The sequence below is a fragment of the Cervus elaphus genome, chromosome X (assembly GCF_910594005.1).
Source record: "Cervus elaphus chromosome X, mCerEla1.1, whole genome shotgun sequence".
NCBI lineage: Eukaryota > Metazoa > Chordata > Mammalia > Artiodactyla > Cervidae > Cervus > Cervus elaphus.
This window is the reverse complement of record NC_057848.1, coordinates 33,443,076-33,587,254: the sequence shown is the minus strand read 5'-3', so window position 1 is coordinate 33,587,254 and position 144,179 is coordinate 33,443,076. Positions and strand designations below refer to the sequence as shown.

The following is a 144,179-nucleotide window of genomic DNA, read 5'->3' as shown; positions in this document are numbered from 1 at the left end:
GCAATGTGGGAGACCTGGGTTTGATCCCTGGGTTGAGAAGAGCCCCTGGAGAAGGCAAAGGCTACCCACTCCAGTATTCTGGCCTGGAGAATTACATGGACTGTATAGTCCATAGGTTTGCAAAGAGTCAGACACGACTGAGTGACTTTCTCTTTATCCCTCCCAGAGATGCTTTCTATTCCATTTATACTAATTATCTCATTGTCATCCTAACTTCTATGTTTCTTGCTCCTATATTTCCTATGCTGTTTCTCTACCTGGAAATACTTCTCTCTGGTTCCTTTGCCTATTAAAATCTTAGTAGGTTTTTGAAGCCTAGATCAAATCCCATATCTTCTGGAACGTCTTCCTTGAATGTTCTCAGACTAAGGACCTCTCTCCCTTTTCATAATCAGTAACACCTACACTAGCACTTGACTGTGTACCTCTTGTATTTTATTATGTACCTATTTCATAAGTATTAGCCCTTTCTCCCTAAATGGAGTCTAAGATCCTAAAAGCAGGAACTATATATGCTATGTCACTCACTAAATGCTATCTTTCTACATATGCACAGTGTCTATAAGTGCATCTTGGATTAAACAAACAATAAATATTTGTTAATTATCTGTGTGGCAGTGGGAGGTCAATAAAGAGTCTTGAGTAAGTCTTTTAGTGAAAACAAAGTCCCCAGAATTGTTCTGAAGCAAACTTTAAGAAGCAAAACATATCAGATTGTTTCCCTGGCTTATATATCATATTCCAACACAAGTGGCTAAGTTGATTTGCCCTACACGGAGAATTTATGGAGCAGTGGCTACTTGGAGGAAGAGTGACAACTTCTGTTTTTCTACATGTACATGTAGTCATTTTGGTTGAATAATGAGTTAAGTGACTGGGGTTCATGAACTATTATTTTCTACTTTTCAGTGAATGGCTAAAATGTCAGATAGATATAACCTCAATGGTGAGACAGTCATAGAGCCCATCCAGCACAGTGAGAATGAGCAATGTCACCACCACCAGGATGGCAGCATTGAGACATCAAAAGAAACCTGAACCAGGGAATCAGAAAAGCCAAGTTATAGTTTAATTCCACATTTAGCTGGGCGCTTTATGGATTGGTCTTTTACCTCTTCGAGTTTCCTCATCTATAAAAAAAAATGACAGCTCCAAAGGACAGTTAGAAGATAAAAGAGTTACTGCATCTTAAAACTGGCTGAAACAAGATCTGGACAGACAATTGGACACTTTCTTTACCATTTCTGGGCTGCACCACAGCTACAGCCCACTAGGTGTAGCTGATAGGCGTGAGGAACTGTCTGCTGCTGTGTAGTTCATCCATCAGACAAGGCCAGGCCTACTCTGCCTTATGAACTCGGGCTGTGTTGAAACCCAAGACAGTGCTGAGCTTATCACAATCTCAGTTCACCCGCCTGTCATCCAAGTATCTCATGGAAGGGGATGTTCTTTTCAAGCAAGAAAATTTACTGAATGCCATAAATAAAAGCTGCCACCCCGCCTCAAAGTTTTCAGGTTTGGTGTTGCTTAAAACACTTCTCTTTTAGGGAGAAGTCCAACTGCTCTTCAATTATGCAGGCTGTGCTTTATCATTGTTTATTGGGGAACAGAGGGATAAAGATCAATTACTTGGTTGGACAAGAGTATTGAGGCAAAAAAAAGACACTACTAACAACTTACAGATAATGTTAACAGAATGAGTGGGTTAAGCCAGCATTTAAAAAAATTCACACAGCTATTCATTTAACAAACATTTTCATGAGTAGATATTCTTAAGGAATTGTGCTACGTGCTGCCTCAAGAAAAGACAAAGTAGGGTTCTCTTCCTCCATCCAGAATTCTCCCTTTCTGACTGCCTCTCCTTGATGTCATGGTTAAGATGCTGGGGAGATTAAGGCTGTAGTTTGACTTCCTTGGACCACTAAGTCAAAACCCCACATTTTACACTAGGGTAAGTCATCCTAGAGGGTAAGCCATTCTAGAGGGTAAATCTTCACACTGCAGTCTTCCTCAGCTTTCCCAGCCATCAGAAGCAAGGTGCAGAAATATTAAAATGAGACATATTAAAAAAGAAAGTAAGAAAAGCAAGCAAAAATGATACTGAGAATGTAAATAGGAAACAAAAAGTAGCATGAAAATCAGATTAGTCAGCTTCAAAAAGGTCAGATGAGTGAAATTTTCCATGAACTTTCATAGACTATATGATACGTCTTTCCTCAACCAAGGTTGGTGTTCTTGGACCACAAGGCTCTAATATATTTTGGGAAGGCCCAGGAGTAACCATTAGGGATCTGGAAACCCCTAAATTGAATCAATGTTAGTCTCTAAAAACAGGAGAAAGAATCTTCTGCAGGGACTAAGTAATCACTTGTATAAGGGCCCAGTCACAGGCACTTGGGGATCTAAAATGAGATCATGGGTGCCCCACAGCTGGAAAGAATATTAAAAACTGGTTATACAGAGGTGGGGCTTCCAAGGTGGTGCTAGTGGTAAAGAACCTGCCCGCCAATGCAGGAGACATAAGAGACATGGCTTCAATCCCTGGATGGGGAAGATCCCCTGGAGGAGGGCATGGCAACCCACTCCAGTATGCCTAGAGAATCCCCTGGATGGAGGAGCCTTGTGGGCTACGGTCCATGGGGTTGCTAAGAGTTGAACACAACCGAAGTGACTCAGCATGCATGCACATACAAGAGGTGAGAGGCACTTGGAAATCCAGGTTGAAAATCAATATCCAGGAAATATGTTGGGCTCCAACCACTGGGTTAGGGGTTTATGACAGGATTTTTGTTCCAAGAGCACATAGACAGAGTAGAACTGGAAGTACTAGATAGTTAAACAAGACAAAATGAGCAATCAGTAAATAAGGCTACAGGGCAGTTAGAGCTGGGACACAGAGTCAGGTCTCACCTAAAACAAGGTTAATCTAATGCCCTTTCCCAGAGTACCAGAGCAGGAGGCTGTTAATATTTCCTGACCAAGGCTGAGCTTGATCCTTGAGCATAGATGGAGCCAAAGTCTACAAGAGGAAATCAAGTAGCCCCAGCTCTGGGAAAAGGAGACTACAGTGTCTCCAAAGCAGGGAACTTTTGATACTCAGAGTCCTGCCATCTGATAGGAAGCTAATAAAAAGAATCCAACCAAGGTTTATTGGCTAACTGTGTCATCCTTTTCCAGAGCACATTTATATTTTAATCCAAGATAAAAAGTAACTTAGAGTGCCCTTGTAAATATAGTTCTGGATGGAGTTAGTGGTAGAGTGTAGTGTGCAGGAAGAAACCTACTGTACCTAAATGTCACATGGTCTAGGTGTCTCAGAGATACAAATTGCCTATTTTCTATAAGGAACCATCTGAATTTTTTGCCTTGAGACTGTATGCCAGGAAGATGGACCTTTATAGAGTTGAGTCCACTTGCCCATTCCTACATTCAAGAGAAAAAGAAGGCATGGAGCCAAGGGTAAGGTCCACCCACAGAATTGAAAGCAACCACCTGACATCCATCTGGACTTGGGTTTTCCATTTTAGGAGTCAGAAACAGTTGACCAGGAACTATTACATAAGAACTTGCAGATTTTACAACTTGGCTCCATGTTTGCTATTTGTACTTGTTCTCCTGTAGTGATTAGCCTTCAAACCTGTCAAGCAGCAAATTTTTCTGTAAATTATCAGATAGTAAATAGCTCAGGCCTTGTAGGCTACATGTAGTCTCTTGTTACTCTCTTCTCACAACTTTTCACAGAGGTCATTGTAGTGTAAAAGCAGTCATAGCCAATACAGAAACCAATGGGTGGTGTGGTTGTGTTCCAATAAAACTTTATCTACAGAATGCTCAGATTTGGACAGAGGACTATACTTGCCAACCACAGCTCTTGACCCTCAAATGGCCTGTGGGCTTATCATTAGAAGCATCAGCAGAGGTGAGAGGTCAGGGTGATTGACATCAACTCTGCAACAAGGTTTATGGGCAAACAAGTTGGGCAGCTATGGAAGAAAAGGAAATAAACAGAGACTTCAGGTCCTGCTGCTACAAGGAAAGAAAGGATTTCAGGTCTGACTCTTAAAAGAGACACTGAGTTTAAGCATTGGAAATTCTCGTGTGGTGCTCTCTGGTGATGTCTCTGAAGTAACAGTACACAACTGCCTCCTCTGTTTGTCCACGTGGCCAATTCTGGAATGGACAAAATATAGGTGAAAGAAAAGTGAAGGAGGAAAATAAACTCAAGGGAGCTTGAGAAAAAAGAAGCCTGACTTTTTCTTATTGAAACAACTTGGGCAAGAAAAAGTCTGAGAGTGTCTAGGACCCTGGCATAGGGCCGTGAGATCTGTGTGGAGATTTGAAAATTCAGGTCACAGCTATAGTAGGTAAAGGAGGAACTAGCAGTCAATCTACTTGAGGTCTGAATTGGACTGTTGGATTTTTCTTGCACACTCATTGCCTTGAGTGTACAAATGTTACACTTTGTCCTCCAGGGCTCTCCAGAACTAATAAGTGTGCAAACCAACTCCAAACTACACTTAAAATGCAAAATAGATTTACTCGGGTGAAGCAACATGTACATATGCTTCAAGATAGTCCATTGGGACATTTTTCTCAACCATGCCCTGCAAATAACAACTGGATCCTAGACACATAGCCAAATTTTGTAGAATCCAACAATAGCCCCCATGGGAACAAAAACTTCTGTTTCACACTATGTCTTCTGACATCTCAACAGACACTCAAAGGTGAGGACACTTAAGAGACAAAAGATTTGTTATCCCAAGGACAAAGGGTTACAATGGAATAACAACCCCAACTTTAGTCTGCTCCAGGTCAAAACGATCTGATCCTGCTTCTTCTGAACTCTCTCCAGAATGAGAAAGGCACACCCAGGAGGACTGTTCCAACTTAGTCACAACCATGGGGTAAGCCAACTAAGTAACTTAGGAGGATGGGGAAGGAAGGTTTACAAAAACACACCCTCAAGCATGTGCGTTCACTCTGGAGCCAAAATGAATCTGAAGAAGAAACAACGCTTCATTTTCCACTTAGTTCTCATTAGGTTTTCTCTCTTTTGTTGTGTGAGCAGAAGACAGTCTCCCTGGTGAATAAGAAAGGCTTTAAACAGAATCTAGACAGAGCTCATGAATCAGACATGATGGAAAATCAGTGACTCCAATTCATTAACCCAGGACCGTGACCTCTCAATGGCAGAGAAATAGAAATTCTACTCTCTTGGTTTATAGGCCATCAGAATAAGCTAGGACAACTTAGAAACACTGAGCCTCTTTCAAATACACTCAGCTCAATCATATGTCTGTAGATATGGCCTGAGTCAAAAGAGACTCCATCTATTGCAAACTTGTTTGCACAGTTAGAGTCATGCTTGTATATGTTACGAACCAGGTTTCATTCAAATATGGCTCTCCTTATACCAAGACCATGTCCACAGAAATAGTCAACTATTTTGATTGAATTAACCAGAAACAATTTCAATCTGTTCTACCTGTTAGGTGAGATTGAACTAGTAGTACTGTTTCCACATTTAACTGACCTAAATGAAAATGTATTCAATGATAATAGCAACAATTTACTATAGGGTCTGTATCTTAAACCAAAACACACATCCTTTCCTTCTTCTTCTTCATCTTCTCCCTACTAAAAAAAACTAACAAACTTGAATGGCTAAGCAGTTTTTAAACATTAATGCTGATAAGTTAATAATTTTGATATAAATTACCAAACTGTGTTTCTATAAAGAGTGGTCTAGTTTATTAGTGGAAATTATGTTAAGAGTTGTGATTTCACTTTGTCAGATTAGCTTAGGGTCAGAATTGGGTGTGACCTGTAACATGTAGGTAGAAAAAGCAGGCAGATGTCGATCCCTTGGTTGATATGTCTCTATATACTCCTATGTGTATCATATGTCTTGATATACTCCTCAAATCACAGCTGGTGTCCTGGTTTCCCCAAGGAGATTCAACCCTTTACTGACCCACGTCTACCTTTTAGATTGACTGGTCAGAAACAATTTTCTCATCATCATCTGTTCAATAACCATCCATAGGGCTGTTCTGGTGGCAGATTCTATGGCAGTCTCCACTTGGCTTTGTCCTTTTACTCACTTTGGATTCTCAGCCTAAATTTTAGATCATGGCTTAATAACTCTGACTCCTGACTGGGCGGGGCCCTGGACTGGTTTCTCCTGGAACTTCATTGGGTGTCCTAATTTCTAACCTTAAACTATAGTTCTGAAATTGACTCACACATGTCTGTCTTGTTCCTGATACCTTCATTTGGGGAAAAGATTGATCTTCTGATGTTTAGCATGAGAAAAGTGTTTGATTCTACCTAGAAATGTGATCAATATGTTAATTTCATGTTTTCTTGAGCACAAAAGAAAGAATGCTTTCAATTGCTATAAAAAGTATAAAATGTTATTCTAGAAGAGGAAGCAAGCATAATTTGTGGCAAGAGCAAGTTGATTTTGACAACAAAAAATCTTTCTGCTATAGTCTGGAGTTCTCAGCTATAAAGTGGGGATAGTAATGTCTATCTTGCTTGGTTGTGATGAGGATTAACAAGGTCATTGCATAGATTGACATGTATTTTGCTGAATACATGTTTCAGTTGAAGCAATGTTTACTGAAAGCCTACCATGTGCCAGCCACTGAGAGTTACAAAGATGTCGAGAAGAACTCTTGGGTTAACGGGTGAAGTATCTACACATACAATGTGATTAACAGAGTGCTGTAAGAGCCCAGAGGAGAAAGAATGACTTACTGCCTGGGAAAGTTTGAGGTGGGCTACAATGAACATGGGCTTCCCAGGTGGTTCAGTGGTAAAAAAAAAAAAAAAAAAAAACCCACCTGTCAATGCAGGAGACATAAGAGATGCAGGTTCAATCCCTGGGTCAGAAAGATCCCCTGGAGGAGGGCATGGCAACCCACTCCAGTATTCTTGCCTGGAGAATCCCCATGGACAGAGGAGCCTGGTGGGCTACCCCATGGGATCGCGAAGAGTCAGACACGACTGAAGTGACTTAGCATGCACTCATGCATGATGAATATAATTTTGCCAGGTAGAGAAGAAGGAAGTGGAGTGCAGTTACCTAGGGAGTATATTGCAAACAAAAGAAACAATTCAAAGCAAAACAAGGCTGGATTAAAATCTTTAATGACACTAAGCACTTGAAAGGTATTAGTGCCTCCTTCCATATGTCATTCAAAAGCCAGATTATATATAAGGAAATATAACTAAGTTCTGAATTTTCCTAAGAAATAATACATAATAAACACTTCAATAGTTCTTAGTGTGTCCCAGGGACTCTTGTAAACATTTTACATTTGTTAATGCATTTAATCATTATAACAATCCTATGAGACAGATATCATTTTTTTTCCATTTTACGAATGCAAAAACTGGGACTCACAGAGGTTAAGTAACTTGCCCAAGGTCATACTGCTGATAAGTAACAGAGTCAGGATTTTTACCTCAATTTATGTTTTTAATTACTATGCTATAAAGCCTCTTCAAGATGATGCTTCTCTCTCTGTCTCTTACTTCCTTTCTTCTTTTTTCTGAGAAGTCAAATATCAGGAAATCAGCCCTTTGCTTTTTCTAAACATATCTTTAGACTTTATGTAATTGTATGAATGCTTCTCATGTTGAAATATGTGTCATTATATACACAGGGTATATGAAGTTAGAGGATAAGCAAGGTCCATCTTTTTGGAGAATCAATTTTATTCAAGCATATCTGGTTATAGGGGGCTAAAATTTACTGAACACTTAATATGAGTCAGGGATTTAGTCCTCAAAATAACCACATGAAGTGGATGGATATTATTATTCTCACTTTAGTTTTGAGGAAACAGACTTATAGAGACTGAGTAACTTGTCCAAGGTAATAGCTAATCATATAGCTAATAATCAGTGGACACAACTTGAAGGCTAACTTGAAGCCTAGCCTCACCGATGCCAAGTACTCATAACTACTACGCTCCTTTTCTTTAAAAACACAGGGATTTAGTGGAAAGCAAAATTCACAGGCATAACACTTTGAAGAAACATCAAACTTGTAGCCAGCTACTTTAGGCTATGAGCTCAGATCCCTCTGATAGGGTAAAAATTCACCATCTATAGCCACTATGGCTACATTTGTAGGGGAAAATGAGAAGCCCTTCTAAAAGTGTACATACCCAGAATTGGAAAAGACTGGTGGATTCAATGGGCCCCCATTCATATTGACTAACGAAGATTGTCTTGTGAGCATCTGATTCTGCTTCCCTGTACCACTGGCCGGGGCGGGGGGGGGGGGGGGGGGGCGGGGTCTCAACAAGAAACAGATGACACATTCAAAATAGGAGAACTCAAGAAATGCTGAAAGGGGGCCGATTTTTACCTCCAGCTTCATTGAGACCTAACTGACACATAAAAGCGGCTATTTATATAAAAGTGGAGGGGATATACAGGACACATCATGGGTAGTACAGTCACTCAGAGCTAGTAGCAGCAAAGCTACTACCAGCCCTAGACCCAAAGATTCAAGGTGAAGGATGGTTGCTGGAAGGCAGAGGAGAGAGTGGTGTAGAGAAGGCTGCCTTGAGAGGAGCAGTGGCCTATGGTTGAGAGACACAGCCACCCCAACCTTACAGTGAGAGAGCTAAGGGAATCAGTACTCTGACCTCCCTCTCCTTCTTCCCTCTGACCTCCTGTGGGAGCTTCCTATTAGCCAAACTCAGCCAGATGCCAGAGGGCAAGAGAGCTGGCTGATGTAATCCCACACAGTTCAGATTACAGAGGGCAGAGATCAGGGAAGAAAGGGGCGGAGAGGGGATTTGGAAAGAGCAAATAGAAGACATCCCACACAGCTCCCTCGTGACAGCGCTGTGGCAATGGCAACCTACAAGAATGTCCTGTTACCCTTTTCTGCTGATACCAGGCAGTATCAATAGTAGTGACCTCCAAGAGCTCATTCTAGTACTTAGATACTAAAGTTCACAGTGTATGAATTAAGATATTGCTAGCTGCTTTAATACATAAACTCTAAATTCTCAGTGACACAACACAGTAAAAGCAGTTCCCAGTCTGATGTGAGTGTTCCTAGTTGTGGAGGGTGCACATGGACAACAAAGATCCAGATCCTTCCAACTCATCCTTCTGTTCTTCCCTGGGCCCTTGGAGCTCTCGCCATTCAGCAAGTAGATAGGGAGATGAACTAAAGCCACTGCTCCTTAACTACTTTGGCTTAAAAACTGACACAAAGCAATTCCTCTAAAAATTCAATTAAACATGAGATGTCCTCATCTAGCTGTGAGATGGGGCTGGAAAATGCAGTTCCCAGTCACGTGGTCCATCTAGATATGACAGAGGCTGGAAATGCAGTCCCTGGCTGGATAGCCCACTACCCAATAGCACCCCCTACAGCATGGAATGGAAGCAGGAAGCTTTGGGAATCATTTAGACATCTTTGCCACAGACAGCTCTGCAGAATGATATAAACTTAAGTTCTTCATACAAACTGACAGATACCCTATCAATTATTTAATCAAGCAGTTATTTTTGGCTGTTCTATGGTAGGCACTATGTGGGAGAAAAAGGAAGTATCAGGAATGGTAACTACGCTTAAACAACTTATAGATTTTGCAGAAGCATCTAACTAGAAAAGCTACAATTCAATAATTATTCAACTATTCTCCCATTTCTTGTGCTTGGTACAGTGGAAGCCTAAATATGAATGATAGATTGAAGTTATTCCTGTTTTTCATCTAGATATTTGCAGTCTCTCCACACAGACTCAAATAATTTTATCACTTCGATTAAAACTGGCTCATCAGTTTTGTTAAACTACCAGTTAGTAAACTATTTGGTTATTCAGAAAATACAGTCACACTTTTTGTCTGGAACTGGAGCAAGAGCCTTGGGTCCCCTAATCACTACAGACTAGCCCCCTTCATCCCCCCTCAGTATCCTCAGGCCATTCATTTAATCACAAGGAATAGTTATTAAGGTGCCTAATTTTATTATCTCATGAAAAGAAAAGAATTCCAATTAGTTACATGTAATTTTACCCCAAGGTTCCAACCTCTTATTCAATTTGTATTGATTTAGGCTTTTCCTTTTTTCCTTCCATACATACTTTCAGAGTACCTTCTTCACTTTATTCTTTGAGATTGAATTTTGTCAAGAAGGGCAGTGACACATAGGTCAGGTTTGTTTTGTAGAAGTCAAAAACCGCCTGGCAGAACAATTAGCAAGGGGACTGTGAGAAAGGCTGGAATCCACAGATACAGACAAACAGCTGCATTCCTGACATGCCAATCTCATGTTTTGCTGGGGGAAAAAAGTTACACTTCTAATGATGTGAATATGTGAAATTTTTCTTTCTCCTTTAAATCAAGAAAAAGCTGAAATAGAATTTAAAATAAATAAAACACCAGCTACTGCAAGGCCTGCCAATGAAGACATGGAGAAATCTACATAAAGAGCCTGGATAATTGAAATTCACAGTTATTTTAAAACCTTAAAAAATTACCCTGCCAATTTTTCAACCTCCTCTTCCAGCCAAGAGCTGCGCACCGGAAGCAAGACCAAATCCTTAAATTGCACCTCCTTTTCCTGGCCTTTCAGGTTATGGATTTATGACAGAAAGGAGAGCTTGGAGCTGACTAGAAGCCCTAGATTATGAAGACACTACCATTGTTACAGCTGCATAGTGCTGATCAGATAGAATCAAAATAAACTTCTTACAGAATTCACTGGACATGGTTCCATGACATGGCTCTTCCTCTAGTTCAACCTTAAACTACAACGTGATAGGGAAGAAGGGATTCACACCAGTCCAGCAGCCAATCTTGTGCTAATGTAGAACAGGTGGCCATTTATAGAATATTAGAATATTCTTTCAGCGTTCCAGCAAGGTCCTTTTGTTCGAACTAACTAATCTTCCCTATTTCTGTGCCTAAATTTCTCTTAACAAAGCCAAGATCTTCCTTTCACAAATAGAAGTAAAATGAAAATACTAACCCCATGAGAGAGCAGGAACACAAGATATGTGAATGACAAGATTAAGAGAAAAAGAAAACCTAGAAGCTTAGAGACCATACTCTTCAGATTTCCCGTGCAAGCTCATCAATTTGTCTGAGGAGGGAAGTGAAAAAGAAGATTCAGGTAGTCAGAAAGCAACCAAGACAAGAACCAGCAAGAACTTAAGATCCTAAAGGGTTGCTCGAGCCAACTCTGATGTTTTCAAGTTCCCTATATGGCTGAGAATGGATTCATTTATATTTTTCCTGCTTGAGTTTCAGTGGGCATTTTCATTTGTGTCTCTGTTCAATTCTGGAAAATTCTCAACCATTAAAACCAGGCCTCTTTGTATAGGATTAACAGATACACATTACTGTATAGTATATAAAATAGACAACAGGGACCTACTGTACAGCCCAGGGAACTATTTTCAACATCTTCTTTTTTTTTTTTTTTTTTTAGGTTTTGGTACATGAATTATGTATCCATTTTAAAAATGATACACAACACATATAATATATAAATATAAATATTTAATTATTACTTTCATCAATTAGGAGTCTGTTTCCATTAGAGGTTCCTTCTCTGAGAATATGCTATGGCTCCTTTTGTCCTCCCTCAAAATCTGACTCTAAAGTACTTAGAGCTGAATTCTCAGCTCCTGGACAGTAACAGAGAAAGTAATTGGTATTTCAAAGAAAGCAGGAGTTGGGAAAAGGAATTGAAGTTCACAAGCATTACCTTATACAAGAAGGGCTTTCAGGGGCTAGATATACTGTGACAAGACTTTTCACTCAAAGTTGCACTTAGTGCTTATTTTGAGCCAGTAATTTCACCAGGGTAAAAACTTGTATATCTGTGTGTGTAAAGTAAAAATATGAGGATACAACACAATCTGACCAGGGCTATTCTCTTCCTGCCATTAAAGTTCACCAAGTTCTTACAATTTACTGTATTTTTGAAGAACTTTTTCTTAATTTCTAGAAATTTTGAATAACCATTTTTTTTAAATGTCAGTAAAAGACATATGGTCAAAAATATAATATTAAATTATATAATATCATTACCCAAATGTGGCATAATATTTATTTTCTACCCATAAACTATTTTCAAACCAAAGGGACTATAACTTTATTTAATTTGGTCATTTTTCTTACAAACAACTAGGGAATCTGTATCACACCCCCAAAAAATGTATTCAGTAAAATCACAACATGAATTTCATACAGAATTAATTGTTGTTATACCAATCTCTTTTTACCACCCATTCCTCCAGCTAGCATGGAGGAATGAAAGCAAGAAGAATCTTTAAAAATAGCTTCTTTGAGAATATAAATAGGGATACAAAAGTAAAAATAAGTTTAAGAGCGACTCACATAAGATGCTCTCGTTTTCATATTGTTTTTAGTTCATGAACATGAAAAGAAGAGGAAGTAAAGCACTGTAATAGTAGCTGTCTCTGGGTAGGTGGATGGTGGGTGGTCTTAACCTTTTCCTACACATCTGACTGTAATAACGACGTCAGGAAAGAGAATGTGGCCAAAATGGCGGAGTAGGAAGACTGAACTCATCTCTGTTAGAAAAACGCCGCGGGAGGAAAAAAGCCGCCTCTAAGGACCGGTGGTAAAGGCCTTTATTGAGCGGTCGCTCTCGGGCAGAACTCCCTGGGGCTGGTCAGTGAGGAGACAAAGGGAGTCTGCCTCAACATCTTATAATATAACCTATAATGGAAAAAAATCTGAAAAATAACATATGTGGATCACTTTGCTGTACACCTGAAATTAACACGTTATAAAGCAACTATATTTCAATTAAAAAATAAAATAAAATCAGCCCTCCTCATTACCCCTATTTTTTTCTTCCTGGAACTCCTATTAAATAAATATTGTAACTTCTCTTTCTATCCTTCATATTTTCTCTCTCTTTATCTCTCTGTAGTGCATTCTCAGTTATCTACTCATTGAGAGATCTCATTGAATGTATCCCTCATTCAATTCTCCCTTCAGAGATGTCTAGTCTTTTACTACATGTATCTACTAAATTCTTATGTTCAGTAACATATTTTATAAGTTGACTTTATTGAGGTATAAAGTACATGTGATAAAATATACCCATTTAAATGTGTGGTTTGATGACAAATGTATATATTCATGTAACAGTCACTCCAATCAAGATATAGAACATTTCCATCACACTAGAAAATTCCCTCATTCTCCTTTGCAGTTCACCTCTCTCAAGTCTAAAGCAACCACTAACATTAATCATATATCATAGATTACTTTTGGCTGATCTAGAATATGATGAGTATGCATGCTCAGTCATGTCCGACTCTTTTGCAACCCATGGACTGTAGCTCACCAGGCTCCTCTGTCCATGGGATTTCCCACAAAGAATACTGGAGTGGATTGCCATTTCGTTTTCCAGGGGATCTTCCTGACACAGGGATATGGAAGCATACAATATGTAATCTTTTGTGTCTGATTTCTTTTGTTCAGCTTACTGTTTTTTGAAATTCACACGTTATTGACAGTATCAAAAGTTTATTCCTTTTATTGCCAAGTAGTATTCCATATATGGCTATGCCACAGTTTATCTGTTCACTAGTTTATGAACATTTAGATTGCTTCACACTTTTAGCTCTTACAAATAAAGCTACTATGAATATTTGTATGCAAGTCTTTGTGTGGACGTATGTTTTCATTTCTATTGTGTGAATACCTCCAAATGGAATTGCTGAATCTTGACTAAGTATATGTGTAACATCAAAGGAAACTGCCAAACTATTTTATTTTTTTTCCAAACTATTTTAAAAAGTGAAAAGAAGAGAAGCAAAAAGCAACGGAGAGAAGGAAAGATATACCCATTTGAATGCAGAGTTCCAAAGAATAGCAAGGAGAGATAAGAAAGCCTTCCTCAGTGATCAATGCAAAGAAATAGAGGAAAATAATAGAATGGGAAAGACTAGAGATCTCTTCAAGAAAATTAGAGATAACAAGGGAACATTTCATGCAAAGATGGGCTCAATAAAGTACAGAAATAGTATGGACCTAACAGAAGCAGAAGATATTCAGAAGAGGTGGCCAAAATACACAGAAGAATCATGCAATAAAGATCTTCATGACCCAGATAATCACGATGGTATGATCACCAACCTAGAGCCAGACATCCTGGAATGCGAAGTCAAGTGGGCCTTAGGAAGCATCACTACAAACAAAGCTAGTGGAGGTGATGGAATTCCAGTTGAACTATTTCAAATCCTAAAAGATAATGCTGTGAAAGTGTTGCACTCAATATGCCAGCAAATTTGGAAAACTCAGCAGTGGCCACAGGACTGGAAAAGGTCAGTTTTCATTCCAATCCCAAAGAAAGGCAATGCCAAAGAATGCTCAAACTACCGCAAATTGCACTCATCTCACAGGCTAGCAAAGTAATGCTCAAAATTCTCCAAGCCAGCCTTCAGCAATACGTGAACCCTGAACTTCCAGATGTTCAAGCTGGTTTTAGAAAAGGCAAAGGAACCAGAGATCAAATTGCCAGCATCCGCTGGATCATCAAAAAAGCAAGAGAGTTTCAGAAAAAAAATCTATTTCTACTTATTTATTTATTATTTATTTATTTATAATTAGAAAAACATCTATTTATGCCAAAGCCTTTGACTGTGTGGATCACAATAAACTGGAAAATTCTGAAAGAGATGGGAATACCAGACCACCTGACCTGCCTCTTGAGAAATCTGTATGCAGGTCAGGAAGCAACAGTGAGAACTGGACATGGAACAACAGACTGGTTCCAAATAGGAAAGGAGTACGTCAAGGCTGTATATTGTCACCCTGCTTATTTAACCTCTATGCAGAGTACATCATTAGAAATGCCGGACTGGATGAAGCCCAAGCTGGAATCAAGATTGCCGGGAGAAATATCAATAACCTCAGATACACAGATTACACCACCCTTATGGCAGAACGTGAAGAGGAAATAAAGAGTCTCTTGATGAAAGTGAAAGGGGAGAGTGAAAAAGTTGGCTTAAAGCTCAACATTCAGAAAACTAAGATCATGGCATCGGGTCCCATCACTTCATGGCAAATAGATGGGGAAACAGTGGAAACAGTGGCTGACTTTATTTTTGGGGGCTCCAAAAATCACTGCAGATGGTGACTGCAGCCATGAAATTAAAAGAGGCTTACTCCATAGGCAAAACACTCTCTGACATAAATCACAGCAGGATCCTCTATGACCCACCTCCCAGAATATTGGAAATAAAAGCAAAAATAAACAAATGGGACCTAATTAAACTTAAAAGCTTTTGCACAACAAAGGAAACTATAAGCAAGGTGAAAAGACAGCCTTCGGAACGGGAGAAAATAACAGCAAATGAAGCAACGGACAAAGAATTAATCTCAAAAATATACAAGCAACTCCTGCAGCTCAATTCCAGAAAAATAAGCGACCCAATTAAAAAATGAGCCAAAGAACTAAACAGACATTTCTCCAAAGAAGACATACAGATGGCTAACAAATACATGAGAAGATGCTCAACAACTCATTATCAGAGAAATGCAAATCAAAACCACAATGAGGTACCATCTCATGCCAGTCAGAATGACTGCTATCCAAAAGTCTACAAACAATAAATGCTGGAGAGGGTATGGAGAAAAGGGAACCCTCTTACACTGTTGGTGGGAACTCAAACTAGTACAGCCACTATGGAAAACAGTGTGGAGATTCCTTAAAAAACTGGAAATAGAACTGCTATATGACCCAGCAATCCCACTGCTGGGCATATACACTGAGGAAACCAGAATTGAAAGAGACACGTGTACCCCTGTGTTCATCGCAGCACTGTTTATAATAGCCAGGACGTGGAAGCAACCTGGATGTCCATTAGCAGACAAATGGATAAGAAAGCTGTGGTACATATACACAATGGAATATTACTCAGCCATTAAAAAGCATATATTTGAATCAGTTCTAATGAGGTGGATGAAACTGGAACCTATTATACAGAGTGAAGTAAGCCAGAAAGAAAAACACCAATACAGTATACTAACGTATATATATGGAATCTAAAAAGATGGTAATGATAACCCTATATGCGAGACAGCAAAAGAGACACAGATATATAGAACAGTCTTTTGGACTCTGTGGGAGAGGGCAAGGGTGGGATGATTTGGAAGAATGGCATTGAAACATGTATATTATCATATGTGAAACGGATCACCAGTCCAGGTTCATTGCATGAGACAGGGTGCTCAGGGCTGGTGCACTGGGATGACCCAGAGGGATGGGATGGGGAGGGAGGTGGGAGGGGGGTTCAAGGAGGGGAACACATGTACACCCATGGCGGATCCATGTCAATGTATGGCAAAACCACTACAATATCGTAAAGTAATTAGCCTCCAATTAAACAAATAAATTTATAATAAAAAAATAAAACAAAGTAGGAGAAAGAAAAAAATATGGTATATACATATACAATGGAGTATTACTCAGCCATAAAAAGGAATGAAATAATCCCATTTGCAGCAACATAGATGGACCCAGAGATTGTCATACTGAGTAAAGTCAGACAGAGGACAAATATTATATGATACTGCCTATATATAGAATCTAAAAAAATGGTGGAAAAAAAAAAAAGAAAGATCCTTACTCCTTGGAAGAAAAGTTATGAGCAACCTAGACAGCATATTAAAAAGCAGAGACACATGATCCTCTACATAGAAAACCCTAAAGACTCTACCAGAAAATTACTAGAACTAATCAATGAATATAGTAAAGTTGCAGGATATAAAATTAACACACAGAAATCCCTTGCATTCCTATATACTAACAATGAAAAAACAGAAAGAGAAATTAAGGAAACAATACCATTCACCATTGCAACAAAAAGAATAAAATACTTAGGAGTATATCTACCTAAAGAAACAAAAGACCTATACATAGAAAACTATAAAACACTGATGAAAGAAATCAAAGAGGACACAAACAGATGGAGAAACATACCGTGTTCATGGATTGGAAGAATCAATATTGTCAAAATGGCTATTCTACCCAAAGCAATCTATAGATTCAATGCAATCCCTATCAAGCTACCAACGGTATTTTTCGCAGAACTAGACCAAAGAATTTCACAATTTGTATGGAAATACAAAAAACCTCGAATAGCCAAAGTAATCTTGAGAAAGAAGAATGGAACTGGAGGAATCAACCTGCCTGACTTCAGACTCTACTACAAAGCCACAGTCATCAGGACAGTATGGTACTGGCACAAAGACAGAAATATAGATCAATGGAACAGAATAGAAAGCCCAGAGATAAATCCACGAACCTATGGACACCTTATCTTTGACAAAGGAGGCAAGGATATACAATGGAAAAAAGACAACCTCTTTAACAAGTGGTGCTGGGAAAACTGGTCAACCACTTGTAAAAGAATGAAACTAGAACACTTTCTAACACCATACACAAAAATAAACTCAAAGTGGATTAAAGATCTAAATGTAAGACCAGAAACTATAAAACTCCTAGAGGAGAACATAGGCAAAACACTCTCTGACATAAATCACAGCAAGATCCTCTATGACCCACCTCCCAGAATATTGGAAATAAAAGCAAAACTAAACAAATGGGACCTAATGAAACTTAAAAGCTTTTGCACTACAAAGGAAACTATAAGTAAGGTGAAAAGACAGCCGTCAGATTGGGAGAAAATAATAGCAAATGAAGAAACAGACAAAGGATTAATCTCAAAAATATACAAGCAACTCCTGCAGCTCAATTCCAGAAAAATAAATGACCCAATCAAAAAATGGGCCAAAGAACTAAACAGACATTTCTCCAAAGAAGACATACAGATGGCTAACAAACACATGAAAAGGTGCTCAACATCACTCATTATTAGAGAAATGCAAATCAAAACCACAATGAGGTACCATTACACGCCAGTCAGGATGGCTGCTATCCAAAAGACTACAAGCAATAAATGCTGGAGAGGGTGTGGAGAAAAGGGAACCCTCTTACACTGTTGGTGGGAATGCAAACTAGTACAGCCACTATGGAAAACAGTGTGGAGATTCCTTAAAAAACTGGAAATAGAACTGCCATATGACCCAGCAATCCCACTTTTGGGCATACACACTGAGGAAACCAGATCTGAAAGAGACACGTGCACCCCAATGTTCATTGCAGCACTGTTTATAATAGCCAGGACATGGAAGCAACCTAGATGCCCATCAGCAGATGAATGGATAAGGAAGCTGTGGTACATATACACCATGGAATATTACTCAGCTGTCAAAAAGAATTCATTTGAATCAGTCCTAATGAGATGGATGAAACTGGAGCCCATTATACAGAGTGAAGTAAGCCAGAAAGATAAAGAACATTACAGCATACTAACACATATATATGGAATTTAGAAAGATGGTAATGATAACCCTATATGCAAAACAGAAAAAGAGACACAGAAATACAGAACAGACTTTTGAACTCTGTGGGAGAATGTGAGGGTGGGATGTTTCAAAAGAACAGCATGTATACTATCTATGGTGAAACAGATCACCAGCCCAGGTGGGATGCATGAGACAAGTGCTCGGGCCTGGTGCACTGGGAAGACCCAGAGGAGTCGGGTGAAGAGGGAGGTGGGAGGGGGGATCGGGATGGGGAATAAGTGTAAATCTATGGCTGATTCATATCAATGTATGACAAAACCCACTGAAATGTTGTGAAGTAATTAGCCTCCAACTAATAAAAAAATTAAAAAAAATTAAAAATAAAAAATAAAAAAAATAAAAAATAAATAAAAAAATAAAAAGCAGAGACATTACTTTGCCAACAAAGGTCCGTCTAGTCAAAGCTATGATTTTTCCAGTAGTCATGTATGGATGTGGGATTTGGACTATAAAGAAAGCTGAGCACCAAATAATTGATGCTTTTGAACTGTGGTGTTGGAAAAGACTCTTGAGAGTCCCTTGGACTGCAAGGAGGTCCAACCAGTCCATCCTAAAGGAGATCAGTCCTAGGTGTTCATTGGACTGATGCTGAAGCTGAAACTCCAATACTTTGGCCACCTGTTGGGAAGAGCTGACTCATTTGAAAAGACCCTGATGCTAGGAAAGATTGAGGGCAGGAGGAGACGGGGACGACAGAGGATGAGATGGTTGGATGGCATCACCGACTCAATGGACCCGAGTTTGTGTAAACTCTGGGAGTTGGTAATGGACTGGGAGGCCTGGTATGCTGTGGTCCATGGGATCACAAAGAGTCAGACACGACTGAGCAGCTAAACTGAACTGAACTGTACCATTTTAATACACACCTGTAATATAAGAGAGTTCCAGTTGCTCTACACCTGGAACCTCACCTACACTTATTTTATCAATCTCTTTAATTTTATCCATTCTTAGTGGCTGAGATATGGCATCTCATTGTTATTTTAGTTAGCACTTCCCCAGTAACTAATTGTTTTATGTACCTTTTCATGCACTTATTGGCCAATTAGTCCATTCATATATATTCTTTGATGAAATATCTGTTCAAGTCATTTGCCCATTTTTTAAAAATTGAGCTGTTTGTGGCTCTTTAGTATTTAATTGTAAGAGTTCTTTATAATATCAAAAAAAGATCTTTAAGAATGCTTTCTCCCAAAGTGTTTTATGCTTTTTTCTTAACTGTGTCATTTGAAAACCAAATTTTAAAAATTTTTTTATTTAAAAGTGCTGTATGCTTAATTTTGTGTGCAAACTTGACTGGGCTATAGGTGCCCAGACATTTGGTCAAACATTATTCTAGGCGTATCTCTGACGGTATTTCTGAAAGAGATTAATATGTGAGTCAGGAGACTGAATAAAGCATATTGCTAACCCTAATGTGGGTAAGCCTAATGCAATCAGTTCGAGGCCTGAATAGAGCAAAAATATTACCCTCCTTTGAGTAAGAGGGAACTCTCTGCTTGACTGCCTTGAGCTAGGACATAGGATTGAGTTTAGGGTTACAAACCGAGAATCCCTTGAGAAAGAACCACAAAGCACTACTGAAAATATATACTGTTAGTCTTTCTCTCAGCCTTCCCAAAAGATACTTATGGCCTTTTATCAGGGTAACTATACATTGAGGAAAGGAAATAATCAGACTTTTAGGGTGTTACTGTATACTGGTTCTGAACTGACATAATTCCAGGAGACCCAAAATATCACTGTGGTCTTCCAATAAGAAGTAGAAGCTTATGGAAGTCAGGTGGTCCATGGAATTTTAGCTCCTGTCCCTCTCACAGTGAGTCCAAGGGGTTCCTGAGCCCATGTTGTGGTTAGTTCCCTTGTTCCAGAATGCATAATTGGAATAGACATTCTAAGCAGCTGGCTGAATCTCTCCCATTGGTTTCCTGAGGGCTATTACAGTGGGAAAGGCCAAGCAGAAGCCACTAGAACTACCTATAGACAGTTTTAGAAAAACGGTCAATCCACATCCCTGGAGGAATTGCAGAGATTTGTGCCACCATCAAGGACTTGAAAGACACAAGAGTGGTAATTCCCACCACATTCCCATTCAAGTCTCCTATTTGGCTTATGCAGATGATGGATCTTTGAGAGTAACAGTGGATTATTATAGGCCTAACCAGGTGGTGACTCCAATTGCACGTGCTGTTTCAGATATGGTTTCATTACTTGAGTAAATCAACACATCTCCTGATGCCTGGTATGCAGCTATTGACTGACAAGTGCCTTTTTCTCCACCCCTATCAATAAGGCCCACCAGATGCTCTCATTTGGCCAGGCCAGCAATACCCCATTCACCGTCCTACCTCAGGAGTGTATCAACTCTCCAGCCCCATTCCATAATTTAGTGCATAGGCACCTTGGTCAATTTTCACAAAATATCAGATTGGTTGGTTACATTGATTGCCTTGATGCTGATTGTACCTTGTAAGCAAAAGGTAACAACTAGCATTATTGGTAATACATGTGTATGAGAGGGTAGGAAATTTACCTGACAAAGATTCATGACCTTCTACTTCAGTGGAATTTCTTGGGGTCCAGTGGTAGGAGGTATATCAACTATCTCTTCTAAGGTGAAGGATAAGCGGATCTGGACCCTGGACCCTTCTACAACCAAAGAAAGAGTGACCGTTCATTGTGGGACTTTTGGGATTTGGGAGGCACCATATTCCCCATTTGAATATGTTGTATCAGTCCATTACTTCAGTTCAGTTCAGTCGCTCAGTTGTGTCCGACTCCTTGTGACCTCACGGACTGCAGCACACCAGGCTTCCCTGTCCATCACAAACTCCCAGAGCTTGCTCAAACTCATGTCTATTGAGTCAGTGATGTCATTCAACCCTCTCCTGTCATCCCCTGCTCCTCCTGTCTTCAAACTTTCCCAGCATCAGGGTCTTTTCAAGTGAGTCAGTTCTTCACATCAGGTGGCCAAAGTACTGGAGATTCAGCTTCAGCATCAATCCTTCCAATGAATATTCAGGACTGATTTCCTTTAGGGTGGACTGGTTGGACCTCCTTGCAGTCCAAGGAACTTTCAAGAGTCTTCTCCAACACTACAGTTCAAAAGCATCAATTCTTCAGTGCTCAGCTTTCTTTATAGTCCAACTCTCACATCCATACATGACTACTGGAAAAATCATAGCTTTGACTAGACGGACCTTTGTTGGCAAAGTAATGTCTCTGCTTTTTAATATGCTGTCTAGGTTGGTCATAACTTTTCTTCCAAAGAGCAAGCGTCTTTCAATTTCATGGCTGCAGTCACCATCTACAATGATTTTGGAGCCCAAGAAAATAAAGTCTGTCACTGTTTCCATTGTTTCTCCATCTATTTGCCATGGAGTGATAGAACGGGATGCCATGCTCTTAGTTTTTTGAATGTTGAGTTTTAAGCCAGCTTTTTCATTTGTTCAGTTTTTGGTAACCCAAAAAGCTGGGTGGTTTTGAGTGGGGCCCAGGATGACAGAAAATTCTTAACCAGTCTAGCGTGTTGCACACACTGCTCTGCCACTTGGACCATATGATCCAGCAGATCCAGGAGTGCTTGCAGTGGCAGTGGTCGGTAGGGATGCTGTTTGGAGACTGACAGATCCCTACACACCGTGACCTTGTCTGGATCCTACCTCAGCCCTCCGTAACTGCAACATCCCTCTTCCATGCCTAATCATAGCACATTTAAGTAATCTCTAATAAATACTTGTCACTTACTATGTACCAACCATTGACATTGACATGATATTTTTAGTTCATTTAATTGTCACAACAACACTTTGGGGTAAGTTCTAATAAAATATATTTTTTATACACATGAGGAATTTAAATATGAGATTAATTGACTGTAAGTCACATAGGTAATGAGTGGTAGAGCCAGATTTGAACTCAGGCATGTCTCATGCATAGTGTGTGCTTGTAACTACTATGTTATATATTGCCTCATTTAATGAATGCTCCAGATTAAACTTTAATTCATTTAGTGAATGCTCAAGATTAGAGTGACCAGTTTTAGAGTGCCCCAGTTTGCCCAGGACTTTGGTTTTAGCACTGAAAGTCCCATATCTTCAATCCCAAGCAAATCCAGATAATGGTCACCTGTTCACATGGCAATAATTTTCTGGTCCAACCTTTATGTTTATTGCTTTCTAAGAAATAAGTGATGGCAATAAATGAGTGTTCACATGATCCATGATATTACCAGAGATCATCCCCACTGCCTTTCAGTAAAACTATCTACTGTGGCTCATCTAAAAAGTGGCATAATCACCTTTGGTTTTTGCGCTTCACTAATATGCTTGAGAAAAACTTTCTGCCACTGTGAGTGAACACATAGGCCTAAGCTTCCCCATCACTCTGTTATTCCTGAAGATCACAATAAAATAGGCTGCTGCTATGTTCCCTTGAGGCCCTATTAATTGGAACCCACTAACTAGATTTCACTTTGTGAAAGGGCTCCTCCAACTGAAAGATCATAAAAAAAGGAACTGGCAGTCCTCTAGCCTATTTGATCAGTGTAGGCAATCAACCCAGATAGATTGATGCATCCAAATAGATTTTAAGAGGCCAGTTATTGGCTTTGCTTGTCTTCACATTAGACGCTCACAAACTCAGCAGGTTAATTGCAAATCATCCCTTAGTGTTAAGTAGGCCCAAGTCTAATGACCTTTCTCATAACTCTGTCAGACCCCCAGCTTCTAAAACCTCAAAAAGAGTATTTGAGTTTGGGGAATAGGACAAAAGTGGCACATGAACAGTTCAAAAACTACTCAACTGAATTGGCTAGACATATACTTGAAAGGGGTCTTGTGCGAATTAGATGAGCTGCATTACTCTCAAAATTTGCAATAAATTGTCCCCAGTAGCCAGATTGTATGTTTTTATTTTCTGGTATATCAAACTTTCTATGAAACAAGCACTCAAGAAAATCAAAGCCCAGCATTTCCTGAGCCTTCTCAAGCTAAGAAGTCTTACATAAGGATGCTGTATGAGTATGATCTTAAACACTAGCTGCTTCTGAAAAGTCCCAAAGATACTTGCAATTTTGCTTGTTATTCCTCCTGACTAAAAGCTTGAATTAGAAGCATGATCATAAAATTGTCTTGATACCCAACTACTAAGTATTTTATTTGACTCTCTGGGTTTCTGGAATTCACTTTCGTTGCTCTGAGTTTCAGTGGCCTCAAAATTACAGCATAATTGAGCTCACTCTGGTCTCTCTCCTTGGTTGCATTTGGTTGCCTGGAAAACCAGGTCTTTTTCAAAACTAAGGTCTAAAATTGTTTTTCTATTCTACTATCATAAAACCAGAACATGGTGGTATTTTTGAAAAGTCATGCAAATAATTGAACTTATTTTAAATCATATCCAAAGAAGAAAAGTAGGCTTCTCTTTTAATTTCCATTTTCAAATTGATTCCACCTATTCAAATTTTTACTAAATTAATGTTTAATATTAAATTGAAACTGTTGCCCAAGTTACAACATAAGGACAATCTTGCCCATTTCCTTCCCACTGTATAGATCCTTCAAATCTGCTCCTGTCCTCTCCCCAACTTGATCAAGGTGACAACGATAACTATCTTTCTTTGGTGGTCTTGTCTCAGTGTCTTTTCTGGGTCCTAAATAGACATTCTTGTTATCTAGACTATATAACCAAAACATTTGAAAGAGAAGAGTGGAGAAAAACTAAACACAAGTTGTTATCAATGTTAAGATTATATATAATGGTGGGTCGTGGGTATGATTGGAGGAGCAGGAACTGGGAACACTGAGGTGTGAAGCAGGGCTGAGAACTAGTGTGAAAGATGAGCTGGTGTCAGGAGGCGGGTGTGCAAATACATATCACACAGGTCAGTGTATAGAATCTGTCTTAGTCTTTTTGAGTGTCTATAACAAAGTGTCAGAGACTGAGTAGCTTATAAAAAACGTAAATTTGTCTCTCATAATTCTAGTGTCCAAGACCAGGGTGCCAGCATCACTGAGTGAGGACCTTCTTCCAGGTAACAGACTTCTCGGTGTACCTTCACATGATGAAGAGGGATATGGAGCTTTTGTGGGGTATTTTTATAAGGGTTCTAATCTCATTCATAAGGGCTCCACTCTCATGACCTAAGAACTTCCCAAAGATCCAACTTCCTAAAAATATCACCTTGGGCCTTAGGATTTCAACACATGAATTTTGAGGACACACATGCATTCAGACATACACAGTTCAGACATCATTCACAAACTGCTTATTGAGGACTTACTATGTGCCAATGACTATTCTAAGTACCTGGGATATAGCAATAAGCAAGACAGACAAAAAGCTCCTGCTGGTTTGGAGTTTGTATTCTAGTGCCAATCAGATACCATTTTATCATTTAACGGTTTTTGCTTTGTCCTTTCATGTCTGCTTCCACTGTCCTAGTTTAGTCCCAAACACCCACCTGTCAAGGTAGTAGCAACTATCTTTTAGCTAGTTTCCCTGCCTCCAGGTTAATGTCCTTGAAACCTACCCTCCTTATTATAAACAAATTGATCTTTCTAAGGCATGTCTTTAAGCATGTTCTTCTCTGCTGTAAAACTTTCAGTAGTGTCTCACTGTTTTGAATTAATTCTGCAACTCTTTAGCTTAGTGTTTAAGACCATTCACAACATATCCCCAATTTGCCTTTCTAGCCTTGTCCCATACCACTCACCTCTGCTACCTTAGCATCTCAGCCCCTCTTTGCTTTCTTAACTCTGTTTCTTTGCCTACCTTAGTCCCTTTGACTTGAATGCCTTTCTTCCCACAAACAATCCCACATGTCCAAATCATACCTTCAAGGTCTAACTGGCACTAAATTGGATACTCACAGATAACCTGTATACTCTTCTCCTCCAGCCACTCTTGTTTTTGTTCAGCTTTCTCTCAAGAATCAGATCTCAGACCAGGGGCTGGGGCCTCCACTCCTAGTGCAAGTGCACTGTACTCCATGATGACCTAGTTGACTTTCAAGTACCACTTTCCCTGGGTACCTGCACTGTCCTAGTGAAAGACTTTGTCCTGGGTTCCTACTCCCTCTCCTTTTCTACCAACAAACTTCATATCTTGTATCTGAGACTCAAAATGACAATGATAGCCTTGGCTTCATGTACCAACTCCACCATTTTCCTCGCTTCTGTCTTGTTTGATTGGTCAATTGCTAAAAGTTAGGTATGGGGAATTATACTCAGGCATTTGGCATTTGTCTATATAAAAAGGTAGAAGCAGTGTATGTGTAGAACTGATCTTCAGTGCCAAAACTTTAAAACATCAGATAGCCCACCTTCCTCTACCCAAATCTGGCCATTGTCCCAGGCTATCCAGAATCCAGGAAGCTCTCCAGAATCCACCACATCCTGTAGTTACTGGTGTCAGCATTTAGATGGTGATTCATGCTTGCTGCCCTGTGGATAGATATTTTCAATCATAGCTCTTGGTTTGGTGGATTCCTAAAAGCCACAACAGTTTTGACTTGTAAAATACTCATAATAAAAAACCATGTGAAAAGACTCTTAAAATGATGACGATGATGATAGCTAACATTCATTGAATGTTTATTATATGCCAGGCATTGTGCCAAGCACTTTCTCTGTGTTATCTCAATTCTTACAACAACACTGCCAGGCAGGAACTGCACTATTTTTGTCCTCATTTTACAGATGAGAAAACTGAAGCACATAGAAATATAGTATTGGGTTGGCCAATAAGTTCATTCGGGTTTTTCCATTTAACGTAATGGAAAAATCCAAACAAACATTTTGGCCAATCCAATAATTTGGGGGGAAAAAATCACATAGCCAATAAACAGCAGAAAACCTGACATCTGTGGATTGTGTTCCTACAGTTATCACCCCCTAAGGTATTAACTCCAAATGCCTTTATCTAGCTAGATTTCAGGGCTCTTGGCTAACTATATATTTCCTCTCACTCTAATTTCTGATTACTATTGAACAAGAACTTTTCCCTTTAACCGATCTAATCATTCCCATCTGGAGAATAGTATGTCTTCAATTTGGGAGGTCCTTCTTTCATTCTCCACTATTCTTTGTTCTTCACTCTTTTAAAAGCACACTTCAAATTCACCTTTCTGGGAAGCCTTACCTGAACTACTCCAGCTCCATTATTTAGCCCAGAAAATCTATAAAGAAACTCAGAAGTATCAAAATATCAGTAACCAGTATACAATATTGTTCAAAGAGCTGTCCTTCTAGAAGCCAAGGAGCATTTAAAAAATTTTTTTTCACCCAACAAATATTTATTAGGAGCCTACTATGTATGAGACACAATTTTAGACTTTAAGAATACCAGAGTGAGCAATTCTTGCCTCTGGCAAGCTAACATTATGGGTGAGGAGACAATGAACAAAATAAACAGGTGGATGTTATAGTATGCTAGATGGCAGTGTGTATTAAGGAGAAGAATAAAGCAAGGAAAAGGAATAGGGAGTATTCAAGGTTAGGGAACATCACAGTTATTAATAGAGTGGGCAAGGGAGATTTCACTGAGAAATCTGATAAATTCTGATAAATTCTGAATAAAGACCTGAATTGACTCACCTGACATTCACCTCTAGATACTTGTTAGTTGAGTAGCAAAGGGGATCAAATAAAAGCTTTCAAACCAGTTTGACTCTTTTAATGTCAATCATAAATGGAGAAAATATGTAATATGTCTTCATCACAGCCTCCACCATATTTTCTCCTTTTCAAAACCATTTGGACTGTCTACAGCACAGCCTCACTTGAAGAAGCAATACAGCAGGATGGACCTTCTGGTTAGACCAACCTGTGTTCCTGTCTCTTACTTGCTGTGTGACTTTGAGACAAATCATTTAGATCAGCATATCCTGCAAAATAGGGATATAATAGTCATCTCAGAGGATTGTTGGCGTGATTCAAGAGGATGAGACAAGGCATGTGACACATTTAACATGGTCTTCACAGAAGTTGGGTGGCTGGGAAAGCTGTCGGGCTTTGTCAGCAATATATAAATGTACTGATGGCCACAAAACCCTAAAACAGACATTAGATCCTGGTTTCTCAGCCTCCACCAGGAAAATTAACTCAGTCATGGTTCCATGTTGAAAGCAGATTTTATAATGGTTGTTAGGTTCAACTGTTTATACGAAAGTGAAAAGTGAAAGTCACTCAGTAGTGTCTGACTCCTTGTGACTCTATGGACTATATAGTCTGTGGAATTCTCCAGGCCAGAATACTAGGGTGGGTAGCCTTTTCCATTCTCCAGGGGATCTTTCCAATCCAGGGATAAAATCCAGGTCTCCCACATTGCAGGCAGATTTGTTACCAGCTGAGCCACCAGGGAAGCCCAAGAATACTGGAGTGGGTAGCCTATCTCCTCTCCAGTGGATCTTCCCGACCCAGGAATTGAACTGGAGTCTCCTGCATTGCAGGCAGATTCTTTACCAACTGAGCTGAGGGGAAAGCAATTGTAGAGCAACAAATCAACAAAAGAGCTGAGGGGAAAACAATAACACTAGTGAAAAATGGTTACTTCAATGGTTATCTGGAGATGTGGACAGAAATTCTCTTTAGAAGGAAAGCCTTCAATAAAGCTGGAAAGTGAGTTATTTTGGTACATGACTCAATGCCAGAAATATTTAAATTAATAAGGGTGCATTTCTTGCTTAATTTGAGTGGGTATTTTTCTGTTTTAATGACAATTATTTGTGGGTGGAAAATACATCAAAAATATGTGTTTGATCTAGGGAAAATGAAACTTACTTTTGAACATCTAAACAAACTTGTTTTGAATCTCAGTGAAAACAAATTTGTTCCGGAGTTGATACCTAATATGCTATATTACAGCCTCAACTCTAGTTTTTTAGCCAAATAGTAAGCCCATTAAACAGAAGTACAGAAGAGAAACATTGACATACTCTTCACTTCACATTAAGTACATGATCCAAAGTTAGTGCTATTTGAGTCCTGAGTTTCCATAAATCTTTTACATGTTTTCAGCTGCTGAAAAGTTTTTCAAGAGGATTTAAAAAATAAAGTGACTCAGAGAGAAAAAGAAAGAGATCTAGGAATTAGATCTCTGTTCCAGCCAACTTGGCTGCTCTTCACCAAAGACCTGCATATATAAATACACCAGATTACATCCTAATTGCTGCATTCTACTAACAAACAAGTAGAAAAAAAAGCCAGTAAAATGACTTGTCCTTTAGAATTTCCTTCATGGGACATAATCATTTCATTTTTTCTCCCTCATACCATTTGGATCTTCTCTTCTTCTGAGATACTTGTGGTAATGTATCTTCCAGCAGAATCTCAATTTCTCTTGCCATGCTTCAGACCCAGGTGCCCACAAAAGAATAGTTGGAGGGCACTGATACTTTGAAGGAAAAGAATATACTCTTTGTGGTTTTGTGGCTTTCTTTCTTTGATAGGCTCTTGTCTACACTATCACTATAGGTGTTTCTCTACCCATATTCTTTTCCCCAATCTGCCTACTCTTAAACTCTACATACTCTTCTCTGCCTACTCTTAGAATCTACATACTCTTCTCTTCTTCTCCCAACTTTTTATCACCCTATCATGGTCCTCCTCAGCCCTAGGCTTTTCTTCTCTCCATAATCACCCATGCACATGACTCTCAACTCTGCCTTTGGCAAGAATCTCAACAACAGTCTTCTGAGTGAAAAGTCTTTCTCCAACCACCAACTCTACATCACCCATGTCAGCGGTCCTCAGTCATCTCAAAATCAAGCTTTTTCTAATTTTTATCTATTATCATTTCCTCTAATCTATGTCCTTTTTCTACTGCCTCCCCAGTGGTCCAAGCTTGATTTTGGAATAAGTATTTTTTACTCTTACCTTCAGCTTCTTGTGCCATAATCAATCAGTTTTCAAGTCCTGTAATCTTAATGCCTATGTTTGATCATTTAGCTTAAAAGAACTGCCTTCTCCCCTTCCCTATGTCTCATATTAAGAAATCTATCCCTATGATCTCATTTAGCTTCACCTACTCGATGGGCATGAGTTTGAGTAAACTCCGGGAGTTGGTGATGGACAGGGAGGCCTGGTGTGCTGCGATTCATGGGGTCGCAAAGAGTTGGACATGACTGAGCGACTGAACTGAACTGAACTGAACTGATTGATGTTGTTGATACTTCTAATAAGCACTCCTTGTATTCACTTTCTATTCCTTATGTGAACACTGTAGTCTAGGCTTGTATAACCTTAAGGCAATGTGGTCATTTTGAGGACACAGTTGTGTTCTAAGTTAGAGACATTACCTGTTCACTCTCTGTGAGACTGAGTTGGAATGACTGTCCAGTTAACACAGTCCAGTTAACATAAGTGTGGTTTAGTTTTAATTCTTATAACCAAATACTAAAGAACTACAGGAAAATGCTACATCAACAGTTTTATTTATGTAAGAGAATGATGGATATGATTTAACAATGATAAAACCTAAAATAGTTAACAGACTTTTAAACCATAATGAAATACATCAGAGACTATCAAAACAAAGAGGAAAACAAAAAGAAATGTCATCAGTTTTATAACTGAACTTGAAATAATGATTCTGGTCTCATTCTCACCTGTCATTCACAGCTTTTTTTTTAAAAAAAGGCTAAATTTTATTTATAATTCCTGGTTGAATTGGACATTCTACCTCATTCTTATTTTGCTGTGACCTGTAGATACTGATTTCAAAACAGCAATCACCACTTAATGAAATGAGTTAAAAGTAGGCTCAATTCAGTCACTCTCTTATGTGGCTCTTCCAGCTAAAATAGGTCTTCTTTTGAATTACCCTCTAGAAGAGGCCTATACAGTGAGTTTTAGGCTGGAACAAGAAAGCCCTCTTTGTCTCAGAAGTAAACCTCTTTGAACTGTCTCTTTCTTCATATCTGTAAATAAGACTTGAGAGTAGGGAGGGAGTGGCATAACCCTTTGTTTCAACATAGTTGCCCCAAACTCCTCAAAATGAAATTAAAGAATAATTCTACATCAAGTTGGTTTTCTAAAAGACCAAATCAGAGCTGAATTAACCAATAAGTAGTCAAAACATATGCACCAATACAGAAATTCTCCCCAAATTAGAATTAGAATAAAAAGCTTTTGGAAAAAAAATTGAATTTTTTTAAGTGATCAAATTAGTTATCATGGAGGGAAAACAAAACTTTGCTGAATTTTGTTCCACTTATAATTTAAGGATTCTTTATTAGTTTAGATTATGTATGGGAGGGTGAGTACTATCTTTTGGGCATTCTACTTAAAGCTTTATAAGGTCTTCATCTGGCCTTAGGACAGATTTATTTTATTTTTAATATAAAACCGATTCATATTGATGTATGGCAAAAAATCACAATATTGTAAAGTAATTATCCTCTAATTAAAATGAATAAATTTTTTAAAAATTAGTGTGATACAAAATTTAATTTAAAAAATGAGGGGCTTCCCTGGTAGCTCAGCTGGTAAAGAATCTGCCTGCAATGCAGGTGACTCCAGTTCATTCCTGGGTTGGAAAAATCCCCTGGAGAATGGATAGGTTACCCACTCCAGTATTCTTGGGCTTCTCTGGTGGCTCAGCTGGTAACAAATCTGCCTGCAATATGGGAGACCCATATGGGACACCTGGGTTTGATCCCTGGATTGGGAAGATCCCCTGGAGAAGGGAATAGCTGCCCACTCCAGTATTCTAACCTGGAGAATTCCATGGACTATGCAGTCCATGGGGTCACAAAAGAGTCAGACACGACTGAGTGACTTTCACTTTTACTTTCACAATGGCCAAGAGCTTCCAAAATTTAAGCAAAGACATGGATATCCAAATACAAGAAGATCAGTGAACTTCAAGAAGACTAAACTCAAAGAGACCCAAAATGTATTACAATCAATTGCAAAAGACAGAGAAAATCTTGAAAGCAGCAAAAGAAAAACTGATTTATTATGTACAAGAGATCCTCAATAAGAGTATAGGTAGATTTTCCAGCAGAAACCATGGAGGCAGAAGGTAGCAACATGACATATTTAAAGTATTGAAAGGAAAAAAATTGTCAGCTGAGCATTCTATTGGGTGCTTCACAGGTGGCACCATTGGTAAAGAACCTGCCTGCCAATGCAGGAGACGTAAGAGATGCAGGTTCAATCTATGGGCCGGGAAGATCCCCTGGAGGAGGGCCTTGCTACCCACTCCAGTATTCTTGCCTGGAGAACCCCATGAACAGAAGAGTCTGGCGGGCTACAGTCCATAGGATTGCAAAAGAGTCAGACACAACTGAAGAGACTTAGCATGCAGGCAGAGCATTCATACCCAACAAAACTCTTCTTATAAAAAGAAAGCATGGGATTTCCCTGGCAGTCCAGTGGTTAAGACTCCAAGTTTCCACTGCAGGGGGCATGGGTTTGATCCCTGGTTGGGGAACTAAGATACTGCATGCCATGCAGATGACAAAAAAAAAAAAAGAAGGCAGAGAAGTTAAGACACTCCCAGATTTAAAACAAAAAAACTGAGGGAGTTTATTACCACAAGATTTGTCCTGCAAGAAATGTTAAAGGGCATTGAAATGAAAGAACACTTAAGAATAATTTGAAATCATATGAAAATATAAAGATCTTTGGTAAAGGCAAACATGTGGACAAATATAAAAACCGGTATTTTTGTAATCTTAGTTTGTAAATCCACTCTTCTTATTTCCTGTAAGATTTAAAGATTTAAATGCATTAAAAATGATAAATCTATGTTAATTGGCATATATAAAATGTAATTTTGACACCAATAATATAAAGTGGAGAAGGGCAGAGCTGTAATGGAGTAGTTTTTGTATGTGATTAAAGTTAAGTTGGTAACAATTTAAAATAGATATCTGTAACTTTAAGTTATTATATGTAATCCCGACGGTAACCACAAAAAGTATATCTATTGAATATAAACAAAAGAAAATGAAAAGAAATCAAAATGTGCCATTACAAAGAAATAACAAACCACAAAAGAAGGCAGTAAGGAAAGAGATGAGGACCAAAAAGAGGCATAAGTAAGTTCTTACTATCAGTAACTACTTTAAATGGTTAGAATGGTTTATATATATATATATATATATATATATATATATATATGCTATGTATATTTTATCACAATTTTTCAAAATTGGGGGATAAAAATTCACATCCGAGAGAGAGAGTGATAAACCGAACTGAAATCAATCAATACAGCAGTGACAGGAATGAAAGTTTATGAAATAGCACAAGAGATGAATATAACACAAAATCAGATTGGTGGAGGTAGTTGAACACTGTGGGGGGATTTGGATTTTTACTGCAGGTAAATAGGAATCCAATAGAAGTTTTTATGCAAAGGAATAACCTGATGGAATCAGTGTTCTAGGAACATGGAGATACCGTACTATAGCAGGGGCCTGGTAAGGGGTGCGGTAGTGATGGCAGTTGAAGTCATGAAAGTAAGTGAAAGTGAAAGTGTTAGACACTCAGTCGTGGCTGACTCTTTGCAACCCCATCGATTCTGTTCATGGAATTCTCCAGGCAAGAATACTGGAGTGGGTTGCCATTTCCTTCTCCAGGGGTTCTTCCCAACTCAGGGATCAAACCCAGGTCTCCCACAATGCAGGCAGATTCTTTACCATTTGAGCCCCCAGTGCTGTGCTGTGCGGTGCTCTGCTTAATCAGTTGTGTCCGCCTCTTTGTGACCCCATGGACTGTAGCCCGCCAAGTTTCTTTGTCCATGGAGATTCTCCGGGCAAGAATACTGGAGTGGGTTGCCATGCCACCAGGGAAGCCCCAATAAGTAAAGACAGAGGGGAGAAACATTGTAATCAAGATATCGTCTACTCCTGAAAGAAACCCAGCATGCTCCTACTTCAGGGTCTTTGTACTTGCTATTACCCCAGCATAGACTTGGGTTCAATCCCTGGGTTGGGAAGATCCCCTGGAGAAGAAAACGGCAACTCATTCCAATATTCTTGCTGGAAAATCCTATGGACAGAGGAGCCTGGTGGGCTACAGTCCATGGGGTCTCAAGAGTCGGACACAACATAGCGCCTAAACCACCACCGCCCCCATTATTTCACTTGGGTGGCTGTACAAATATCACCTAATAAATGAAGACATCCACAAACACCCCACCAGATATATCATTTGTCCCGCCTCCAGAACTCTCTTTCACCAATGATTCTTTTTTTAATGCCTGAGGGAAAAGACTATTCACATTGAGTGAGCCCTGAGTCAGGTCAAATGAAGTCAAGCTCTGCATGTGGGGACTTCCAGAAAGCTGCCGGGCAGCTCAAATAATAATTACAATTCTCTAAAAATAGAGCTTTACGGGGAACTTTTAAGTCTATTTTGCCTCCTCCAGTGGCTGCCAGATTGCCAGTTTTTACAACTACCATAATTGTGAAGCTATTAGTTTTTAAAGCTACCACTGAGCTGGGAAGAGAGCAAGTTAAAATACCATAAAGCTCATGGTTCTTACTGAGATTCAGCCATTTTTCTTGAATAAATAGTTCTTGGATTCTTGAAAGACTTTGGTTAATTTCCAGAGTTCTTAAAAAGTTGATTTTGAATATTTTTCTTGTGTTCTTGTCACATTAAGAACTAGGGATTAGATTTGCAGACATTCTTACTTTACCAATCCAAAAGTGCTTTCTTACAGCTGCTTTAATCCTAAACTATTTGTCATTCCAAACAAGGACCATGTATCACCAAACCCATTACACTTGTATACCACTCACAGCCATGTATATCACATTATTAGCTACACACGCACATAGAGTTTTCATTTCATTCTATCAACAGTCAAGTGGATTGGGGTAAAAAAGAGAGGGACTTGAAAATTTAGCTGAATTCCTACCTGGGAATATCTTGAACATCCCATGCAGGTTGATAACTATCCAAACCATGAAAACCAGTACTGGTGCATGTGCCTCAGGGCTTAAAGATCATGATTGGCTTAATGAAAATAGACTACAGGCTAAAGAAAGTTGTGAGGAGCTGCTTTAAAAAAAATGACATTCTATATACTAAAATTCCTATTTTTTTCATGTTTATTTTTTCATAACTTGATTCAACATGATTTTATAGAATATAGTTTCAAACAATGTAAACATGTAACTACTCTTCTCACTGTAGTAGGGTTGTTTTCCAATGCCTGCTTGATTTAATGTGGAGATGAAAAAAAAAAAAGATACAATTAGACAACTGATCAGAGGAATGACTCTGATGTAGTATCTGAGTAGAGATGTCCATCTGTAGTAGAGAAAAGGGGTCTTGAAGACCCTCATGCTCTGTTCCCATAAGCTACTGCCTTGAGGAAGAATAAATTCAGTCAATTAGGAGGAAAATAGTATGAGCAGAATGAAAAGTGTTCTTTAAGCTCTTACAAATGATTTGCCTTCATACTGGTTTTGAACTCCTAGCAATGCAAGACCTCTTTAAGTTCTTCAAAATTTATCAATTACTTTTCCAAAAAATCAAAAATATCTGAAGTTGGAAGAAACATTAGTGATCATATAGTCTTATCCAGTCTACTGTCCAATACTTGAAATTCCTCTATGTCTGCCTACTGATTTTTAAATCTCTATTTGCTCATTTCTAGTGATGGGGAAGCTCATATCTCCTGAGACAAATTTTTCTCACTTTGAATCGTACTGAACATTGATAAATTGTCTTTTTTATATTGAGTTGAATCCAGTTTCCATGGAACCTACACACATACACATACAGATGAACACAGTGATTCTGGTTTACTCTTTAGAGAAATAAAAAAGGTATCTGAGCTCTCTTCCCATAGCTATAATTCACCAAGGTCTTATCTTCTGTAAACAAAACATTACTCATTCTTTTAAAAAAATAATTAATTTTAACTGGAGGATAATTACTTTACAACATTGTGGTTGTTTTTGCCATATGTGGACATGAATCAGCAATGGGTGTACATGTGTCTACTCATCCTCAATCCCCCTCCCACCTCCCCCCAACTCCATCCCTCTGGGTTGTCCTAGAGCACCAGCTTTGAATGCCCTGCTTCATGCATCAAACTTTCACTGGTCATCTATTTTACATATGGTAATATACACAAAACATTCTTTAACCACATCTCTCAGGCCCAGCCTGTTTCACTGTACTGTAAGTCCAAGTGTGTTGGTAGATGTTTAACCAGCTCTCTAAGGGAGGGAGTTTGGCATGGGAGACAGATTTGTACATTTACCAATTTCTGTGGTAAAAAATACTCCCATCATGACCTACCATCATGATGATACTGGATGGCAGAGATACACATAACCACTGCAAGTCACCTCCAGCACACCACTGGTCTTGGTCCCCTTCCTCCCTGCTCAGGCCCTTGGAGGTAGCTCTGGATCAGGGAATATGGTATCATGGCAGTCATATATACATATCCCACCTTCTTGTACAAAATTAGGCTTTCTGCATTCTCCATCTTTCCCTCTCTGTAAATGTGTATAAATCCTTCAGTCCCTTGCTAGATCAGAAAACAGTTGGAAAGTTACAATGTCTTCATCAGAAGATTGGCAATGATGTAGTGTGTTCTCTAGTAATCAGAAAGATCTAATGTGGCTCTCTGGACTCACATTATCTATATGTCATGGACAATTTGCCACAAGAAATTCTGCCTGAGTCTATAGGAGGAAGTAGGTTTGGGGTATATATAATTCATTTTTGCTAAAGACATAGTTTATTTCATATGCATCCTGTTCTTTAGTCCTCATTCTTCAGAAAGCAACTCTCAGCTTTTCATCATCCAGGCTCAGAACTCCAAACTCCAGCTTGCTGGTGCCAGTAACACAGATCTGGCTCACATTACTGTCTGGGAAGTAACAATTCTATTTGGTCAGGTATGCAACTGACTACTCTCTTACATGAAAGTCTTGATAGATCACCTTTTAAGACTCTCTTGATAACATGTTTCTGTCTTCCAAAGACTGGAGGTGCCTTACTAAAGGTGGCTCAGTCAGTAAAGAATTCGCCTGCAATGCAGGAGACTGCCTGCAGTGCAGGAGACCAGGGTTTGATCCCTGTGGGGAAGATCCCCTGGAGAACGAAATGGTAATCCACTGCAGTAGTCTCACCTGGGAAATCCCGTAGACAGAGAAGCCTGGTGGCCTACAGTTCATAGGGTCACAAGAGTTGGACACGACTTAGTGACTAAGCCACCACCACCACTGAAAATACAAACAAATGGGATTTTATAAATAAATACACATCCAGGTGTTCAGAGGAGAATTGCTGCTGTTGTTGTTCAGTCGTTAAGTCGCGTCCGACTCTTTGTGACCCCATGCACTGCAGCATGCCAGGCTTCCCTGTCATGCACTATCTCCCAGACTTTGCCCAAACTCTCATGTCCATTGAGTCAGTGATGCCATCCAACCATCTCATCCTCTGTCGCCCCCGCTTCTCCTCCTGCCCTAAGTCTTTCCCAGCACCAGGGTCTTTTCCAATAAGTTAGCTCTTCGCATCAAGTAGCAAAAGTATTGGAGCTTCAGCTTCAGCATCAGTCCTTCCAAATCAGGGTTGATTTCCTTCAGGGTTGACTGGTTTGATCCATCCGTTCAGAGGACAGTGGATCTGCCAAAACAGAGCCTAGAGGCAAGGTGCTGCCCATGGTTTAACCTTTTATTCCAGCTGCTTGGGAAATTGTGTTAAGCTCTTCTCATGGCCCAGGGATCCTTGAGATTCATTTCTTTTTACTTTTCTTGTCCTGCTGAGAAACAAACTGGTAGAATTAGTTAAAAAGAGATTGTTCTCAGTCAAGTAAGATTTTCAGAGTTAAAATAGTGATACACAAATTTATTTACATCAGTGGTTCTCAGTCTTGCTCTACATTGAAAACAGCTAGTAGACAGGCAGGGGTTAGGAAGATTTGACTGTGAAAGAAGTGGGAAGACCTGCTTAGGGAAAAGACTAAAAAGTAAGCAGACTGAAATAGTGGTTCAAAGTGAAAGTCTCTCAGTTGTGTCCAACAGTTTGCAACCCCATGGACTGTAGCAAGCCAGTCTCCTCTCTCCATGGGAATTCTCCAGGTAAGAAGACTGGAGTGGGTTGCCATTCCCTTCTCCATGGGATCTTCCCAATCCAGGGATCAAACCTGGGTCTCCTGCATTGCAGGCACATTCCTTACCATCTGAGTCACCAGGGAATTTACTGCATCCAAATCTAAGCTTTAACACTACCACTTGTGACTTTGGACAAATCACTTCACTTCTGTATGCCTCAATTTTATCATTATAATTATTACCATTATCACAATGTACACGTACAGAAATGGAGATGGCAAGAAGACAGAAAAGAAGATGAGGATAAGAGCCAAATGGTCTAATCACAGCCAAACTCTGCCCCTGGTCAGTTTTGTCATCAAAACTAGGTCGTTTGGCATCTCTGGGTCTCAGTTTCCACACCTCTAAGTTGGGAATAAAACCTACCCCATCTATAAGGTTTTTAGCTACATTCAAGAGAAGCAACTTTTATAAGAAAAGGTTTTTTAAAATATAAAGTGTTATTTTAGAGTTTGGACCACCCAGTAGTCAGACTGTTTTTAATGTACATCCCAAAGCAACAATTGAACGCCTCCACATGCCAATGAACATGGTACATGGGATCAGTCAGTGCTGGAGACTACCCACTTAGCCTAACGATGGATGCTATTGCAATAAACACTGCTGGATCCTCACTTGGGGATATAATAAAACTACTATCATTGCTTTACATACATGCATCTTTTTTAAACAGACTTAGTATTACCCAGCTTAAACATACATCTTACTAGACTTGACCTTCAGTGATTTCTGGCCATTTCCAAAATCAAATCTACCTTCAAAGAAAGAAGAGTTCTTGTTGGATGTGTCTCTGCAACAAAGGCAGTTCTAAAGGAGGTCCTGCCCCACTGTTTTTGCAGTTTAGTCCAATCCCTAAAATCATACTTTGCATATTAAAGGAGTCTCTCAATGTTGTTGTTTTTTCCTGAGTATCACCAAAGTGTATCACTACTTCTGAGGAGAGAAGAAATTGGTGACAGATCAAATAATTGGTTTTAGAGTTTAAAATCGTCAGTTAATTATATTGCAATTAGCCAGTTAGCATTGAATTGCTTGTTTTTAAAATATCTATCTGATTGAATAAACTAAACTGTCATTCGTGCCTCCCCCCACAAATGTTGGAGTACATGTGAAAACAAAGAATAAATCATTTTCTTAAAAAGTAAGAAAAAAGAGTAGATTCAGAGTGGTTGATTATAATATGGAAATATTGGGAAAGGATCATTCAGAAGGAGAGGATGGTTCAAAAGCCATCATTTTAGAATTTCTGAATACGAACCACATATATAAAAGTATATCACATATCATGGAAAATAGGGTTCATACCAGTCCACATTCCCTTGGACAGCAAGGAGATCAAACCTGTTAATCCTAAAGGAAATCAACCCTGAATATTCATTGGAAGGACTGATGCTGAAGCTGAAACTCCAATACTTTGGCCACCTGATGTGAAGAGCCAACTCATTAGAAAAGACCCTGATGCTGGGAAAGGTTCAGGGCAGGAGGAGAAGAGGATGACAGAGGATGGGATGGTTGGATGGCATCACTGACTCAATGGACATGAGTCTGAGCAAGCTCCAGGAGATGGTGAAGGACAGGCAAGCCTGGCATGCTGCAGTCCATGGGGTCGCAAAGAGTTGGACACAACGGAGTGACAGAACAACATTCAGTGATGTGCACACTGAGTCCCAGAGAAGCCCAGTGACTTGGGCCTGGTCACATGTATGATGAGCAGAAGCTGGATGTAATTGAAACTTTTTTGCTTGGAAATAAGTATGTATCTTCCCAAATGCTTAACTTGAGGGAGGAAACATGCTTTTGGTTGTATATGATGCTTATTTAAAGGTCATTTGCCAGCGACAGCTTCACCCCAGCTGAAATGACAGTGACTGAACTAAGAGAAGGATACCTTAAGGAGGGAGAAAAGTGGATGGAGGTAGAAGCAATATAATTTGCTACACAATTGACTGTGAGAACTAGACGGTTTTTATTAAAAAGGCATTTAAGATGATCCCAGATTGGAAGATACCTACTCCTTCCTTAATCCAGTAGCCCCCTCTGTGCTTCTGAGAATTGTATCTCAGGATACCCCAAATTTGTGTCCCATCTGGAGCTGCTGTGTTCTCACGTGACTCCCCCTCAGTCCACGTAGGAATGCTCTAGGGGTGGACCTCTGGTCCACACCAGTAAATACCCTTTATCTCATTTTCTGTGCTTTGTTCAAAGAATTCAATCACTCCCCGAGTAGCTATATAAGTTGTAATGCTGTAAAGCAGAGCTGTCCAATAAAAATATGGTGTGAGCCAAGTACATAATTTTCAATGTTCTAATTGCCACATTAAGAGAGGAAACAGGTGGAATTAATTTTAATAACATATTTTATTGAACACAATAAATTCAGTATGTTATCATTTAAACAAGAAATCTATGTTTTTTAAATTAATAGGATATTTTACATTCTTTTTTCCCCTAGTACTCTGTGTTCAAAATCCAGTGTGTGTTTTACACTTATAAACCAGCACATCTCAATTTAGACTAAGCACACTATAAAGAAAGCTGAGTGCTGAAGAATTGATGCTTTTGAACTGTGGTGTTGGAGAAGACTCTTGAGAGTCCCTTGGACTGCAAGGAGATCCAACCAGTTCATCCTAGAGGAGATCAGTCCTGGGTGTTCATTGGAAGAACTGATGTTGAAGCTGAAACTCCAATACTTTGGCCACCTAATGCGAAGAGCTGACTCATTTGAAAGGACCCTGATGCTGGGAAAGATTGAGGGCAGGAGGAGAAGGGGATGACAGAGGATGGGATGGTTGGATGGCATCACCGACTCAACAGACATGGGCTTGGGTAGATTCCAGCAGTTGGTGATGGACAGGGAGTCCTGGCGTGCTGCGGTTCATGGAGTCGCAAGGAGCCAGACATGACTGAGTGACTGAACCAAGCTGAACTGAACACTTTGAGTTCTCAATAGCCACATGCGATGGGTAGCTGCCATACTGAACAGAATAACTCTAGAGGCCTAGATCACCCACTATGTGGAAAAAGAGCCTATAGAGAAGAAAGAAGCAAGTCAATATGCAGAGAGATGCAGACATGAAAAGCAAAGAGAAAAACCAAGAATACTGGTGACATTCAAGTCCCTGATTTTAAGGGTTCTTGAGGATCAGTTATACCCTCCCAACCAGGAGAAGCCATAGCCTGGATGTTTTCTGAGATATCCCAGTTACCTTTTAATAATATGCTCTGTCCATGGGATTTTCCAATCAAGAATACTGCAGTGGGTAACCATTCCCTTCTTCAGGGGATCTTCATGACCCAGGGATCAAACCTGGGTCTCCTGCATTGCAGGCAGATTCTGTACCATCTGAGCCACCAGAGAAGCCCAATAATATAATACTTTGCTATTAAAAATATTGTTTTCCTCATTAATAAGAATAAAGTGGAGTCATTTGCTTGAATTACCTTAAGGATGGAGATTTTCTCGATTTATATGCCCTCACCCCTTTCTCTTAGCAGACGTTACTAAAGAATTGATCATTTGCCCTCTTTCTTATGGATTCCAAATGTAGGTGGGAAGGAGGGTCAAAAGGGAGAGGACATACATATACCTATGGCTGATTCATGTTGATATATGGCAGAAACCAACACAATATTGTAAAGCAATTATATTCCAATTAAAAATAAATAACTTAAAAAAAGAAACTAATGAACTAATGCAGCACCTCAAGCATAGAACCAACTGATAAAATTATGTATAAGCCAAATGATTCTGACAATTTTGAATCATGTCAATAAAAAAGGTGGTATCTAAAAAAAAAAAGAATCTTTCTCAACAATGCTCTAAGCAGTTACTATCAAATAATTGGAGTAACCATGTAAATGGAGATGTATCTACCACCACTGCTATAGAGTTGCAATGTGTCCATTTTCTTCTTTCCCTTAATGAATGATGAGAGCTATGTTTATGGGCATGTCACACATGAGACAATCCCTGATGCTCCTAGACAAAATGTGTGTGCATATTGAGGTTAGGGGAGGAACATGACCTCATGGGGGCTTCCCTTGTGGCTCAGCTGGTAAAGAATCCACTTGCAGTGCGGGATCCCTGAGTTGGGAAGATCCCCTGGGAAGGGAAAGGCTACCCACTCCAGTATTCTGGCCTGGAGAATTCCATGGACTCTATAGTCCATGGGGTCGCAAAGAGTCGGACACAACTAAGTGACTTTCACTTCACATAACTCAAAGGAGAACTGAGGAAGCTACACTAACTGAAGGATACACAGCTAGAAATACATGGTTTGAACAGTTATTGCAGCCATATAGTTTTTTCCCTCAGACAGGTGATTTGGGAATGTCACCTAGACATTCAGAAACTTAGCCATTGTAAAATGTAGCAAGTCATCAAAAGATTTAGCGGAGAAATTGTGGATGATTCTTTGTAACAAATCCATATCCTAAGTATTCCATTTGGGGGTTGTCATAAATATCAGCCAAGGAAGGAAGAGATGCCATAGTAAGATGTCCTACTAAGAAATTCTGTCACTGAATCCATGAATCAAACCACTGGAAGAAGTTTCAAATAAATTTGAATACTTTCCTTGCGGTGCTGGTGGAGTCTTCAAAGAGGAAAACATATTTGTGTGATTGTATCCAAATAAGACCAAAAGTAAACAGGTTTAATTTAAAGTTAAAATGCACAATCTTTCTTTTCAATCTTGTTTTGTTTTGTTTTAACAATAAAACTTGCAGAAAGCAAGACTTTCTTCTCTAATATTCTTCTCTCTCTGCGGATTTCCAGAAATTTGCTTCCTTTTTTAAGAATGCCATTTCTGGGAAAGTAAAAGACTACATTTTTGGATTAAAGAATTCTGAGGCGACCACACCTCAGCCAGTGTCATTAGAATAATTGCTGATACAATGCTGCCCTCTAGCAATGGCTCAGATTGGGCTTCTGCCCCAGTAGTCCTCTCCCCAGGCCACTGAGACACTTTCCTACTTCCAGAGCACATCCAAACAGGAAGGGAGTTATCATCTTGTCTGGTTCCCTAATGAGAATTGAACAATCACAAAGATGAGGTTACTGAGGCCCAGAATGACCAAGTGACTTACCCAGGGTCACACAACTTGTCACTGACTGGCATAGCTGGAATTGAAATTCAGATTTTCATTTTGTTTTATTCTCTGTCTCTTTCTCTCGCTCTCCCTCTCTCCTTTTTTTTTAATCAGGGTAGAGGATAGTAACTTTGGTGATTGGGTTATGGAGAAACTCTGAGTGGTATCAGAATAAGAGAGTCTTAGCCCAGTGAATGACCACAATAATGAAGTTTGGGTTATTTTAGTTTGGGATTGAAGGAGGAAGAATTCACAGGAAAGAGACCATATTTCTCTAGGAATTTTCTTTTGAGTCATGGCTTCTGGGCCTCCAGAAAACCCCAAAATACAAGCCCATATTCATCTTTGTTCTGAAATAATCTTTGTTATGGAAGGCAGCAGTTGAAAGAAAGCTATTATGGATCTGGGAAGGACCATGAGAATTTGCCTTTCTAATTCCCCCCCCCCCCCCCCCCCCCCCCCCCCCCCCCCCCCCCGCCGCAAATCCTGAAAAGGGTTAGGGCAATAGCATAGTTAGGATGGACTGGAGAGCAAGGGGAGTAATAGCTTCTCCCAGAAAACTCTTGAAAAGTGAAATCTCTAACAATACTTACAGTAATATGTTGTAAGATAGTTGAGTTTGTAATAAAAATATGTAAGAGGGAAACTCAATATCTTTAGCCATCAGGGAAGTACAATTCAAAACCACAATGAGATACCTACTAGAATGGCCATAATCAAAATAGATAATAACAAATGTTGGTGAGGATGTGGAGAACTTGGATTCCTCATATACTGCTAATAGGGATGTAAAATGGTGCAGCCACTTTGGAAAATAGTTTGGCTTTCCTCACATGTTTAAATGTAGAATTATATGCTCCAGTAATTTTAATCCTATGTATGTACCCAACAGAAATAAAAAGGTATATTCCCACAAAACTTGTACAAGCATAGCAGCAGTATTCATAATAGCCAAAAGGTGGAAACAAATTGTCCACCAACTGAAGAACGTATAAGCAAAATGTGTATCCATATAATGGAATATTATTCAGCTAGAAAAAGAAATAAGTACTGACACATGTGACAACATGGATGAACCTTGAAAACATTATTCTAAGTGAAAGAAGCCAGACGCAAAACGGCACATGTAATAGGTAAAATTGTAGACAGAAAGTAGATTAGTGGTTTCCAGGACCTGGGGGACAGGGAGAATGAGGAGTAATTGCTTAATGGATACAGAGTTTCTTTTTGAGGTGATGAGAATGTTCTTAAACTAGATTGTGGTAAAAAATAAAATTAGATTGTGGTTATGGTTGCACAACTGTGTGTGTGTATATACTGAAAAAAATTGAATTGTACACTTTAAATCGGTGAATTATATGGTATGCGAATTATAGCTCAATAAAGCTCATACCAAAAAATACATAATTTTTTAAAAGATATTAGAGGATATTGTAGGAAAACCATGGTTAGTCTGTCCAGCACCCAGTTATACATCAATGCTTAGACCAGTAAAATTCTCAGCAAAAGTTGTCAAAGGGTAGGAGTTGTTTTCTTTTTAAATCTTGCCAGCTTTCCCAAGACCAGCCTAGCTTTAAGGGCAGCACTTTTCATATGAATGGTGAATTGACTCAGTCTTTGTTGGAAAATGTCTACATTTCATACTGACTCTTGAATGATAGTTGAGCAGTGTATATAATTAGAAGAAGTCCACAGTTTAGCTCCTCAAGTGCTGTGTAAATATTCTATTGTCAGCTAGTCTATATCTCTTCTAGGTCCATCACATCCCCCTGGAGGGCTCAAAAGTTAAGGGGTCTGCCATTAAGATCCCTCCTTGCTATTTGCTCCTAGAGATTTCCCTTTCTTTATTTCAGGCCCAGCTGTGAGTTCCCGCCCCCACACTTTATTCAGCATTTCTTTGAGTTTACAGTGGGAGAAGCCACTCAAATTATCTCTATTAAGCTACTTAAACCAGAAGTATCTGGTGCCTTTTTTTAATGTGAATACTTTTTTATCAACAATGCCTCTAGATTACTTTAAATATCCTCTGATTCATATATATCCTTTTAAAAATTGATATTAAAATGGTATATAACATTATATAAGTTTCAGGTGTACATTACAGGTTTCAGTTGTATAACATTATAAATCAACATCTGTATGCACTACGAAGAGATTACCACCCAAGGTCTAGTTACCATCCATTACCATACAACTGACCTCTTTCACTCATTAAGGAAGAGGGTTGAGAGGTGGACTAAATGATACCTTTTAATGTGTATACTCATCCCAATGTTAGAACTATTAATAGGATCACTTTCCAAGGTGTAGTGGAAGAGGGCAAAAGAGGATGACATTGGAAGATAAGGACATAGAGTATCCAAATGATTGATCATCTTCCTTCCTTATCCATTTTCCCCCACCCCTCTTTCTTGAGAGAGGAGTGACAAAGAGGGGAAAATAAGTGCTGAGAAAGAAAAAACAGCTCCTGCTGTAACCACAAAAATTCCTTCCACTTTCAGAGTCCTATACCCTTCCATATATGCTGGGGTCCAAGACGCATTTTTTTTTTTCCTCTATGGGATGATGCCCAGGGGAGAATCTTACCTTCCTTCTGTGACCAGAGCCCAGAACAGAGGTTGTTCTACTTTGGGGCTGCAGCTAGCCCCTGGGCAGAACCTCCTGAGTTCAGTACCATCCCTCAATGATTGATTCTTTTCCTTGAATATGAAAGACTTTTCTCAAATACCCCAGGAGGATTCACATCTGGATCTAAGATGGGGAAGGGAGAAAGAAGGGCCACTTTTGCTCAGGCCTCAGACTGTATGAGCTTCAAATGTTGGCTGCTGTTGGGTGGCAAAATTGTCCCAGGTGACAGGGTAAGCCTTCACAGTGACCATCTGGCTCTAAATAATGAAGCCATGCCTATATAGTGGAGTAGTCGCATGTGGGGCTCTGTGGTCAGACTCCATGTGTTCAAATCCCAGCTTTGCTCCTTTTTAGCCTGGGGCCACTTACTCAACCTCTTTGTGCCAGAGATTCTTGGTAAAAGAATAAAATAAAATAGGACTAATGAGAGCACCCTCTTCACATGGTTGAAGATGACATAGGATAATACAGATAAAGCGGTTAGTCCAGAATTTGGACCCCTGATAAATGCTCCACAGATGTCAATATTAAAGTGTGTCTTATGCCAGTCTTCAGCCAAGGATTTACTTTTAGATATTTCCCCACAGTTTAGACAGCATCTCTGAAGAGACTAGATGCTGATTATGTCCCAACTAGCCCTATCCCACTCCCCAACTTCCTCAGGGCTGAGCTTAGGTGTAAGGGTAATAAAAAGATCTTATATTTTTACATCTTGCATTTGATTTTTCCAAACACTTTCACATTTGTCCCACAATGCTGTGAGGTTAGTAGGATGGTGATAATTAAACCCATTTTGGAGAAGAAGAAACAGAAGCTCTGAGAGGTAATGAGGCCTGTCTAGAGCTACCTGGTTTGCTAGTGGGAGAGACAGAGGTACTCAAAGTCAAGTCTCCCCCTCCAATGGTCATTTCAACCTCCTACAATACAATGTCTATTTTCCTATATATCTCCCATTAAATCACAAAGGATTGAACTGATTGCTTCTCCCTCCCATCTGTTTGAAATTTGCAGAGCTTTCAGACCAGGTGTAAAGGAAGGAAACATATGTCCAGAAGAAAAAAATTTCTCTATAGCTCTGAGGTAGGGCCAGTTATCTTACCTGTAATATTCTGGTTGGAGAGTAAAGTTGAGAATAGAAAGAGTGAGGGGAAGGCAACCTATATCTGATCTGAAGAAACTAGTCCAGTGTCATGGGAACTCAGGCAATCTCAAAGTGGGATAAGAAATGTTTAGAAACTATCTGAGGCACAGCCACTCAATGTCAGCCCAACTCTTTACTTTCATGGAACAAATGATCTTCAAGAGAAGGTTCTATATACTGTTGGTCCCTGAGGGGCAGAGACAGAGACCAGGTGGTGGGGGAGAGGGTGGCAGAAGGGTAGAGGACCAGGCCAAGCTGACATTTGCTCTCCACTTGGGCCCCAGAACTGGGAGTTTGGAGACAGTCCCTAGGATCTATTCACCTGGAAGATAATGGTTTTGAAGAGATCTGTGGACTTGCCTTATGATGAGCCATGCCCCAACCCTATAGGAGCCTCCATATTCTCGTTAGCCAGAGGCTCCCTCCAGCAGGTGGGGTGGGGCAGAGCGGCTGCTCTGGCATGACCATGTGGGCAGCGGATGTCGACGAGGTAGGGTAGGAATGGAAGAACAGGAGAGGGCTATCAGATTATGGGAAAACTGCCAGGCTCTTCCACAAATAAGAGGAGGAAACCTTCAAAGGATTGAGGTTCTGTAACACACAGGTGGGCACAGGCATCAGTGACAGTGAGTTCTTACTGCTTGTGCTCAGTGGCTCAGTCATGTCCGACTCTTTGCAACCCCATGAACTACAGTCCACCAGACTCCTCTGTCCATGGGATTCTCCAGGCAAGAATACTGGAGTGAGTTGCCATGCCCTCCTCCAGGGGATCTTCCAACTCAGGGATCAAACCCAAGTCTCCTGCATTGGCAGGCAGATTCTTTACCACTGCCACCTGGGAAGCCCTTTTACTGCTTGTGGGACCTTATGTTTACCCATGGGCCAGCAGGGCCTGGAGAAACTTGAACGGCCATCTTACAGCAGACAAAATCATCTTAAGTACTTGGGCATATGATAGCCCAGCTCCACGTAGATGGTGAGTGACTCTTGAAACATTTCTGCTTATAACTTTGAGGTGGGGAGAGGAACAGGGACTGGGCTCTGGCAGGTTATGATCAGTTCAGTTCAGCTCAGTTCAGTTGCTCAGTCGTGTCCGACCCTTTCTGACCCCATGGACTGCAGCACGCCAGGCCTCCCTGTCCATCACCAACTCCCGGAGTTTACTCAAACTCAAGTCCACTGAGTCGGTGGTGCCATCCAATCACTTCATCCTCTATCGTCCCCTTCTCCTCCTGCCTTCATTCTTTCTCAGCCTCAGGGTCTTTTCTAATGAGTCAGTTCTTTGCATCAGGTGGCCAAAGTATTGGGGTTTCAGCTTCAGCATCAGTCCTTCCAATGAATATTCAGGACTGATTTCCGTTAGGATGGATTGGTTGGATCTCCTTGCAGTCCAAGGGACTCTCAAGAGTCTTCTCCAACACCACAGTTCAAAAGCATCAATTTTGCGGCGCTCAGCTTTCTTTATAGTCCAACTCTCACATCCATACATGACTACTGGAAAAACCATAGCTTTCACTAGACAGACCTTTGTTGGCAAAGTAATGTCTCTGCTTTTTAATATGCTGGCTAAGTTGCTCATAACTTTCCTTCCAAGGAGTAAGTGTCTTTTAATTTCATGGCTCCAGTCATCATCTCTAGTGATTTTGGAGCCCCCAAAAATAAAGTCTGTCACTGTTCCCCCATCTATTTGCCATGAAGTGATGGGACCAGATGCCATGATCTTAGTTTTCTGAATGTTGAGTTTTAGGCCAACTTTTTCACCCTCCTCTTTCACTTTCATCAAGAGGCTCTTTAGTTCTTCTTCACTTTCTGCCAAAAGGGTGGTGTCATCTGCATATCTGAGGTTATTGATATTTCTCCCTGCAAACTTGATTCCAGCTTGTGCTTCATCCAGCCCAGCATTTCTCATGATGTACTCTGCATAGAGGTTAAATAAGCAGTGTGACAATACACAGCCTGGACGTACTCCTTTCGAGATTTGGAATCAGTCTGTTGTTCCATGTCCAGTTCTAACTGTTGCTTCCTGACCTGCATACAGATTTCTCAACAAGCAGGTCAGTTGGTCTGGTATTCCCATCTCTTTCAGAATTTTCCACAGTTTGTTGTGGTCCACACAGTCAAAGGCTTTGGCATAGTCAATAAAGCAGAAGTAGATATTTTTCTGAAAGTCCTGCTTTTTTGATGATCCAGCAGATGTTGGCAATTTGACCTCTGGTTCTTCTGCCTTTTCTAAAACCAGCTTGAACATCTGGAAGTTCATGATTCAAGTACTATTGAAGCCTGACTTGGAGAATTTTGAGCATTACTTTACTAACGTGTGAGATGAGTGCAATTTGCAGTAGTTTGAGCATTCTTTGACATGCCTTTCTTTGGGATTGGAATGAAAACTGACCTTTTCCAGTCCTGTGGCTACTGCTGAGTTTTCCAAATTTGCTGGCATATTGAGTGCAGCACTTTCACAGCATCATCTTTTAGGATTTGAAATTGCTCAACTGGAATTCCATCACCTCCACTAGCTTTGTTCATAGTGATGCTTCCTCAGGCCCACGTGACTTTGCATTCCAGGATGTCTGTCTCTAGGTGAGTGATCACACCATCATGGATATCTGGGTCATTAAGATCTTTTCTGTGTAGTTCTTTTGTGTATTCTTGCCACCTCTTCTTAATATCTTCTGCTTCTGTTAGGTCCATACTGCTTCTGTACTTTATTGAGTCCATCTTTGCATGAAATGTTCCCTTGTTATCTCTAATTTTCTTGAAGAGATCTCTAGTCTTTCCCATTCTATTGCTTTCCTCTATTTCTTTGCACTGATCACTGAGGAAGACTTTCTTATCTCTCCTTTCTATTCTTTGGAACTCTGCATTCAAATGGGTATATCTTTCCTTTTCTCCTTTGCTTTTCACTTCTCTTCTTTTCACAGTTATTTGTAAGGCCTCCTCAGACAGCCATTTTGCTCTTTTGCATTCGTGGTTAGAATCAAACCCCTTTCCCACCAGAGATGCTCAGAGGGCTCAAACAAACCTTGTGCACACTAGGACCCAGAGACCCAACAGAGACTGAGACAGAACTGTGTTTGAGCATCTCCTGTGGAGGTACCGGTCAGCAGTGAACTGCCATAGGGACAGGGGCTCTGAATACAGCAGACTTGGGTATGACATAAGCCCTCTTGGAGGAGGTCACCATTAATCCCACCATAGAGCTGCCAGAATTTACACAGGACTGGGAAATAGATTCTTGGAGGACACAAACAGAACCTTGCGTGCAACAGGACCCAGGGAAAACGAGCAGTGACCCCACGAGAGACTGACCCAGACTTGTCTGGGAGTGTCCAGGAGTCTCCAGCAGAGGTGTGGGTTGGTGGCAGCCTGCTGGTGGGAGCACTGAGTGTAGCAGTACAAGCATGGGACCTTCTGAAGGAGGTCACCATTATCTTCATTGCCTCCACCATAGTTTGGCCCCAGGTAAATAACAGGGAGGGAACACAGCTCCACCCATCAACAGAAAATTGGATTAAAGATTTAATGAGCATGGCCCTGCCCATCAGAACAAGACCCAGTTTGCCCCTCAGTCAGTCTCTCCCATCAGGAAGCTTCCATAAGTCTCTTAGCCTTCTCCATCAGAGGGCAGACAGACTGAAAACCACAATCACAGAAAACTAACCAACCTGATCAAATGGACCACAGCCTTGTCTAACTCAATGAAACTATGAGCCATGCCGTGTAGGGCTATCCAAGACAGATGGGTCATGGTGGAGAGTTCTGACAAAATGTGACCCACTGGAGAATGGAATGGCAAACCACATCAGTATTCTTGCCTTGAGAACCCCATGAACAGTATGAAAAAGCAAAAAGATAGGACACTGAAAGATGAACTCCCCAGGTCGGTAGGTACCCAATATGCTACTGGAGATCAGTGGAGAAATAACTCCAGAAAGAATGAAGAGACAGAGCCAAAGCAAAAACAACACCCAATTGTGGATGTGACTGATGATAGAAGCAAAGTCCGATGCTGTAAAGAGCAATATTGCATAGGAACCTGGAATGTTAGGTCCATGAATCAAGGCAAATTGAAGTGGCCAAACAGGAGATGGCAAGAGTGAACATAGACACTTTAGGAATCAGCGAACTAAAATGGACTGGAATGGGTGAATTTAACTCAGATGACCGTTATATCTACTACTGTGGGCAAGAATCCCTTAGAAGAAATGGAGTAGCCCTCATAGTCAACAAAAGAGTCAGAAACGCAATACTTGTATGCAATCTCAAAAATGACAGAATGATCTCTGCTTGTTTCCAAGGCAAACCATTCAATATCATGGTAATCCAAGACTATGCCTGGACCAATAATGCTGAAGAAGCTGAAGTTGAATGGTTCTATGAAGACCTACAAGACCTTCTAGAACTAACACCCAAAAAAGATGTCCTTTTCATTATAGGGGACTGGAATGCAAAAGTGGGAAGTCAAGAAACACCTGGAGTAACAGGCAAATTTGGCCTTGGAGTACAGAATGAAGCAGGCAAAGGCTAATAGAGTTTTGTCAAGAGAACACATTGGTCATAGCAAACACCCACTTCCAACAACACAAGAGAAGACTCTACACATGGACATCACCAGATGGTCTATACTGAAATCAGATTGATTATATTCTTTGCAGCCAAAGATGGAGAAGCTCTATACAGTCAGCAAAAACAAGACCGGGAGCTGACTGTGGCTCAGATCATGGACTTCTTATTGCCAAATTCAGACTTAAATTGAAGAAAGTAGGGGAAACCACTAGACCATTGAGGTATGACCTAAATCAAATCCCTCACAATTATACAGGGTATGATCAGGCTTCATTTATTCCATTTATCTCTAGTGACATTAGCTTAAGGGACAGGAGTGGCAAAAGCCAAGGGGAAAAGAATGACTGGGGCGAGAAATGAAGCAGAGACTTGCGATCGTTCTGCATTATCATGGTGATTGGGAAATTAGTTTTCATTTTTAAGACATGTGCCTTCCCCTATATAGGTTCCAGACACAAATTGTGATTCTATATCATCAATTTCTTTTTCAAGAAAGTCAACAGCCCTTTCCCTGAGCTAAGAGCAACTCTGGCTGAACATGGAGATCCAAAAATTCACTCTGGCCTGGACTGGACCAGGTGTGAGCCAACAGGATCAGATAAGAGAGGAAAACTGGGTCCCCAGAGCCCCACTACTTAGAATTTTGGTTTCCCAACCAGTTGAACCCTCTTCCTCCCCTGCCCCACCCCCAGGCCTGAGGCAACAGCACTGGTGACTGATGCATACACAGGCAGCCCACAGAGCCAGATTCTTCTCTATATCACCATGGGGCTGCCAATTTGTCTGCTAATCTTTGTTTTTTCTGAGAATCATTTTCCTCTTCCTGGAATCAGATCCAATGTTTAGGGTAATGGAGCAGCAGACTTAAACCCTCAGAGATGATTTGGTCTCTGTGCCTCTTTTCATCCCCACTGCCCTGACCTTAGATTGAGTCATCTGAAGAGTCAGTCACCTGTACTATTGCAGTGCTTGCTGCCGTGCTCAGGCACTGGGTCATGTCCACCTCTTTGCGACCCCATGGACTGTAGCCTGCCAGGCTCCTCTGTCCAAGTTAGTTTTCTAAAATGTGTTTCTAATCATGTCACTCCTACTGTTTTTAAAAGATCTTTGAGTAACCCAATTACACGGACTATTATTGAATAAATAAATTTGCTGTTAGTATCAAATTCCCCATTATCTTTATTTCCTGTCTTTATAGCCTTCACCACGATTTCTACCTATCTTACTTATGTGTTTTCTTACTTATTGTCTGTCTCCCTCTTCCATTGGAATGAAGTTTTCGTTTGATCAATGTTCTTATCTGTCTGTCCCCAAAATAGTGGCTGACACATGTTAGATAATAAATATTGACTGAATGAAGGACTCAATAAATCAAATTCTGTTAGCCACAGTTAATTCTTTTTTTCATAAATGAACTTTATTTACTTTAACGATTACAAATGTAATACATGCTTACTGTAGAGAATCTGGAAAGTAGAGAGAAGTAAAAAGAAGAACATTAAAACACCCATAATCCCACCACATTAAGGCAAACACTGCTCACATTATGTTCTATCTAAGCCTGTTTAAAGACCAAGATCTTTATCAAGAGTGCTGGCCACAAAGCACAATAGCCAAGGGGAGTGAGGGCAATTAACAACTGAGGAGGTCACCCAAAGGTCAGAGCTAGAAATTTCACACTGAGGGACAAGACAATGGCCACTGACAATAGATCAAGACTTCAGAAGTTGACAACAGAAGAACAAGTTGGGTTATGGTAAGAATGTAGTGAGATGATGCTTGTCAAGAGTTTAGCCCACTACCTGTCACATAGTACATAAACAATAAACATTAGCTATTACTAAGATTGTTACCATGGGTCAAAACGAATGGTTCAGGATGGAGACTATAAACAGGACAAGGGCCTTGGAGACCAAATTTAAGTGCTATGAGTTGGGGCATTATAGGGACAAGTATACTGGATGAAAAGGATGGTATTGGAGTGGGCATCACTCTCCTTATGGGCTCCCCTGCCAGGTGAAATGGGACCAGGGCTTCCTCAAGTTTGCCTGATGACATGTGGCAAGACACTCTAAGGTGTTTTTGAGGTAGGACATAGTTTCTCCTGCCTAGACTTCTCCCTGGACCAGGAACTAGTACTGTCCTTGTTGGTAATGGGAGTTCAGAACCTCATACAACGAACATTCTTGAAGTCCACGTTCTGATTGCTGGGGCAGGTCAAAGGCATGTGGGGTGAAAGAGAAGGTCAAGTCAACCAAGTGGGGGATAGGGTGGGATGCACCTGGAGGGGGTGCTGAAGGGGGAAAGGCCACAAGTTTTAATGATGTAATTGCATGGAATGAGTCTAGGAACCAGTCCTCAAGTTAGCAGCCAAGTTGGATATCACAGGAGAAGAGTCCAGGTAGCATTACTTGTTAGTGGGGGCCTTCTGATGGCCTGTGCTCTTTCGAAGGTGGTCGTGCAGACCCTCCTGAGGGTCTTCATGCTCTTTCAGGTAATAACAGCGTTTGGGAACATGCTGGTGCTGGGAGTGAGAAAAAAAAAACAAAAACAGCAAATGTAAGAGCCATGCTTACTATGACAAGTGGGGTTTTACCTGGATAATCTCAATCACTTAGCATATCAAGAAACTTGGCCAATGTACCTTATTTGTATAAAAAGTGTGACCAAGGACTAGACTGGCCAAATTCCCTAGTGACCTGGGTCTACAACACATGTGGCTGTATGTGGGACCCAGCCTCCAAAACATGACCCCTCTTTTAGAACTGGACCTGGAATCAGCAGTAGAGAGTTGGGACTGAGCCCAACCAGTTCCCTCAGAAGATAAATCTTCTTTAACCACCCCCATGCCCTGAGTATCTTGGGTAGGGCAAGGCTCCACAAAGTTAATGGAGTTTGGGTTAATATGCCCAAAATAAGGGCCTAACCAGGCCCACTGACAAAATTCTAGGTTGGGGCTTATGGTCTAGGAGCTCAATGCTTCCCCCAGCCTCTTCCTTAGTCTACACAAAGGAGCAGGGTGCCTTCAATTTTCTATTCAGAAACCTTGAGTGTATTTCCCCATCATTACCTCCTCAGTCTGCTGCTGGGGGTTCAGTTCATTCTCCATTGCCTCCTCGCTATTCCGCTTACAGGGTGATGTCAGAACCTGGCTGGAGCTGCCTCGGGAATTCTTCTCTCCCGCCAGCTGGCACTCGGTATAGAGAGACCTATCTATCAGCTCCTTTAGGCTGCCAGCCACCTTCAGGAAGATCCGGCCCATTTTGGTGGCAACAGCTTCAGAGAGTCCTTCCAGGAACCTGGTCCGCAGAATGGCATCGGACCAAGACAAATGTCGGGCCAGCAGAAGGAAGTCAGTGGCATACTGCCTGACCGACTTCTGGCCCTGCTTGGGATGGCAGAGAATCGCACTGAGGATGTCAATTTCAGACAGGGAGTCATATAAGCCCTGGGATCTTCTCAGGAAAGATTTATCTTCACTGGTGAGGGGGTTTCCTACCTCCATCTGCAAGATGGACCACCTCTCTGCTGCCCCCAGATGAAGAGACACCAGAAAGGCCATTTTCTCTGAATCATTCAAAAATCCCTTCATTTGCTTCTCCTCATCAATCTCCACCTCCTCTTCCACAGGGCATGAACCCCGGGCTGCTTCCTGTTCTTCTAAGAGGTAACAGAGTGCTGGGGTCAGCATGCCAAAAGATGGGACTTCATCTGGTGGTGGCTTTACTGTTTTGCGGGGGGTGGTCGTTGCATGTGGTGTGGACTTTGATCCAGAGGCTGTGACATTGATGCGAGGGGCAGATGTTTCCCCAGAGTCTGTGGCTTTGATTCCCAGGGTAGACATCATTCCAGGGGCTGCGGCTGCCATTTGGGATGTGGACATGGCTCCTGGGACTGTGGCCCTCATTAGTGGCATGGACATCCCCCCAGGGGATATGGGTCTCAGAAGTGGCATGGACATCATTCCAGAAGCTGAGGCTCTCATAAGTGGTGTGGATGTGGCTCCGGAAGCCGAGACTCTCATCGGCGGTGTGGACATCTTTCCTGAGGCTGCGTATGTCGTTTGTGGCAAGGACGTAGATCCAGAACTCACAACTCTTGTTTGCAGTGTGGACATTGCCCCAGATGACAGGCTTTTCATTAGTGGCTTGGATGTCTCTCCAGAAGCCATGGCAGACATCAGTGGCATGGGTGTTACTCCAGAGGCCACGGCTCTCATGAATGGCTTGGGCATCCCTCCCGAGGCCATGGCTGTGGTTTGTGCAGTGGCCATCTTTCCAGAGGTTGGAGCTCTCATGAACTCTGTGGACATATCTTCAGAGACTGAGGGTCTCCTTGGGGGTGTGCACATAATTCCAGAGACTGGAGCCCTTAATAATGGCGGGGACATCACTCCCAAGCTGGGGGCTCGCATGGATAGTGTGCACACCTCTGCAGATGCTGCTGTGAGCATCTGCGGTGCAGATGTTGCTCCAGAGGTTGGGGCCCTCAACAATGGCATGGACACCCCTCCAGAGGCCACGGCTGTCATCTGAGGCGTGGACATCACTCCAGAGGCCGTGGATCTCATGAATGGTGTGGATATCGGCCCAGAGATTGGAGCCCTCATTTGTGGCGTGGACATCATGCCAGAGGCTGTGGTTGTTCTTTGCAGAGGAGACATTGCTCCATAAGCTGGGGCTCTCAGAGGGGTGGTGGCTGTCTCCCCAGAAGTTGGGGGTCTCGTTAGTGCTGAGGACATCTCTCCGGAGGACGAAGCTCTTGTGAGAAGTGTGGACACCTCTCCAGGGTTTGAGGCTCTTATCAGGGGTGTGGATACTGCCCCAAACCTCGGGGCTCTAATTTTTGGTGTGGACATCACTTCAGAGGCTGGGGCTCGCATCTGCAATGTGGACATCCCTCCAGAGGTCATGAATCTTTTGAATGACATGGACATCCCCCCAAAGTCTTGAGTGCCTATTGGCTGACTGGGCATCTTTCCAGAGACTGTGGATCTCATTAGCACTGTGGGCATGGCTCCAGGGCCCGGGGCTCTCATTAGGGGCATGGACATGCTTCCAGAGGCTGCGGCTGTCATTTGTGGTGTGGACACGTCTCCAGAGGCTGGGGCTCTCATTAGTGGTGTGGACATCCCGGCAGACACAGCGTCTGTCATCTGTGGCATGGACATGGCTCCAGAAGCTATGTCTCTCATTAGCATTGTGGAGATCTCTCCAGAAGCTGCGGTTGTCATTTGCTGCATGAACATTGTTTCTGAGGCTTTGGATGTTGTTAGTGGCTTGGACAATGCTCCTGAGGCCGTAGCTTTCATCGGTGGCACGGACATCACTCCCGGGGCTGTGTCTCTCATTAATAGTGAGGACATGGATCCAGAGGCTTTGGCTGTCATCTGTGGGGTGGACATGGCTCCAGAAGCTCGCATTTGTGGTCCGGCTGTCACTCTCGAGGCTGTGGCTCTTCTTTGTGACCTAGATGTTGCTCCAGAGACAGGCGCTCTTATTCGCAGTGTGGACACTGACCCAGAGGCTGGGGTGGTCATTTGTAGCACAGATACTGTTTCAGAGATGGGGGCTGTGCTGGATGGGATGGACATTGCCCCCGAGGCTGGAGCTCTCATTCGTGGTGTTGACTTTGCCCCACTGGCTGGGGCTTTCATAAAGCCTGTGGATGTGGCTCCAGAAGTTTGAGTCGTTGTTAAGTGTGTGGACATTCCTCTAGAGGCTGCGGTTGGCATTGGCTCTGTGGACATGGCTCCAGAGGTTGTGGACATCAGTGGGGTGGACAGTGCTGCAGAGTCCGGGACTGTCTTTAGCAGCGTGGACATATTGCCAGAGGCTGGGGTTCTCATTTGCAGTGTCGACCTTGCTCCAGAATCTGAGGCTCTTGCTGACGATGCAGACATCTCCCCGGAGGCTGTTGCTCTCATTGGTGGAGTAGGCACAATCTGAGAATCTAGATTTTGTGTTAACTGTGAGGACATAGCTCCAGAGCTTTGGGCTGGCATCAGTTGGGTGGGCATCCCTCCAGAGCTTAGAGCCATCATTAGCAGTGGGGACACTGCCTCAGCATCTGGGGCTGGCTTTGACAAGGTGGGCATTTCTCCAGCCTCGGGGACTGACAGGAGCGGTGAGGATATGGCTCCGGAGCCTGGAGCTGTCATTAGTGGTGAAGACTCTACTCCAGAGTCTGGGCCTGACATTAGCTGGGTGGACATGTCCCCAGAATCTTGGGTGCTCGTTAGTTGGGTGGGCATCGCTTCAGAAGTTAGGGCTGACATTATCAGTGAGGAGATCGCTTCTGAGTCTGTGTCTGACATGAGCAGTGAAGAGATCTCTCCAGAGACCAGGGCAGTCATTAGCACTTTGGACATTGCTTCAGTGTCTTCATCTGTAATTTGCAATGGTGACATTCCTTCAAAGCCTGAAGCTGGCCCTGGCTGTGTGGACATCTCTCCGGGGTTAACATCTGGCATTAGCAGTGGGGAGAGCTCTCCAGAATCTGGGGCTAGCATCAGTGGTGTGGCCATTGCTTCAGAGGATGAGGCTGACATTGCCAATGGTGATATGTCTTCAGAATCCGGTGTTGCCGTTAGTGCTGTGGACATTGTTCCAAAGTCAGGAATCGTCATCAGCCCTGGGGACATTAATCCATACTCTGAAGTGGAAAGCAATGGAGACAATGTTCCAGAATCTGAGGCTGGCATTAGCAATGGGGACAGCATCCCAGAGTCTGAGGTTGGCATTAACAATGGGGACAGCGCCTCTGAATCCGAAGTTGGCATTAACAATGGGGACAGTGCCCCAGAGTCTGACAGGAGCGGTGAGGACACAACTCCAGAGTTTGCTGTTCCCATTAGAGGCGTGGCCATGGTGTCAAAGGCTGGGGATGTCATCAGCTGTGTGGACATCCCTCCAGGGTCTGATGCTGAAGTTGAGACCATAGACTGGACACTAGAAGGCAGAATTTGGCCCTCTGCTCTGTTCTCTAGCGTTGGTCCAGAGAAGGTCGTCTCCCTATTTTGGGTGTCGCCATTTTCCTCCCTCAGCACATTGCTGAACTGCCGTGAATTTAAGGGTATTGATGTATCTGCCATGGTCAAAGGACAGTGTGTAGAGAACCTCTGAAGCAATTATATCAGGGGTTCTGCTGAAGCCCAAGTGGCAAGAAAATCTGTAAACAGGAAACAAGTTTAGCAGTCAAAAAAGACAATATCAAGAAGATGGGGAAATAGACAAATGATTCGTGATGGAGATCTCTTATGGCTCTGTGGCGTCAGAGATGGGCCTCTCAGGTTAAAGAAGCTGTATGGCATTAAACAAATTTGAAGCTGGAGCAACTATCCTTTCCACCCCTATCCTTTTCAAACCAACCGGCTCAGTCACACAACACACACTCTCAGTTTTATAAAAGCTATCAACACTGGCAACTTCAGCAGCCCAGAGCCTGGGAGGTCCTGGTTGAAATGAAACAGCAGCACCACCTTCTGGAAAATTGTGAGAAGTGCCGGTTCCTGAGCTATGCGGTCTCCCATCACAGCACTAGCAAGCCAGCCAAGGGCCTGGGTGAGAACACCCTTCGCCCCAGGATAACTATCAGTTCCTCGTGCTCATTGAGTCCTGCTAGTGCTTTAATCCCCATTTTACTACTCTAATGGCCCTAAATGTCTTCCTCAGGAAAAGGAAGGCATTTAACTGATCAATGAGAGTAGCATTCCACAAACTGAAAATCCTATTTATTAACATTTTGATTTTTAATAACAAAAATCACCACTATTACTACCACTTACTGCTCAAGTGTTCAAGGCAGTACACTTTAGTGTCTACAGTGTACCAGGATGCATAAGCATTACGCATTGGAATCTTACAATAGTAGCATTATTCCCATTTTACCAGTGCGCTCAGATTAGTTGGGGTTGGGGTTAGAATAAGATCACTGAAATACTAGAAACTGTTTGTCTTTGACTATCACTTACTCCTTGGGGTTGTCTATCCTTTAGCATCCCTAAGGCTACATTCAGTTACCTATCTGATGTCCTAGATCATGGTTCACTTGAAGCTCAGTCTATAGGAAGTACAAACTTCAAGCTTCTCTGACAACTGGGTAAGGGTGAGTGGGAAAGCCCAGAGCCTCACCCCTCTGGCCTACTTCCATAAGCAGCCTCCAATGGGGCTTCTTGGCACAGAACTTGGAAACTAACACACACATTACACAATGTTGACATGTCCCCTCAGCCTGCTCATGCCCCCAATGGAACACTTGCTCATTTGGAACAATGTCACAAAACTCATCAATCTGGTGCAGCATGCCTCCATAATAATATTGAGAATGCTAGCAACAGAAGTGCCAAATGCTCAACATTTCTTGAGCATATGATGACTGGCAAGCACCCTACTGGGCACTTTACATGCACTGTCTTACTTGGTCCCCACACACAGCAACACTGAGAGGTTTTGGTCATCCTCAGTGACAAGTCATCCTCAAAATCCTCATCTTACAAAGGAGAAAACTAAGGTCCAGAGAGCCTTCATAATTTGCCTGCAGTCACTTGGATTCCCAGGCCCACCCAACTCCAGAGACCCCCTAACTCTTCTCTGCTGTGCTATAATGATCCACCTTATCTGAAATACTGGACTCATGCTAGGACCGTGGTTACTCTAATAATTGGTGCAATGGGAAAGATGGGTTAAATGGGCAGCTGTAGATGACCACCCCCACCTACCACATCTTCAGAAAAATCCCTGAACATGCCACAGTTTCCCACCAGGCAAAACCCGGAAAGATCTTACCTTGCCAGTCAGGGAGAAGAGAGGGAGTAAGTCCTTTGCGCCCCTAGTTGTTTTGGTCTGGCCAATTTACTTATGCCCCATGCCCAGCCAGTTCATTAAAGTAAGACCCAGTACCAGCAGCTGTTCTCTGCAATCTCCCTTAGCTATCCCCTGCCACGCCCCCCTCCTGCCCGCCAGCCAGCCAGCCTGCCCACCCGCCCACCCGCCCCACTGCTCCTGACTTGCTAGTGCTTGCTCTGTCTCTCTGGTCCCAGATTCCTGCCTCTATATAGGCTCTGACATTTGCCTCTGGCCGCGTTTCACTTGACAGCCCTCCAGAAGCTCCGGTTTAGCACTTGGCCTATGCAACTCCACCCTTCTCCCCCTTGCCCCCAATAGCTGCACCAGCCCACTCTGCCCATCTCTGCCCATCCCAAAGGAAAGAGGAGAGTCACACAAGTAAAGAGATGAGACCGAAAGGGTCTTGGCTCAGGAAATGAGACGTGCTCTCTGTGGCTGAGCGGTCACCAGGGTCGTGGGAGCCAGGCGTTACCACCAGTGGGCTGTGGAAGAGCAGGCAGGGGATAGAGGGAACAGGGCTGGAGGCTGAGTGGAGCAGAGAAGAATGGGTTCAGGTGTGGGTAAGCCAGGGTTTGGAAGGATGGGCCATGGGGCTTAAGAGAGCCCAGCAATGGTGACAATTAAAAAGCAACTGGCACTAGTGTCAGAGACTCGGGGGGAAATCAGGCAACCAGCTACCCCGCCATAGGGTTAGAATTCAACAATGAGGCTCCAGGGCATCCAGACAGCTGGCAAGAAAAGCATGCCAATCTTAAGCATACCAGGTGAGAGCTTGTTCATAGAAGCAGGACTTCAGCCTGCTTTCTAGAACTGGGGCACAAGATCAGGGTAGAATTAACAGGAAGGTGTGCCACAGCCTTCTGAATCAGGAGCCCTCCAACCCTTATACTAAGGGCAGAAATGGTCCCTGAGCCCCGAATAGGGCAAAACCTTTTGGTGAAGTTGAAGTACCCCAGGGACTCAGAATCTAGGGGTTGGGGAGAGGCATTCAGCTTGTTATAAACCTCCCCATGCTTCAACAACCAAAGATAATTATCACCCAACAATACCTGGGCACTCAGGCTAAGCACTACACTTGTTTTATATCCTTCACACCTTGTAGCCACACCTGCAAGATAGGCACTGACTCCATTCCCATTTACTTTATGCTTTAGAAATTTTTTCCTTCATTTTCTTTTTTTCAATTTTATTTTTTACTGAAGTACAATTGATTTATAATGTTATGTTAATTTCAGGTGTATAGCAGTGATTCAGTTTTATTATATGTGTGTGTGTGTGTGTGTGTGTGTAATATATTCTTTCACAAATGGTGAGAGGTGCTTGGAGAAATTGTAACCAGCATCATACAGCCAGCACATGGCAAAGCCCTGATATGAGCCCAAGTTAGTCTGATTCCAGAATCAGACTAATTTCCTCTTTTTGTAAACAGACTAGTGATTAGAAACACTCCCCAAGTGCCACCATGCTCTTCCTACCCCCACTAGTTGTGATAATAATAATAGTAATAATAACAATACCAACTGACTTGGAACTCTTGCTACATGCCAAGAACTACACTGAGGGTTTTACACGCATTCTCTCATTTGATCCCAACATCTATCCTGTAAGCTAGGTGTTTTTAATTCTCAGTTTACAGATAAGAAAACTGAGTCTCGGCAAAGTGAACTGACATGACCAAAACCATACAGCTCCGTTTGACTCCAGAACTCACTGTAGTATACTACTCAAAGAGAAAACTTCCAGTCACTCTCCCCCTACCCTAAACCAAAAAAGTACTCACAGGGAACCCAACAACAACAATTATTATTATTGTTATACTTAATAATAACAGCTAATGTTTACTGTGCCAGGCGCTATGCTAAGCACTATACATGCAAAATCTCATTTGCTGCTCACAGCAGCCCTTTGAGGTAGGTATTATCCCTCTCATTTTCAGATGAGGCACAGAGAGATTAGTTAACTTTCCCAAGGTCACATAGCTAAATGCCAGTGTCAGAACCCAACCCACTGAATGATTAAACAAATCATTGTACATCTGCAGTGTCCAGTGAAAATGATTATCTGATTTTTATAAAATAAATATGTATATTTTTGCATAGAAAAAAATACAGTTTGGAAAGATGTATACCCAAATGTTAACAGTGACCATACCTGAGTGACTGGATTAAAGAGAATTTTTACTTTCGTTTTTCTTAGTTGTATTTTCTCATCTGTCCATATAAATATTATTGTATTAGAAGAAAAAAAATATTTTTCTTTCTTTTGAAAGGTATGTTCCTCTACAGTTCTATCTCTAGCCCTCTCCTTTCCTCTCTCTAAGGGCCCCCAACATTTCCCCACCCAAGTAACCTTTCTCCTCCAACAGGCTTAATTCTTGTATCACTGAGATCCTTGGTCAGTAGTGACCTCTAAAAACTGTCTCTAATGGCTTACTTTTACTTATTATTATTATTTTTAAAAAATCCAATTTCTTATTTTTCTACTTTTATTTATGCCTAAGAATTACACAAGTAATCTGGGAATATATTCTCAGGATAAAAACTTGAAATCCTACCTACAGATAAAGCCAGTCCTGTACCTACCCCACCCCACCCCATCCCCTCAAGTTCCATTCCTCTGTCTGTTCACAGTTGGGTGTGTCTCCTTCCAAACTTTTTCTAGCTGCAATGGCATTTGGAGTTCATATCATGCAATTGCTTGCAAAACCCAGGGTGCGCAAAGAGCTCCTGTTAGAAAACCACTCTGACTCTGGACACTCCAGGAGTTCAAGTTCTGGTTCACTGTGACCATTAATCATCAGCTGTCTTCTAAGGTGGCTACCTAGCAGGGGTGCTTGCAGGCTCAGGCCATTTGGATCCCAGATTTTCATTTTGTTTGTGCCAGTGTTTCTATAGACACAGAAAGGGGAGGCCTACTAAGGAAGGAAAAGCCCAGAAACTGCTGCTTAGCATCTCAGATCTCTCACGTCTGGCCCAGTCTACACTGATCAATACAGCTAGTAGAAAGTGTCACATGCCTGCTGCCTCACAAAAGGTAATTGAGTTTGGACTAGCTGCTCAGGGAAATAAGAATAAACAAGAGACAGTTCAATATGTCAACAAAGAGCTCTCCAGCTCTTGAAAATAAACTTTTCCTGAGATTCTGCATGATAGCCTCTCCCCCGGCACTAGCAAGCAAGCATCAGGATAACAGAAAAGAGACAATCTCAGGGCAGAGGAAGACCTGATCTACCTGAGGGTCTGCCACCTCCCTCACCCCGTTGCTCACCCCACTTCTCCAATAGCCCTGATGCTTAAAATGTCCACCTGGCTCTTTATAAATCAAAGGGGAAAGAGCTCACATTCATGGGATCCTCACTCTGCCAGGCACTGGGTTAAGCTCTTTACATATATCACATCATTTATCACACAACGAACCAATGAAGTGGGTTTTTTTTACCCTCATTTTATAAATCAACTTTATATCACATCATTTATCACACAATGAACCAATGAGGTGGGGTTTTTTTACCCTCATTTTATAAATCAGCTTTAAAGAAAAAACCAAATGGAGAGAAAATAAAATCAAGTAACTCACCTGGGCTCCCACAGCCAAGACGGGGTGAAGCTGGGCTTGTCACTCGCGACTGTCTGACTCAGCTGGTGCTCTTAACTCAAAGGAGAGTCACACACTGTCTTCGAGTCTCTGAAGGGCTGTCATATGGAAGAGAGGGTAGGTGTGTTCTGGGTAGCTCCAAAGAGAAAGATTTGACTGTTAGTTGGGAATTACACTTTCATTGGATGTGCTGCAAATTCCCCAAACAACATGTATATGCATGTCCAACTCTATAGGGAAAAGAACATTTTAAGAAGAGCAAATGGAACTGCCTTGCATTAGCTGCTGTCCTGTGCAATCGGAGAGAACAGGAGGGATATCAAAGGACTGCACATGGGCAGCATCCCAATTTTCTTAAAGAAGGAAACTACAGACCAGTATACTGTAAACTCCAGAGCTGTAAGCTTGATGTCAATCCTTGGAGAGATTCTGCCACAAATTATGAAGCAGGTAATTTATAAGCACTTAGGATGGAAGTGGTGATAGAAGGTACCTAGAGGTTCTAGCAGAAGTGAAATTAAACCAGGTTCCCAAGACTAGCAGCTATCACAAACCAAAAACCTGGGAAGACTGACAGTAGGTTGCCAGGTTTTTATTTTTCCAAGTAAAGGAACAAGCAAGACAAAACAACCCCAAACTATCATTTCCTAGAAAGGATTTTCTTTAAACACAAAAAGAGAAGCAAACAATCTCAGGATAAAGGACAGCTCTTTCAATGAAATAGGTTTTGCTTTACGAAACACTGGCTACATCGTCCTCAGGCTTTCTCATTGCACCCGAGGACTGAAATAATTTTCCTGGAGGATGGGCATTTATCCAAGGACCTTCTTTGGGGAATCCCTCACAGTGAAAATATCAACAAAGATAAGATCAGATACCTGTAAGACAGGAAATCTTTCTGGCCAGAACTGGGAAGAACAGAGTTTGACCTTAGCCTAAGTGAGGATATTAACATACATAAATAAAGTGTGCACATAAAGGAACATGAGAGAAACAGAACTTGCCAAGTGCAAATTCAAGCCCTGCTGGGCAGAATTTGGCCAGCGCATTTGACTTTTGCCATCCCTTGGATCACCCGACTGTCTTGTAGGAATATTTGCCTGATGCCATTAGGCATTTGGCTCACAAACCAGTTTCTGACTTGAGACACTCCAAGCAGCCTTCAGATTATTACTTGTCTCTCCAGGGAGAGTTCCTAAAGGCAAATGAATGCTCAGTTGGCTCAATACTATAGCCAGGCTGGGGTTCTACAACAATCTAGAAGCCTTGGTCCCATCCTGTTCGACCCTCTCATCAATGGTGTGAAGAAGAGCACAGATGGATCTTTTACACAACTATTCTAGTGCTGAGGAGAATCTCTATGTTTGGCCTAGGAAGTAGATTTACATTTTTAAATCCCATGGTTTATAATCTATGTCTCTGCCTTTGGGCATTTTCTCTCCTGTTCTTCGCTGCCAATATAGGAAGTCTCTGCAGTGTGTGCTCTTCGTGGAAAATGCTTAGCGACGGTGTGGCTGCTATGGGCTCTGCTTGCTGAAAAACAGGTAGGTTTTTCTCTACAAAGTGCTGAGCCTTCATCTCAGACCTGCCATCTTTCCTCAGGTAACTGGTGTCAGTGGATACTTCTGGAATTGGAAAAGAGGACAGACTGATGTCCTCTTATTTGTAGAATCGGCCCTATTTCCAACAGAGTGTCAATTGGACTTTGATCTCATCTGTTGACCTTGACCTTATTTCTGAAGGTGAAGGCAGAGCAGTTTACAGTACCTGCCATACTCCCTCAAACTGCATTTCTCTAAATGTGGTTGGGAAGCCCTTTGCATCAGTCATTCCTCTGTGAGGACTGTTAAAATGCAGATGCTGAGCTGGGAGGTGGGGCTCCACATTTAGAGAGTCAGACTCAGTAGGTCCAGAGTGAGGCCAAGGAATCTGCATTTTGACCCAAGTGATTCTGAAACCCTCTAGAGTTTAAGAACAGCTGGCTTAGGGGTCTGGACACCCTGAATATTATTTTTAATTAATTAATTAATTTTAATTGGAGGATAACTGCTTCACAATATTGTGATGGTTTCTGCCATACATCAATATGAATCAGCCACAGGTATACATGTGTCCCCTCCATCCTGAATTTAATATCACATAAACCAGGATTCCAACTCCCAGCACTGACCTCAGTTATTTTGTCTGTAAAACAGGGATAACAACGGTACCTACCTCACAGGATCTTTCAATGTTTTAAACACAAAACGTGTGTCAAGTGTCTGGCACCTAGCTGAAGCTCAGTCATCCCTCCTGGGTCTGCTTATTTGTGACCCTGCTGCCTGCATTCTGCCCCTGTTGCCTACTGCTCACCCTTTCTAGGTCTGGTATTCAAGCTCCCCAAGCGAGAGACTCTCATTGGTCCAAATTTAGTCACCACTGTGCTTGTTGGGCAAAGTTTTCATCCCACGTTCCCTCCTAGGCAACTTGCTAGCCTATAGAGTGACTGCTCTTGGATCAGATGCCCTCTCCTGGCTCAGTCAGCTATTGGCAGGGGGAAGCAGGGTCACGTGGGTACCAAACATAGCCACCTATTCATAAGAAACTGCTCCTTCCTTCGGCTAGGGTCTGCGGATGGAAACTCTTTAGAAGGGGCCTGTGGGTGTGGCAGGAATTCTGAGGCTTAGCCCATCCAGTACACCTAGGCTTCTCATTTATCCAGCCTGCCAAAGGAATGAAGCATTCAAGTTCACTGAAGTCTCTATTTAATTCCAACTTTTCATCTCCATTAGGCCAGGAATACCAGTTTTCAAAAAACTAGACACGGTAAAGGAAAAAAAAAATAACCCTAAGAATGAGACTGTCTGTGTCTTAGAACACGTTCTTCAGTTTTCAAAGCTTTTTCACATCTATTCCCTCATCACAGAGTCTGTAAACTAGCAGCCACAGGCTAGATTCAGACTGTAGACGGATTTTATTTGACCCCTACAATGTTTTTGCCATTTTTTTTTTTCAGAACTGATTTCCTTTATTTATTTTTTTTCCAGTGGGTTTTGTCATACATTGATATGAATCAGCCATAGATTTACACGTATTTGTTTTTGCCATTTTTAAAAGTACTCCTAACATTTGAAAGTCAGGAGATTTCACCTATATAATGTGGGAGAAACAGAAAGACTCAGATCCTGGTTCTGAGATGGGAACAGTCAGGTGGAGCTGGGTAAGCTGCTCCTTGTAGATGGACCACTGGCTCACTATTTTGCCTCAGTACCCACCAGCCACTGACTTTTTCACAGTGACTTGCTTGGCCCCTGTGGGCCTTTGAAGCCTCATTTTAACCCCATTGAGTTTGTACAGAAGATGGTTAAGAGCACAGATTCTTAGGCTGAACTGTCTGGGTTAGAATCCCAGTTTTGTCCCTCACTGACTTTGGGACTCTGCTCAGGTGATTTAACCTCTCTGAGCCTCAGTTTCTTCATCTGTAAAATGGGCATGATAGTGATAATAGTAATGCCCACCTCATAGGGTTATTGGCCCAACTAAATCAGTTAATGTGTACAAACTACTTAGAACCATACCTTGCACATGGCACACACTAAAGAAACACTGTTTAGTAGCTAAGTCGTGCCAACTCTTTGCAACCCCATGGACTGTAGCCTGCCAGGCTCCTCTGTCCATGGGATTTCCCAGGCAAGAACACTGGAGTGAGCTGCCATTTCCTTCTCAAGGAGATCTTCCTGACCCAGGGATTGAACCCAGGTCTCCTGCACTGACAGGTGGATTCTTTACTGCTGAGCCACCAGAGAAGCCCAAAGAAACATTAGCTTCTTTCATTGTCCACAATTTCTTACCTGGTTTTTTGACATCCAAAGGATTCTGAAAACTGAAATTTTGTGGCAAGCGCATATGGTAGCCAAACTGGGCCTGAATTGTTTTGTGTGCTATTCGCTCAGTCAGTCATGTTCGAATTTTTGCAACCCCATAGACTGTAGTCCACCAGGCTCCTCTGTCCATGGAATTCTCCAGGCAAGAATACTGGAGTGGGTTGCCATTCCCTTCTCCAGGGGATCTTCCCAACCCAGGTATTGAACCTCAGTCTCCTGCATTTCAGGCAGATTCTTTACTGTCTGAGCCACCAGGGAAGCCTAGGCTATTCATTTATCCCATTGAGAAATATTAGTGTGATTGATGACAGAATACTTGCCCCAGATTCCACAAGTGGTGTTATATATGTTATATGTACCAACATATTGCTTTACTAAAATCTAAAAAAAAACTCGTGAAATCCAGAACATATGTAGTCTCAATGGTTTCAGATAAAGGATTGTAGACCTGTATTATTATTAATTTGTATACGCACTTGACATATGGGAAAACTGAACTCCTGGGCACTAAGCAACTGATCGAAAGTCCTACAGCTTGGAACTGGACATACATTGACCCCTGGGCATGAAGCCCCTAGTGCTGCGGTATGTACTGGCTCACTGTAGGCGTGTTGATACAGGCTACCAGTCAGGGTCCCCTAAGGAACTGAAGCCTGCTGTCAAATACTGAGAGTGACAAGCCCTCCCCCTAGTAGCATTCTTGTGACCCTTGGCGTTAATCTTCACTACTGATACCACTGGGGTTTCCCCGGTGGTGCTAGTGATAAAGCACCCACCTGCCATTGGAAGAGACACAAGAGACATGGGTTTGATTCCTGGGTTGGGAAGATCACATCGATGAGGTCATGGCAACCCACTCCAGTATTCTTGCCTGGAAAATTCCACGGATGGAGGAGCCTGGTGGGCTACAGTCCAGAGAGTTGCAGATTCAGACACCATTGGGTTAGGATTAAAATGGGGATTACTGTCTTCATTTTACCCTGAGATCCAGCAAAGAGAAGTGACTTGTCCCAGATCACTCAGCAAAAGACAGGCAGATCTAGAGCCAGAAACCAAATGCTCTGCTTTTTCCTTCTTAAACCCCAAGGCTGATCCAAGGGAGATGTGTGCTATACTTTTCACATACTGACCCACACTCTCTGCAGACAATCCTAAAATTTCAACACACTTGATGAAAGAAAAATGTCCCAAGATCTTGCAAATATCAAAATGAGACCATGTGTCTGAGTGGACCTCAGCCTTCCCAGTACCATAGGCAGCATTGTATACACACCATCAGAGATTTCTCAAATCCCAAGAAAATCACAGAGACCCTACTGTTTGCCTTTCTCTGTTGATTTTTAGGAGCTGACATTTATTTTGCCAAAGGTCAAAAGAAATGAAAAATCTACTGGAAGGGGAATTTCATCAGTTATGGAGCAGCATCTTAAAGAAACCTTTGAACAGTATCAGTTCCCATGTTGGAAATGCAGAAAATAGAACACTGCTATTTCATACTGTCGGTGCATCAGAGACTTGGGAATGAGAACAGCGTCCCCAGGAACTCCTGCCAGCTCCCGACTCTGCACAGGGGAGCTTTCTGACACCACCAGCCACTTAACCAAGTTGGAAGAGAGAAGGCAGGCCATGCCCCAGGTGACCTCGTGTCTCTCCTAAGCTCATGGCTCGAGTTCCTCCTACCAACAAATTCGCACTTTGATCACACACCCACAGCGACCCAGATCTTTGAATTCAGCAATTCTTTCTCAGGTTTCAGCGAGGCATTGGCAGCCTGAGCTATTTTGGGACACTTTCTCTGCTGTGGATGCCACTTTCGGAATACGCCAGAAACACGCTCAGCACTAGGAGCTCTCCATCCTGGACCTGTTTTCGGGTTTGCTTGCTCTCTCTCTTTCTCCGGGCTGATCGTTTGGAGGACAGTCATTCTTGCCAGCCTAATCCCAGGAGCCTGACTACCTTGCTGGGCCACAGGCTCCAAGAGGCAGTGTGGCTGCCAGCACCCTCACGAGAAGGGGCATGGAGGCGCCAGGCAGCCAGGAAAGACGGATGTCCTGGGGAGGTAGAGGGGGTGGTCTGAGTTTGGATATGGACTGAAAAACCAAGGGGAGAGGGCGACAAGATTTTCCAAATATCTTATTTTTACAATCATCACTTCCTAAGCTGATGCAACTGACTCAGCAGACGTTCAGGAACCTGCCTTCTCCATTTTCCTATCCGAAAATCCTCTGCACCTGTAAGTACCGGGGCTCATTGTCACTCATACTGTCTTTTTTTGGGGTGGGGAGGGAAGGGCCTGGGGAAGGTCATCAATATCTGAGTCAGGTGTGGGCAGGCCCATGACTTTGGAAGAATTCCTGACACCCTCCCCCACCCCCTGAAGTGCCTCTGAGTTCGGAAAATGAAAATGCCTTTTCGTTCTTTCCCAAACCCCCAGCATACCAGAAATGCCACACAGCCTTCGGGGGTCTTCTGTTGAGCAGTGCTGTGCACATCCAATGGCTTGAGTTGGACTTAATGCGAGAAGCACACCCTGAGCATTTGAATTTCTTAAATGTGACCTCAGCTGCTGTTATGGGTACAGTCACTGCTAGCTTCTCCATCTTTTACAAAGCAAATTGCTGAAACAGGGAAAGATGTAAGCAGGAGAGTTGAAATAGAATTTAGCAACTCCTCCGTGTTGAAAAGGGCAGTGAGGCTCAGGTTGATGGTCAGCCCAGTTAGAAACGCAGCCACCACACTTCATGCTCCCTGCTCTGCAGCAAGATGGCCCTTTTCAACATCTTCCCAGTTTGATGGAAAGAGAGACCAAAATAGACATGGGCTCCCCAGGAAAGGAGGAGCTTTTATTTACTGCTTTCCTGAGACACTGGACATAGTCTCTGGCCAATTTGTCAGTCCCTGAAGCAGCTCAAACGAGGGCTCCAAAGAGTCCTGGATGACAGAGCCCAGCCCTGTTACCTGCCCCGACACCAAGACCAAATCATTCTTAGGGGACAGGACATGTTTGGAGGCGAGTGTGAGGGATGCTTTTGATAGGAAATTATCTGGATAAACTTACCAGGATCCATACTAAAAACAGTGTCCCTCTAGGCTTTCATAATGACTTGATGGGTCATGAATAGGAACATAACAAGGTCAGAAGGTCTTGCCCTTTTTCCCCCATATAGCAGCACAGAAGGAACACTGTCTTTGGCAGAGAAAAAGCAAAACTGACTACTTTCAATTTCTCAGACTGGCAAAATCAGCAGCTTCTTATTTGTATTCTGCTAAGAGTCTGAGGAAGATTAGAGGAGAAGAGGGCTCATGTCAGAGCCAGATAAATGAAAAGAGGAAAATCACCCTGTCTCGGGTGGAGATTGGATTCGTTCTCAGGTTATAGAAAGAAACTAGTCTCGGGAGGAATTTGGCTTTGCTTTGACTACTACTGCCTGTTTGTGTGGTCTTTGGTAACTCGTGGAGCTTCGCAGTCCTTCCAACAGAGCTCTGAGAAAATGATGCTTGCATCATAGAAGTTCATTATCTGGAAGACTTTTTAGTCAAAACTTTGAGTGGTGAGTGAGAGGAGGGAGTTCATTCGATGTGATGGATTCTAAAAAAAATAAGCCAACTTCTGGCTTGGTGGTAGCCTGAATTTGATGTCTACTTCATGGCATTCCAGGAGTATTAAGAACATTCCCTTGCCCTTCCAAATCTCTCCCTGTCCCCTTCCAAGGGCTTGAAAATTCTTAAGTCCATAATTCCTTTGACATGGGGCTTTAACACCAGTTAAAATGCCGGTCAATCTGTTAAGCCTCACCTGGATGCATCCCATCCTGAGGGCAACTCTGATAGCAGGGAGAAGAGAGAGCAGGAACAAGAGATTACTGTAGGTACAGAGATAAACCTCAGAGCAGGAGTCTGGAAGCAGGACCTAGGTCAAGGCCAAAAGGACCAAGAAAGTCCATTGGCAAAAAGGGAAAGTTCTCGTGAAAGTGAATTACAAGACAACTTACTAAGGCAAGATGCAGAATTTGGGTAACAGGACAAAGATGCATTTAATGAACCTGGGGACAGGGAAGAGGAAGGAGCTCATCTGCTAGAGTGGGATAGGAGATAGAAGGGTTCCCTGCACAGGCACCCCCGGGCTCAGTTGCCTGAGCCACTGAACTAGGGACTCCAAAATGTGAAGAGGCCTTGGTACAAAGAATCAAACAGATCAAATACTCTGGGACCCCTCAGCACTGGCATTTCTCCAGCCCAAGAGGGTGGATCAAAGGAGCGGATGGCATAGGGACTTAGCCTTGTTGCCTCTGCCTCACCTGTTCCTTCGATTGGGAACTCATACCCAAGGGAATTCATTATAAATACAGTCACTCACCTTATTCACCAGAAGCTGTCAGATGCAAAGAAGGTTGCTCATGTAGAACCACAGGCCCAGGGGAAGGCATCCCCATATCCCTACACCCTTCCTAGGGCCTAATAAACAGGGTTTGGGAGTAAGACTACCTGGGCTGAAATCCTGGCTCTGCCACTCCCTAGCTGCTTGGCCTTGGGTAAGTCATTTAACCTCTCTCAACCTCATCTGTAAAATGGGCACAATATTAGTATGATCTATCAGAGTGTTGTGAAATGAGGTGATGCGTGTAAGGTCCAGCATAGTGCCAGGTACAAAGTAAATATTTCACAAAAATCAGCCACGATTAAGATTTCCAGCTCTCTATTGTATGAACCATCATCTGAGAATGGGTTAGAGCAGCAGGTAGTCCCGTCCAGGACACATCTACCACCATTAGGGTTACCATTTCCTTAAAGTAGCCCTCTTCTCCTTTGCATCCCAGTCCCACCACATGAGAGCATTCCCAAGACTTTCCTCTCACTGATTTTATATCCACCCCATCCCCCAGCTAGATAACTAGACAGATTCAGCATTAGGGATCCACGCAATCATTTTCTTGGCTTTCCTCGACCACAGACTGAGCTTTGCTACTCCTTTCCTAGTGGTGAGATGGAGTTATTTCTGGGAAAGTGGGGTCCAGAAGGGTGAAGCTCCCTAGAGAGTACAGAGTCTCAGTCGTGTCCAACTCTTAGCAACCCTATGGACTGTAGCCCACCAGGCTCTTCTGTCTATGGGGATTCTCCAGGCAAGAATATTGGAGTGGGTTGCCATTCCCTTCTCCAGGGGATCTTGCCGACTCAGGGATCAAACCCAGGTTTCTTGCATTGCAGGAAGATTCTTTACCATTCAAGCCACTCCAAGCACTCAACAAAAGGAAAGGAGTCCCACCTATAATTTTGAATCTCTGGTTCCTGTAAAGCTGACTGCAACTGCAGCATCGATACCTAGCCATGGCCACTCCCACTGTGACTCTCTGATCCTGTGGCTGCTGACCCACCATTGTGCACCCCCAACACCCTGTCTCCCATCCTCCCTCCCTCTTCAGGACATCCCCTTATCTGGGCCCCAGGGTGCTTCAGCTTCAAGAGGATTTCCTTCACTTCCTCTCTTCCCCCTCCCCACCCTCTCCAGAGGATTCACTCTCTTTCAAGGGGTGTGGTGGCAAAAAAGCCCTGCTTTCTGTGCAGACATGCCCTCAGCGTGCTCTCTGCGTTCGAGCCCTCCCTGATTCTGCTTGGCAAGGGGGCTGTGGATGAAGCCCCCCTAGGCACACTTTGGGTACCTGTAGAATTAGAAGACAGGCTTCCATCGTCTTAGAGACTTAAGTGAGACTGGTTGTGGAACTACTTCAGTCCAGGAGTTGGCTCAAATGCATATTCCATCTATAATCTCCAAAGAGATACAAAGTGTCTCGGCTTGGGGTTCATCCCTGGAATCTGCATGTTTAAAAAGCGTTCCTTGAGCCACACCTTAAGAAACATGGCGCTCCATCTTGTGGAATGAGGGCAGGGGATGGGGAGGCAGATCACTGGACTCTGATTCCTATAACCAGCCCCAGCCTCCATCCTGACTCTCTTACCCAGGAGAGCATGTGTAAATGTCTTCTGAATCCTGACTTCTCATTCAGGCAGCAGCTCCTAGGTTTTTTTCCACAAAGACCCGGAGCAGTTTTAAATATCTGAACTGCAGATCAAAATCAGTGATGCTACCAATCTGAAGTGCTAAATGTACTCTTATCTAGAGGTGTTCTGAGCTACTAGAGGCTCTAGAAGGCCTGGTGCTTCCCAGGTGGCACTAGTGGTAAAGAATCTGCCTGCAATGCAGGAGATGCAGATTCGATCCCTGGGTGGGGAAGATCCCCTGGAGGAGGGCATGAAAACCCACTCCAGTATTCTTTCCTGGAGAATCCCATGGACAGAGGAGCCTGGCGGGCTCCATAGGGTCCATAGGGTCGCAAAGAGTTGGACACAACTGAAGCAACTTAGCATGCATGCATGCAGAAGGCCTTGGGTGGTTACTAGCATGCTGAAGCCACACTGGTAGAATCTGACTCACAACCCAAGCCTCCTATAAGCTGTATGACCTTGAACAACTTAATCTTTCTGTGATTTGTTTCTTTACCTGTAAAATAGAGATAGTAATAACACCCCCTCACAGTGTTGTGCATGTGGAATTAGGAATTATTTCATCTAATGTGTTTAGAACCATGCTGGGCCTACATTAAGTTCTCAGGAAACATGATATGCTATGATTGTTACTATTAATATTATATATTGTTATTATTAATTATATAAAATATATATAATATATATAAGCATATTATATATATATATATATGCTTCCCTGGTGGTTCAGACGGTAAAGAATCCACCTGCAATACAAGAGATGTGGGTTTGATCCCTGGCTTGGGAAGATCCCCTGGAGGAAATGGCACCCCATTCCTGCCTGGAGAATTCCATGGACAGAAGAGGCTGGTGGGCTACAGTCCATGGGGTCACAAAGAGTCGGACACGACTGAGCTACTAACACACACACACACATAAACAGGGTCTATAATATTCATGAGGAATAAGTGAGTTCATGTGAGTAAAGTGTTCAGAACCACTACTGATACGGTCCCAGGAATTTAACAATAAATCAAATAGCTGTCAAGATGGCAGTTTGGAGTCTCTTACATTCAGAGTATAACTGAAACTTTTGTGGCTAACCTGGGGCTTTAGATGTATGGTATTATGGGATTTGGTTAGGGGACCCGCTAGGTCTAATTGAAGCTTTAAGGCTCCTAGGAGACCCATGGCAGTTTGCACAGAGTAGATCTTTAGAAATGCCCTCGTGAATGCGCTTCCAGTTCCGCAGCACTAAAGACTCGGTTGTTTGCACTGAATGCTCCAGCTGTCATCATGTAGCCCTTGTACTTGTCCTTTCTGTCCCAAATCCCTGGTGGTTCATTTATTGGATTTCATCAGAAGACACGCCCCCACCAAAGAACCCAAAAGCTGAAGTGATTGTCCTTTCCATGGCTCGCCCCTGTGTGACATGAGTTCTGCACACAGAGCACCTCCCTTCACTGGTGGGAGCATAGCCATGGAAAAGGGACACTGGTCCCGAGGAGAAGGGACAGGGTTTCTGGAAGGGGCTATGTCTTCTTGCCCTGGGCCAGTGTCCCCGCCGTCACACCCCTTTCATGCTGGGGCTCCCCTGGCTCTGTCCCCAGCCCTTGTCCTGTAGGAGTAAACGGGACAAGAGATACTCCATCCAGTCCCACAGGGTCAACTAATGCCGCTTGGACCCTGGTGGGTTCTCAGCCCTCAGTTCTCACCCCACTCCCTGCTGGATGTGTCCACTAAGTCCCACTGGCATCCCACACCCTACGAGTCCCACTGAACTTGTCACCTGTCCCCACTCATGCCCCTGCCAACCCTGTCTCTGTTAACAGCAACACCAGGGGCCCGAGCTGGAAGCTCACGGTCATTGTCACCTTTTCTCTCACCTCAACACTCCACAACGCTAGCCCTGTGGTTTCTGTGACATGTCCCTGGAATGGTCTCCTGCTCCCACTGCACACTCCTGAGCCAGAGCTCCTGCCACTTCATGCCTTGAGATGGCCTCCCAATCGGTCCAAACTGCTTTGAGCCCCTTTGCTCACAGAACAAGGTGCAAAACTCAGCCTGGCCAACAAAGCCTAGTATAAGCTGCTCCCAACCACCTTTCCGCCCCCTCTGCTGCTGCCAATCGCGCACCACCCCCACCCCAACCACCCCTACCACCAAGCCTCCACGCCGCCCCAACCATCCTCCCACCCTCTGGAACAAGCTCTTTCATGCAAATACTGCTCCCTCTGCCCAAATGTCCTTCCCCTCCCTCCACTGCTCCTCCTGGCCAAACCCTCCATCCCTCAAAATTCAGCTCAAATGTCCTTCATCTGAAAAGCCCACCTAACTTCTGGATACCAGATCACTTACCATCAGTGCCCGGGTGATGCTGCTCCATTCGACCACAGCACAGCTGGACCATGAGTATTTATGTGCGCCCCATTAGTCCTGCGAGATGGAGAGTTCCCCAAAGGCTACCAATACAAAGATATTGGGTTCTCATTTGCATTCCCAGTACCCGCTCCCCAGGGTTGAATACAGTAAACTCCTGGCTTCCTTATTTTTAGGTCCAGCAGGAAAAGAATAGTTGCTACCTCCCAGAGCTAGAAGGATTAACTGAGATAATGTAGATAATGATAAAGGAGATGGCAATGATAAGAAGGAAGAATAGTTAGCATCCTCTAGGTGCTTCCTATTAGTACCTACCAGACACTGTCTTAAACTCTCTATATGGATGAGAGTCAGGTTAGGTATGCATGTGTTTATGTATAAAGATATAGATGTCATTTAGATGACATATGCATAATATGTATCAGGCACACTGTGCCTGACACCTAGCAGGAACCCTAGTTTTGCCTTTCTTCCCCCATCTTCCCTATCCTTCACCCTTAGCCCTTGCTACCCATCATTCCACAGGGCTGGGTCAGGAGGGAGGTGAGTGCAGGGGTCTCTGAGTCATGGTCCCTGGTAGCAGACTGGTTAGCAGAAAAGAGAGAAGCCCTTGCGATTCCCTTTGGACTTGGTGTCTAAGCTCAGTCTCTCCATTCAGGTTGTCATCTCTCTAAGGGCAGGGGCTATGCTGGACCCCTGTTTCAGGCCACCAAAAGCACTGGCTCCGTGGTGGGCACGCGGCAGGCTCTAAATAAGCTCTTAGTCTGGACTCAGCCTCAGAGGTCCTAGATTTCATCAGTTGCTGAGGCAGGTCTTAGAGTCATGATTTCCAGATTCTAGGGAGCACAGAGAGCAGCAGCCGGCGCCACCCGGTATCAGCCCTCTTGGCAGCGCCCTGCCGGGAACCAGCCACCTGCATCCCAGACACAGCTTTGCCCCCAGCTGGCCAGGTGACCCTGCGCCAATCTCCCTGCTTGCCTGGGTCTCGGGGTCCTCACCTGTAAAATGCTGCCCCTCTGGCTGTCTGAAGAGGCACAGCCTGACAGCTGTGAAAGCTCTTTGCCAGAAGTTAAGGTGTTGTTAATTTCAAGTGCTGGGCTTCAGTCAGTAGGAAACATTCAGGAAGCGGGGGTGGAGGGAGAGAGCAGGGGCTCGTGTATCCAGGACATATGGGGGCCTATATTTGTTGTCCTCCTGCTTAGCAGCGTTAGTGATTCAAGCTGGTGCTGCCTGTAGAACACTCTGTCCTTTGGGACCTTCGGGGACAGGAGAGGTTGCAGAGCTGCGAGGCTGAAGCCAGCGCACAAGACGGTGAAAAATAGTGATAGCAATGAGGAGCCACGCACGCAGGTTCATCCGCATGCATTCACACTCCCGACGCCCCCAGCGCTGCCGCGCAACAGCAGCTGGAGCTAATTACAGACAGACAGACAGCTCCTTCTCCATCCGGCTCTTTTTTTCCCAACTGTCATCCCTCCCCGCACCGCCCCCACCAACCCGCCCCTGGGGATTGCCTGAGCTCTCAGTAGGGGTGCTGCTGGCGCCACAGTTAAGTGCTTAGAAAGAACGCGGAAGGGGGACAGGGCGGTAGGAAGCAGCCGTGTGGCTCCTCCTCTTGTGCGGATGGGTAGACCGGAGGAGGTGCGGGGGTGGGGGAGCAGCTTTGTGTTAACAGACCTGCTCTCCTAGCAGGAGAGAGCCCAGCAACTCCGCCCCTCCCTTCTCCTTCATCTGAATCCACCCAGGGATCCCCTCTTAACCCTTCTCCCTCTTGAATCCCCAACTTCCTCGTCAAACTTGGTATCTGACACAAAGCTCAGTAAACGTTGAGTGAATGGATGGATGGATGAATACACGAAGGCTCTTCAAACCTATGACTCGCACGTCCTGTCCCCACCTCACAGACCGTAATACCTCCGCAAGCCCTTTTCTCTGCTTTTCTTTCTATGTACTCCCTTTGGGCAATTTCCGCTCTCACCTGCATGCTCCTAACTTCCATATCTCTTTCCAGCCAAGACCCTGCCAGCTGCCTGAATGTTGCTCGTGCTCCTCAGATCCAACGGGCTCCATATTACATTCTTTGGCAATGACGTCCCCAAGGGTTTTCTAGCAGTGAGTCCTGGTCTGTCCAGGAAGTAGGAGAGGGAGAGGCTTGCTGTGTGTCCACTAGCAGGATAGAGGCAATGAATATATCAGCACAGTCATGGGGCAAACTCCTATTCCCAGAGCCTCTCTTCACCCTCTTAAATCATCACCCCCCCACACACACACCCATAAGCAAAGTCAAGCTGGGAACCTGGGTGGCTAACTGCCTCAATCTGAGCTTCTAACATGGGGATCAGGCAAGTTGTTTCAGCAAGGGGAAGTCCTGGGAAGGAACCAGTGTGTACCAGTACGTACTAAGGAGTCATTTCTTCTCCAACACTTTCTGTCCAGACCTCACTCTCATTGCCTTGCAACCTGGTACCACCCACCCCACACCTACCATTCCACACACACACACACACACACACACACACACACACACCCCACGCCTACCATTCCACACACACACACACACACACACTCCCCTCACTCCATTCCTCTTCATTCTGGAATCCTGTCCCTAGGCTCACTGCAAACCCCCAGGTAAATATTGAACCAAGATTGGTAGAGACTGGGGATTTCATTCCATCAGACCAGTGCTGGAGGGAAGACCCAGAATGTTTACTGAGAGTCCACACTCAAATTCTTTCCTAGCCTTGGCAAGGACAAGAGAAAATAAAGCCCCTCTTTCCTTCAGGCCCTCCTAGATTTGGATAGCGGCCAAAGGGATGGGTTACAAATACAGTGGCCTTTGGTTCCTGACAGCCGCAGGGCCTATGATGGCAGAATCCAAGTTTCTTCCTTCTTTCTCAAAGGCTCCTAAGTGGCATGCACTGAGACAAATGTAAGGTGTGACTGTACCGGACTGTGTTATGATCACATCTAGGCATTTTCAAATTTTAAAGTAAAGTGAAATCTTCATCGCCAGTTTGTCTGACATGTAACATGTGATATACTTTATTTAAAGGATTCATGTGTTTACTCTTAAATGAATTTTAAATTCATTTGTTCATTCAGCAAATATCTTTGAAACATTTCAATGAGTTGTAAACCATGGTTCCTGCCTTCAAACTGCTCCTATTCTAGCTGGGGCGGGGAAGCCTACATACAAGGGTTAACTGACGATACAAGATTATGCCATGTTTCCCTCCATGCCTGGTGTGGCCTGGATGACTCCTGAGGTCCCTCCAACAGTATGGAAATTTTCTACTCTTACTGATACTATCATGACTATTCCTCCCTCCTTCAGTATAAGATGGTGGTTAAATGTATCTCCAGTGGCGGGGGGAGATGTATCTCTGGGTTCATATCTGAGTTCCACCATTCACTAGCTGTGTGACCTTGGCCAAGTTACTCAGCCTGTCTGAGCCTCCTCTGTAAAATGAAGACAACAATAGTACCTACCTCACAGAGTTATAGTGAGAATCAAATGAATTAATACACATGGTGCACTAAGAATGATACCTGGCACATAATAAGTACTCAATAAATGTTAGTAATTATTTTCCTAATGCACCTACTGTCCTTTGTTAGCACCAGAGGTTATAGTTCTTATTGGGCTTCCGAAAAAACTCATTGAGGTCTTATTCATTCATCCATTCAATCAACAAATCCACATTGAGCATCTACAAGGTAAGCTTGGATCATATAGACAAATAAGGCACAGCTCTTGTGTTTGGGAATAAATAGTTCACTCAAAGTATTGCTGGGTTAACAATGCCCTGAAGCACCTTGAAGAAGCAAACACAGATTCTTACCGGAGGAACACACCTTCCATCTGATTCCGGATTCCCATCAATAGAGTCTGGCTGAACATGAACTCATAATCCAAAATTACTACAAAGCATACCATGAAGCCAGTAAAAACAGAAACAGAATCAGATCCTCAAGATTCAGATATTGCAATTATGTGATATAAAATATGTATTTTTAAAAATTTTAGGTGCATTAAAAAACAAAAGAGGATTTTGAAAACATTAGCAGAGGACAAGATACTAGCAGAAAATAATTAAAGTATTATCTTTTGTAGAGGGCAAAGCTAGGGCTTTGAAGGAAGTGACTCTTTCAATATTACACAGCTAATCACGAGGGACTCAAGTCAGGTTCTCAGTGTCTACTGTTTTTTGGCACACTTGGTTACTGGAGCTGGGCCATATTTTCCCTGAGCCAGTCAACTGACTGAGATGAGTACGAAGCACTGTGTTAGATCTATAGAAACTGCCAAGATGAACACAAGAGTATCTATGCCCTCAAGTAGCTTAAAAGTCAGTACAGAGACATGACTACATACAGAAAAATAATCACGGCTCTCAGGTTGTGTGGTAGAAACTACTGTGGTCTGAAATGGTAGGAGGTCCCCAAAGGACAGGGAAGAGGCAAATCTGTGGGGAAGAGGAGCTTTGGAGTGGTGACAGCAGTAGAGAAGATGGGAACAGCCTGACCAACATTACGGAGAAAATGAGCCCACACAGTAGTTGAGGGAACAGTGAGTTCATCTGGCTAGCACACCGGCCACATGCAGGGGCAGGCCTGTCCAAGCACAGGATCCTGGCACTCACAGGGCCCCGCCATGCTTGGTCGAATGTGCTGCTGTTGCTGCCTTGAACATCTGAATAAATTTTTTACAATGGGACTCTACATTTTCATTTTGCCCCAGACCCCACCCACAAATGCTATAGCCAGTCCTATATATAGGGCAATGAGGAGAGGTATGGCAGGAAAGACAGGGGCGCTGGTGGGAAGGACCTTGAATGCCACTCCGATATCTGCTCTGCAGACAATGAGGAATCACTGTAAGTGTTTGAGTCCAAGAGCGATGTGGTGACTGTGGTTTTAGAAAGCCACGTGGGGAATTGGGTGGGTGGTGGTGGGGGAGGCAGGTAACAGATGGACTGGAGAAAGCAGAGATGAGGATTAGTCAGGGGACTACTGCAATAAAGCAACCATGGTCCAGACAGGAATAGTGACAGCAGACATGGAGAAGGAAACGGTCTTCACTTTACTCAGTTATCCATTCTCCAGATGTTTACTGAGCACATGAGATGTGCTAGGCACGGTGCTAGGGGCTGCGATTTGGGGATGCACACGGCCCCACCCCTGACCTCAAGCTGCTCCCAGCAAGGAGACAGATAAGTAAACAGACCATGACTACCCCATGTGCTAAGGGCCAGGATCAGATTAAGGTGAGAGTGTTGTGGGAACCCAGAGAAAGAGTCCTTAACCCAGACAGGGAATTCAGAGATTTCTACCAAGGTGCGATATCTGAGCTGTATGTTGAAGGTGGAGTAGAAATTCACCCCATGGACAAGGCACAGGCAAGCAACCCAGGAAGAGGGCATAGAATATGTAAAATCATGCCACATCTACTATGTGCCAGGCACTGTCCTCAGAGTCCCTATTCTCAGGCTGCTAGGGGAAGCAGACAACTAAGCAGAGAATAAAGAGATGATGGGGAAAGTACTGTGATGTGGATGCTGCGGGAGTTCAGGGGAGAGGCATCTCACCCAGACGGGGAGGCGGGGGATCAGGGAAGGCTCTTCTGTAGAGGTGTCTTCTGATCTCTGTGTTGTAGACAAGGCATCAGGAGGGAGAGGGAGGGGCGGGAAGGGGGGAGATATGTGCAGATACTCAGAGGTAAGAGATTGTGGCCTCAGAGAACTGTAAATGATTCCCTATGATTCTAGAAGGAGGATAGGAGGAGCGCGGGGAGACAGGACTGAAGAGTTGGGACTTCATCTTGAAGAACAGTAGTCATCAGCCTTGACTGCAAACTGAAATCACCTGGGGAACTCTTAAAAAACACGGATGAATAGCTCCCACTCCCAGGGACTCAGATTTAATAAGCCCAAGGGGGAGGCGTTGGAATGTTTAAAAGCGCCCCAGGTTTATACTAATGTGCAAGCAGAATTGTGAACCAGGACTTTAGGGCGGGAGGTCTAAATCTGAGCACTCATCAGCATCACCAGGAGGGCTTGTCGGACCCAAATGGGGGGTGGTGTACCTCGAGTTTCTCATTCAGTAGGTCTCTAAGAAGTACCTACTCTAACAGGTTTTCAGAAATGCTGTGGCTGCTGGCCCCATGACCACACTTTGAGAGCTTCTGGTCTCAGGTATTGTAAATTGAGTTACACTTCAGTGGAGGAAAGAAAAGAAAGTGTTAGTCACCCAATCATGTCCAACTCTTTGTGACCCCATGGACTGTAGCCCACCAGGCTCCGCTGTCCCTGGAATTCTCCAGGCAAGAATACTGGAGTGGGTTGCCATTCCCTTCTCCAGATGATCTTCCCTACCCAGGGATTGAACCCTGGTCTCCCACATTGCAGGCAGATTCTTTACCACCTGAATGGAGGAGGGGGTGGGAAATGGTCTAACTTGCCTCTTGGAAAGATAGCTCAGGCCACTTTGAGGAGAATTGTCACTGAGGGGAAAATGAGAGGTGAGGAAACAGGAAGCTACTGAAGGAATCAAGGCAAGAGAAGACTGTGAGGAAGTCATGAACTAAAGCACTGGCAGGAGAAATGGAGAAAATGGGTCAGATTTGAGGAATGCTTAGGAAGTAAGCTTGGCAGGGCTTATTGACTGGCTGAACATAGAGGTGAAAAATAAAGATGTGGGAAAAACAACTCTAGGCTTTTTGCCTTGGGCAACTGGTGAGTCTGATTGCACTGGGCATGTTGGTTACTGCAATCAAAAGTTAGAGGTATTACCAGACTTGGGATGGGCGGTTGGGGAGCGGGGCATTTCTGTCCTCAAATCTCATAGTAATCGTTTCAGAGAATTTAACAGGCATTTCTCACTGTCCACTTAACCCATGCTTTCAACATCATGAGTCATTACCTCGACCCTAATCAACTTGGGATTCTCTTCAAAATGCCTGGAAAAGAAAAGAAAGATAGTGATCACCCTGACATGACTGACTAGCTGCCCAAGCCCCAGGTACAGGGTGTGCGCCTCTGCTATAACCCCAGGTGTGTTTCATCTGTTATTTTAATATTTATAGGGTTGCTGCCTAGAGGGGTTTTGAAATGTTCACAGTGGCCACATTTCACATACAGGTAAAGAATTCATAACCCGCTCTTATATAACCAGGAAAGCAAATGTAGCTTAAAGGGCAGCCTGCAAAAACATTCATTCTGCATGGATTTGAAATGTGTAAAAATAAGCAATTTTCCAGTGCATCATCGGTCGTGACTACTTATAACTCCCTTCCGTGGGCAAGTAGAGTGCCAGCAATCAGCAGGGCCAGGAGATGATGGATGGGATAATTGTCCATTAGAGTACAGATAATTTTTGTACCATGGGAGAGTTCGACAGCATATAGACATGATAGATGGAAGAAGAGTTAGTTAATGTGATCGGAGTTGTAGCTCCATTTCTGATAGTAACCATTCTCTGGCTGAATCGATGATTAATCAAAGACACTTTCTCATTTGAAACTCTTCGCTACCCGGTGCACAACCCCTGCTTTGGGTTAAATTTAATAGCATCATTAAAAACTGCTGTTCAAGAAAGTTGAATTACTTTTCCCCAGAAGAAATCATGCCACATTAGAGAGCTCTTTTGTGAGCTCCTGCACAGGGGCCATGGAGTGGGTGTGCGTGTGTTTAAATGTTTAACATTGGAATCCTCAATGCCCAGCCTAGGGGCTGACACAGGGCACTCAATAAATGTTTGTTAAAGTAAAGTGAAATGAATTAATACATTTGTCCATTCATTCATCTGTTTATTCCTTTAACAGACATTTATTAAATACAGGAATTAAGAGCTCTAGCTCCCAAACCAGATGCTCCAGGCTTCAAATTCTAGCTCCCACTTGCTATGAACTTGAGCAAGTTACTTAGCCTCTATGAGCCTGACACCTCCTATAGAAAAGGACAGAAACCATAACACTTGTTTTCATAGGGCTACTCAAGGGTTAAATGAGTTAGCGTCTGGAAGTGTTCAGCAAGGGCCTGGCCCATAGTAAATGTTCACTAAAGGGCAACTGTTATATCATTATCCTTGTTGTTATATATACTATGGCAGGACCTTTCTCAAGTAACTAGGTCCATAGAAGAGGCCCAGAATCTCTTAAGAAATGACAGGGCTCTTGGCCAAAGCTGCCTTTCATTAAAGTTGTTATTTATGGTTTCCAGCCCAGAGCCCAACTGCCCTAGGCTTGACAGTCCTGGCCTGGTGCCCTCCTGTGGTGGCTCTGGCTACCCCTAGGTGGGGTGTGCTCTCTAGAGAAACCTGAGAAATTACACAGCAGGAAGGTGAAAGAGGAAGGTAAGGGCTGGCAGGGATCCAATTAAACATCAATGTGCAACCGCCGTCGCGCCCCCAACATTGTTAACTCCCTTGGGTGTCTTTCTGTGCTTTTGTATAGCTCTTCCTGGCAACATTTCTACCTACTAATTGCTATTTCGAATGTTTATCCTCTTGGCTCCACTGAACAAGACTCTCCTTGATTTTAATTTTCATTTAAAGGCAACAGAGTAGAGCACACTTGCCTTGGAGTTCAGTCAGGAGGTAAGGGAGGCGATGCAAGTAAGTGGCCTGGGATGATTCTAGAGATAGACACAATCAGCCACTGAAGAGCTATGTGACCTAAAGCATATTGCCTACAGTCTCTGAGCCTGAGCTCCAGAGAAGGGAACGTGAGAATAATGGTCTTCAAGACTACATGGAGACCACTTAGGATGGTGCCTGGTGCACAGTCAAGTACCTAATCTATGACTATTACTTTGGGGCCCTGGCTGGGGAAACAGAAGCCCAGAGAGGTTAAGGGCCCAGGTAGCTAGTTAGTTTCAGAGTCTTCCTGTTCCTTATTCTTACTATTAAACTAGTCCAGTCGCTTTCAAGCCCTTTACAGTTCCCATTTACACATAGTCTAGCATATGAATTACAGATCATGTTTGCTTTCTACCACAGGTAAATTTAATGCATTTAAATGAATGCTTCCCATATCTGTCTACCTAGAAGGTCTTACAAGCAACTCAAGGGCAGGAGCTATATATCATTCATCTGACATGCTCACTAACCATTGGGTGAATGTTGATAGTTGAGCCAGCAGTCAGTAACCTACCTGAGGAGTGTATGTCTTCCATCTTCTGGGTGTTATTCCAAGCAGTGCAAAAAGATGGAATGGCGGGGACTTCCTTGGCGGTCCAGTGGTTAAGAATCCACCTTCCAATGCAGGGGATGCAGGTTCAATCCTTGGCTGGGTAACTAAGAACCCACATGCAGCAGGGCAGCTAAGCCCGCACACTGCAACTACTGAGCCTATGTGCCACAACTAGAGAGCCTGAGCACTGCAACGCAGATCCTGTATGCCACAACAAAGACCTGATGCCAAATAAATATATTATAAAAAAAAATAAGTGGGATGGGTGTACTGGACTCATATGAGCCTAGGCTTGAACTCTACAACTGGCAGCTAGGTATAAAGCACATGCCTGTGCTGGGAAAATGATAATAGCACCAGTAACCATAGCAGCGGTGGCAGTAGTAATAGCAGTAGTAATTGTAACGATTAGCGAAATGTAGAGGAGGGCATTTTCGTCAAGGATTCATTTTGTTCTCAAAGGCTGTGAGAGGCCTGAAATATGCTATGTGGAGGCAGTATAGTGCCGTCGCATCAGATAAGCCTGGGTTTGAATCCTGCCTCCCCACATATAGATTGTGTGATCTTGCATTATGTTCCCTGAGCCTGTCTCTTTGTTTGTCAAAATAAGATAATGACAGTACTTCCCTTACTGCTTTGTGGTGAGGATGAAATAAGATATGGGATATAAAGCATATCATAGTACAGTACCTCACACATAACGACTCAAAAAATCTGTTGGAATTAGTGAATATGAATTTTCAATAAAATGGCATGAAAGAAACTCCAGACACCTTTTAGCATCTACAAGAGATCTGGAGGAGGAAGAGAGAATTCCCAGTAAGAGCTGGTTAAACACTTAACCACCTGTCTCTTCGGATGTAATACCTCATGTTGGAAACAATGGGAATTTAACGTTATCAGAATAAACCATTCCCAGTGAATGCAGAGAAAGAAGCCGGTTTCACAGCACAACCTTGCAGTTGCAGGAACTGAGAGGGTCTCTGAGAATGGGATAAAGTGTTGAAAAGTACAAATTTGACACCTACACACAGAACAGTTGGTCATGTCAGCCCCTCCCAAATGCACAGAAGCACATACACCAATAACCATTGAAGCCAAAGCAGAAGAAAAAAGTCTAAGCAGTTGAAACCCAATCATGGCAGAGAACTCACTGGATAGACCTTTTACTCTTGGCTCTGAGGTGACCTGCCACACTGGAAAACTTCTTGGGCTGAGTGACTGACTCTGGCAGAGGAGTCTGCTGTCATGATGTCACCATCATGTCCTCTTTATGAGTTGAGGAGAGACCGGACATGTTGGGGGAGGGGCGGCTGGCAGAGATCAGCTCCCAGCCTAGGATGCAAAAACTACCTATTCTCCACTTTCTGTGGTGCCCACACCCCCCACCCTGTTCTTGTTTGGGCTTGCACCAAGAATGGCATTCTGGATTCCTGCATTCTCTCTTTCTCTTTTTTTAGTGTTTGGATTGGCTGTTGGCCAAGGCAACTGAGGAGCATTTCCAAAAAGCAGGTGAGCCTGGGGAAGATCTCATTATCTTCTCCAATATTTTAACTCCCTGACAATGAAAGTAATCAGGGACCCCTTTGTAAAGAGCATAAGCAGTCCCAGCGCTTCCAAATTAAAATTCCTACAAGACGCCCAACAAGGCGATCATTTTCAAGGGAAAAGTACCCAGGTGTGGTAGCTGGTTTAAGAAATTTGAGAAGTAACACACAGGTTTCTGATGGTGAAAACCACTCTGTGCTAGCAACCGTTTGGGTGGTATTGCAGTCATGGGTGTGAAACATCTGGTTGTAACCAGAATGTGGGTGACTGGCTCACAACTGGAGGAGGCAACTAAATATGATTTGGCCTCCTGGCCTTGTGTCTGGCCCCAACATGCAAATTCCTGTCTGGAAGCTGATTCTTCCCTGCCAGAATTCAACAGGTTAATGACAGCAGCTGGCAGAGGTCTGCCCGTGGTTACACTGAGTGCCGCATGGGGACAGGTTAAGGACTACAGAAAAAAAGCCGCCAGAAAAGGGGGTTTTGATTGTCTGAGGAGTGGAGGACCTGGCTTGCCAGTCAGGGGAGGGAACAGGCCATGGTCCAGGGCCAATATCAGAGGTACAGCAAACAGAACCGGAAGAAGCCAGGACAGGGAAAAGGAGACGGCAAGGACTATTGCTTGAGCACTTACTCTCTCCCCATCAGGCACCGTGCCAGCTCTGGGTAACTTCTCTCATTTGATCGCAGCAAGAGCCCCATTTTACAGAAAGGGAAACTGCAGTGTTAAGATCAAAAGCAGGAACCAGGAAAACAGTACAAATACCAAAGCGCCCAGAGGCACTTGGAATCAGCTGCCAAGAAAAATTTAGGAACCTGAGTTCTTTATAATCATGGCAAAGGGGATTAGGAGATTTGCATGTAAGCCACTGTATCTCTTCAGCTGACTACCTTATTGGGCTGCCTGTACCTCTCACACCTCAAGGTGGCTGGGAAGGGCGGGCTCGGCAAGGACAGGGACCAGAAGAGGGATGGACAGGGGTCGATAACAGATTCCTTCGAAGAGTACGTTAATGGCCACACACCATAAAACTTCAGCTAGAACACTAGTGGGGAAAAAAGATCAGTGAGTTGCAACAGCAGAATTGGCACATGAAATTTGGGCTCTGTGTATACTTCAATAATCAGTGCTAGTCATTTCCTTGTTTGCAACTGATATGCTCTGCCATCATTAATACCTGTTGATAAGTGCAAATAGGCTTGAATGACACTCACAGAGACCCGCATTTAAGCACACTGACAACTGCAAGCAAAGCACAGGTCCTACTGAAAGGAACACACAATAGAATTCACCACAAAACTCTGATTCATAAATTGTCTAAATAGTCCTCCCCCACAGACAACGTTAGCCATCATTTGTTCTCTGGCCAAAACTGTCCTTGGGTCCAATCAGCAGTCAGTGAACAAATGACATTGTATTACAGCATCCCGCCACTAGAGTGTACACCTCCACACGCAGGAAAAGCAGGCATCTCTCACCTTCAGCCCTCTGTCCCTACAAGCCAAGAAGTCCAAGTGCCTGAAAAGAGTTAGATCCTGCCTAGTCTTTGGAAGGGCGAGAAAACCCCTGGAAGGTGACAGACATCAGGGCGATCCACTGACACTTGTTGGGCTGTGACACGAAGTCAGAGGGGTTGGATGAGAACCTCACACAATTACAACAGAGTTGCATTCCCAGCTGTGTGAAATGACCAGCATATCATGATTGCCTTTTCACGCAAATGTCAATGACATAATCCTAACAGACTCGCAGCTCTCTCAGTGGTGTAATAAAACAATGACCCAATTATTTTGGAGGGCTGAAGCAGCAGATGTGATGACTAGGTAGGCTGTGAAGGGCACTGTGTGTGATGGACCGGGCACAGTAGGGCAGCAAACTGCGCTCTGAGGGTTTGAAATTTGCCTCCCAAGCCAAAACTTCTACCATTCATCTGATCAGGGAAAAAAAGAAAGCCATTCAGTATGAAAGTTCCCACTTGTTCTCATAACGGAGGCCAGTTGGGAAAATGTGGCGCAGCGCTGATTGAAGCAAATTCTGTTTAAAAAACCAGCGGGTTTGTGGGTATTTGTTTATTTATAACTCTCCCCTCCTCCTCCCCCTCACTCTGCCTCCTTCTGCAAAGGATTTGAGATCAGATTGGAAAACTGAAAGTTTGTTTTAGTCCTAAACAGGTCCAGCTACTTTTTAGATGGACGACAAAATGAAACTCTTACAATCAAGCGCCTTGCTCTAGAAACGCTGTGCTGAGGTTGCTCAGTCAGCACCAGTTCCCCCTGTATCCCACAGGGAGAGGGACCTCTCACATCAGAACACACCTTGTCGCCAGTGCTACATTTTAATGCAAGCCAGGGAAATAAACATGAGCCCATAAGCCTGTGCCTGAGAAAATAAAAGAACAGGGATTCACTCCCTCCCTTACTCATTTACTCAACAAATATTGATTGGTACCTGTTTTGGAACAGGTTCTATTCTAGACATAGGGGAAGCAAAAATGAAGAAGACAGAGTCCTTGAACTTGAGAAGCTCCCAGTCTAGTGGGAATGATAGCCGATCAGAGCTGTGGCAGGGTAGCTTGGGGGCTGCACCGGGGCATGCATGATTCAGTTCCCAGCCTCAGATCACCTTGGGTTCAACTTTTGGTTCTGTCTTTCGCTAGATACATGACCTTGGGCACTTTGCTTAATATCTCAGGGCCTCAACTCCCTCATCTGTAAAATGGGGCAGCTAATAATAGAATTGACATCATTGGGTTATTATGAGGATTAAATGAGATAATCTCTGTAGAACACTTAGAAAAGCTCCTGGTGCACAGGAAGCCCCCAGTAAAAAGTTAGTTTCCTATGCTTTCTATTCCTTTTGTTTAACTTTCGTAAGACTGTGTCTAGTGATGAGACTCCAAGGACTGGTTTCTAAAACAAAACTGCTTTCAACAAACTCCTCCCTTTAGCCTGTTTTTTTTTTTTTTTCCATTTGGAATGACACAGTTCTGTCATGATTTTTTTCCTCAGCAACCATATGTCTGGCAAAAACCTCAGGGAGAAAATATTTCCCAGATGGTTTTGTTTATGTCAGCCTACTATGTGCCAAGCACCCACCTAGATGAGAAGAACACATTGCCAAGTGATAAAGACAAGGTCCCTGTCCTCCTGGAGTTTACATTCCAACAGGAAAGACAGATTCTAAATAGATACATAGAAACAGAATTACACAGAGAGGTAAGTGGGATTAAGGAGCTATAGCCAATAAGAGGAATATTAGGAGGGAATTAACTGGAGGTGGTTGGAGAAGGCACATCTCAAGAGGTGACTCTTGAGCCAAGACTGAAAGGTTAAGAAGAAGCCTCCCATGTCAAAAGCAAGAGCAAGGCAGTCCAGGCAGAAGGAATAGCATGCACAAAGGCCCTGGGGCAGGAAAAGACCTTGGGAATGTTCCAGAAATCAGAAGAACAGCATGGCTGAGACATGCAGCCCCAGTAGGGAGGTAAAGCAGGCAGAATTAGTCAATGCATTCTGAATGAGGGCATGGAAAGCCCAGAGAGATTAATGGACTTACCCACAATGCCTTGCACACAGTAGGCGCTCCATATGTTGTAGAATTGTCAGTCTGCAGGGCGGGGCTGAGGCCCACTGCCTTCCAAAATCGGACTGAGATTTCCCACCACAACTAGGAATCAGCTACCCAGAAAGACTGAAACATATAGTCTTTTTCGTTGGTGAGTCATAGGCAACACGCATTAGAGTGCAGGGTCGAGTGGCCCCAGCTGCCGCCTGAGTGTAAGGGGCGGGGGTGGGCTCAGGCCGTGGCTGAAGCTTTTTAGCATGTTTATGATGAGCTGAAAGCACTCACTGCTTAATTTAAAATACCGCTCACACATACACACACAATTCAGCAGCTGGGGGAGCTGCCAGGAATTGAGGCTAAGTGTAGAAAATTGGAGGATCAGAAATATCGGGTACCCGGCCTTGTTTCCCAGCCCCCACGGGTTGTCTCTGACTGAGTACAGTCCCATCTTCCCTAATAAACTCCTGGAGGTCAAGACAGAGATGGGGGCAGCCGTGGTTCGAGGAAGGGAGGCCTACACAGAGCCCTCCATGCCAGCAACACTAGTAGCTCTACCTGGTCTTAAGTTTGCCAGCCTTCCTCTCCATCCAGCCTATTAAGATACCTCTCAAAGCCCAAACACTTTCCTCATGAAGCCTCCCTTTGCAGCCACCCCCCGCCTCCACCCCGTCCTCAACTCCCCCCAACCTTCATGTTCTTGGAAATTTGACAGTTGGGAAGAATCATTTGGCCCTGATCACAAATTGCCTGGGCTGACTGCTGCTTTTTCTGGTGTGCATATCTTGACTCTCCAACCACACAGGGTCCCTCGGCACACACTGGAGGAACCACATTGCTTTCTTCAGTCTTCTTCCCCGCTCTCAGCCCAGGAGTATACACAGTGAGAGTCTCCTGTGCCTTTGCTAATTGGTTACATGATAGTATCATTTGAAAAGCCTTTTGGGTGGAGGAGCTGCTCTTAACTGAAAAACAAGAACTTCAACTTGACAAAATTTGAACACCCTCAAGGGTATTCGGTTTCCTTCCCATTGCTCCTCTATACCCAGGGTACACTGCCCACAAACTGGATGAACCTGCAGCCTTCATGATCAAAATGCCCCACAGTTCATCTCTTTGTTCATAATATCCCTTCTGACCATGAGGTGCTCTCTCCCAACCCTACCTTTCAAAACCCCAACTCACCCTTCAAGGTCAAATCTCTGCCTCATCCCTGAACCCCCATGACAGCCCGTGTCTACCTCTTTCAGGCTATAGGTTGGCAGACTGGAATAACCTAGGTTCAAAGCCCAACTCCATCACTTCCCTAACAACCTGTTTTCTCTTATGGAAAAGGGGTTAACAACCCACCTCAATAGGATATTGGAAGGTGCCAATAAAATAATATCTGCAGCCCAGTCAGTACAAGATTTGGTCAAGGGAGCTCAGTGAGAGCTACTCGTTGTCATCATCTTCATCATCTCTGGGAAGCAGGGTGAAATCATGGTTAAGAGTGTGTGAGCTTGGGAACCAGATTCATCTAAGTTCCAGGCCTGGTTCCATCACTTTCTAACTGTGTGACCTTCAGCCAGTCACTTCCTTTCTGAGGCCCAGTTTCCTTATGTGTGCAACAAAGTAAGCACAGTTTCTCTGCCCATCACAGAACCTGTTGGGGAGGTTCAAAGATGTGCTCTATGCAGGTAAACCCCTCAGTACAGGACCCATCGCATAAACATGGCTCATTCAGGTTTATGCTCTGCTACAACCTAGAAAACTCCTTTAAGGGCACAGATAATATTTGACTTATCTTTGCATCTCTCTCCCTGCCTAGCCTAGCCCAGAACCTCTGCAGCTGGCAGGCCCACAATAAATCATTGTTGAATTGAATTGAAAACCCAAACCAGATGTGCCTCCTCCCCTGTCAAATGAAGCTTTCAAGCTGGTGGGTTGGGCCTGCTGCCCCTTCGACTCCCCCTCCCTCCAAGCCGAGCTGCCGCCATTCTCACAGGACTCTGGGGACTGAATCAGAGTGGCTGGGTAGGAAGTGGGACAAGCCTGGCAGAACAAGCCAGGTAGGGAAGAGCCCGCTGTCTGCTCTCTGAGCAAACTGCCTTGGAAAGATGCTCTCCTGAAGTCTCTGCTGAATGAGAAGAGATGGCTTGGACTCCTGAGGGGACACCTCAAAAGTCCCTCACCCATCCAGGGTCTAACGGTTGAGGAAACCCCCTTCTTCCCCCAAGACACTGAAAAATGGATGGAAGTGAAGGTGTCAGGAAGAAGTTCCCTTCCCCTTTAGCAGAGATGGTGAAACTGAGGTTCAAAGAGGTTAGCTTCTGAAATCACAAGGGCTTCAAGCAGAGTTTAACTGGTGTCACAGAAAAACTCTAACCATTTCACTACCTTGCCGCTAAGTGAGTCTTGCTCCAAAAGGACAGAGGTATGTATTTATCCCTCCCACCTCAAGATCCCTGGGAAGAAAACACAGCTTTACTGAGGAAAAATACTGCAAAAAACAAAAAAGAATAAATACAAATCTGTTTTCAAACTACAAAAAGAGGCCCATGTCTTCAGTGTTTCTGAGCCAGAGCTTTGTAGACAGGGCCCGGGGAATAGCATGCTGCCCAGCAAAGTGAAACCAGAACATGGCTGCCCACACTGTATCTCTGATCCCAGGCAAGTGATTTAGCCTCCCAGTGTTTCTGTTTTCTCATCTGTCTCAAGGTGCCAGTAATAGTACCTCCTCGCAGAGCTGTCAACAAAAATCAAACGAGCTAATCTTTGTAAGTTGTGTTAGTTGCTCAGTAATGTTCAATTATTTGCGACCCTATGGACTATAGCCCACCAGGGTCCTCTGTCCATGAGATTCTTCAGGCAGGAATACTGGAGTGGGTTGCTATTTCCTTCTCCGGGGGATCTTTCTGACCTAGGGATCAAACCCTGCATTGCAGGCATTGCAGGCAGATTCTTTACCATCTGAGCCACCAGAGAAGCCCAATCTTTGTAAAGCATTTGCCATGTGCCCTGTATATGGAAACACCATACAACTTTTGTTAAATAAAAATGAATGGGTACTTCTGTCCCTCCGTAGCAAGATCAGCCCAGAGGGAAGATGTTCAAGTGTTTGAGCCTAGCTGAAGTGTGGAACTAGCTGAACCCGGCTTCCAAGCCCAGTCTCATGCCTGACTCTTGTTGAACCTCAGTTTTACCACCTCTAACGTGAGGATACTAATAGTCCCCACCCCAAAGGGTGTTTCTACTTTTAAATGAGATAGCACCAAAGTCCTGAACACCCGACATGACCCAGCAGAGTGGGTTAGCACCCAACAAAGGTAAAGTGCTTATCATCTGAATCTTGGAGAGTGCTACTTCCCAATTATTTTTTTTTTTTTTTTGCCTCTTCTGGGTTAGTACACAATATGTAGTTTTGGAAATCCTGCCACAGTAAAGGAACAATTTCATCATTTTGCCAATGAAGCTCCTAAACATTTTCTTTCAAGAGCCAGAAAAGGGAAACATTTTTGGTCATTTCCAAACCACGAACATGGGCAATTCATTTCCCCATTCAGTAAACCTGACCCCCCCTCACCCAAAGTTACAGAAGTCACCTTGCAGGACAAAAAAATAATTGAAGGAATGAGTATTTTACTGCAAACAAAAGCCATCTTTGTTTGCTGCCCAGCTTTGGTAGGAAAAATACCTTAAACCAGGAGCTTGGAAAATTCTTGAAAGTTCTCATTTTATTCCAACAAATCCAACCAATCTGGCAAGACTCCTGGCCGTGTGAACCGGAATTAGAATGAATCAAAACTCACCAAAAGCAGCATTAAAGAACATTTTGAAAACAGGAGAAAAAAAAAAAAAAGCATCCATCAACTCACCACTCTAACACAACTCTTAATTTTGGAAAGTTCTCTTCCAGTCTTTATCCACGTGCAGACATATTTTTACAGCACTGTAGTCATAGGGAAAAACTGCAGTAGCTTCAGCCAAGAACCAGATACCACACAGCTCATGTCACTAAACTTTCCAAGTGAGGGCTTTTGCCTCCCTCATGCACTCCATTCATTCTGTCAGTCAGCCATTCGACAAACCTGGATTGAACCAGGCTCTGGTGCTACGCCCTGGGGAGCGCGAAGACGGAGATGACTAAATCACAGTCCCCGCCCTCAAGCAGCTCCCAGTTTAGCGGGAGAAACAGACCAGTCAGCAGGAAATTAGAGTGCACCGTGATCAATGCATAAATGCTGTGAACTGCACAGAAGAGAAGCATTAAAGGTGGGCAGGAAGGGGAGGAGTGGGAATGGGGGAGACCAGGCAGAACATACGCAAAGACATGAAGTTAGGAGAAAACAAAGTGTCATCAGGTAGCCAAAAATAGTACAGAATGACTGGATCTTAGGCAGATGGCAGTGGACGGGAGGAAGGAAAGGGGTGGGGGCAGGCAACTCATTAAGAGTCAAGGTTTCAGTTTCATTGTGAAAACCATGGGGAAAGCTTCAGAAAGATTGAATTTAAGCAAGGTAGTAGCACAGTCGGATACACATCTGAGGAAGACTGTCCCAGCAACAGAATGGAGGCTAGATGGAAGGATATGAGCTAGGGAAGAGCAGGGGGACAGGTTAGCAGGCTATCAGAGTCATCAGTCAAGATAAGGAGGGTCTAAATGACTGAGATGGCTTCTCCACTTACACTCTGTGTCACCTTAGCAGGTGACTTAACCTCTCTGTGCCTTAGGCTCTATTGTAAAGCAAGGATAAAAATAGTATCTCCCTTGTGGAGCTGCTGGGAGGACTAGATGAGACACTGCATGCAAAGCACCTGGCACAGTGCCTGGTACCCAGAAGACACTCAAGACATGTTTCTTCCCCTTCCCCTCATTCCCTTGTCTTCCACCTCACCCTTTCTTAAAGGCTGGCACGGTATGGAGCATGAAAGTGGCCGAAACAGGATTCTAACCCAGATCAGTCTGACTCCAGAGGGCAGTGGAGAAAGTTTGAAAGTGCCGTTGTCAGGACAGTTACTTAGAAGGATTGTTTAGCCAAGTCGAGGGCCCAGCTGAGGTTGGAAACTATGAGTTTTGAGTGGGACTAATCAACAAAGTGATGGGATTTTCTCCAGCAGTGTTCCTCCATCTGGGTGTAAGCACAGAGGAGGAGGCTGTCAGTTAAATTTATCCAGGCTTGGGTTTTTGCCTAGTGGATGTGTCAGAAAGACACAGGGCAAGGGAGTTCAGGATATAGGCAATATCCTGAAGTATACATTCCAGGAGTTAGGCAAACAGAGCTGGCTTCAAATCTCATCTCTGTCCTGAACTAGCTGGGAGACTTTGGGAAAGTCACTCAACCTCTCTGAGCCCCAGTCACCTCATTAAAAAAAAAAAAATAACAACAGTCCCTGTCTCATAAAGTTACTGCGAGAATTACATGAGGTTATTGAAATGATGTAAGATGCCTAGTATGTGCCTGCCACATACATATTAAATTATTATTTTTAACATCATCATCATTTTCAAGGATGGAGAGAGGAGGAAGGAAAGCCAGAAGGGCTAATGGGGTGGGGGAGTGAAGTGACTCAAGAACCTGGACACCTCTTGAGGCAAAGGATGAGCTTTGAGGTCGGTGGGCAGGAGGTGGATGGTGGGGGCTCTGAGATGGAGCAATTCTGACGGATGATGAAGGATGAAGCATGGTATGGCTAGAATGGAGGTGTGTCCTGTACATGGATCATGGATGTCAACTCACCCAGGATGATGTCAGGACTTGGGGTGGAGAAGAAGACAGTGAGCCAGATGTCGAACTCTTCCTTGAATGGGTGAGGGGGATGGGTGGCTAAAAAGAAGAGTCGATGAGGAGAGGAGAAAAGAGAAGAGGGTGCTGTAGCCAGATGGCTTCAGAAGGAGGAGTTCTTGGCTGAAGCGGAGGAGTAACGATCTGGACGCAAACAGGGGAAGCCAGAGCACAGACCCCACCTCCCAGCCCTAGGGCGTCTGTGGTAGAGGAGTGTGAGAAGTGTCCACCAGAGGGCGCTGCAGGCAAAGCCGTGAGCCCCTCCGTGGAGACTCAGGTTTCAGCACTTGCAGGCGCAGAGGTAAAGAACAGTGTTCTGCGGAGCTTATTTAGAGTGAAGGGGGAATTGTTTCCCGTGGGGTGGGCTTTCCAGAGGGTACAGAGAAGAGTGGGAGAGGGCAGTGATAGTGAGATGGAGGAGTCAGGGGTGGCGGGGAACGGGAGCGCAGAGCAGAATGGGGACGGTGTGGGAGAGGACAGATGATGGGCAGGGAGACTCACGTTTGGGCTGTAGCCAAGGAAGGGGGGATGTGAGGCTTGGTGGGATTAACTGTCCTCAGACTTCCAAATGAAGCTTTTTCCCCTTTACATCTTTTGTTTATTATAAAAGTAACACATGCTTGTTTCAGGCAATTCTAATCATTACTGAAGTGAAAATCCACCTCCCCCATTCCTTTCCCCAGAGGTAACCACTGTTAACAATCTGTCTATCCTTCCAGATTTTTTCCTATGAATAACAAATAATATCCTTAACGAAAATCAGATCCTATTATACTGATTTTCCTGCAACTTGCTTTTATCACAATATTATATTGGAGACATCAATCATATATAAATTATATCCATATAAAGATCTAGCTATGGATATCAATATATAAAGATCTCACTTGTCCTTATTTATGGCTAAATTGTCACTGTCATCATTACAGTAGTAGTAGGGATAATAATAGGTAGTAATTATTGAATGCTCTGTGCCAGGTACTAAATATTTCATAAGCCATAGGGGTTATCTCATTTAATCTTCGCAACTTTATGAAGGAGATAATGTTTTTATTATTGCAATTCCCATGCTATAGATGAGACCATTGAGGCACAGAGAAGTTTAGGAACTTGGGCAAGGTCACACAGCTCACAAGGGCTAGAGGAGAAAGTCAGACCTAGGTGACCTGACCACAGAGCCCAAATTCTTAATCATTAGCATAATTAAACTTAGTCTGCCACTATTTGGACATGGACATAAATTATTTATAAATTATAAATTATGACACCAGCCCTCCACTGACATCATTTAGGTTATTTCCAAATTTTCACTATTTACAAATAATGTTTAAATGAAGATCCTTATTCATGGAGTATTTCAAACGGCTAAACCCCTAAAAGAACCCTTGCTGGGTCAAATAATATTTCAAGCTGCTCCCCAGGAATTGTGCTAATTTAGATGCACACCAAAAATGAATATGTGTGTCCATTTCACCATAGCCCCACAAATGCTGGATTTTAGCAACCTTTTAAATTTCTGCCAGTCTGAAAGGTGAGAAACATTTCAGCTCTCTCAACACTGTTGTAATTTGCATTATTATTACTTAATTATTACTGAGGTTGTGAACCTTTTTATATGGCATAAACCATTTGTGTTTCCTCTGTGGATTCCCTGTTCATTATTCTTTGACTATGTTTTTAGTGGGCTATTCATCATGTTCTCATTGATCTATAGAAGCTCCCTCCTTCAATCTTTCAGTGAGTATTTATTGAGCACCTTCTGTGTGCCAGATACTAGAACTAGGAATATAGCAGTGAATAAGCAAAGCTTCCAGCTTTCATGAAGCAAACACGTAGGTAGAGGAAACAGATAACAAGCAAATCATTAAATAATGTAATTGCAGGTCATGGTGAGTGATATAAAGAAGAGCACACATCCTATAATGGAGCTCTTGAAACATTATGAATAATAAACCTCTGTCTGCCTTTGACTTTATCCTGGTTTGTCCTTTGTCTTTCAACTTTGCATGAGATATCTTTTGCCATAGCAAAGGTGTTCAATTTTTTTTTCCAGGCAAATCTGTCATTCTTTTTCTTTATAGCTCCTAAGGATTTTTTGTTACTTTGCAAAGACTTCCCACCTCCATTTTTTTTTTTAATTTTCCTATGCTTTCTTCCGATCTTTCAATGGTTTCTCTTTTGAAAATCGGCATCTTTGCTGATCTATTTAGAAATAAAGAGGGAGGCAGAAATTCAAGCTTGATTTTTTTTCCAGGGGCAGGCCACTTGTCACAGTAAATGGCACCATGGATTAAACGGTGTGTCCTCTTCCCAGGAGGGTCCAGCGAGGTCCACAGAAAGGAATAGCCTTGCTCAGGGTCACATAGCAAATTAGCAGTGCCAGAATCAAGCAGGACTGTACTGTGAGGTCCCAGGGGTGGCTGACTCCCATGGCAGCAATGTGGGATGGAGCTCATCACAGCTCCATCTATCACTGCACTGGATCCGTCCTCCCTGACCAGGGCCAGGATTCACTGTCTGCTGCCAAGGGCGCTTTCCCTTTCTAGTAAGCCCCTGCCCACTGGCTCAGAGATAGGCATGCAACAGCGGTCCGAAGTGGCTCTGCAACTTATCAACAGGCAAACACTTGCTGATCTGTGCTAGCTACCTGACGTGAGGCAGTTTGCGCTGCAGAGGACTGGGGGCAGAGGACAGATAGATTTGCTACTTTAAGAATCCAAATAGAAAGTGTCTATTCTAAATAAAGAAATCTGGCTTTGTTTCCATTCGGCGGCTGACAGAGCAGCTGCTGTCCTTGGAGCCTTCTGAGGGGGCTGCCTCAAATTGGGCCAAAGCTGGTGGTTTAGAGACTTCTGGGGTTTGTTCTGAGACCTGGCTAGAACAGCCCTAGAATCTAAAAGGTCATCTTCCAAGGACAAGGCGCACACCTCCACGGCACTTGGCCTAACATTCCATTTCATGGGTTGTCTCCTATACAGGGTTTTCCTTCCCCGTCCACATTTCCCATGTGCACATGGTCTCACCCCGAGGAGGCAGGCGTGCAGGAAGGGTCTCCAGGGAAACAGACATGTGAAGTGGGAGTTGTGTCATTCTGGCTACATGAGGCAACATATTTTGTTCAAATCATATTTTCCCTCAGTTCCCAGGAGATTTTCGGTAAAAGTGTTCGAACAAAATAGGTGGATAATTGTCACCATTATTTCGCTCGGCTTTCCGTGGATAGACACAGCCAAACACATTAGCACATTCTTATCGTCCTACTAACCTTGATGGGTATTTTGTTGCTTCTCTCCAAAACTCGGCAGTAAATTTACTGCTTGTGATAATGCAAAACAACCTGGTGGCCTCGGATCTGTCCCCCACCTACAGGCAGGGTGGGTAGCCGGCCTCTGCAGTGAGATTTAAAGGGGTTCTTCCCATGCCAAGGACCACTCCAACCCGTCACACTGACTCCAGATATTCCCACCGCCAACACAGTGGGAAGAGACCCGAGTTTTAGCCCCAACTCTGCCATGACTTGCTGTGTGACCTGGGGTAAGTCACTGCCCCTCTCTGGTACTCGGGTACTTTCCAGCAAAATGAGAAGATCAGTCTGAGTGGACTCCCTCACCAAGCTCCTCATCAGAATCACCAGTGATACTTACTGATGTGCAGATTTCAAGCCCTAACTCAGCATCCTGAATCAGATTATCTCAGTTTTAGGGGTCACTCTATCTGTATGTCAACAGAACCCTCAGTGATGCTGCTGTCCAGGCAGGTTTCTGACCCAGTGAATCAGATGACCTCAAGGCCACTTCAACCTCTGACGTTAGCTGGTTTGATACCTCCCTCAGCATTTCTGTATTTTTTTTATCTCTAAGAGGGATGCTCCCCTTCGCCTCCCCAACCCCATACAGAGTCAGGGACACTTGCTCATCAGGAGCCCTGAAGCATTCCGCCACCCACTGGTTAGACTTTGAGCATAGAACCCCCGAGGAAAAGGTACACTTCTTATTGTTGGCGAAGGAGGCTAGGAGAGAGAAAAGCAACCGTAGCAACAACAGGAAAATGGGGAACTAGATCTGCCTGAAGTTCAAGGCAGCCTGAGACCCCCACCGAGGACATAGATGTATTTTAGGGACCACACTTGAGGCTCACATTCCCTGGAGTCCTCTCCACCTCAGCCCAGGTGACGCAGTGCAGAGAGGTACAGCCATGCTAGGGAATAGCCTTCTTTTAGTTGGTGAGGTCTTATGGCTTTTGAGGTTGGTACCGAAAGTAAGGGCATAAATACTTCTCTCTCCACCACTGGGACCATCTGAGCCCAGTCCCTGGACCCAAGCATGATTCAGGCCCAGAGACCTGTAAGAAGCACTGGGCCTTGCATGTACAACTGCTGAGCCTGTGTGTTCGAGCCCAGGAGCCAAAACTACTGAAGCCCATGCATCTAGAGCCTGTGTTCAGCAACAAGAGAAGCCACTGCAGTGAGAAGCCAGCGCACCACAACTAGAGAGTAGTCCCCAGTCTCCACAGCTAGAGGAAAGCTCACATAGCAATGAAGACCCAGCACAGCCAAAAATTAATAAATAAATAAAATGAAAAGACGCACTGCTCCTTGACATCAGGACACTCTAGCTTTGGGGAAAGCTCTGAATTAGGGTCCTCCTTTCATAGCCCTCTTTCGGTGATCAAGAGCCCCCATCTACTGCCACTACTATCCCCCAACTCTGCTGCCCTAGATCACTGACTCTCTGACTCTAGGCTTGAGTCCACATTTATTATTCATTCTTCAGTTGCCCATTATTTACTAAGCACCTACTCTGACCTGGCACTAGGTTAATTAGGCCAAATCGAAGCAAAACAGACATGGTCTTGGCCCCCGGGAAGCCAAGAGGCTAGCACAGTAAATATCAGAATCGAAACTTCTCTTTTTATCAGAAATGTCTCTTGTTGTACCCCTTTGTGGTGTGCTCACTTGCTTCAGTCATGTAGACTCTTTACAACCCCATGGACCATAGCCCGTGAGGCTCCTCTGTCCATGGGATTTTCCCGGCAAGAATACTGGAGTGGGTTGCCATGCCCTGCTCCAGGGGATTTTCCCAACACAGGGATCGAACCTACTGAGCCACTGGAGAAGCCTTTTATTATCCTGAAATTAAAATCATAGATATAATAACCTGCATACACACATAAGTTCCAAAAGATCAAGAAGTGTCCTGCCACACAAAGGAAATGAAAATAATCCATAATCAACTACAATGTATTTAAATATGTAAATACTTACATAGGATGACACTGAAAGACTTAGATGAAGTAGGCAGAGACTTGCGCCTTCATCGAGAAGCCCCACAAAATGCAACAGCTACAGGCACAAACTGATAAGGGATGTTGCACAGACGACTCTAATTCCAAAAGCAACATCACTACTGTTACCACGTGATTTTTGAAATGGTGAACGACTGTGAATAAGCCTCTGGGAGAAGAAAACAAAGTTCCATCTTCCCTCTCTTTACACAAGATTCATTAAAACTGTGTATGGAGGCGGGAAAGCCAAACTTTTTGTGCATATATGTAAAATATTTACAGTACACGTTCTGATCATTATAAGAAGAGTTTCCACCTCCACGGAAGTCCAACAGAACATTCGAAAATCATATAGGATGTTGGACTAGTCTTCATTTTGCAAGACTGTCCTGGTAAAGAATCCGTCTGTCCAGACAGGAGATGCAAGAGGCACGGGTTCAATACCTGGGTCATTGGGAAGATCCCCTGGAGAAGGGAATGGCAACGGCATCCAGTATTCTTGCCTGGAGAATCCCATGGACAGAGGAGCCTGGCGGGCCACAGTCCATGGGGTCGCAAAGAGTCAGACACAACTGAACACACACAGCACAGCCCCTGGGCAGTGCAAGACGTGAAGCAGCTCCATTTCTTGTCCACTAAATGACCTGGCACATTTCCCCAAAGTCCCCTAGGGGGCAGTATTGGCTCAGTTTCGAGTCATCAGGCTAAGTGTCTGTTTCCATAGAACTAGAGCTTTGTCTGCTTCTCCCCAAATCCTCATCCCCTTCACCCTTGCCCCCAAGGAATGGAGTCCAGTCCTTGCTACCACTGTCTGCCGGGACTCACAAGCCTCACGCCCTCTTGATCAGTTCAGCTAGTTTGAATCCACCGAAGGCAACCGCTTGTCTGGATTACAAGTTGCTCCCACTCCTTTCAGGTGCCCCCGCTGAACTCAGCACCCGCAGCAGAGTCGCCTATGCCATGCCAAGGGTGCCACTACTTGCAGATGGCCGCCATTCAGCTCTGCAGGTCAGCCCCGTCCCCCTCCCTCAGCTCCCAGTTCCCCTTCATCCCCACTCTGGGCGACTCGAGGAGCTTCACTTAGACTCTCTGAGCGGCAGTTTGTTCATTTGGAAAAACGGCGATAATAATAGTACCTACCTCCACAGTGTCCTTGAGAGATGAAATGAAATGAATACTTATAAGATGTTTAGTAGCCTGCCTGGCACACAGCAATCCACCCGAAAATGATAGTTATTGTTCCTATTCTGGGAATCACATGGAGTACACTGCATACTGGCTTCTGCTGACTCTACTTCTCCCATTCTGCATGTTTCCACTTTATCTTCCAGACCAAGTTAGAAGTTTATAGGAGGCTGAGCAGGATGGGTCTGCATCTGGCTTGAAGTTGCATTTGCTGAGAAGTAGTAAGCTGGGAAAATCTTCAGCGCTCTCTTCACCCAGGCCAAAAGAATGCTTTTTAAGTATTTTTTTTCCCTATCCTGTTTCATCTCACAAACACTATCTGAGAAGGAGTCATTGAGCAGACCAGAACTGGGGAGCGGGATTAATTAGGAACTATCGTTCAAATACAGCACCCACTTTCTTGTCTGAATCAGTGTCTGGTGAAGTTGGCTGCATGGTTAATCACCTAAGCTGTGTCTGCACGGTGCCAGAGGTTTTGGAGGAAAAGGGAAAAACACAATCAATCATCCATGTGTCAAATAGAACGTTCGGCTCCTGTACAGAGATGATACTAAAAAGCCATCTCAGTACAAGCTGTTAGATCAGGGCAACAGACATCTTGAAGGTTCTAACTGTTTGCTTAGCATTAACAAATGATCTTGAAGAACCCAGAAACTACTGAAGGGAACATCCAGACATTCATTTATTGATCAATATTTATTGAGCACGTACTATGTGTGTGGCACTGTGCAGGCTATAGAAAGCAGAGAATCAGTCTAGAACCTTCCCTTGATGGTTGCTATCCAATTGGAGTGTGGTGGCGGGATGGGGAAAACCAGTCCCTGACAAAGCAATAGAAAGCCCGTCAGCTAGGTCTTTCAGAGTAGGTGAACATCCTTCAGTTGCTGTAATCATTGTTGTTTAGTTGTTAAGTTGTGTCTGGCTCTTTTCCAACTCCATAGCCTGTAGCCCACCAGTCCATGGGATTTCCCAAACAAGAATACTGGAATGGGTTGCTATTTCCTTCTCCAGGGGATCTTCCTGACCCAGGGATCGAACCCATGTCTCCTGCTTGGCAGGCAGATTCTTTACCACTGAGCCACCTGGGAAGCCTGTTGCTGTAAATTACATTCTCACAAAGCCAAGCAACCCAAATATTCTGCTATTTGGTGGGGGGGAAAAAAGACAGTTGAGCTTACTGAGGTGGCTATTTGGCTTTACAAGGACTTAGACTGAATGCTTCAGGACTAGATCTTGTGCCCAGCAGATCTGGGTTTAAGTTCTGGCTGTGCCACTTTACAAGCTGTGTGACCTTGCCCAAGTTGCTTAACCTCTCTGAGCCAGTTTCCTCCTGTGGAAATTGAAGGTAATGACAGTATCGTCTTTGAAGGATTATTGTGAGGATTAAAAGAGATATCTTACATAAAGCACTTGGCATCAAGCCTCCATCATAGTTAATGTTCCTGAAAAAGGCAGTTTACTATAATCATTAAAAGAGAGAAAATGGCTATCACATGCATTGGCCCAAGACATCTCAAAACTCTGGAGAAAAATTCTAGCCACTCGCATTAGCAGTGAAGGCAGGTTCTCCTCTCCTCCCTGGAGCTCTAGTATTCTCAGGGATGAGCCTGCCAGGTCTGGTAAGATCGTGAGGAGGTAGAGAAAGCATTCCCATGACAGCTCCTCCCCCCGCACCCCCCTCCCACCTCTCCCCCCATCCCGGGCTAATCTGGCTTTTAAGGTGCCACCTACTGGCCCAGAAGGATCTCCCTTCCCCCACTGAGGCCCCTGTCGGAGAGTCCTCAGTCATCCAATTTCAATATTCCTCTCTACGATCTCCCTTTGCAACTTGGCATCCTACATCTCCTTCCCTGAGGTATAACAACATGAGAAAGGATAGACACATTGTAATGTGACCTTTTAAAAAAGAATGACCTGTATGTAAAATCCATCACCGCCTCCTAAAAAATGCAAAACCCCACAAAAGGCTCTGACTCATGGTTGGGAGCAGCAACGGGCACACCTGATTAGATTTTTCTAATTTGACTGGCAAAAAATTTCTCTCTGAATCTCCCCTCATAATATGTAGTTTCCACCACCACCCCCCTCAAAAAAACCCACTTTGCGTTATTAGGAGAGATCATGATGGCTGTTCCAACAGAATGCGGGTGACAGAATCTGCTTCTGAAAATGCTACCATGTGTAGTATTTTGTTGTTTCCTGCTTATTAATACAATACATTTTGCCTCTGAGTCAAATGTTTTTCCTTCTGCCAAGAAAAATCGTGAGTTACAGGAAATCTAACAGGCTTAATTAGTGAGGAGTTTAACTTAAGCCAGTGGTTTTGCAATCACCCCAGCCCAAGTCAGTCTCACTCCCTGCATTTAGTGGGAAATAAGTGGTAGGAAATGGCCTTCAGCAACCTTGTTAGAGAAAAGGCACTCGCACTAGCAAGGCTGGTTCTCCCAAGGTAAAAAATGGCAGGTTGAGGTCACTGTAATTATCAACAGTGCTTTTTGCATGCAGGTTCCTATTACATATGTCACCTGTTACTTTCAACTTTCTGTAATTACAGTTTCTTCTGGTGAGATTGTGCTGCTTTCCCTGCCTTTTACCAACCAGCACACTTGGGAGAAAATCATTCATGGCCCCTTGAGTTTGCCCTGTAAGTGTATTTTAAAAGGCAAAGCTAAAAAAAAAAAAAAAAAAAAAAAAAGGCAAAGCTTCTTAGACCAGCCAAATGAAACTGATTGGAAATGTTCACCATAGAAACGGGAGACCTATTACGTATAATGGCCGAGCTCTTTGCAGCCAGGTCCTAAGCGCTAGGCCACAATTTCAGAATGAAAGAACCTGTAAAGGCTTTGGAAGATAGCCGTGAAGATGATTAAGGGATTGGAAAAGAGGATCTAGGGGAAAAGGTGAAAGGTATTAGGATTAGAAGGACGATTTAGTCCCAAGAGAAAAAAAATGAAGGCGCTGACCAGATGTTTCTTCCTTGCTATCAATGGCATGCAGTACATGAATGGCAGCATGAGATACTTAAGTTAGATGTAAGAAAGAACTTCCCAACAATGCAGCTCCTTCAACACTAAAGGCCATTTATTCTTCAGTCCTAAAACACTGAGAGAGCCCCAAACACATGTTGGACCATGTGCTGGGTCCTGGAGAAGTTCACAGGCCAATGTTGTTGTTCAGGGACATTAAATAGATCATTACAAGACGGTGGGGTGGGTTCTATAATAGAAGGAATTTGGAATGCTTTGAATTTTAAGACAGCCAGAGGGGGCCTATAGCAGAATATTATGTTACTTCCAGTGGGGTCTGAGACAGCATCCAGCAATCAAGTACATTAATATTTTGGGAGCAAAAACACATGAATATTCACACAGGGTGTGATAGAAGAAGACTATAAATAGCCTCATGCCAGCACAGGTTTGGCTACCAAATGAATTTACCTTAAAGTTACAAAAGGCCCTCAGTTTTCAGAGCTTTGGGGCTTGGGAAGGATGGATATGGGAAAGTGTATCTGTGTGCACCGAATCGGGTCTAGCAGCAGGACTTGGGAAAGACAGGGGACTTTTGACTGCAGGCAGAGCATGTGTCTCTAATGTGCTCTTTGGCCTCAGGACTGTGGACATGTTTTCGAAGAACTTGACTCTGTGTGTGTGTGTGTGTGTGTGTGTGTGTGTGTGTGTGTGAAGCAGTGGGAAAACCTCATTATCCCTCAGGTCAAGCCCACATTCAGGTCCTATAATAAAGTAGCCCCTGGTAAGGCATCCCAAATGGTCAGCCAATGGTTTTTGTTATGGTTATGATGATTTCAAATACTTGATCCCTTGGTCCCTATGGGCAAGGCCACAAAATGTCAGAATCAGCATCCTCCAGTGGGGTCCACAGGGTGTGGCAGAACCACTGAAGGCGGTTGAGGGGACATCTTTGACCTTCCTTTTTAAGCTGTGTTCATACCTGCTGTGGTAGATGGCAGTGCCTGTCAAGAGATAAAGTGAAAAGCCTACAGGGAGGAGCACTGGAGCGCCTTGTTCTGTGGGCTAAGGGAACAACCAGTTACCCGCTACCAGCCAAGCACCTTCACTTAGGGGGTAACCTCCCTTTAGGGGGAACACCCAGTAAACCCTGCCACACCCTCAGAAGTTGTTTCCTTTTCAAAGGAAAGGGGGTAGTCCTTCAGTTCAGTCTCCTGTTAGCAGTCAGAAAAAGGAGATCCCCACCCATCAGGGGGCATTTTCTACTAAGACCCACCTATCCACAGGTGTTACCTACACGTAGAGCTGAAGGACACCAAGACTCTCTGTCTTTAGATACCCCCCAAAGTATGACCTCCTCCCTGGTCCTCCTCTCTGCCCTCTGGGAATCTAAGCCCACATCATTTCAGGATGAGCTCAGCCTCCAACCACTCCCTCTGAGGCCTGGCTTCCCAACCTTGGTGATTCCAAAGTTCACATCTGTTGCAACACACAGGGCCCACCCTAGGCAAAACTGTGTCGGACACACAGCCTTCCATCAGCTGATTTCCCACACACCCCCCCCACGCCCTACCCCTGCCTGCCTGGCTTTCCTCTTCCTTGGGGAGTCAGCTCCCTCTAACCTTTTCTTCCCTTCCCCCTGACAGGAAAGGCTCTGATCAAGGAATCTGCACTCAGATACATAAAACAACCCTGCCTGGCCCAGCCATCCCCAGACCACCCAGGGCAGTTGGACTCAAAGGGATCGTCCACTGATGGTAGAGATAGTGGCATTACTCACAGGTCAGAAGGAAGTCTCTGGGGTCGGAGGGGGGAGGCCTTCTCAACACCCATCAGATAACGATGTGGGGCCATCAAGTCAGCCTTCACCATTTGAATGTAAGATGGACTGTGGTGACACTCCTCGCATGAATGGACTCTGCTTTCTGAATTCAAATCAGCTCGTGCACTCAAGACAGCAGGAGAGAATATCCAGAAACAGGATCAGCCCCAGGAACTCTGACGGCTGGTTGTTCCAAAGGTTGAGGATACCAGAGGGAGGCACTGGGAAAGGAAGGGAAGAGCTTCCAAAAGGATGCCTGTTGGTGAGGCAAGGAAAGAAGCAACAGGGGAAGGGAAACCTAGATGGCAGGGGCGGGGGTGGGGGAGCCAGTAGAAACAGATTTCAGGAAAGAGTTCACATTTTTCAAGTGCTTATTTTGTACTACAGGCTTCCCTGGTGGCTCAGTGGTAAAGAACTGCCTACAGTGCAGTAGATGCGGGTTCGATCCCTAGGTCAGGAAGATCCCCTGGAGAAGGAAATGGCAACCCACTCCAGTATTCTTGCCTGGAAAATCTGATGGACAGAGGAGCCTGGCGGGCTACAGTCCATGGGATCGCCCATAGGGTCACAAAGAGTCAGACACAACTGAGCGGTTAAACAACAACAACAACATTTTGTACTACACACAGTTGCTGTGTTGTCTCATGTCATCCTCACAACCTCCCCAGGAGATGAGAAGTATTATGAGGTCCATATGACAAAAGAGGAATGGGAGGCTCAATGAGGTTAAGTAATTTGTGACAAATGACACAATTCATCCTGGAACGGTGGAGCCAGATTTAAACACTCGTTGTTCTGACTCCAGAGCTCTCAACCCTCCGAGGGAGGCACCAACCACCTTGGGAATGTGGGGGGCCCCCACGAGTCTGTTGAAAGAGATGCCCAGAACAACCTGTACCCCCGCTCCCCATAACCAGAGGCCCCCCCACAGCTTACTCAGGGGCCGCTTTCCCCTGGGTTAAAGATTGCATTCAGGGAGTGCACCATTAACATGTAAACATGTGCTCTGGAAAAGTTTAGCATAGCCCAGAAGTCAAAGTCTCAGAGGAGTGGGAAAGGACAAAGCTCCCAATGGGATGGGCTACCTGACAGGCCCCATAGTAGCGGCTATAGGGGCGCGTGACACTGTGGCACAGAGTCCCTGAGACACCTTACAAGCCTGAAGGCATCAAAGACAAGCTTGACTTATGTCACCATCACTGAATTACCCAGAAGAGGCCCCACCCTCCATACACAAAAAGGAGAGAAGGCACTGGAGACCAACAGCCTAGGTTCAAATCATGGCTTTGCAACGTCCCAGCAACATGACCCTGGGCAAGTCACTACTCTGAATTTACATTTCCTCATAGTGAAGGACAGAGAAGCATGGCATGCTGTAGTCCATGGGGTCGCAAAGAGTGGGACATGACTTAGTGACTGAACAGCAACAACATTTGTAAAATACAGATGGACATTAAAAACATCTCTTTCAGACATGAGATCGTGCATGTAAAATGTTCAGCACAATGCCTGGTACTTAGTAGGAACTCATTACGTATCAAGTCCATCTGGCCAGTTCTTACCACCTCTTGGCAGAAAAGGGAGACCCAATTTGAAAGCCCTGGAAATAGCTTCTGAAGATAATTGGGACATTCATTCATTCATTCAACATGCAAGCCCTGAACCTCTCCTTCTATACTGGAGTCAGACATGAAAAAAAAAAAAAATAACAGTCCTTGTTCTCAAGGGACTCACATTCTAGTGGGCAAAGATACAACATACTCCAGTCACTTGATGGAACACATTATAAAAGTGGTAGATCCAAGAGGGCGGAGACTCCTGAGGGTACTGAGAAACCTTCCCAAAGAAGAAAGCTGAGGTAGAACTTGAAGGACAAGTAGCAGTTGTTAGGCAGACAGGAAAAGAAAGTATATTCCAAGGGAAGAGAATAGCATATGTTGAGTAACAGAACAGGGCAGGTTTAGATGGAGCTGGAACAGCAAGGATTAGTGAGAAATTACCCTGGAGGAGGAGTCAGATGGGGTAGAGGACTCTTGAGTGACACCTCTGAGCCAAGAGAGATGACATTCAAGATTTATAACAACCAGTGTGGCGTGGGCATGAAACATTTTGAAAAGACCCCATGGCCATAAAAAATAAGGTCACAATGGGGTCTCTAGGAAGGGACTCCTCATATTTAGAATAATTTGGCCACTGAAGTGACTATAAGTGGATAATTGATGCATTTGCTATTACGGAGACTTCCATGCTATTTGGAAATTTAGCCTGACATTGACAGTAATATCTGGCGTACAAGATACGTATACAGTGGCACATAATGCTGTTTTACAGAAGCATTTTTCTAACTTGTATTCATAGCTGTAGAGAAGAAATTCTCCACTATCCTGCTAAACCTTGGGTGTGTAGTATTGTCATAGCTGCCCTAAGTGTGTAGGCCACAGCCACACATCATCTATCCCTAATCACTGTGGAGTTGCTGTAACATGGTCATTTGAATTGAATGTCTTCCCTTTTGAAATTTGATCCCTGTCAGTTTCTTTAAAATATCTTAGTGAATCACTTGAATGAACCCACCTCTTCCCCCTCTCCTATTCATTGCCTTTGTTATTTAATAATCTCAGATAGTCAGGTTAGAGAAGGAACGTTTTTTAAATTCTCTTTGGACTCCATAGAGCTCCCTCTTTGTTAATTATCTTCTGACCCCCCCCCCGACTCATCCATGGTCATCCCACACTATCGTCTGATGCTAGCATGGATATTATTGTCTGACCTGTTGTTTTTCTAAGCCTCCCGAGTGAGAGAATCAGTAATACAGTCTCGCCACACAATGAGGTTATATTAATCATTTATTTGCAAGGGAACCAGGTCACCTTTCACGTCAGCTCTCCTAACATGTCAATTTTTAACACATCTAACATGAAACAGCCCAAACAAATCAGTTCCATCTAGCTAAGGGCCTGTAAGCAAATGTTCTTAGAAAATTAGTAAGAACAAAAATGATGGTTTTTTAAAGCATAGTTTAGTGCTAACCAAGTCAATGTGACCAGGGTCATCTCCACCTGCTATAGGTTGTGAGGGCAAATGCAACAGTATGTCTGTAGGAAGTGGGAACCCAGGTTTTACACTTTTGGAACCAGACTGGTCTCTGTTTAAATTTCAGCTTTAGTATTTGCTTGCTGTGGGCCTTAGGCAAGTTTTTTTTTAACTTCCCCAAGTCTAGGTACATTGGAGATAAATATACCGCCCTCACTGGAGAAGGAAATGGCTTCTCCAGTACTCTTCTCCAGTACTCTTGCCTAGAGAATTCCCTGGACAGAGGAGCCTGGTGGGCTGCTGTCCATGGGGTTGCACAGAGTCGAACACAACTGAAGCAACTTAGCATGCATGCATGCATTGGAGAAGGAAATGGCAACCCACTCCAGTGTTCTTGCCTGGAGAATCCCAGGGACAGAGGAGCCTGGTGGGCTGCCGTCTATGGGGTCTCACAGAGTCGGACACGACTGAAGTGACTTAGCAGCAGCAGCAGCAGCAGCATACCACCCTCACAGGGTTGTTGTGAAGATTGAAGGTAAGGAATGGAAATTGGAAGGTGCTTCATGCCTGGCAGTGAGCAGACACTCATCAAGTGGTAGTTATTATTATTGTTACTCTGCGTCCATTGTAAAGCAGAAAGAACCCAAGACTCTGAGTCAGGAGCCTGGGTTCTGTTCTGAGCTGCACCACTAATGAGGCAAAGACACTGTCTCCTCTCTTGACCTCAGACACTCTGTAAAATGTGGAGATTTGCTGAAGGGTGGCTAGTGCATCACATGACTTCCTCCAGTCTCCTAATCAACATTCAAGACAGGCATCAATAATCAATCACAGCACTCGTTCCTGAGGAGCAAACAGAATCATTCTCGATGCCGGATCCCAAATAGCCTCTACTGCTCAATTAAAGTTGGCAAGTGAAATGAAGTTTATTTGCCTTCCCTGCATTAAATGGCCTCCGACATATGTTTTAGTGCTACCATTCTGTGGCTCTGTGGAAGAAGTGCTTTCTGATAAAAGTTTGCAAGTCAACTCCAAGGTGAAGTGAAGGGCTCCGGGATCAGAGAGTGACTTCCCACCTAATGAGATGGAAACAAATAATTCAACCCAAAGGTGTAAGGCAAGAAGAGCGACCTGGATTTATGTCTGTTTCTTCTGCTGTGTCCTTGCTCTGTGACCCTGGGCAAATCACTTAACCTCTCTGAGCTCCCATTTTCTCATTTGTAAAAACAGACCTGAGATGGTTATGTAAGGTGTTAACATCGGGGAAAACTGGGTTATCCTTGCAACTGTTGCATAAATCCAGAATTATTCCAAAGTTTAAATTTTTTTTTATTTTTCAAAAAAAAAATAGGCAGAAGGGCAATTACCTTGAGAGACTGTGAAGATGAAATGAGATAAAGAGGGTGGAAAGCATGTAGTTCGGTGCTTTGCTTTTGCCCCTTCCAGGCATCTCCCTTCACCTTCACCTTCGAACTTGCTGAACACCTGGAGAATCAGGAGGTATGTTTTCTGGACTGTGATACCAGTAGGTTCACCAGCCTGACAGCATTGTAATTCAGAGCCTTGCTGCCAAGCCAAAATCCTGCAGGCAAGAAGGTTGGTTTTACATGGTCCTGGGATCTAATAAATGTGTCACACATTGCCAGAAAGCAAAGTGGCCTATCTTTGTTGGACTCTGAGTGTGTGTGTGTTGGGGGGTGGGGGTGGAGGGGTGGGAGGAGGGCAGAAGGGTGCGTGCAGGGGGAGGCGAAATAAGAGAACCAGGTAGAATCTGGATAAGACTTGCAGGTAGCTAGTCAAGGAAGCAGGTTCAAGCTCCACTCCCACCATCCTACTTACAACCCTCTTTCTTGTCGACTTTGGGTAAAAGCACTTTTTCCAGATAGACCCTGTTAGATCCAAATACATTGGAGGTGGGGGGCGGAAGGAGGAATATATAACCAATCAGTAGTTTCTTGCTGTTCCCAGGCCTGTTTGCCCACATCCATCCCTTCCTCTTCCCTTCTCTGCTGATATTGTAGCAGGAGAGGACAGAGAAGGGAGGGGGATGAGTGGACCCCTGCAGGCTGTTTCCCAGGTTCCGGTGGGTTTGGCCAATGGAAGGCACCAGAAGGACTTGGAAAGCAGGGAGAGAGAAGCTGAGCTATTTCTCTCCTTCCCTCCCTGCCTCATGTGATGTCCCCCACGGTAACTGTGTCTCTCTTGTGGCTCCAGTTTCCACCGAGCAACCTAGCCCCCTCACTTCTAGTGTAGGAGCTTCCTGCTGTGGCTAATCTCTGGGCAGCCTCATTGTCCTTGGCTTGGCACTGAAGCTCTCTCATCAGCTGGGTAACCAATTCCCTGCACTGAATTCCTTCTCCCTTAAATACTCAGTGATTCACTCCTGTTGTCCCAGTTGGACCAGACTGATCAACCCTCCACCGGCCCACAGCCAGGATTCTTGCTCTGCACTAGTCAATTTTCATTTTGGAATGCAATGCTCTGAGAGATTTATCTGGGAAATCTGGGTGGGAGATTAAGAGGAGTGGAAGAGGTTTGAGGAATTAGAAATGGAGGTCAAGCTCAGGAGAGCCCGGTCACCTAAGTAAAGTCTCTGAAAAAAGAAGGGAGCAAGAACAGAAAAGCAGCGGAGCTAGTTTTACTGCTTCTTGAATTTGCCCTGTTTTGACCTGTGGTGCTCTGAGTCCTCTGCTTTGGCAGAGAGCAAGTCAAAGCCTAGAAAGAGAAGAAAGATGAGCACCCCACCCTCCTCTGAGTCAGCTCTAGAACAGGGAAAGAAGAGGAGAGAAGTTCCAGGTTGTGGCAGGCCTGGCTGTAGGCGGCGGATACATTCCAATCAGATGAAGGAGAACAGCCCTAGAAGCCCCACGGAGCCCCTCAATCAGGCAGTCCTGAAGGGTCATGATCAAACTGTTCCAGACGAAGGACTTGCTTGAGGCTGAGTGTCAGGATTTCAACAGCAACAGAAACCATGCAGGACTGTCCCCAGGACTGAGGTCCCTTCACTTCATCTCATTGCAAACTGTGTTTGGGGCTGTATAGACCCAGCTGCAGTGCTTGAGTCTCATTCATCAGCTACTAATTGACTGCGTCACCTTGGAGAAAACAGAGAGGGGGCAGTTAGGCCCCCTGCTTGCCTAAGAGGACACGTTGTGAGTACCCAATACACATCAAACTGTAATTCCAGCTTCAAGGAGGAACAGAGCAGATGCCTGAGAAATGCTTCCTGCTGGGGGCTGGGAAAGCAGAATGGAGAAGCTAGCCTGTAGTGCTCAAGAGCATGGTTTTAAAGTTGTTGTTAGTTTGGTTAGGGGCAATGGTAATATTGTCATTGGATATAAAAATATCCCTAATTTTTTTAGATGTGTCATGAAGTATGTAGAGGTAAATGATATAACACCTGGGATTTCCTTCCAAATATTAAGGCAAGGCCTTAAAGAAAAGAGAAAAAGAAAGAGATAAATAAAGCTAACATGAAAATAATCTTGATAGCTATTGACTCTGGTAATGGGTACACAGGGATTTTACATTATTCTAATTTTTTTCTTTCTCCTATTTTTTTAAATTAAAGTAGCTTCCCAGGTGACTCAGCAGTAAAGAATCCACCTGCAGTGCAGGAGACGCAGGTTCAATCCCTTGGTTGGGAAGATCCCCTGAAGAAGGAACTGGCAACACACTCCAGTATTCTTGCCTGGGAAATCCCATGGACAGAGGAGCCTGGAGGGCTGCAGTCCGTGGGGTTGCAAGAGTCGGACATGACTGAGTGACTAAACAACAATAACAAAGAGTAAATTTACAATGTTGTGTTAGTTTCAAGGGTACAGCAAAGTAATTCAATTACATGTACAAACATACATTCTTTTTCAGATCTTCTTCCATTATAGGATAAGATACTAAATATAGTTCCCTGTGCTATTGCAATAGGTCCTTGTTGTTTACCTATTTTATATATAGTAGTATTATACTATGCTACTTCTGTCTGTATGAAAATTTCATAATAAATTTTTAAAGCATGTGTTTTAGAGTCAGACCTGAGTTTGACCCCAGTTATTCAAGCAATAAATGTGTAATGGAGTAATCCTGGCTAGCAGGCCCTGTGTTTTGACTCAGCAGTGGTGGTACAAGAGGCACAAAACAGACCAGGTCAGGGGTCCCAAACAGAGGAAAGGCTTTCAATATGAGGTGGCCAGAAAAAAGTGACAAATGTCCACCTCATCTATCTAGACTCTTTCTAAACTGCTTCTGATGTCTCTGATGCCTCTGATGCCACTTTCTGCTTGAAAGCCCAGAGTGCTTTCTGATGAATTCTTCCATGATCCCCAAAAGAGCACTGGAGCCCTCTTTTGTGACCTGTGCTGCTATAGCCAATGGCTAGGGAGGACCACCGCAAGCTGGGGTGGGCTGCTTTCCCAGTGCCCTGAGCAACTCACTAAGTCCCACCCAATCCTAACTCCAAGGAGATTCTGGGGCTTCCATGGGACACTCTGGAGTCTCAAGCAAATTACCCTTTCCTTCCCTTGTCTGTCCCTCTCCCTCACACTTGCCCAAGATTGTGTCATTGAAATCACATGAGCAAGGAGGCATTTCAAAAGTTAGACAGACCTGTATTTGAATCCAGACTCCACAAACTGACTACCAATGTAACCTTTGAGCACATCACCTCAATGCTCTGAGCTTCCATTGCTTCTTCTGTAAAATCATGACAAAATGGCACCTCCCTCATGGGGTCATGTGAGGGTTAGTGAAGAAAGTGCTTACATGGTTCCAGGTACAAGGTAAGCTCTCCCAAACCTAGGCACTGCTCTTGCTGAGGGAGAGGAGAAAAAAGAGCTTGTTCTCTGCCTGAATGGGAGGTGGGGAAAAGGGACAGGAGTTGAAGTATCTCTGAGTCATAGCCTGATCATCCAGAGCTCAGGGCTCCCCTTGAGCATGGGCCCTGAGGCAAAACACCCAGTGCACGTTTTCACCAGGGAGAATCCAGAGGCCCCCAGTGAGGTGGAAACCCTTTGGCCTCAGGGGGCACTAGGATTTTACAGGACACCCAAGAAGGAAACCCAGTTCTGAGCTCACACCAGAGGTTTCAGACTAATTCCAATAAAGCACCCCTGAAGCAACCTGACACATTCCCTGCCTTCCAGACCACATACTTTGCCCAGATCCCAGTAGTTATCTAGAAGTTGCACCTGACTGGAGCAGGCTCTTTGGTCCAGCACTGTTCCAGATCCAGAAAGCCCAGCCAATAAACCAGCATCTGGGACTATGAGCCTGGGATAGTGGGCCCCCGCCAGCTGAGTGAATCACACGCAGGCCCCAACTGCTCAGCATATGCTGACTGGACATACTGAGGGATGGCCCGCTCTCCCTGAAGGCCAAGCAAAATGTCCCAGAGGCCACCTTGACCTACAGTTTGCAGATTCCACTTTCCATGTGAAGGGACACAAGCTTGGAGAGCTTAAGTATGTCACCCACTGTGGTCCAACTCACATGCAAGAGCTATCCTGCAGGTCTCCCCATCCTCCCACCAGCATTCTTGCCCTTGACTCCCACTGTCTCCAAGGGTAGCTTTGTGGCAAACCCCTCTCAGGCTAGGGTAGGCCGTTGGCTGGATGAGCAGAGAACAGGGATGATTCCTAGAAGAAAAATCCCCCTTTTCAAGAGCCATGTGACTTGGCCCTGGTTTGTTTGTATTGATTATTATTATTATTTTAGCCTCCATGCAGCTTGTGGAATCTTAGTTCCCTGACCAGGAATCAAATCCTGGCTCTCAGCAGTGAAAGCAGAGAGTCATAACCACTGGGGAATTCCCTGTATGTTTGTTTTAAATAAACACATGTATAGGGTTTGATTTAAGTCATTCAGGAGGAAATCAGAAAGACATCCCAATTGGTGCAAAGGAGAATTCAACACACATTTATAGTCAGGGAAGGAATGCTAAAATGAATTTACAAATGCAAGTAAAACAGGAAAAACTGGTCGATATTCATGGCAATAATCAATTGTATTCCATGAGACACAGGACCTACACAATCCCCAAAACCTCCAGAATTGCACTGAGAGGATATCCAGTCATTTCCTTTGCACATTTCAAAATCTTCTACCATTTTCTATACACCTGGAAACTGTAGAGATGCTGGAGTCGGGTGGGTCTTGCGCTGGCTGGTGCTCTTAATGAGGCAGAGGAAATTTTAGAAGTGTGGGTGTAGGGATCATCATGGGAAGACCATGGGCTCTGGGAATCAGGGAGGGAGGGGCTGGAAGCCTGGTTGCTGTTCTTCCTAGTGGTGAGGCCTTGGGGCAGGGGGACTTTATCTCACTTAGCTTCAGCCTCCTCACGTGCAAGATGGAAATAAAGACTGGTAGTATCTGCCTCACCTAGTTGTGGTGCTTGAGGATGTAAATAAAACATCTAGTACAAAGTCATTGGTCATGAGAGCCAACAGTGAATGTGGGCCTGCTCTAGATCAGTTCAGTTCAGTTCAGTTCAGTTCAGTTGCTCAGTCGTGTCCGACTCTTTGAGACCCCATGGACTGCCAGACCTCCCTGTCCATCACCAACTTCTGGAGTTTACCCAGACTCACGTCCATTGAGTAGGTGATGCCATCCAACCATCTCATCCTCTGTCGTCCCCTTCTCCTCCTGCCTTCAATCTTTCCTAGCATCAGGGTCTTTTCAGATGAGTCAGCTCTTCACATCAGGAGGCCAAAGTATTGGAGTTTCAGCTTCAACATCAATCCTTCCAATGAACACCCAGGACTTATCTCCTTTAAAGATGGACTGATTGGATCTCCTTGCAGTTCAAGGGACTCTCAAGAGTCTTCTCCAATACCACAGTTCAAAAGCATCAATTCTTCGGTGCTCAGGTTTCTTTATAGTCCAACTCTCACATCCATACATAACTACTGGACAAACCACAGCCTTAACTAGATGGACCTTTGTTGGCAAAGTAATGTCTCTGCTTTTTAATATTCTGTCTAGGTTGGTCATAACTTTCCTTTCAAGGAGTAAGTGCCTTTTAATTTCATGGCTGCAGTCACTATCTGCAGTGATTTTGGAGCCCCCAAAAATAAAGTCTCCCACTGTTTCCCCATCTATTTGCCATGAAGTGATGGGACCGGATGCCATGATCTTAGTTTTCTGAATGTTGAGCTTTAAGCCAACTTTTTCACTCTCCTCTTTCATTTTCTTTTTTTTTTTTTTCCTCTTTCATTTTCATCAAGAGGCTCTTTAGTTCGTCTTCACTTTCTGCCATAAGGGTGGTGTCATCTGCATATCTGAGGTTATTGATATTTCTCCCAGAAATCTACATCAGGCACTAGATCAAGCACTGGAATAAGCAGTTTACATGCCTTTATTCATTTATTCCTCACCACAACTATGAAGTATGTACTGTTTTAGCCCTTTTTATTGGCAAGGAAGTAAGGTTCAAGGAAGTAAACTGGCAAAGATTATCCAGCTAGTGAGTGATGGTACCACTGTTTGAACCCAGGCAGTGGACTTCAAGCCAAGCTTTTAGGTTCTCTACTGTCTCCCTGTTTCCATGGGAGATGTGGTCTCTTGTCAGAGGCAGGCCCAGAAATAGAGGGGCAATGTGCAAATAGCACAAATGTGGTCTTAATCCAGGAAGCAAGTTTCCTGCGAACACAGGCACCCATAAAGAAGTTGCAGAAGGTAGACCAAGGCCTGGGCTCTCTAAGGCACCCACAAACCCCACCCCAGCTCACACACACACTCATGTACACACATGACATAAATCCTTTTGACTGTTCCTCCTCATTACTTCCCAGCCTTTTTAATTTCATGGAAAACATAGAAGACTGTATTTTTAAGGTGCCGGAGTTCTCAGGCCCCTCTCAGTCTCTCTGAGGGTCACAGAAATCAATGGCTTGGTACATCAATCAGGTCACTTTGCTGTAACTCACAGGTAGGTACTTTCTGTCTACTCCAAGCAAAATGACCTGACTATGTATTTCCAATCAAACACAGATTAAAACATTTGTAGGAAACTGAACACTTAAATCTTCCACTACAGTTTCAGGTTTTAGACCCCATTTCCTTCCACTCACATTCAGAGTTAGTAGATGATTAATTGCCTGATATTTAACGTGATGCTATACATTTTTAGACATGTTATTTTAAATGAATAATCAATATGAATTCATTTGTCATTCTTTCCTACTAGTATGGATCATAATAAACTCATCTGTGATTCACAAGAATGTAAAAACATACTCCCATGGGAATTTCATCTTAATTCAGTATTATTGGTCTAAGTGAAACATTATCTGTCGCTCTTCTGAACAGAGAGTTCATTGATAATTGGTCATCAGAGGAGAAGCATAATATTTTCCATATTTTTTCAGTCTCTGACAAAATCACGGGTAAAAACTGGCTGGATATGCATGATATCAACAGATATGGATGAATAAAAATGGAGGAGGTGATATTGTTCAATGACTAGTCTGTTTGGTCCATATACTACTTGCCAACATCTGGGTGTTTGGCCTGAGAGAGTTCAGAGTATTTTCTTTGCATTCACATGTTATGGCTTTGTGTATATAGATGGCTTCTCACTAAACAACTTGGGTGCCTCTGTTACGGAAGAATATATGGAAACAATGACAAGTTGAAAAAGGAAGGGGTAGGACAAAGGAGAAAATGTGGCAGAAGACATTCCTAAAATGGTTCTGCCACTGCCATGGAGTTGGAGCCCAAGCTGCCATAATGATGTAGGAAAATGTGTCTAGAATAACACAGAACAACAAAGGTGGAGGAGAAATCATCAGTATTACACCACTTATCAGAAAAGTATTGAGTCTAAGTCAGCGCTGATTAACCCATGGTTGCCATAGACTGAAAGGGTGCCCCTGAACATGGTGGTTAGGGGAAACAATGACTTTCCCATGAATTCGGCAGACCAGGGCCCATGAGGCAGTCACATGGGCACTTAATACACTATTCAGTTGTAGCTCTGAATTGAGTTAGTGGACATTCACAGCCTCAGTGTGAATGTGTGGAAAGCCAAACAACAGGATTTCATTCTACAAAAACAAACCCAGAAAAGCTTGGCAGAAACAGTGAAAAGTAGCCCAGAAGAGCAAAGCTTTCAGCACACATTTTAGAACTGCAGATCAATAGAAAATAACTTAAGATTATAGAAGGCAAGAGACGAAGGGAAAGAGCTTCATGGGGATTCTCTGCACTTCCCACTTGAGAGTGAACCAATCTTCTTTTGAAGTTGAGACTACTCAGAATAACTCAGTTCCAGTTGACAAATGTGAAGAGAGGAGAGTGGCGGCCATCTGCTGTTCACCACTGAGGTTGGCTCAAGAGTAAATAACTTTCAACAGCCATGGGAAAGAGAGGCCCATAAAAAGGATTTATAAGAGAGACTTACGAAGCTTCTATCTTGAATAAAGGTCAAAATCTAGATGAAAAGCCAAGTTCACTTTCTTGCCTTGACTGATAAGGTAGTTTGACTGCTAGGTTAGAGGGACCAATTTAGTCCATACAGCTCAACCCCTCCAGCATCTAGACAATGATCCAAGAACTCAACAGAGACACCTCTATTATGCTGTATGGTAGCCTGTACTACTTCTTTTCAGCCCTGTGCTTTGGGGGGTCTACAGCAGTAGGGGGTCTCCTGAGACATTTTGAGCATGTTCAGTTCACCCAGTTGCAAGATATACAGATTTAATTTCAAGAGAAGATATATGTAAGCTACTTCTGAGTTGTTACTTCTCAAATATTTTATTTATTTATTTACTTGAGGTTGGAATTGCTTTTGTTGGGGTGAGTGCAGCAGGCCCACCGTGGTGGAGTTAATGTTCTGCCCTTGGAGGCAACTGAAGCTGGGCGCCTCCACTCGCCACCTACCTGGGTTAGTAGAACATGCTTAGTGGGAGGGTGAAGGCAAGGTGGAGCCACCAGGGCCCGGGGTGATGGAACAGGAGCAGATGGCACTGGCTGGGCTACCTTGGTCAGCACGGACCGCCCAGGCAGTGAGGGGAACAGGAATTGAGGCTCCTGGGAGAGGCAGGCAGGCAGCACCCCAGGGGGGACCCACAGGACTGGGGCAGTGGGCACCGGGCCCACGGTGGGCGGAGGCCTGCAGGAGCTCAGCCATACCTGGCTGGCACGTCCAAGAGCTGAGCAGTGACGAGCCTTTCACCAGGAGGGTCTGTCTCCCACCCCAGGTCTGGGTCTTTGGGACCTGGGGTGCAAAGGGAGACAAAGAAGGCACTTTATAGCGAGCTGAGGCTGGAAGGCTGAACCTAGAGGCCTGGGGTCTGAGGGGCCTCGCCCGGGCCGGCTGGATCTGCTAGGGAATCTCATCATCTTCCCATGGGGAATGGGCTTTCTGAGCAGCCTAGGAGAAGCAGCTGCTGCTCCGCCGGCAGAGCCAGTGGATCCATCCTGGAGACCGGAGAAGCGCTGGTCCTGACGGCCCTGCTGTTGGGGGCCATGCCTGCTGCCCACGCAGGTCGGACTGGGGTTGGGGGTTGGGTGGGGCTGGTCTACAGGGCTGGGGGAACTTCCTGCAGGCAGAATCCCTTGGGGAGATGGGAGGGCTGAGTTGGGGGCCCATCTCTGGATGAGTGGCAAGTAAAGAGGAGTAGGGAGACCCGGGGGACGGGGTGGTCAGTATTTCAAATACTTTAGCTAAAAGGAGTGCTGATGATTTTTGACATTCTTCTATGCAATCACATAGCTCATCTTATATTAGAATATATATTTTATGCTATTAAATATTGTTTGCACTTTGAAATAAAAATGCAACAGAAAACTTAAAAACATTCTATTTTTAACCTGAATTGACCCTTTTTTTTTTTAAGTTTTCACAGAGATGTATAAGGGACCCTGTTTTGCCTATATTAATGCACCTTGTAGAAATTCAGCAAGTATTAATTGAATCTTGTGGGCTTCCCAGGTGGTACTAGTGGTAAAGAATCTGCCTGCCAATGCAGGAGGTGCAAGAGACGCTAGTTCCATCCCTGGGTCAGGAAGATCCCCTGGAGAAGGAAATGGCAACCCACTCCAGTATTCTTGCCGGATAAGCCCTTGGACAGAGGAGCCTCTCGGGCTACAATCCACGGGGTCTCAAAGAGTCAGACATGACTGAGCACACAGCTCTCATTGGTTGAATCTTAAATCCCATCGTTTTCTTTTCAAACGATTGTTTAATGTGGGCACGTGATTTATATATATATATTTATATATATATATATATCAATGTAAAATTGCAGTATCCTGCCACATCCAACTTGCAGTGTTTCTCTATTGGGTTAAGTTTGTGTTTTGTTCAAGTGGAAAAAAAAACGCAACAAAGAATGATTAATTGGGGGACAGACACACTTCCAATGCTCTATGGTAAACAAACAAGCTGACTCAGTGTCCTTGGTGAAACAAAACTTTCCCTAAGAGCCAGGAATCAAATAAACACAGGATGTGCCTACATTTCTCAGCCTGTTCATTCCAGTTGGAATCATGGCCTGCAATGGCCTGTCTTTTCCTTCCTTCCTATCAAACTCTCAGCATAAGGCTTCTTACCCTTCTGGCTTTGAAGATTGAATATTCTTGAGGGCATGTTGAATTCTAGATAAAAAAAAAATGTGTGTGCATGTGTGTGTGTGTGCATGTCTGTTCTGGCTGGGGCCACTGGCTGCCCCCATTTGCAAGGGAATGATAAATTTCAGTCACACCCATCATCGTGGGAACAAGTCAACTTGTGGCAGAGTGAAGTGGCAGAAACAGGACAAAATCCCAGACATTTTGACTCCCATTCCAATGCTGTGTTCATTGTTACAAGCAGCCTCATTCGTTGATAAGATGTTTTGGCATTTGGATGTAAACCAATGAATGTTTCTCAAGCCATATTCTACAGAAAAAAAAACCAGACATTAGTAAAGGATCCTTAGTTTGTGAAGTTTGAGAGATCCTGCATATTCTATCTTCCCTTGGAGATCTGCAGTGCATCTTAGCATTTGAAAGACTCTGAGAGGACTTGGAGTAAAGAACCCTGTTCAATTTTATTTTACTCAAAAATTTCCAACCTTATTTGACTATGGATCTTTTTTATCCCATTGAATGCCTATTAACATCTTGTAGGGCTCCATAGTATGTAATCTGAAAAACACTTGTCAAATAAATCAGGAACGTGTAAATGAAATTGTACTTAGTATGTTTGGACACTGCTTAAGAAAGTATCGCTGGTACTGGAAGCCAGCCCTTCTGATTTCCTGGTCAGTTCACACTCTCCCCACTGCATCCATCACATGCTTTACCCATGGTCTTTTTTTTTCCTTCTGGTTTCTGTTACTTGGATTTTTCTAGTTAGCTGCTCTCTTGAGACAACTACCTTGTTAATCTAAAGCAATGGCTCTTAAAATGTGGGCCCTGGGTCAGTGGCATCACCATCACCCGGGAACTTGTCAGAAATGCATATTCTTGCGCCCCACTCACTTCAGAACTATTGAATCAGAAACTCTGGGGCAGGCTCAATGAGCTGTGTTTTAACAAGCCCTCCAGAGGATTCTGAGACCCACTCACCTTCTAAGGCAACGCTGTAAACCATTTCCCTACATCTGCTATTATTTCATTTTTCCTCTTGTCACTCAGAAAACAGCCAAGACAAAGTAAGGTACATGCCAGGGACATGTGCCTACATAAAAGTCCCCTCCCTCCCCCTCCCCCTGATAAAAAAATAGTTCCTTTGACAAACAAATTACTCATTCCTTCCTTCAATATTAAATATATTCAGTTTAGGGTGAAAAGTTTTGCATGAAATATGAAAAGATTACCCTGAGCAGCCTATCCATGGCAAGCAGCTTGCCCCACCAAGTCATAGCAAAGCTGAAACTTCTTAAAGGTAACAGTCATATTTGTCTCTAAACAATAAGCACATTTTAACACACCCAAGTTTTGAAGGCAGGTTACACAGTGAATTCTTCACAATCCTATTGATCAGTAAACTGACAAATATCTTGTTATTTCTTGAAGTTGCATCCAACTCTTTGCAATGCCATGGCTCCTCTGTCCATGGGATTTCCCAGGCAAGAATACTGGATTGGGTTGTCATTTCCTTCTCCAGGGGATCTTCCAGACCCAGGGATCAAACCTGTGTCTCTAGTGTCTCCTGCATTGGCAGGAGGATTCTTTACCACTGAGCCACGGTGGTACTAGTGGTAAAGAACACACCTGCCAATGCTGGAGACATAAGGGACAAATATCTACTGAGTGCCTATTAAATGGGCTTCCTTAGTGGCTCAGATGGCAAAGAATCCACCTGCAATGCAGGAAACCTGGGTTCAGTCCCTAGGTTGGGAAGATCCCCCAGAGGAAGGCATGGCAACCCACTCCAGTATTCTTGCCTGGAGAATTCTCATGGACAGAGGAGCCTGGTGGGCTACAGTCCATGGGTTCCCAAAGAGTTGGACACGACTGAGTGACTAAGAACAACGTGAAGCACCTGCTGCATGCTCTCGTAGAACATAATGTGGGCCCCTTGCACTCTGCGAAGTCACCGTGTAGTTTAAGAGAAACATTTATCATATTAAAAACTGTCCGCCAAAACAAAGTACTGATCAGAAAGTCCCAGAAGACTGCAACTAAGCAATAGGCATATAGACTGGAAAAAAATATGTCGTTGAAAGAACATTGAAAACATCTATGAGCTGAACATCCAAAGAGCAGAAAATGTGGGTTATAGTTCTTCCTCTTTCACTTAATAGTTCTGTGACCTTGGGCAAGTCTCAACCTTTATGAGTTTTAATTGACATTCTGTAAATTAAGGGTAATGGTACCATACATGCCCAAAGGCAGGGAACAAAAAGCAGATGCACTCTTAAGATAGTTTTCAGTCTAAGTCCTCTGAATCTAGGTGCTCTCAAACTGAAAAGTCCACAGGTGCACATGGGAGTGAAATTAACCATGTTCCTAGAGCATATATGCTCCAACCCAGGGTTGCCAAGTCTTCCGATTTTTCCAGACAAATAGAAATCCATATTTTATGTGAAACTTGCCCATTACAACTTTTTGCAGCTAATTGTACAGTTTTTTTTTTAATTGGACCAAACAGAATGTATCCGTGAGCCAGATGCAGCTTGTCATATTGCTAATTGGTAACCTACGGACTATACAGAGGCCATGTAAGTCTTCATAGGGAAGGTGAAATTGTGGAGAATTTTGCTGAGGTTGAAATTAAATGATGGTATCAGTTTAATCATTAAGATGCCTTCCTTCAAACAGAGTCAATATTTTTTTTCTCTCCCCAAGTCTTTGTTCAGTATTACACAGGCATGGCTGCAGTTAATTATAGAGTGTTTACATCCCTCCTCCTTAAAAGCTTTCCCTGACCACTGCAGCCCCAAGTGCTCTCTCTCTCTCTCCTTTGAGTTCCCATAGCAATTATTTTCCATGCAATTCATTTGGCAATTAATCACACAGTGCCTTGTGGCATCTTTTCTATTGTGGTCTTGAACTGCTATTTAAACATGTTATAATTATTTAAGTTTCCACAAGTTTGCATCTTCTCTTCTCTCTAAGTTAGTAAGCTCTTTGAGGATAGAGTACAGATTTTATTCCTTACAGTGCCTGGAACAGAGTAGAAGCTTAATATGCTTTGGATTTAGTTTCAAAGGAGCACAGTAGAGAAGGGTAGTGTACCTAAGAGCATCTCTCAGCTGGTTTTTAGATCTCATCTTCTCTGCAGTCTCTACTCTTTATCATATGTGAACTTGTCAATGTCTATTTAATAACAACAGCTACAAGAAAGTGAAAAGACAACATGCTTTTCATTTTCTTGAGAGAAAATATATGCAAATCTACATATAACAAAGGACTTGTATATAAAGAACTATTAAAGCTCAATAAGGAGGGAGGTGATATATGTATAATTATGACTGAATTGTGTGGTTGTATGGCAGAAACCAACAAAACATTGTAAAGCAATTCTCCTCCAATTAAAGAATAAATTTTAAAAAATAGATAAAAAATCAGAAGACAACTTAATCTTAAATGTGAAAAGGATTTGAATAGATATTTCTCCAAAGAAGATGTAAGAATGACAAATGGAAACTAAAACTTTGAGATGGTGAGCACCCTGTAGTGTATACAGAAGTGAAAGTATAATGTTGTACACATAAAACTTAAATGACTTTGTAAGCCAACAAAAAGTATATTTTTAAAAAGAATGGCCAATAAGGAAATGAAGAGAGAATATGATTAGCCATCAGGGAACTGAAAATCAAAATCACAATGAGATACCACTTCACACCTTCTAGGATGGCTTTAATAGATAAGACAGGTAATAACAAGTGGTGATGAAGATGTGGAGAAATTGGAAGTCTCATTCCCACCTCTAGCTGGAATGTAAAATGGTATAGCTGCTATGGGATACAGTTTGGCAATTCTTCAAACCATATGACCCAGCAAACCATGTGACCCACTCCTAAGCATACAGTGAAGAGAACTGAAAACATATCATCACACAAAAACTTGTAAATGAACGTTGATAGCAGCATTATTCATAATAACAAAAAGAGTGGAAAACAACCCAAATGTCAATTAAATGATGAATGGATAAACAAAATATGGTATATCCATACAATGAAATATTATTTGGCAAAAAAACAATGAAGTACTGATACATGCTATAACTTAGATGAGCCTCAAAGATATTATTCTAAGCGAGAGAATCTAGCCACAAAAAATCACCTATTATATGAGCCCATTTATATAAAATGTCCAGAAGAGGCAAATCGACAGAAAGTAGACTAGTGATTACTTGGGGCTGAGGAAGGGAATCAGGGATGAGAATGACTGCTAATGGGTACAGGGTTCCTTTTGGGGTGATGAAAAGGTTACAAAGTTAGAATGTGGTAACAGTTACACAGTTCTGTAACTATATGAAAATCACAGAACTGTACACTTTCAGTGGGTGAATTAATGGTTTTATAGTATGTGAATTTTTGTCTCAAAGTTGTTAAAATTATAATAATAGCTGATATTTATATAGCACCTGTTGTGTGACACACTTCTAAGTGTCCTAGATGTATTAACCCATTTAATCCTCACAAGACCCTAGGAAGAAGGTATTTTCATTGTCCCTATTTGACAGATGGGGAAATGGAGTTCCACAAACATTAAGTGATTAGCCTGAGCTCTCACACTAAGTGGTGGAGGTGGGTCTCTAATTCAGACCATCTCAGTCTAGATAGAATGTCACATTCTTCAGTGCAGTGCTATATTGGACCCAAATAGTCAATGCTTGTCATCTCTCCATTTATTCTGCTGGAGCCATGATGAAGAGAGTCTGCACAGGCATGGGCTACACTGGAAGAGAGTGGAGGGAAAGTTAATTAGCAAATAAAAGGGAAAAGCCTACGCAACCCTCAGAAAATGAAAGAGGAATGGATTTATAGACTATCTGGCTCTGCTGTGATTTTTAACTCTTTCTTCTGCCCATCATAGGAAGAGTATGTAACCTGTACGTAGCATGGGAGAGACTGTGTCCAATGAGGACAGAAGGAGTGTTTCAGGGTAACCTTATAGAAAGGACTTTACCATGATCAGTTGGCCATGTCTGTTGCTTTCTGGGAGATGGTGCCCCAGTTCAAAGTGACCCATGAAGCAGAGTGGATGACTCACATTTTCCTCTTGATTCCTATGAGGATATGGAGTAATCCTATCTGGAAGATAGCTAGGTCCGTTTATCAAGCACAAGTATTTATTAAGCCAAATGTAAGGGAACTCTGGTCAATGTTATATAGCAGCCTGCATGAGAGGCGTTTGGGAGAGAATGGATATATGTATATGTATGGCTGAGTTCCTTTGCTGTTCACCTGAAACTATTACTTTGTTAATTGCCTATGCTCCTGTATAAAATAAAAAGTTTTTAAAAAAATAAATGCAAGGAAATACAAAGTTGATAATAATAACCACTTAGTGAATGTTTACCATGTGCTATGCTGACTTATTGAATCCTTAAAGCATCCCTATGTGGTAGGTGGGCTTCCTTGGTGGCTCAGTAGTGAAGAATCTGCCTGCCAATGCAGGAGATATGGTTCTATCCCTGGGTCAAGAAGATCCCCTGGAGAAGGAAACGGCAACCCACCCTAGTATTTTTGCCTGGGAAATCCCATGGACAGAGGAGCCGGGTGGGCTACCGTCCATAGGGTCACAAAGAATCGGACATGACTTGGTGACTAAACAACAACAATGGGGTAGGTACACTTATTATCATCCTCATTTTACAAATGAGGAAACTGAGGCTCAGGGAGATTGAGATCACACAACAAGAACAGAGTCAAGATTCTAATGCTTTTCCCACTACAACATACTGCCTCCAACAAATATTTAATGAGGTTATACTTACACAAGGTACTATGGGGAGAAGGTAATACAAGTCTTCTCTCCTCAAAATACTTACAAATTGGTTGAGTGTCATGATATAAACACATAAAAGTTTTAAAATGCTATAAGAATAATAGAATTAAAAAAGAATAATAGAATAATAATTAAAATATACTGTGTATACAAGTATGCTATATATATAGGAACAATACAACATTAGAAGAGATGATGATGTCAACTGGGGCTTCCCAGGTGGTGCTAGTGGTAAAGAACCCTCCTGCCAATGCAGGAGACATAAGAGATGTGGGTTTGATCTCTGGGTTGGGGAGATCCCTTGGAGGAGAGGGCATGGCAACCCACTTCAGTATTATTGCCTGGAGAATCCCATGGACAGAGGAGCCTGGTGGGCTACAGTCCATATGGTTGCAAAGAGTCAGATGAGACCGAAGCGACATAGCACACACACTCACACATGATGTCAACTACCAACATTTACAATTTGACAGGCTCTGTTCTCAGGGCTTTATAAGTATTATCTCCTTTATTCCAGTTTATAGGTGAGGAAACTGAGACAAAAGGAGGTGAAATAATTGGCCCAACATCACATAGTATCATATGTAGCACCATCAGGACTCAAAACCAGGCAGTATGCCTCCAGAGCCTAGCCTTCTACTCATTACATTGCATTTCCATGATAAACATAGTACTATAATAAGGGTTGGAAAAAATGCTATGGGAACTCAAAGGAGAAGGTCATGCATTCTATCTGGGGCAGTCGGGAGAGGTTTCCCACAGGATGAAATAGTTGTACAGGGTCTTAAAGGAGGGTAGGAATTTACTGGTGAGATAAGAAGAGTAAGGGTGTTCTGGGCAGAGGGAACATCATGTGCATGAACTTCTGTGAAGGCCTAGTTTATCTGAGGAATGTTGAAAAGTTCAGCATGACTAGTGTCTAGAATATGTCAGGATTATGAAAGGGTGGGAGCAGCAGTGAAAGTGGGAGATGAGACTGGAGAAGTAAGCTAAGTAATCAGAGTGGGAAGGGCCTTGTGCACAGTAGAACTGATACCAAAAAATGAGCTCCAATATGATGTCTCCTGGGAGATTCTCCCCCTTTTGAATTCACCCCTGATTTTTTGAAGGGTCCTTTCCTTTCTCCAAGCTTGGGAAATAAGTTTTGCTAAGCAAGGATAAGAGTTCTTGGGGGCAGGAAGGTTGGAAGAGGTACTCTTTGGAAAGGACATGGGCCCTGATGGGAAAGGAGATTGTAACAAGGATATCCGCTTCATATTCATTTGAGAGAGATAGACAGATACCTTTCTCCAACATACCATTAAATTGAGTGCAAGCAGAATTTACTCAACACGCACTCACCCTATATACACATACCAGAAAGAAAGATGATCTGATACCTGGAGGGAAAAGCTACTAGTTGGCTTGTTTCAAGAGTTTCTCATCCCAGACATAGTTCCTTAGTTGTCCCTTCATCTATTAGTCTGGAGGAATCCTTTGGTTCTTTACCAAGTCATTGTGCAAAACTGAGGGAATTCTACTGTGTCCCATAGGCAATGGTCCACCACAGAAAGTTAATAAGCAGGGAAGTATTAGAAAGCTCAGTCTTGAGACAGATTGAAGCCTTAACTAGAGGGAGGAATAGACTAATGGCCCAGATCAGAGAGGATATGGAATTTAATTAACACAGTGGCCCTGTCAGCGGGAGTCAGGAGAAGGGCCTTGAGTCAGGACAGCCTTCTGAGGTAGACATATAACATCTTGGTGACCAAATGAATATAGAGGAGCGAGGACTCTAGGAGATAGCTAACTAATTTGACAAACTAATTACCAGCAGGACATTTGTTTACAACACTTGTCTACTTTCAATATGGCCGTCTAATGCCAGTGAGCTTGCGTTGGTTGTCTGAGTGGGCTGACATACCAAACTAGCTACAGGTTATACCATTCCTTCTTATTTCTTTTCTATTTTTCTCATTTAGTCTAGCGCTCAACTCCATGGTTCTCCCCTGCCTTCTCTGTAGCTTCTTTTCTGCTCTTTTAAGAAAAGGAATCAGACAGTCTAAAAGTGCCATTTCTGCCACCCTCACCCATGTCTCCCAGACCCTGGTGGCCTTTGTTTCTTGTTGTCGATAGTGGTGTTTTGGTTGCTGTTTCTTTCCTTTATGATTGGTACACTGCTTACTCACACTCTGTTCCATAAAGTTCGTCATGACCCACTGTGCTCTTTCTTCCCAGACTTGTATGTAATTATCTTGTGTTTGAATGTGGTTCATTTCTTCTGTCTCTGTTTTTTCCACATAGCCTTCTGAATTTTTGCTACAGTATTTAAAAACAAAGAGAATTCTAACCAAAGCACAGGTATGGAATACATAATTCTTAGCAAAGAATTTTTCTAAAAAAAAATACTATCAACAGCATAGAGGAGGCGTGAATTCAGACCTGAATCAGATTAATCTTCCTAAAGCACCTCTCTGATTATACTATTGTCTGACTCCAAAATCTGTCTTGGCTTCATAAGGTTGGTGGAAAGAAGTTCAATTTTCTAAAGCTTGTATGTTCTGTCCCCAACATAATTTGACGACCTTAACTCTTACTACTCTTGTACATGGAGCTACACTTTCCCATGTTTGTTTCAATACCTCTAGTCATATTATTCATTCTAACTTTCTTACCCTGCCCCATTCTCATCTTTTGAAACATCAACTGCTATCGACTGCTCCTTTGTGCCTGGAAGCTGATGATGATAAGGAATCAAGCTGGCTTTCCAACTCAGATTTACTACTTGCTGATTGCATGATCTTGGTGCCTTCTTTTTTTTTTCCCCTGGCCAGATGGCATGTGGGATCTTAGTTCCAAGACCAGGGATTGAACCCACACCCCTTGCATTGGAATCATGGCATCTAAACTACTGGATCACCAGGGAAGTCCTGATTGCATGATTGTGGGCCAGTCATTTTCCCTCACTGAGACTAAAGTCTTCATCAATAGTGTGGATCATAATAATCTATTCTCAAACTTACAGTGGGGAATATATTATATATGTTTACCTACATCTACCACAATATCTGTCATATAGTAGATGCTCAATAAATTATCAAATGGATATGTTTCATGGGCTTCACAGACCACCCAAAGCCATCCATGCATTTTGCATTAGAAATTCTTGAATTTTAATTCATCAGTATTGGACAGTCTATTTAAATGAAGAATAATATGTCAAGAGTGTGTCTGTATGTGCCCATGTGCAAACATGTGCACATGCATGTGTGTGACGGAGAGAGTATATACGTGTTGTGGGGCAGCGGGGTGGAGTTATTTACTTCAGCAATTGCATTTCAGAGGGAGTTGAGGAAACAAGACTTATTTTCAAAATAAGTCAATCAGATGCCAGGGAAGTTGGGTCACTCGAAGGGAGGCCCAGAGTGGACCCAAAGGAGAAAAAGAGGACTGTGTAGAAAGCCGTGATGGGCTACAGTGTTCTCTAGTTCTCAAGTCACAAGTTATCACTAAGAGAAAGTAAAGAATCTCTTGACAGAAAGGTGGTAACCTGACAGAAGACTTCCATGACTTATAATTTAAAAGAACAGCTGAAAACAGATCCTTTTTTTGGCTTTGTCTTTCAACTGAGAATTAACATCAGATGAAAATCAGAATCTCACTAAACCATTTACTGAGAAAGTAGACCATGGAAAGTCTCTCCCTGAAAGCTATCAGAGAAATGGAAAGCAATCAAGAATCAACACTAGAGAACAATTCAAAGGTGCAGTGAAAAGTGGATGGGGGTGGTGTGATACAGAGTACTGTGAAAGAGCAGTCCTATTGTTAAGAGAAAACCAGTGAGGGGCTCAAAATGTCATCTGAGTGGTGAGCAAAGTGACAGGAACAGAGAGCCAGAGTGAGCAGGGGATGCTAAGAAGCTATGTTTGCTCTTAAGAAAAGTGATGCTCTAAAAAAATAAAAAAAAAAAAAAAAAAGTGATGCTCTGGCAGATTGGCAGAGCCAGCCGTGGGAGGCACCCAGCCACCGAGTCAGTGTCTCTAAGGACCACTCCAATGTGTCTTCCTGGAGAATAATTCACAGAAGGGAATTGGACAGCCTCCAGTGCACGCCCAACTGGCAGCTGACAGGCAGTTGTGGACATAATCATCTCCATCCTGGGGTCTTCACAAGCAGTTATTGATGGAAATGAAATTGCTCCAATCAGTACTACTATTCAATTCAATAAATTTAGCATAATATTGAGCCACCTGGTATGTATTCTGTGCTGTGCTGACTCAGACAGAACCATCCATTCATTTATTGAGCACCTACTTTGGACCAGGCATGGTTGTGAGCCCCGGCAATATAGCAGTGACGGAAACAGACAAAAATCCCTGCCTTCCTGGAGGTTACATACTAGTGAGATCCAAAGAAGAATAAAGCAAGCTAACCGCTCCTTAGCATCTATTATGTATCAAGTGCTTTACATACATTATCACATTTAATCCATATAACAACCTATGAGAAAATTTATTATCACCATACAGAAGACAAAACTGAGGTTAAAATAGATTAAAAACCAGACTAAGATAACACAGCTAGGCAATGAGAGAACTGGTGCTGGAAACCATCCATGTCTGTCTTATTCCAAAGTGCATGGATTTCTCCTCTAACTTTCTGACCTTCCATAGACCCTTAGGGTCAGTTTCAACACCCTCAAGATTTAACTTTTAGAGACTGCTTTCCAACAGCCATTCAAAAATGCCAGGATTACTCAAGGTTCAGTGGGTCAGAATCAGATCTTGAGGATATAGATATGAAAACACATCACCTTTGCCCTGAACTCCTTCACTCAGTAGGTGAAGAGGCAGTCTGGCAAAGTGCTTAAGAACCCAGGTGACTGGAAAGAAGGCACCAAGATCATGCAATCAGCAAGTAGTAAATCTGAGTTGGAAAGCCAGCTTGATTCCTTATCATCATCAGCTTCCAGGAAAGACTTAGTGACTTCAAATCCCAGTTCTGCCTCTGCCTGTACCTGCGTAACCTTGGGGAAGTTATTTAACTTCCCTGTGCCTTGGTTTTCCCACCTGCAAAATGGGGATAATAAAACCTACCTCATGTTGGGGGAGGACTGCAAGGATCAGGAAGATAATAATAGCAGACATTTATATACTGCTTATTATGTGTCAGGCGCTATTCTAACCACTTCACATATGTTAGCTCTTTAATGACAACAAACAGTTCTCAATGCATAGGTCAGGAACTCCTGGAGATCTGTGAGGCCAAAACTATTTTCATAAAAATACTCAGTCACATCTTAATTTTGGCATTCTCATCTTCTCACAAGTGTACAGTGGAGTTTTCCAGAGACTATATGATGTGTTATATGATCTGTTGATTGAATACAAAAGCAGATATGAGAATCCAGCTAACTTCTATTGATTCAGGTGTTTAAAAGATTTGTAAAATGAAAAATAATGCTATTTTTCTCACTGAATTTGTTTGGTTTTTGAAAATGTAGTCATTTCTCATTAAAAAGATTTGTATATTAACATAAGCAATGGGTTTAGTACTATTTTAATACACTGATAAACAATTTTTAAAAATTTCTCAGTTTCAATTTCTAATGAGGTAAATATTGACAAATATAAGCCAAATAAACACTCTTTGAGGTCCTCAATAATTGTTAATCATCTAAAGGTCCTGTAGCCCCAAAATTTGAGAACCTGTAATATATATAATGAACTTCCCAGGTGGCACAGTGGTAAAGAATCCACCTGCCAATACAAGAGACATGGGTTCAATCCCTAGTTCGGGAAGATTGCCTGGAGGAGGAAAAGGCAACCCATTCCAATATTCTTGCCTGGGAAATCCCATGGACAAAGGAGCCTAGTGGGCTATAGTCCATGGGGTTGCAAAGAGTTGGACACAACTTAGCAACTGAACAACAACAATATATATAATACCTAAAATACAATGCCTACAGTATCTGGCACATAGTAAGCACTCAAAATGCTAAATAATTATTATAATACCTATAACCATAATAGGCATCATATGATAAGTGTCTTAAAAGAAATTCTAAATGCTGTAGAAGTTCACAGAAAAAAAAGTTCACATCCATCTGAAGGATCCTGGAAAGGCTTCATAAAGTAGGAGGCATTTGACATGGGTACTAAGAAATGAATAGGATAGTGAATAGAGAATTTGGTGGAGGGGAGTTGATTCCAGGTGGGAGAAACACTGAAGTGGGAGAGCAGAGGATGTGCTCTGGAAGCAAGAAGTGGTCAGGTTTGGCTGAAACCAAAGCTGTGTGCAAAAGAGGAAGGGCAGAGAAGGCTGGAAAGGAAGATCGGTGAGCACATATTCTGTGGATAGCCTTGAATGCCAGGATGAGGAGTTTGCACGTTACCCAGTAGGTAAAGGGGTGGCCACTAAAGATCATTAGCCAAGGGCTGAGGCCCTAAAGAGATTACTGGCAGCTGTGTTTAGGATCACTTGAAGAGGATGAAGCTGGACCTGAAGGACCTGGTTAGAAGGCTATCACCACCGTCCAGGAGAAAGGGAAAAAGAACTGAGCTAAGGTAGAGGTCCATGGAATGGGAGGCTGGGGAGGGATGTGAAAGAGTAGGGCCATCAGTTAAATAAACATTCAGTGAACTTCCACAACCTGCTCTGTTTCTCTCTCCAACATTAAGGACTTCCCCCACCCCCCAAAGATAAGTCATAATGGACATATTTCATATTTATAGCCACCGAACTGTGCCATACCATGCCAGAAGAAACTGAACAAGATAAGTATGCCAGATTTCAAAATGAATGTCCACAAGGAAACCAGGCTCCTGAACTAAAGGGCAAAAATGGAGAGATACTGGAGGTGAGGGTAGATATTAAAATCCAGTCTCCCTGTACAAATCAAAATTGGTGATGATATATGACTTATGTAATCTAGTAGAAAGGGAAGTTATCAGTAATCTAGTAGAAAGGGAAGTTATCAGATGAGCCCAAGGCCAAATGAAAAGCATTTTTTCAAACAGAAACAAAAGAAATGTTCCACCTGACCTGAGTAAGAAAATACTCTGCAGCACATGGACATAGAGGGGTGGGGATTAGCATATAATAGTTCCAGCCTTTTGCCCAGTTGATTAATGGTTTGCTTTTGGGTGTTGTTTAAAAGAAAAACAAAAAAGAAGCCAAGCTATTTAGTGACTTACTGCAGTGTTCCCTTAGTTTTCATTCCATTCTTTCTGTACCGCGTAAGGCACAATGAAGTTCCTAGAAAATCCTGGGCATCTGTGCTCTGCTATGCCGGCTGTTTCACAGAATTAAGAGGTGCACAGAGGTCTTACAGGCAAATAGAGAGGTATTAAGGTTCTTCCTCTCCCAAGTGTTTAACACATATAGTTTGCCTGGCAGGAGTGAATTTTATTCTTACTGACCTTGTGAAAAGTCGGCGTAGGTGAAACATTCTCCTGGAAGGATTTCAAGATTGGATTTAAATAGCTGTCTTCTGTGATGGAATATCTTCAGGGTGAGGGAAAACCTTGAGAGTGTTATTTCCCCTGAAGGTTCATTACTACTGTCCACTGGCAGCTCTGTTCTACATTTACCCATAGCCCACTGCCAGTATCAGGTTGTGTTTAAGAAGACCCAAGTGGGAAGGAGTTTCTGTGTCTCGAGGTGGGATCTGAAAGACTTATCTACTGAGCTCAAGGAGAAGCTCAAGAAGTGCTCAAGGAGAAGCAAATGACCAAACGTCGTACCTCCTTCGGTAACAGAAAGAAATAATGACTAATATTCATTGCAGACTTGTCAAGTGCCAGATGCACTGGACTTGAATCATCTCAGTGGAAACTCACCACAACCCAGCAAGGAAGGCACTATGGTCATATGGTAGGTGAGAGAACACTGTCAGAGTTTTAAGTGACTGTTGAAAGGCATACACTAGCTAGGAAGTGGCAGAGCAAGGATTTAAACCCACATCTGACTCTTTCTATGATGCCTCCCCACCACTAAAAGAGGTTTGTTTGTTTTCAATTGAAGTATTGCTGATGTATACTATTATCTTAGTTTCAGGTGTACTACACGGTGATTTGATGTTTGCATTCATTATGAAATGATCACCACAATAAGTACAGTAGCCATCTGTCTCCATACCAAGTTACTGCAATATTATTGCCCATACACCTTATGCTGTATGTTACATCCCCAGGGCTTATTTATTTTGTGACTGCAGGTTTATGCCTCTTAATCCCCTTAAAGGGTTTGTTTTTTGGTTTCTCCTGAATGTTTGTGCTTCCTGACAGGGCAGACCATGTTTTTTGGTACCCCAGATGATCACAGCACCATGGATCTCTGTGTCACCCTGTAGAATTCTCCCTCATCTGAAGGCCTTGAGGTATCATGTCAGCCAACCACCTCAGGAAGCTCCCCTAATTCATTTGGGAAAATAGAATCTCAGATTAAGGTCATCTGGTCCAGTGCCTCAGCTCCTGTTGACTCTTCACTCTAACATCCCTGTCTAGAGACTCTCCCACTCGTACTTGAAGACTTTCAGTAAGAGCTTGCTTCATGAGCATATGACTATTGCATTTTGTGCTGGGCCCAGCAAATTAGGTGGTAATTCTGCTTCCAATGAAGAGAAACTCATTAGTTCAGGAGGCAGTCCATCCCATCACTGGACTCCTCTGTCTCCTAACGAGGACATCCTTATGGTGTGAAGAAATCTGTTTACTCTCAGCTTCTTCCCACTGGCTTCAGAGACAAACAGATTTGAGATAAAATTTCTAACTCTGCAGCTTCCTCATTATGGCTCTAAGCAAGTCATTTCACCTCTCTGAACCCCAGTTTCCTCATCTCTAAAATGGGGAGGGGGTAGGGGGATGGATGAAATAGGTGAAAGGGACCAAGGGGTACAAACTACCAGTTATAAAAAAATAAGTCACAGGGATATAATGTACAACACACAGAACATATTCTATTATAATGTAATAACTGTCAATAATATTATAATAGCTTTGTATGGTATGTAATCTATAAAAATATCAAATCACTATGTTGTACACTTGAAACTAATACAATTTTATAAGTCAACTGTACTTCAATAAAATGTATAGGATGGAAATATTATCATTAGAACTTTTGTACCAACCTAATACCTTCTTTGCAGGTTTTTTTTTAAGGACAGATAGGACATAGCACATTGTACATAGTCAAAGAATGCTAATTGTAATTAACACCATTATTACCCCTACTATGAACACATTGAGTGCAAAGGACAGAACACAGATCCTGATGTGTTCTTTACCTAAATTGAGAAAATCTCTTGAAGTGTCTTACATTTTTGCTATTCTTACTTTCCATGCTAAGAAAACTTGATATCCTTAGCCCACCATTCATTTTACCTTTTTTTTTTTCATTTTTTTTCATTTTACCTTTAATGTACTCTAACCAGTCTTCTAATTTAATTTTAAAAAATAAACTTCTCAGTAGTAGCTATAGTATTTTACCATAGGATTGTTTAGTGTTTTAATTTCATGTAATAATTTCCCATCCCAGATCTCATCTGAATCTTACAATAACTCCATGAAGTAGGCAGGGCAGGCATTAGTTCATTCATTCATTCCTTTGTTCATTCATTCATGTATTCAACCACTATTTAGTGAGGCTCTACTATCTGTCAGACCCTATACTAGGGGTTAGGCATACCATGGTGAATAAAGCAGAACTGGTCACAACTCTCTAGACTCCCGAGTCTAGAACTTAAATTCCAGTAGATTTGCAGATGAGAAAACTGACCTCAATGTTTAAATAATCTGCATGTGGTGAGCAGGAGGTAGAGCCAGCACTAGAAGAAGGATTTCTAATAATGCTTATTCTTGTAGATATCCCACTCTCCACTTCTGTCTCTTGCTCTCCTTCATCCAGCTCTAAAGCATGTTGACTTTTCTATTAAGACTGTTCTTTCGAAACACCACTTTCAGCCTTGCTGATAGTTTAATTACACAGTTTCCACTAGTCTGTTGGTTCAGCATCAAGTCACCCCGGTGTCTCTGACCTGTTTCATGAGCTTGACTACTTGTCTGGATAACCTGTTAGCAATGATTTCCCAGTCTCCTTACTCCTTCCACGATGAGTTCATGTTTCTTTGGCTGGTCAGATAACATAATGTCCTTTCTAAAATGCTGAAGTGGCTCCCAATTGATATCAAGTCCAAACGTACCGCCTGGCTTTCCAGGCCCTCCATAATCTATTCCCACCTTGCCTTTGAACTCTCTTCACTCCCCCCACTTTTACACATTCACCCCAAGCTCATTTCCTACCCTATGGCTTATTCGTGCACCTCATCACTCCTGTTAGCTCTGTCCCACAAACCTACAAGCTCTCTTGTATCCCTTCTATCTAAAATAAATCCTACTTATGGAACTTCTCTGGTGGTCCAGTGGCTAACACTCTGTGTTCCCAGTGCAGGAGTCCTGGGTTTGCTCCCTGGTCAAAGAGCTAGATCCCTTATGCTGCAACTAAAAAAATCCCACATGCCGCAACTAAGATCCGGCACAGCCAAATAAATAAATAAATAAAAATAAAATAAATCCTGCTCAGCTGAAGTCTTACTTCCTGTAGGAAGCCTGCTTTAATGGCTCCAGCTCTCGATGATCTCACCAGCAACCAAATACATCTGAATTTTAAAAATTAATTGCCTAAGTACACGCTAGAGAAGGACTCATTTGACAGCCCTTCATTTGAAAAAGTCCTGGGGATTTTAATTGGCCTCCTGCTCAATATGAATCAATAGTAGTGATGCAGTTGCAAATGTATAAATAGATAGATAGCTGGGAGATACAATCTCAGGCTATTCTAAAGGAAATATCATGCCTAGATTGAGAGAAATAATGCCTCCACTGGCTCATTAATTCACTCACTCATTCATTTCAAACACATCCATCTCTTTTCAAAGTGCTTATCCTCTGTTCCAGAAATTCCACCTTTAAAAATTTATCCCACAGAAATACCGTGCAGTATTATTTGTCTCTAGTAAGTTTTGAGATTTTCCTTTTATCCTTGATGTCCTGAAGTTCCATCATGATGCATCTAGAAGTTATCAATTTGTCTTCATTTATTCTGTTTAGGATTAGGTACAGGATTTTAACCTGAGGACTCGTGTCTTATATGAGTTCTGAGAAATTCACAGCCATTTCTCTTCAAACATTACTTCTTCCTGTTTTTTTCTCTTCTGGAATTTCTGCTAGATATATGTGGAGCTTCTTATTCTATCATCTGTATCTTCTAATTTCTCTTTCAAGTTTAGCATTTTTATAGTGTTGTGCTATATTCTATGAATGTCTCAGCTTTATTTATTTCACTAATTCTTCCCTCACTCATGCCTTATTCGTAGCTTAACCTGTCAATTGACTTTGTAATGTTTCAATGGGATGAGAACTAATGTCTTCCAATGATCATCCCATATTTTCTATAGTCTTAATTTCTAGAACTTTTCTTTCATAAGTGTTAGTCGCTCAGTCATGTCTAACTCTTTGCCACCACATGGGCAGTAACCTGCCAGGCTCCTCTATCCATGGAATTCTCCAGGCAAGGATACTGGAGTGGGTAGCCATTTCCTTCTCAGGGGATCATCCCACCCCAGGGATCGAACCTGGGTCTCCCGTATCATGGGCAGATTCTTTACCATCTGAGCCACCAAGGAATCCCTTTCATATATATATATATATATATATATATATATACACATACATATATATATATACACACATACACACATATATGAAATATATATATTCCATCCATTTATATTTATATATATATATATATATATATATATATATATACACACACATATTCTTTCCAACTCAGGGATCAGACCCAGGTCTCCCACATTGCAAGCAAATTCTTTACCAGCTGAGCCACCAGGAAAGTCCATATATAACATATACCATATTATATATGAGGTAAATATATATATATGGATATATATATACACATATACATATTCTGGAGTTTTTTCCTCTTTAAACCTTTAAATATACTATACTTTGAAGTCTTTTTGGATTGCTGTATTGTCCATAATTCCTTGGAACCAAATTCTCCCATTTCTTGTGTATATTGACTAACTTTTATTGTAATGGGTTTCTTCATGTACTTTATAATTTTCTATGTGAGCTTATCTTCTGCAGGAGCTACATTCTGTGAGGATTTTACTCTGAGTTGAAGAGGTGGCCCTATGGGCAGTTTTTAATTTGCCTCTACCAGAGTTCTATGGCATTCCCAGTTCTGGAAAAGTTTTTATGTAAAGTTCTCAGCTCAGGGTTTCTGAAATACATGGGCACTATGAATTTGGGTCTCATACCAGTGTGCAGCTCAAGTTTAAACATTTTAAACTTCTTAGAGGTGAGTTTATTTTCACCCCCATCCTAGGGAAGATGGCCTACATCTTATTTATAGTGACGTAGTACAGCATAATAAAGACTATGGATCCTGGAGTCAGGATACCTGGGTCTGAATCTTATACCTACTACTTCCTAGCAGTGTGACCTTAAGCAATTAATACTTAAACATTTTCTCCCTTATTTGTAAAATGGGGGTTATAACAGTACCTACCTTAATGGGGTTTTGTGAAGATTAAAGAAATTAATACACGCAAAATATATAGAACAGTACCTGGCACATTGTGTGTACTAATCAAGATTTGTTATTATTGTGCATCTGCCTAATTGACAAAGGTGGTTTCAATTCATAGATGAGGCAGGTCTCCACTGCTCCTTGTTTTGTGCAGGAAGCAAAGTTCTAAGTCAATTCTAAGCCCTTTGGAGGACCCCAAACCTCAGCCTCCAAGGTGCTTTTCTGGTTCCATTATCCCTGTGAGTTGTGACACTTCAATTTGTGTTCATTGCTAGGGTTTTAAGTTCTACTTTTGTTTCTGGAATCTGGAAGTTTTCCTGTCTTGCTTCTTGAGTTTAGCTATATAATTTGTGGTTAAATTTTATCCAGTGTGTCCCTGTGTTTTGAGAATCATTGCTTCTAATAGGGACCAATATTAGATAACTAACTGTCCAATAATAGGGGATTTGTTAAATAAATTATGATATATTTTTCAAATGGAATACAATTCAGCTATAAAAATAATGAAATAGGTCTGCATACCTATATGAGCTGACATAGAATACAGACTGTTGCATTGTTAAGTGAAAAAAGCAAGAAGCAGAGATGGGTGTCTATATTGTGTATATATAAATATGTGCATTTTTGTACACAGAAAAGGTACTGGGAGGATGCCCACCACAAACCATAACTATGATTAATTCTAGCATGGATATGAGGGATAGACTTTTACTTCACTCTTTTTCTTTTAGTAATAATTTAAAAAATAATAGGTAGGCATTTCTTTTAAAAATACATAATTTGAATAAAGAGAAAAACAAACACTCCCTCTCCAACTTCATCCCCCTTCTCTCCAAAAGAAAAGATAACCAGCATGTCCCAAGTATGCGCTTGGCCAGGAGCTGAGACAATAATGATGAATAAGCTTCGTTCCCTGCCATAAGAAGCTCAAGATCTAATGGGAGAGACATGCATAAATAATCAGAGTGCTGTAAGAAATGTTCTCAAGGAGCTGGGGAAATATCTAACTTTCTCAGAAGGAAGGGCACTCAGGGAAGCCTCACAGGGGAGCTGGGACCTGAACAAAGTGGAGTTCACCGAATAGACACCAGGGCATGGTAGCAGTCAAGGGTCTAGTAGGAAACTAACAGCACACTCAAACAAGAAACATGAGGGGAGTTTAATGATGGGACTGTTTACAACCATGTGAGCAGGGTTAAGGGAAATCAAGAAAAGATGGTGGACAGCCCAGGGAGCCTTTACCATCTTTATACCTGAAGGGCCAAGAGAAAGGAGCAGTTATCAGAACCCAGAAAGAGTAGCTGTATCTATAAAAGATGGCTGCCAAAAAAAGTCTGTGGCCTATGATAGATTCTTCTAGAAGGACTCAACCAAACTGCTAACACTCCACAGAGATGGGGATAGGAGAATAAATATTAAGATTTTAATCTGCTACTGGTCTCCCTTGGGTTTATTTGGTTTTTTGTCATGCCTTGTACCCTGTGGGGTCTTAGTTCCTCGACCAGGGATCAAACCCATGCTCCTTGAAGTGGAAACGTGGAGTCTTAACCACTGGACTGCCAGGGAATTCCCTCCAATCCCTTGTTAATGATTCCCATTGGCCATATCCAATGAGAATTCAGAGAAGAAAGTCAGTTAATACAGTCCATAAAGGTCAGCCTCTAGAGGTACAGGGAAAGAATGGAGAAGGGTCAAAAATGGATCCACTGAGGGTATCTGGAAACTCTCTATATGTTCCTCTCAATTTTTCTGTGACCCTAGAACTGCTCTAAAAAATAAAGACTATTTTTTTAAAAGTAGATCTGGAGATACAAATAGGGAATATTCCACATAGACGTTTTACGCAGAGAGCCATATGGGTAAAGGAATAAGAGCAAGAAATCACAAGGGGTATTTGAGAAGCAGAGCATAGTTTTGTATGACTAAATAGTTGGGCTTATGGGGGAGGATAAAGGTGAGGTCATGGAGTGAGGAAAATGTGAAGGGAGTGTTGACAAACTGTATGAGTTCCAAATCATTAGATTTGCAAACTGTCAGCTTATGGGACAAAACTGACCTGTAAATGTATTTTGTCTTGAGTTTGTGAATATCTTTAGACAACTACATGGACTCCACAGGTCCTACTACTTGCCATTGTCTCACAACTGGTCTACCTCAGTTTTTAAAAATTATCTACTTGCTACTGAAGACATGTGAAGGAGAACATCCATATCAGAGCTTGTCCAGGGGAGAGCAAAGCAGGTGGGTTTGGAAACCATGACAAATTAAGAGTTTTTGCCTTGCAGAAGAGATGATTTAGAAGGACATGGTGACTTTCTCCAAGCCAACCAAAAGCTAGCACAGAGAAGAGGGAGTATACTTATTTTGTCTTATACTTTCATTCACTTGGCAAACATCTGTAGCCTGTCCCCTTTGTACTAGGCTCCAAATAGCTGAACTAGGCCTAATGGGTATACATTTCAGGAAGGCATATTTAGACTCGGGATAGTGATTATTGGGGTTTCCCTGGTGGCTCAGATGATAAAGAATCTGCCTGTAATGCAGGAGACCTAGGTTGGATCCCTGGGTTGGGAAGATACCCTGGAGAAGGGAATGGCTACCCACTCCAGTATTCTTGCCTGCAGAATCCCATGGACAGAGGAGCCTGGAAGGCTATAGCCCACGGGTTGCAAAGAGTCAGACATGACTGAGCAACTAACACATGGTGATTGATTATTAACCATTTTGGGTCTCAGGCCCCTTTTAATCTGATAAAAGGTATGGGTCTTCTCCATTGAAAGATATACATTCTTTTTTGTTTCACAGATACTTCTCGAGCATCTATTGTGTGCCAGGCACTGTGGTAGGTACTGGGGATAGAGCAGTGACAAGTAAAATCCCTGTATTCCTGAAGCTTACATTCTAGTGGTGGAGAGAGATAATAAACAAGCAAGCAAATATTAATATATCAGAAAATAAGAAGTGCTGTGGAGAAAAATAGAGCAAGGGGAAGTGATAGAAAAACATGCAGAAATGGCCATTTTTAAATGAGATGGTCGAGGATATGTCACTGGTAGTATCATTTGCACAGAGGCCTGAGGGAAGAGAGTGAGTAAGTCTCTGTGGGGAAAGAACATTCCAGTTAGAGGGAACAGCAAAGGGCCTCTGGGAATTATCTTGGCATGTCTGAGAAACAGCAAGTGGGCCATATGGCTGAAGCTGGGTAATCAAGGGAGAGAATGGTAGGGTTGAGTTCAGAGAGGTAACGGGGAAGAAGCCAGCTCCTGTAGAATCTTCTAAGTGATTCTAAAGACTTTGCTTTTACCTTGAACAATATAAAAAGCCATGGGCAGGCTTCAAGCAGATGCATGACCTTATCTGATTTACACATTTAATGGATTTTGGGCTTCCGTGGTGGCTCAAACAGTAAAGAATTTGCCTGCAGTGCAGGAGACCCAGGTTCAATCCCTGGGTCGGGAAGATCCCCTGGAGAAGAAAGGAAATGGCAACCCACTCCTATTCTTGCCTGGAAAATCCCATGAACAGAGGAGCATGGCGGGCTACTGTTCATGAGGTCACAAAGAGTCAGATACGACTGACCAACTCACACACACACACACACACACACACACACACAACAGATTTTGCAATGATCCAAATAAGAAATGATGCTGGCTGTGACTAAGGCAGTAGCAGCAGAAATAGCAAGAAGTGATCAGGTTCTAAATATGTTTTGAAAGACTCAACCCACAGTATCACTGATAGATTCCATGTGAGGTGTGAGGAAAAGGGAGGAGTCAAGGAAGCCTCCAAGTTTGGCCTGAAATTCTAGAAACATGGGTAAAGAAGACCGTGGGAGAAACAGGTCTAAGGAAAATAGTCATTTTGGTTTTGGAGAATTTTGAGTTGAGAGGCCAATTAGACAGCCTAATCTTTCTAGGATGAGGAGAACCCAGCAAAGGATACTAAGAAAGAGTAGCTAGCAAAGTAGGAGGAGAACCAATACAGAGTGGTGTCTCAGAAGCCAAGTGAACAAATTGTTTCAAGAAGGGAGTGATCAACTGTGTCAAATGCTGCTGTTGGGTCAAATAAAATGAGAACAGAAAAAGGATCATTGGGTTTAACACTGAGGAGATACTATTGACCTTGACATGAATCACTCTGGTGGAGTGCTGGGGGCAAAAGCCTGATTGGAGAGGGTTCAAGAGAGACTACTAGGAGAAAATATGTTT

At 43.1% G+C, this 144,179-nt stretch overlaps 1 protein-coding gene and 1 long non-coding RNA gene across 8 annotated transcripts; one reads left to right on the top strand and one right to left on the bottom strand.

Moving 5' to 3' along the window:
- Window positions 1-52,376: 52,376 nt before the first annotated feature.
- RTL9 (retrotransposon Gag like 9) lies at window positions 52,377-101,028 on the bottom strand. 7 transcript variants are annotated; one of them, XM_043897712.1, is made up of 5 exons: window positions 89,930-89,980; window positions 75,618-75,721; window positions 63,400-63,553; window positions 54,048-58,147; window positions 52,377-53,501 (listed from the first exon to the last, which is right to left on the bottom strand). In XM_043897712.1, exons 4-5 carry the CDS (start codon window positions 58,068-58,070, stop codon window positions 53,385-53,387), a joined length of 4,140 nt encoding a protein of 1,379 aa, XP_043753647.1. In that variant the 5' UTR covers window positions 58,071-58,147; window positions 63,400-63,553; window positions 75,618-75,721; window positions 89,930-89,980; the 3' UTR covers window positions 52,377-53,384. The 7 variants fall into 7 exon arrangements, with proteins under 7 accessions (XP_043753647.1, XP_043753648.1, XP_043753649.1 ...); XM_043897713.1 differs by lacking the exon at window positions 89,930-89,980 and adding an exon at window positions 77,617-77,692; XM_043897714.1 differs by lacking the exons at window positions 75,618-75,721; window positions 89,930-89,980 and adding an exon at window positions 100,964-101,028.
- LOC122690780 lies at window positions 69,311-106,904 on the top strand. The gene is made up of 3 exons (XR_006340100.1): window positions 69,311-69,513; window positions 86,289-86,340; window positions 106,781-106,904. It is a non-coding gene; the product is annotated as an uncharacterized LOC122690780 (long non-coding RNA).
- The last annotated feature ends 37,275 nt before the right edge of the window (window positions 106,905-144,179 follow it).

Coding starts and splice junctions, on each gene's coding strand:
- RTL9 (XM_043897714.1), bottom strand. CDS start 58,070: ATGGCAGATACATCAATACCCTTAAATTCACGGCAGTTCAGCAATGTG. Junction 53,502..54,047: donor CCCAGCAGCAGACTGAGGAG/GTAATGATGGGG, acceptor TCTCACTCCCAG/CACCAGCATGTTCCCAAACG.